Below are 144,179 nucleotides of genomic sequence, written 5' to 3'. Positions count from 1 at the left end.
GGTAGCCAACACTGGTTTTTGGTTGAAATTATTATTATTATTTTCTTATTAGGGTACACTCCAAAAGAGTGTTAAATATCCAAAATACACTGCTCAAAAAAATAAAGGGAACACTTAAACAACACAATGTAACTCCAAGTCAATCACACTTCTGTGAAATCAAACTGTCCACTTAGGAAGCAACACTGAGTGACAATCAATTTCACATGCTGTTGTGCAAATGGGATAGACAACAGGTGGAAATTATAGGCAATTAGCAAGACACCCCCAATAAAGGAGTGGTTCTGCAGGTGGTGACCACAGACAACTTCTCAGTTCCTATGCTTCCTGGCTGATGTTTTGGTCACTTTTGAATGCTGGCGGTGCTTTCACTCTAGTGGTAGCATTAGACGGAGTCTACAACCCACACAAGTGGCTCAGGTAGTGCAGCTTATCCAGGATGGCACATCAATGCGAGCTGTGGCAAGAAGGTTTGCTGTGTCTGTCAGCGTAGTGTCCAGAGCATGGAGGCGCTACCAGGAGACAGGCCAGTACATCAGGAGACGTGGAGGAGGCCGTAGGAGGGCAACAACCGAGCAGCAGGACCGCTACCTCCGCCTTTGTGCAAGGAGGAACAGGAGGAGCACTGCCAGAGCCCTGCAAAATGACCTCCAGCAGGCCACAAATATGCATGTGTCTGCTCAAACGGTCAGAAACAGACTCCATGAGGGTGATATGAGGGCCCGACGTCCACAGGTGGGGGTTATGCTTACAGCCCAACACCGTGCAGGACGTTTGGCATTTGCCAGAGAAAACCAAGATTGGCAAATTCGCCACTGGCGCCCTGTGCTCTTCACAGATGAAAGCAGGTTCACACAGAGCACATGTGACAGACGTGACAGTCTGGAGACGCCGTAGAGAACTTTCTGCTGCCTGCAACATCCTCCAGCTGCCTGCAACATCCTCCATAACAGCATCCTCTCTCTACACTAGTAACAGCAGAGTGACGTGCAGCGCTACGTGACTCAAGCTTATATAGAGGCTGGGTCACATGCTGCACTGGCCAATCACAGTTATGCCATTAGTAGGCATGGCTGTGATGGCTTCTAAGGTCAGACAGTTAAACGCTTGTTGATTGGCTTTTAAAAAAGCGCTAAGAAATCGCCGAACACCGAACCCAAACTTTTAGTGAAATGTTCGGGTTCGGGTCCGGGGTCTAAAAATCCTAAAGTTCGGTACGAACCCAAACTTTACAGTTCGGGTGTGCTCAACCCTACTTACCAATTACCATCTCAGCCCAGAATGATTTACAGGAGAGCCCCGACTATTAGGAACCTTCTTGCCCCGAGTAAGCTGATACAACATAAAAAAGCCAGTTTAGTCGGTACACACTTACCCCCCAAAAAAACAGGCAGTTTTAAATGTGGAAAAAGTCGGTGCCTATGCTGTAATGTTATAGCCAACAACTGCACATATTTTTCTTCAAATAAAAACGGAACTACCTTTGCGATAAAGTACCATTTAACATGCCAATCAAGTTATGTAATTTATCTTATTGAATGTAGTTGTAGGCTCCAATATGTAGGCCACACTACCCAAGAGTTACACTGTAGACTAAATCAGCATAGACACAACATTCAAAAGCATTATCAAAAACATAGTCTTTCTAGACATTGTGCCTCTACACCAGAGAGAGAAAAACATCCGATTAAGATTACACCAATGGATTATATACCAGATAACCCATACAATCGTTTCAGTACTCTCCAGAGACGAGAAGTCTACTGGATGTACCAATTAGATACCCTTACGCCACAAGGGCTAAATGAAATAAATGAGACCATCTTTTAGGGTAATTAATTTATTTGTATTTTTTTTCCTAATCAAATCCTAGGATCTATATAAGATTATGGTTCATATCACCCAGCTACGACTCTTTCCCTCCTCTAGTACGCATAATCCATTATATATAAAAATCACTATGGCCATATTACAGGTCATTAGTTTTGGTGTACCCTACCAGCCGAACTTTGTGATATATTAACCGTCTCTATCACTTAGCTACTATTTCCTAGGTACTATTATGGCCATCTAGGATATAATAAGGAATAATAATATAATAATAAAAATAAAAATGTATTATTTATTTATTTTTTCATTATTTATATTATTTGTTTTATATATTTATTATTATTATTATTTTTATTAATACAATTTAGTTTTATTATTATTTATTAATATTATCTTTTATATACAAAAAATAATGTGTTTGAAAACCACGATATTTTTTTATATTCTATCCCCCCCCCCCCATGTCCTGTGCAGACCAGCCTAATGATTAATTTTTAGATCTTACATGACAATATCGTGCTCATATAGTACATGCTTGCAGGTTTTACAAAAGGGGTAAATTGTTACATTTATGAAATTGTATCTATGAGAATGATGATACAATTTTACAAGGAAGATACATAATTACATGATGCGGATACTTGCGACCTTCCGTACCCTGCAGTGGACATTGCTTAAAACATTTTCTCCTTTCCCTTTTTCTTTCTTTTCTGAAACATATTAGTTTCAAATATCGATTCATGTCAATAATAATTACTATAGATCACCCCTCGTTTTGTCCCCCCTGACATACCAGTACGAGATTGATATACTTTTTCACTTTTATTACAACAGTATCATCTTACTCTACAGTATGCTCTGCAATGAATATCGCCAATAACAAACCAGCATAATTACCAAACAGCTTTGTAGGGATTATTGAGGCTATGAGAGGAGGTCACGCTTCCCAGTGTTCCCGATATGCAAGTCCTACAAACAAACGCCCACAGACCCGCCCCTCTTCCTCCCCCTTTTCCACCTCCCCAGGTCTCACGTGCCATAATTTTTTAGTTTAAATAACCGCTATATGTGAATGTTGTCTTATGTTGTATATTGTCCTGATGAAGGGGGCCCTCCGCCCATGAAACGCGTCGACTGTAAATAAATAGTATTGTTTTACCAATACTTACCCGCTTCCGACTCCTGCTGACAGCGCCACCTAAGGTTCCGTTTTTTCTCTCTTCCTATAAGCACCAGAAACAACACAGACATAATTTGCCACCTGTCGCGGGAACGTCCGTATGTCTCGGTACGTCCGTAACACTTCAACTGCATCATATTCTGAGAACTGATGCTATCAACAGACACATGGAATGATGTGAGAATGCTCATAAGACATAAAAAAGAACTAGGAAGTGGGGACAAATTTGTATAATGCCAAACTTGCTACTGAAATTATTTAGGGGTGTACTCACTTTTGTTGCCAGTGCTTTAGATTCTAATGGCTGTGTGTTGAGTTGTTTTGAGGGCACACCAAATTTACACTGTTATACAAGCTGTACACTGACTACTTTACATTGTATCAGTGTCATATCTTCAGTGTTGTCCCAGTGTTGGACTCACTATTGTGAGATACTGTATGTAGACTGGATTAGGCATGTTCTTGTAGCATAGTGTGGCGTTGTTTGACCACAACCTAGTTTGTATGGTTTCTACCAGAACCAAATCAAGGAAGGCAGCAATCAAGAAATTAATGCTTTGGTTAGACATCTATTCAGACAATGTTATTCTTTGTTATGGAGAGATGAAACGCTCACCTAGGGAAGCCTCCCCCACTAAGTCAAGGTAGAGAGATTACCCAGCCTGACAGGACAATTGTGGACATAATGATCTTTAAACAGTGGCTATTCTGGTAACTATGCAATTTTGCAGACTTGGATAGTTTTAGACTTTGAACTTTCACGCATTCAAGGGGAGGGTAAACCAGACTGCATAGACAGATGATAGAGGCCAAACAAGGAATCCACTGAGTAGGTTATGTATCACAGAACCTTTCTAAAAAGCTAATGGTGGTCGATTAAGGGTACTTTCACACTAGCGCTTTTCTTTTCCGGTATTGAGTTCCGTCCTAGGGGCTCAATACCGGAAAAAAACTGATCAGTTTTATGCTAATGCATTCTGAATGGAGAACATCCGTTCAGTATGCATCAGGATATCTTCAGTTCAGTCACAGTACGGTTTTTGGACGGAGAAAATACCACAGTATGCTGCAGTATTTTCTCCGTCCAAAATTCCGGAGCACTTGCCGGAATGCCGGATCAGGCATTATTTTACATTAAAACGTATTAATTTCCTAAGTGTTCTGGAAAAACAGATTCGGGTTTGCATGCGCAGACCTTTAAAAATGTGAAAAAGATAAATACCAGATCCGTTTTTCCAGATGACAACCGGAGAGACGGATCCGGTATTGCAATACATTTGTGAGACGGATCCGCATCCGCATCCAGATTCGTCTACAAATGGTATCTGTTTGCATACAGATTGCTGGACGGAACTGCCTGCCGGAATCCAGCGACGCTAGTGTGAAAGTACCCTAACTAAGGCAGTTATCCCACAAATTATTTTAAAAAATACAATACAGCAGAGTGACCTAACTCAATGTGTGCCGGATTGTTTTACCTGCCCGTATTTATCTATTTAGTTTGGGGAGATTAACCCCTTCCCTCCCAGCGGCGTAATAGTACGGCGCTGGCCGGGTCTTTAAAGATGGCCTGAGCGCTGCGGGCGCCATAGTACGCAACTGGCAGTAATGCCGATCGCGGAGATTTAACCCCTGAGATGCCGTGGTCAATCTTGACCATGGCATCTGAGCGAGCTTAAAACCGAAAATGCGCGCTTTCGCTGGTGCTCCGGCTCCCCCGTGTGGCGATCGGAGGAGCCGAAGCTTGTGTGCAGCAGACCCTGTCTTTGTGAATGACAGGAGGCTGCTGCATAGTATTTCCTGTGGACCCCTTGCCTGTAATAGGGCACCATAGGAAAGTAGTAAAATCATCATAGACTCCAATGCAAATGCATTGGAGTCTATGATAATAGCAATCAGATGATTGATTGTTATAGTTCCCTATGGGAACTATAAAAAAGTGCAAAAAAAATAAAAAATTCAAATGACCCCCCTTTTCCCAAAATAAAAATAAAAGAACAAAAATTTTTTTAAAAATACACATCATGGGTGTTGTGATGTGTGAAAACGCCCATAGTATAAAAATATATTCCCCATATGGCAAACAGCAAAACGGAAAAAAGCAGTATCACCCCATTAGGAATTTTTTTCCCACTTCCCACAACATCATATGCAATATTAAATGGTGGCGTTGGAAAGTACAACTTGTCCCACAAAAAACAAGCCCTGGCTATGTGAACAGACAAATAAAAAAGTTATGGCTCTGGGAAGGCAGGGAGCGCAAAACGAAAACGCAAAAATAGAAAAAACCTCCGGGGATGAAAGGGTTAAAAAAATTTATTTATTTTTTTACTTCACAAAGTTGTGAAAATCCTTGGTATTGAGCAGAGCTAAAAAAAAATGCTTCAGTGTGCGCCACCTACCTTTCATGCACAAAAAGTTGGCAAGTATGTGTACTGTAAATACAGGATATCTTGATTTCCATCCGCTAATTTCATGGAACATATGGCATGTCAGGCCCTGTGTTTACCTGACTGAAACTAATTGTGATGTCATAGCAGACTACTTGATAAAACCAAACCTGCGATGTCACAGCAGTTTTCCTGATTAAAATCCACAAACAATCTCACAACACCTTACGTGACAGAAGGAAAGCTCCAACTGTGAGTGCCAGTGCCTTCTCAAACAGCTGATTGGTGGGGGTCCCAGGTGTCAGGCACCCACCGATCAGATACTGATGACCTATCCAGAGGACCTATCCACTTGTATATAAAGTGCAAGTGCTGCCAAAAATTACAAGGAAGAGGGACTCCGATACACCCTTAGTTAAAATAAAGGAGGGCATCATACACACCCTTTAAAAATTATGATTGCTGGCCTGCTGGTGACCCTCAAAAACATTAGGAGCAAGGGCCTGCTGATCTGACCATCTAAAACATTATGGGCGGTGGCCTGCTGCCGCTTTGGTGACTCTAGTTAACCTGGGGCACGTCCCAGTGACGGCGACGATCCATTCTGATGTCTGGCCTATCAACTTTCGATGTAATTGTCAGCTCAAAACCATTGTAAACTACGGGTAACGGGGAATCAGTGTTTGATTCCGGAGAGGGAGCCTGAGAAACGGCTACCACATCCAAGGAAGGCAAGCGGGTGGCGCGCAAATCACACACTCCCGACTCGTGGAGGTAGTGACGATAAATAACAATACAGGACTCTTAAGATGCCCTGTTATTGGAATAAGTAATGAAAATTACAGGGAATGTCACTGCAGTATTTTGGATGAGGAAACATTATACAGGAGAGGCCCTGCTGCCGCTTTGTTGACTCTAGATAACTAACTTCCATTTTGATATCTTCCCTATCAACTTTCGATGATCTTTTATGCGCCTAACATGGTGACCACCGGTATCGGGGGATCATTGTTTGATTTCGAAGAGGGAGCATGATAAACGGCTACTACTTCAAAGCAAGGCAGCATGAGTTGCGGGCCTGTAGGTGAGCTGACCCTGTAAAAGATTTTAGGTGCGGGCCTGCTAGTGAGCTGACCCTGTAAAACATTATATGCGAGCGCCTGTGGGTGAGCTGACCTTGTAAAACATTATATTTGAGAGCCTGCAGCTGAGCTGATCCTCTAAAAATTCTATGCGAGGGTCTGCATGTGAGCTAACCCTGTGAAAGATTTGAGTTGCGGGGCTGCATGTGAGCTGACCCTGTAAAAGAATTGAGTTGCAGGTCTGCAGGTGAGCTGACCCAGTAAAAGATTTTAGGTGCGGGCCTGTATGTGAGCTGACCCAGTAAAAGATTTGAGTTGCGGGCCTGCAGATGAACTGACCCGGCATAAGATTTGAGTTGGGGGCCTGCTGGTGAGCTGAGGTGCAACCGACAAACCCAACTTGATTTTGATGGCTGCATTAATCTGCAGGTGACAGTCATACAGCTCTACAGATTTGTTTCCATCTGCATCTTTCTCAACAATCTGTGGCCTCAGTCTTTTATCCAGACTCTACTATGTGGCCTCATGCTGCCATCTCCACACCATGTCACCTTGCCACTAATTTTTATCACCATGCTGATGCTGCTTAAAAGGCCTTAAACTGATCACCAGGCCCACAATTTAATTAAGGTTTTGGAATCGACAAACCCAACTTGCTTTTGTGGGCTGCATCAGTGGCGTAGCTAGAAATTACTGGGCCCGACAGCAAATTTTTTAATGGGGCTCCATCCCACAGTAATTTTTTAGCGACCCCTTCCTTTCATGCCACCCCCATTCCTGTGGCTAGTAAAGATCGCTCTCTCAGACCAGGGCAGGGAGCTGTTCCATCTATTTTATACACTGTCTATACTGTCACTGTATATAATTTAATTGTGTAATACTGTTGAGGGGGCCCTGATCAAATCCTTTAGTTCTCTTCCTCCTGGATGGGCCCCTTCTGGGTCAGAGCCCCAAAGCTGCAGCTTACACTTCTTTTCCTACGCCCCTGGTCTGCATTAATCTGCAGGTGACAGTCATACATCTCTACAGATTTGTTTCCATCTCCATCTTTCTCAACAATCTGTGGCCTTAGTCTTTTATCCAGACTCAGTCATTGTACCACTATGTGGCCCCCTCAAGCTGCCATCTCCACAGTATGTCACCATGCCACTCATTTTTATCACCATGCTGCTGCTAATGCTGCTGTCTTCAGGACACATGACGTACCGGTACGGCATGTTGTCCTGGTACTTAAGGACACCGGTGCCTGGTGCCTGCTCAAATCACGGAACCCAGTGCCTGCTCAAATCATTGAGCAGGCACCTTGGCTAGATGCCCCCCCCCCCCCCCCTCAATTCAGACCTGCGGTTTACTGCGTTTCCGGGTTATTTGGGTCTCTGAGGACCCGATAACCCGGAACAGGATGGTGATTGTGGTGTGATTTTACCCCACCAATCACCATCCTGCGATCCTGAGAGGTGATGTGACATCACCTCTCAGGATCGCCTCTGATTGGTAGGTGGGCGGGCGGGAGATTCAAATGTTGCCAGCGCTCCTCTTCTCCTCCTTTTGTGTCCCAGAGCGGAGGAGAGAGGAGCGCTGCAGTGTACGTCGTCGGATCTGAGCCAGCATCACCCCATCTGTGCCCCAGCACCCATCCTTGCCCCCAGGACCCGATCTGTGCCCCAGCACCCCCCATCTGATCAGCAGGTAATTAGGGAAAGTCTAGGGAAAGGTTGGGCTAGGCAGGGATAATAAAGGGAAAGTTAGTGTGAAAAAAAGTTTTATTGCATCACCCTAAGTAGGGTGTCTGGGGTCCACAGCACAGCTGCCGCTTGCCCCCCTGCCCCCCCACTTTTTTGGGGCGGAGGCAGTTTTTCTTTTTTTGTGTGCGTATGCTGACTGTGGCCGACACTCTTAGTGTCCGGCCACTGTTAGCGCATCGCACACTCCGTCAACTTCGGACGGTTGATCAGTGGTTTTGAATTTTTATTTAATTTCTTTTTCACATTTTTCGCCCTTTTTTTAGTTAGTCTTTTTTTTTCTGTTAGTTTTAGGGATAAGTCCGCAAACACCCGTGCCCCCACACACACGCACACCAAATAAAGATTTACATGCACGCACATACACACGCAGACACACACTCCCCTATGGCCCGCCGGATGTTCTCAGCTGAGGAGGCATACGCCCAGCTTGCCTCCGAGTTCGAGAGTCCTAGTTAGGACGAGGATGACCCTACTTTCCTGTTGTCATCCGCGTCCTCCTCATCATCTAGCGATGATGATGAGCCCCCAAGGCGGTGGAGACGCCGCCAGGTGGAGCAAGGGGACCACCGTGTTAGGGACCCTGTGGCCCGCCCTAGTACGAGCAGCTCTGGGGCTCGTACTAGTTTTCCGGCCCACCAGTTAAATCCACCGGAGCCCCCTGCCGGTGAGCTTGTCTGGTATAACCCAGAGCGATTTGAGCCCGTGATTCCTGATTTTGTAGGCCAACCAGGAATCCAGATTTCCACAGTGGGCTTCACTGAATATGACTTTTTTAGTCATTTTTTCAGTGACCAACTGGTAAATCTAATGGTGGAGCAGACGAACCTGTACGCCCAACAGTTCGTTGCTCAACACCCGGGCTCCTTTTTGGCTAGGCCCAGTGGCTGGACGCCGGTCAGTGCAGCCGAGATGAGGACATTTTGGGGCCTCATGCTGCATATGGGCCTAGTCAAGAAACCTAGTGTCAGGCATTACTGGAGTGGGGACGTCCTCTACCAGACCCCACTTTATAATACGGCCATGACACACTCCAGGTTTGAGGCCATCGGGAAATGCCTGCATTATTCAGATAATGCAGCATGTCCCCCCCGAAGTGATCCTGCCTATGACCGCCTGTACAAAATCAGGCCGGTCATCGATCACTTTGGGGCCAAATTTGTACAGGCCTATGTACCTGGAAGGGAGGTCGCGGTTGATGAGTCTCTCATTGCATTCAAGGGGAGACTCATTTTCCGCCAGTATGTTCCCTTAAAGCGGGCGAGGTATGGCGTGAAGCTGTACAAACTTTGTGAGAGTACCTCAGGGTACACTTTAAAGTTTTGTGTGTACGAGGGGACGATATTCCCGTATTCAACCCCCAGAATGTCCCCCCACTCTGGGTGTTAGCGGGAAACTTGTGTGGGACCTTATGCACCCACTGCTAGATAAGGGTTACCACCTTTACGTGGATAACTTTTATACTAGTATCCCCTTGTTCCAGTCCCTCGCCGCCAGATCCACGTTCGCTTGTGGTCTACTTGGTGCAGGTTGCCATGTACAACTATTTTGTGCTGTCCCGGAGCGCTGGCAACACAGGGACATTCCTTCAGTTCTATGAGGCAGTCCTCAAGGCCCTGATCTTTTCGGACCGGGAAAGAGCAGGCCGGAGTACCTCGGGAACTGGAGGCGCCCGGATCGTCCCTGGCCAACACTTTCCAGGTGTGGTCCCCCATACTGGAAAGAAGGGACGAACCCAAAAAAGGTGCAGAGTGTGTCACAGGAGGGGGATACGGAAGGACACCACTACTCAATGTGACACGTGCCCCGATCATCGGGGCCTCTGCATTATTGGTTGCTTCAGGGAGTACCACACTTCCATGGAGTACTAAATTTATATCCCAATGTAGCCACTGACAATCAGATAAAAAAAAAACTATGGTTCTCAGACTTGAGACACCCCAAAAAATTGTAAAAACTAAAATAATTTAAAAAAGTATACAAATTAGGTATCTCCGCGTCAGTAATAATCTCCTCTATAAAAATAACCCATGACCTAACCCATGACCTAAAAAAAAAAAGGTGCAAAAAAAGATTTTTTTTGTCACCTTACATAACAAAAAAATTTATAGCAAGCGATCAAAGTCATATAGCCCCCAAAATAGTGCCAATAAAACCATCCCCTTATCCCGCAAAAAATTAGCCCCTACCTAATACAATCGGCAAAAAAAAAAGACTCAGACTTTAGAGATATAAACATTTTTTTTTGTATCAAAAAGTCTAATATAGTCTAAAACCTAAATAATTGTAAAATAGTAGACTTATTAGGTATCGCCACATCCGTAAGAATCTCCTCTATAAAAATACCCCATGACCTAACCCCCCAGATTAACTAACCCCCCAGATTAACCAAAAAAAGGGTGCAATAAAATAACTTTTTTGGTAACCTTACATAACAAAAAGTTTAATAGCAAGCGATCAAAAAGTCATATAGCCCCCAAAATAGTGCCAATAAAACCGTCCTCTCATCCCGCAAAAAATGAGCCCCTACATAAGATAATCGGCTAAAAAAAAAAAAAAAAAATGACTCTTAGACTTTAGAGATACAAAAAAAATTTGGGCACTTTTCCATTTCAATCCGTTTTTTTAACCGACTAGAAGCATTATCTGCTGCAATCCAACCGACCACCTGCTCGCACTGAGCTGACTTCAAGAGTGGTCTCCTGCGCCGCCCTGCAAACTGGGACAGGAAGCTAGGTATCTTGGATGATTGTTTTTCATGTGCTCTGGCAGAAGGCACAGTTTCAACGCGCCCAGGGCCACAGCCTCTGTGTGCACCATCAGCATCACAGCCACTTCCTCGTCCCTTATGGCTCGTCTTCTTCATATTAAATGTTATATGCACGCTTGACACACAAGATGTGGCACGGATGTCACAGTTCAAAGCAAGCACATTATATGGAAAAAGTATGGAAAAAGGAAAATAGATTTTACTTATATTTTTACTATCTCTTGTCCTGACACACACACTATTGCAGCGCATATGTGACAATTCACTGCAGGGACCGTTTATAGGAAAAATGTGGATAAATTATGGAGAAAATATATTTGTTGTCAGTAATATTTTCCCCAATATCTGGCCCTGACACACAGACGCTATTGCAGCACAGATATAACAATTCACTGCAGGGACTGTTTATAGGAAAAATGTGGATAAATTATGGAAAAAATGCAATTGTTTTCGCTAATATTTTTCCCAATATCTGGGCCTGACACACACACGCTATTGCAGGGCAGATGTGACAATTCACTGCAGGGACCGTTTATAGGAAAAATGTGGATAAATTATGGAAAAAATATAATTGTTTTCCCTAATATTTTTCCCAATATCTGGGCCTGACACACACAAGCTATTGCAGCACAGTTGTGACAATTTACTGCAGGGACCGTTTATAGGAAAATTATGGATAAATTATGGAAAAAATATATTTGTTGTCAGTAATGTTTTCCCCAATATATGGCCTTGACACACAGACGCTATTGCAGCACAGATGTGACAATTCACTGCAGGGACCATTTATAGGAAAAATGTGGATAAATTATGGAAAAAATATAATTGTTTTTGCTAATATTTTTCCCAATATCTGGCCCTGACACACACACGCTATTGCAGCACAGATGTGACAATTCACTGCAGGGACCGTTTATAGGAAAATTATGGATAAATTATGGAAAAAATATATTTGTTGTTAGTAATATTTTTCCGAATATATGGCCCTGACACACACGCTATTTCAGCACAGATGTGACAATTCACTGCAGGGACCGCTTATAGGAAAAATGTGGATAAATTATGGACAAAATATAATTGTTTTCAATAGTATTCTTCCTATCTCTGCCCCTGAACACAGAAGGTATTGCTGAACAGATGTCATAAGTCACTGCAGACACCCTCTATAGAAAAAGAAACGCAAAGTATGGGAAAAAAAAATCGAAGACTACTTTGCAAGATTAAATTGCTGCCACCACACACAATAGTCCTTAAAAGGACTTTTGGGTCTTTGAAATGTTTTAAAATTGAATAAATTGCGATCACAATCTCCCTGCACTATCTGTCCCTTCCTAAGCGCAGCTCTCTCTTGCTCGCAATGAGCCGAACCCGCATCATCGGGTGCTATATAGCACCTGATGACGCGTTCCGGCCAGCCAATCACTGTAATGCCAGTAGCCAACCTGGCTACTGGCATTACAGTGATGGTAGTACTTACCCGCAAGTTTATTGGCTGCTTAGCAGCCGTGAAACGTGCTGGAGGAGACTCGAGCATGGTGCTCGAGCACATGCAGTACTTGGCCAAGTACCGCCATGTGCCAAGCATAGAGATGCTCTAGTAGAACAGGTATTCGGCCGAGCATGCTCGCTCAACACTACTTGTAACCCTTGATAATGTTACGAAAAGAAGAACTTTGTATGTGTAGTTAGGAGGAGGTTGGAGAAGTGGCACTGCACATCACCAGTAGTCCAGGCAGAGTCCGTTTCAGTGCTTATGGATGTGACAGCTCAGGAGACCTGAGCAGAAGGAATGCTTCAGACTGTTATGTCGGAGCTGCTGTCAGGTTTCCACTACTGTGTGCTGAGCCGTCTTGTCTCTTCTCCCCAACTCCGTTCATACCAGACACAAGGGAGGATCCTGCAGTGCACTCTCCCATCCTACAGACCATGATTGTGGATTACAGCATTGCTGTGACTCGCTGCTCGTATGCTGTGTCTCCTCTGCTGTTCACCTCAATAAGGGCTGACGCTCCAGTGAGAGAGTTGCAGAGGAGCATGGCATGAAGGCTGTGACAGCGGGTCCCTGCTCTCTGCATGATGCTGGAGGCAGCAGAGGATCAATACAGAGCGGCTTCACAGTTTAGGGACTGAAAGCCGGCTGTTCACTTCTACAGCACAGTGGCCAGCCTGGGAGTTAGTGCGCATGAGAAAGCAATGCACGGTCTTGTCGGCCTGGCCAGCCACAAAGAGACAAACAGAGGCATTTGCGCAAGCGCGGTCACCACTGTAGTAGCAGTAGCGCAGTGGTGGCCGTAACTAATGGAAACAGAAGATAAACATAGAAGGGGAAGGAGGAGGAATACCTAGCAAACAATACAGAAAAAAAAATAAAAGGTAATTGCAAAAGTTTATAATTTTACATTAGGAACTAGTTTAACTATGATCATCAAGATGGGAATACGCCTTTAAGCTGTCAAGTTACAGTATAGCACGTTAAGTGCAAAAGTCCCCGCTCACCCTGATAGTTTTTAAACTAAGTTTATTTTTGTTTGGGACAGATCCATTCTTGCAATGCATTTGTGAGATGGATCCGCATCCGGATCCGTCTACAAATGCTGTCCGTTTGCATGCATATTGCCTGATCCAGCAGGGAGTTCCGGTGTCGGAACTGCTTGCCGGATCACTCTGCCGTAAGTGTGAAAGTAACCTAATTATATAGGTGAAAAAAGGCGTTTATTGTAGTCTAACGACAATGCTATACTGAATATGAATTAAAGGGAGGGCACCAGGGTCTTGCACCCTGAATCCTCCACCAGATCTGCAGTGGAGGCTCAACTAAGAATCAAAAAGGAGTGAGCGGCTGCTGTACACGCTGTCCACTCACTCCTAGCGCTGTACGGAGTCCCTAAAAGAAGAGAGGCACAGTGCAGCCTCAGAGAAATGTCATTATGTCTCCTATTATAGCGAGATAATTACTATGACAAGTAGGTGGCACCACTACACAGGGATGCTGCCTCTTACTGGCCCTAGAAGTATTACAGGAGTAGAGCAAGAAAGAAGAGATGCAAGGAAGAGTGTCCTCATGAGGACCTCCCACATGCTTATTTGGTTAGTGACTGTGAGGTCAAGGCTGCTCTGAAACGGCTGTTTGTGATAAGTACAGGTAGCTGATTCAGCGAAATTATGTTTTTCTATGTTCCCTTATACTCCCCACAAGAGACCCTGACACCCACTGTCTCCCCTTTACCCTCTCAAGCCCAACAGTGTCTTCCCTTTGCCTTCTCCCCGATAGAGCACCTGGCATACTGTGTTTCCCAATGTCATTTATGTTGCCTTGCCAAAGAGACTGGACCCTTTATGCCCCCCTACCCCTCTCACACAGCATCATGTCTCCCCTCACCCATATAATGCCAGCCCTCTGCACTGCACCTGTTATATGTGCCACTTTAAGTTCCCCTGCCCTTACTACACCCCCACAGAGCCCTGCCATGTTGTACCCCCCCCCCCTTCCCAGACAGACACTTGAATGACTGCAGCATTTACACGAGACTATGGACTGACAATAGCTGTGGTCATGAGAGCTTATTTTGTGGAACTCGGTGGATTTCATTGCGGTAAAGTTAGGAAGCAGGTAGATGGTGTCTGTTCATTGTTTAATCTGGAAGAACATGCACTGATCATAGAGTCATGCTAGTGGATTTGTCTTTCTAGAAACAACTCAATTTTTGGTTCTCTATGGATCTCACAAAGTGATAAACTGGTCTCGGAACCAGTGATAGCAGGATTCTGACCAGGTTCTCCATGGATTCAATTGTATCTGTGCAGTGTCCCACTACCCTCGTGGGTACTGCAAAGTTGTCGTGTTATGCGTTGTATGCTGTATATAAAACTAGTTTTTTTGCTGCAATGCATCTTTATGCATAATCCCTGCCTACAAGTGTGTTAGATTGCATTACACTGAGCCTACCACTAGGGGGATGTGACGGACTGAACCGTCACTGGGGCTGCTGGAGAAGCCTGAGGGCCAGCCTACTTCCTACGGACTATGGACCCAGAACTATGGAGACCCCCTCAGACCTTTTGGGGTTACAAGAAACTATGAACCCGGATTTGTGTGTGGAATTTATATGCCACATATTTCCTATTGCCCATTAAAGGTGCATGGTGTGGATTCAGCAACACAAAAAAGGTTAACTCTGCACTGAGACTCCCACTGATTGTGTTAGTGATGGGATTAAGATAGCTATAAGAGCAGCCGACTCCTAGATGAGTAGATCACCCTATGATACACTCAGGAGATAATGTTATGTTATGTTACTAAGTCCTTGTATAGCGCTCTAGAGGAACTCAATCCGATCGAAGCGCTTGTGGACGGCTATATTTGTGAGCCCCTACGTCATCCTACACAAATAGCCAGGTCTTAACCAGCTTCCTAAATTCCAGGTAATCTGATGTTGTTCTGATATGTTCTGGGAGGGAGTTCCAGATCTTGGGGGCTAATGCTGAGAAACGTCTGTCCCCCCTTGTCTTGAGGCGGGTTCTTGGCACCGACAGAAGGGAGGCTGAGGTGGATCTCAGTTCTCTAGGAGGATGGTAACGTGTTATCTTTTTTTGCAGATAGATGGGGCCTGTTTTGTGGAGGGCTTTGTGTGTTAAGCAGCACAGCTTAAACTGCACTCTCTCTTTCACTGGGAGCCAGTGGAGTTCCCTGCGTGCTTTTGTAACAGAGTCTGTCCAGTCTAGTTTCTTGATGAGCCGGATCGCTCTGTTTTGACAGAGTTGCAGAGCTCTCAGATCTTTCTCTGGTAGCCCCGCATACATTGCATTGCCGTAGTCCAGGTGGGAGTTGACTAGCGCTCCCACCACGACCTGTCTGCATGTGTTGGGGAGAAACGGTAGGGCTTTTTTTAGAAGGAATAGGGCGAAGTTTGCTTTCCGTATTACTTCTTTAATCTGGGGACGGAGGCTCATTTCTTGATCCAAAATTATCCCCAGACTCTTTCCTTGTGTGGCGATGGCAACGTTTTCCCCAAAGATAGACGGGGCGGCAGCCTCAGGTGTTTTATGTAGTGCAATAAGCTCAGTCTTGGTCGGGTTGAGTTTGAGGTGGTTATGTGCTAGCCAGTTCCTGGCCTTATTTAGTCCTTCTTGCATGAGTTTATAGTCACCAGCGGATTTCGATACTCTCAAAAGGATCTGTGTATCGTCCGCATAAGACTCATAGCTGATGTTATACTCCTTCAGAATGGCGAGCAGAGGTCGGACATAAATGTTGAAGAGTAATGGCGAGAGGGGAGATCCCTGAGGGACTCCCCACTCCACCTTCTCGACTGGGGAAAAGAATGAGCCCAGTTTGACTCTCTGAGCTCTGTTTTTCAGGAAAGAGTCAAACCAGGCAAGTCCGTGGTTATCTACTCCAATGTCAGCTTTTAATCTGTTTAGGAGGATGGAATGGCTGATAGTGTCGAAGGCTGCCGACATGTCTAGGAGAACCAGCCAAGTCCCCCCTCCCTCGTCAGCGACCCCTAGGGCTTCATCCCAAAGGCTGACCAGGGCTGATTCCGTGCTGTGTGTTGGCCTGAAGCCCGACTGATGTTCATCTAGAAGTCGATGCTGTTCTACGTGCAGCTGGAGTTGGCTTGCCACTGCTATCTCCATGATTTTAGCTATTAGGTGGATGTTGGTAATCGGTCTGAAATTGGCCATCATATTTATGTCTGCTCCTGGTTTCTTGAGGAGGGGAGTTATGATTCCTAACTTGAGAGTCTCAGGGACATTACCACTGAGAAAGGAGTCATTTATAATTCTTAGAATTAACGGGGCAATGGTGGTCGTGCATTCAATAAGAGATTTAGTTTGGATATTGGAGAGGGGATAAGTTGCTTTGGACATATTTTTCATGCTTTTAGTTAGGTCTTCAAGTTTTAAAGGGCATAGAGTAAAGGTGTGGGTGGGGTTTATCACGTTGTTCTCTATGGGGGGAACAGTTGCCTGTTGAGCTAGCAAGATGTCGTTTTGGATGTCATCAACTTTTTGTTTAAAAAATTTCGAGATGTCGTTGCAGAGGTCTTGGGATTCGGGGATAGTGGTTTTGAGGCCATCAGGGTTAGCTAGATCGAAGATGATCTGAAAGATCTTTTTAGGCTTTTGAGCAGCGTTTTCGATCTCGCTAGCAAAATGGTCTTGTTTGGCCTTAAAGATTGCTTTGTGGTAAATCGTCAGTTGGGTCTTATATTTTAGCTGTGATTCTTCTATCGGGTTTTTCCTCCATGCCCTCTCTAGTCTGTTGCATTCTATTTTCACTATTTTTAGTTCTCTCGTATACCACGGTGCTTTTTTCCCTGATTTCTTTACCAGTCTCAAGGGGGCATGTTGGTCCGCCGTTTTTTTGACGATGTCGTCAAATTGTAATGTGAGTTTCTCACAGGGCAGATTGAGATCAATTTTGCTGATGTATTCTTCTAAGGTAGGTAGGATTTTGTCATATGTCAGGTTGTTGTTATTTCTTCGCCAATTTTTTTTTTCTCCTGTGGTTAGCTGCTTTGTGTTAATAGGGATGTGGAGTTCAAAGGCTATGAGTCTATGGTCAGTCCAGGGCAATTCTTCTGGATCTTCTACCGTTAAATTTAGATTTTTTTCAAAAATCGGATCGAGCAAGTGACCCGCTTTATGTGTGGGTTTGTCAACCCTTAAGGTAAGTTGGGCTAAGTCGAACTGTGTGGTGACTTTTTGGGCTGAGGTATCTTGCTTATCGTTGAACCAAAGGTTAAGGTCCCCTAGAATAAGAAGTCTATGATGTTTTATTGTGAGATCCGTGGCCCATTCTATGAAGTTGTCTGTGAAATGAGTGCGAGGTCCTGGGGGTCTGTAACATAACGCTGTTATTATTGTATATTTATTTTCTAACGTCAGACGTGCTATGAGTGTTTCCCATGATGGGTTTTCCGTAGGAAGGTTAATTTCTGTTATTTTTATTGTGTTTTTATGTACAATCGCTATCCCTCCCCCCTGTTTGTTCGACCTATTCTTTATGATGATGTTGTAGTCTGGTGGGAGAATTTCCCCGATGTCTACCCTGGACTTTTCTGTAAACCATGATTCCGTAATGAACAGACATTCATAGTTTCTATCTATGCATAGGTCGCGAATTTCATATTTATTCTTAACTGCCGATCTGGCGTTTATTAAGGCACATCTTAGGTCAGTGTGGAGGGATTTTCTTTTCGGGGGCCGTTTATTTTGTTCTGGATATTTTGGGTCTGTGCTATCTATGGTTTGTGGCGAATGGTTAAGAATAGGTGTTTTTAAAATCTTAGGTTTAAAAGCTTTGGTTAAAATAGCACCAGGGATATCTGTGCCCCTGTTTTGTAGTGCCAGCAGTAGTTGTGAATCGTACTTGATTCGCAGATCTGAGGTATGCGACCCAGGGTGACCGCTCTGGTTTCTCTGGTCCCTTCTGACCCGGACGGGCTCAGACGGGCGTGTCCCCTGGACCACCGGACCCGTCCGCCGGACCCGTCCGTGGTACGTGTACATTTTTTATGTGTGATGCGGCGTAAAGACGCCGAGCGCCGTCCCTCTGTCGGCTCCGCCCCTCCCCTAGGCGTGCCACAGCGCTAGAGCCGGGCTTGGGGGTGTTCTAAGGCAGATTCCACAGAGTGCAGGTGCGTTCAGAAAAAATTGTAAATTGTAAGTTGTGCCAAAAGTGCAAGTGCTTGGTGTGGTGGCCCCCTAGAGGGGTCGCCACTTTAGTAAGTGCGGGTAAGCCTTTTCAGAGTGTGTAGGCAGCGTGAGGGTCCCGAGTCGAATCTGTCGACCGCGGCCTCTCACACTGTTATAGTTTTTATGTGTGTCGGCTCTGCCTCTCCCTTTGGAGTTCCACAGCGCTGGAGCCGGGCGTGGGGGTGTTCTTGGGTGGATTCCGCAAAGTGCAGGTGCATTCAGAGAAAATTACACATCGTGTCAAAAGTGGAAGCGCTTGGTGTCAGATCCATCCAATCTATATACGCATAGAGGCTCCCACTGTAGGGGGGAATTGTCTGAGCAAATATAATCAATACATCTACTACCTATACAAAAAAAAAATAAAAAAATCCCATCACATGTGTCTCCTCGCCCCCTATTCATTCATTATGGAGGGGGTGAAGATGTCTGTTTGCATGTTGTTCATTGTTGATTACGTCAAAGACAATGCCATTGTGTTTGTTGAATAGGGTTAGTTTTTGTGTTTAAACTGTAAAGCTGTAAAGGATTAGCTGCTATGTCATGTCCTCAGTTCCCAACCAGGTCCACGGGGGTGGTACCCTTGTTGGAAAATCTGTATATAAGTCAATGCTTGTGTGTTCAATAAAGAGTTCCTGTTTTACATTCAACATAGAGCCTCGTCTCATGTGTATGCGGATTGCTATACACTGTATACTCCCCTGGCTAGAACTCCTAGCTCTTGTAAGAGCTGTTCCTTGTCCCTGTGGTGGTTACGGTGTAGAGCGGAGTGCTTGGAGTTCTCGGGAAGCACTAGGAGCATCCATCAACGGAGGTACGCAGTCGGGGTGCCAGGAGATCCGTTACAGGGGAGATAACACATCCCATATATATAGCTCAGCTCAGGCCTAACCACGTGAGTCCAGTTCAGTCTGAGTCTGCAGTGAGTGCAGTCTTTAGCTCTCAGCCAGTATTCAGCCTAGAGCTGAAGTGGGCCACATACTCAGCAGTATATTAATTCAGTAAGAACTAAAGAAGCAGACCCCAAAAGGGTTACGGCCATTACTATAAGTGCCTTAGGACCTTTGGAGCTAAAAGTGAAGGATTTACCAGCCTCCGGCAGCCTCACTAACCTGCACTGGGATAACAGGGACCAGCATAAAAGTCCTCTACCAGTAAGCATAAAATCTATATCATTAATGAGAGACAGACATCACACCTGTAAGCAGTAGACCTCTTGCAGCTTTACCTCTGTCCATCTTAGAGAGACTGTTCTATACTTGGATGTAACCGTTATCAGGAGCAACATTCAGTAAAAGTTACAAGTTGAATTTCCCCTATCCTCGTCTCAGTCTTCAGTTCCTCAATTAACGCTACAGTAAATGGTTGTACCACCACAAAAGGTACTGGCGTCACGACTACAAGGGACCTTGCCATAGGCACATTAATACAGACCATCAAGGGCACCTCGAACCACCATCTGGCCTGTGTCCCTTACACCAGAGTGTGCCCCAGAGAATTATTTTGCCGCTCTCCTTATCACTTATGCGAGCCTGCTCAGGGACGACGTAACCGTGAGTAACTAGAACTGTATTTACCTCGGCCCACGTATTGCTCACACCGTGACCTCACATGTAATTACCCTGTTGGCCTGGCATACCGCATAATAAATCTTGGCGTCATCACGAACAGGATTCACTCCTTTGTGCCTCTAATGAACTGTGTGAACCGGATTTGCAAACCCCTGCGCCATTATAGACTGCCTATTGTGAATGAGCCCCAACTGTTGGATTGCTTTTATTGGGCCAAAGAACTGTTTAGGCTGTTTAGAGAATGTCTGCATATTGCGCTACACTTCTACTACAAAACCGCATCTTTAAAACTGCAAAATTGTGGACTTTTCAAAAGTAAATAGCGCTTCTTGCTTTATTTGAATGGACTGTTTTGCACTTAAGATGGCCGCCTAAAGGACTTGTAGTTGTTTGCTGCACCATCACAGAGCAGCCTGGCGGGAAAAACGAAGTTACACCCCCTCTCAGAGCGGAAAAAGTTGGTGCACTGCCCCATATGCAAAACAATAAGTCAAAGTGCTGCCTACCACTCTTGTAACGGTCCGGAGAGCCCGAGCTGTATGCAAAGTGTAGCACCGCCCATCCTGGCTCTGGATCACGTTGAAGAGGAGCGCTGCGCACGGGACTTGTGGGTGACATACTCTCGCGCATCGCGAGATCTGGCAGGCGAGCGAGAGAGAGGAGGACAAGCGCAGTTACCAGCCAACCTCCATGGGATAAACGCAAGTACAGGCCCTGAGCTTACTACTCAGAATGTGAAAGTCAACCATCAGTAACAAGGGAGCATTTAGTAAGAACTTTCCTCAATTGCATCTCCGGCCTGCATCGCTCGTCTTAAAGGGCCATACACCCGCAACGGTTTCCCATAGCAACCCCATTCAAAAAGGGTATAAAGTCACATTTAGCCTGCAGCATTTAAATAAACTGTCATTGCCATGTCTGTTCAGGAGGAAGCCACACAGCCTGACCTCAGTGGATCGCATGCAGCAGCCGCAGCTGGCTCCAGTACACCGCCAGCCGCTGCAGCAGCCAGCATGATGCCACTAACCATGCCCTACTACTTTGGGGCCCCTTGGTTCCCCTGATACTCTGGGGAAGCTCACACCCTAAGAGACTTTAAAGAGAAAATGTGTGCCTTGTTCAGATTGTACCCTGTCTCCACAGAGCAGCAAATGGAAATACTCATAGCGCAACTAGAGGGAGCCGCACTCCGGGAGGTGAAGTCCTGGCGTAGCTCTGAAAGAAGAACATTGGGACAGATCTTTGAGAGACTCTACACCACCTTTGAACCCAAGATCGTGTCCGAAGTCAAAATGAGGTTCTTCAGCACGAAACAACAAACCGGTGAGTCACTCAGAGACTTTGCATTGTCTTTACAAGAAGCCCTTAGAGCTGTGGTTCAGGTAGACCCCCGTGAGGCAGAGAACCAAGACAAAACTTTGAAAGAGCAATTCATTGAAGGTGTTAACACTGACAACCTAAAAAGCCAGTTGAGAATGTTAGCTGCGCAACACCCAAGTGTCACCTTCCTGGACTTTAAAGAGCTAGCCATTAGTATTCTGGGAAAGAGTCCGCAGCCAGAACCTGCTAAATTTACTGAAACTCCTATCCATACGCCTGCTACCCCTTCCACGTGTGGTCCGGTAGCCAGTCAGGAAGCTCAAACTCCAGTCCCTGATGCCGTAGCAGCCTTGACAGAACAGGTTAACTTCTTGACAAAAAGCCTGGAGAAGGTGTGTCAAAAATTAGAACAGTGGGAGAAGCCTTTATTATTGGAGGATGAGACACCTGTATGAAAATAACTTTTCCCTCTTGACTACAAAGATGTATATCCCAAAAGCCCTGGCGGGTGCCCAAATGGCCACTCCAACAACCGCAGTACGACCTATTTGCGCCTACTGTCATAAGTCAGGGTATTGACTTATGACAGTACCAATGTGCTGGCGGTTAAAAGAGAGACCGTCGAGGCTAAGGACCGCCCCTAGAGAGGTAAACCAGTAGGTCCGCAAGATCCCAACTGGATGCCCAGATATGTAGGATCCCGTCCGGAAGTAGCAATCTGAATTAACGGAATTCCCTTTGTCGCCATACTGGACACCGGATCCCAGGTCACTACCATCCTACGGCCTGCATTTGATAAATACTGGGACCAGAGCCAACTTACGCAACCACCAGAATCCCGGCTGGATCTTACAGCCAGCAACGGGAAACCCGTGCCAATACATGGTTATTGGGAGCCAACTCTGCAAGTAGGAGAAACCACTCTACCTCAACAAGGTATTATTGTTGTACAAGACAGAGACAAGGGTGGCTCCTCAGTAATCCTAGGAATGAATGTCCTTAGGAATTGTTACACCGAAATGCTTGAAGCATTACGCCAATCTATGCCTACTGCTTCATCTGCCTCCAAAAAGGTCATACAACAGACCATTCGAGTGTTAAGCGCACAACAGAAATTTGCCAATGAGAAAGGAGAAATCTGCTGTGTCCGCATCCGAGGTAACCAACCTGTGATCCTTAAACCAAATACCGAGACACTCATATGGTGCCGTGCCGCCCTGGGAATTCAAGGTCAAGACTACCAAGCCATGGTAGAGCCATTCGCGCTAGATGGTCATCCTCTAGTCCGAGCCGCAAGGAGCTTAGTGACTGTTTCCCAAGGTAAAGTGCCTGTCCGTCTCCTAAACTTGAATGATCACCACGTTACCCTCACTAAACACTATCCTGTTGCTCAGTTATTGCAAATTTCTTTCCAGGATGTCATCAGCGTGCCTGCAATTAAAGTAGAACAATCTGCGCAGGGCTCCAGTACTCCTGAACATGCTCCGCCTGCATCTTGGTGGGAAGAACTCAACGTGGGAGACAGCTCTATGCCCAAAAACCAAATTGAAGGAGTTTTGAACATCGTGAAGGAACATCATCAAGCCTTCAGTAAGCACTCTACGGATTATGGGGAAGTCCGTGGGATCAAACACACTATCCCTACCGACTCTCACCCTCCCATAAAAGAAAGGTACCAGCCTATACCACCAATGATGTACCAATCTGTGAAACAAATGATCCACTAGATGAAGGATTCCAATATTATCCAAGACAGCCATAGTCCATTGGCTGCACCACTAGTTCTTGTCCGGAAAAAGGATGGTAACATCAGATTCTGTGTGGACTACAAAAAAATGTATCAAATCACCCACAAGGATGCCTATCCCTTACCCAGAATTGAAGAATCCCTGACAGCACTGGGATCATCAGCCTATTTCTCTACTCTTGATCTGACCAGTGGATACTGGCAAGTACCCATGGCTCCTGCAGACCGAGAGAAAACAGCTTTTACCACCCCCATGGGCCTATTCGAGTTTAATTACATGCCCTTTGGACTTTGTAATGCTCCAGGAACATTTCAACGACTAATAGAAAGCTGTTTAGGCCATAAAAACTTTGAGACTGTCCTACTCTATCTGGACGATGTCATTATTTATTCCAAATCCTACGAAGACCACTTGAAACACCTTGCAGAAGTCTTCCAAGCCCTCATTAAACATGGACTTAAGATCAAACCATCTAAGTGCTACCTGCTGAAGCCAGAAGTCAAGTACCTGGGACATGTTGTCAGTGCAGAAGGTGTTAAACCATATCCAGAAAAGTTAGCTGCAGTCCAGAATTGGCCTACTCCTACCACAGTAAAGGAGCTAAGTGTCCTTAGTTTTGCAGGATACTACAGACGCTTTATCCCTCACTTCGCCCAGATTACTGAGCCAATTCAGGGACTCCTAAGAGGACATCCAAAGAAGTATCAGAAGACTCAGATACCTGTGGAGTGGAATGAAGACAGAGAAATTGCCTTCTAGCTCCTGAAAAAGAAGCTGACCGAACCACCTGTCTTGGGATATCCAGATTACCAACAGCCATTCCATCTCTACACTGATGCCAGCCAGAAAGGCCTGGGAGCTGTTCTGTCCCAAATGCAAGAAGGACACGAAAGAGTGATTATTTACGCTAGTAGATCCCTGAAAGGAGCTGAAAAGAATGACCGGAACTACAGCTCTTTCAAGTTAGAGTTCCTCGCACTTGTGTGGGCTGTAACCGAAAAATTTAAGGACTACCTTGCAGCAACTTCCTTCATAGCTTTCACTGATAACAACCCACTGCCGCATCTCATTACAGCCAAACTAGGTGCTTTAGAACAAAGATGGTCCTCAAGTCTTGCTAACTACAACTTCACTGTAAAATACAGAAGGGGCAAGTCCAACGAGAATGCGGATGCCTTATCTCGTCTGCCTACCAAGGAAGATCCTGCACACGTAGATGTCTGGGAAGAGGTGGAGATGCCTAATTTCTACAAAAACTTCGCCCAACAAGACATCCTCTCCGTCAAAAACAAAAGAGTCCTAAATCCCCAATTTACAGAACAATCCAGAATCTCAAATTGAAAAGGAGAGATGGATCAAACTTCAGTCAGAAAGTAGAGTAATCGGAGAACTACATGACTTCATCACCAGTGGAAGAACACCTGAGAGAATCCGCAGAAGAAATGCTGACCCAAAACTGTTGAAGCTGTGGAGACACCGGAAACAACGCTTCCTGCAGAAGGGCCTACTATTGAGCGGAAACAACTCTTCCTGCAGAAGGGCCTACTAATGAGAAGAAGCCTGGATCCAGTTACCTATGACAGGGTATACCGAATCCTAATACCCCGCCGGGATGCAAGAATCGTTCGCGAGATGTACCATGACAAATCAGGACACTTTGGCGTGCAGAGAGCAGAAGCTACCATCCGTAGATGATTTTATTGGCTTGGAATGCGAGGAGACATTGAGAAGTGGTGCCGAGAGTGTTCCGCCTGTGCTATTGGACGAGGTGAAAAGCATGACCAAAGAGCACCCTTACATCCTATTGTAAGCCAGACACCGTTGGAGATCGTTGCAATTGACCACGTGAAGCTGGAACCAAGTCGCTCGGGCTACACATACGCTATGACTATCATTGACCACTACACCAAATCTGTTGTAGCCGTACCGGTTAAGGACTTGACCGCTAATACAACTGCAGATGCCTTCTGGAAACATTTCCTGTTACTATACGGATGTCCAGAAAAAATTCTTGCTGATCAGGGATCTGCCTTTGAGTTGCAACTCTTCAAAGAACTGTATTCGCTTCACAGTTGCCAGAAAATCAGAACGACAGCTTACCATCCCCAAGGTAATGGACTTTGTGAAAAGATGAACCAGACCCTAATAGAAATGCTTAGAGCTGTGCCACCTGCTACCAGAAATGATTGGCCTACTCTTCTGCCTCAATTGATGTATACCTATAATATTACCATTCACTGTTCCACTGGGTATACACCTTACTAACTCATGTTTGGCCGACAAGGTAAACTACCTGCTGACCATACTTTGGACGTACAAGTGCCTGATGCCATCAATCCATTGGCAAAAACTGATTGGGTGAGCAAGCACCAAAGACGTCTAGCTGATGCACAAGAAATTGTTCACCACCGCATGGAACATGCTCAAAAAGGCAGTAAAAATATTATGACCAATCTGCCAAAGCAGAACCTCTTGAAATTGGTGATTATGTGTGGCTAAAGAACAATCATCGCACCAGCAAGTTGGACAGTAAGTGGGAAAGAGACCCCTACATCGTTTCAGCTATCCCTAATCCAGCAACTGACAACTATGAGATCACCAGAGAAAACAAATCACCTCAAATAGTACATCGAAATCGCTTGAAACTGTGTAACAAGGAGAAAGATACTCCAGGAGAAATCCTTCCAGACGAGACTGTTGCAGAGGAGCACAAGCCTCCAATTCAAGTGCCTGAACTACCAGTTAAGTCTGTAGAGCCTATGCAAACTGTTGAAAAACTAATGACAGAAACAGAATCCTCTAAAATGGTTCCTTACACCATGGTTAAACATTGCTGTGCCTGCTCCAGTCAGTCCAGTGTCACGTCAGCCAGAGGAACCACCTCAAGAAGAAGTTTCAGTAGTGCAAGAAACTCCAGAAGTACCAAGTCCCCTTGAGCCAAGGCCAGAAGAAGGACCACCACTTCGCAGATCCAGTCGGATTACCAAGGGACAACCACCTGCTCGTTATAGGGAGTGCCTACTGCAAACCCAGAGGAGAATGCTTCCAGCCATTCCAGTTTAATGTGGATTACAATTTCGCTTCTTAAAAAAAAAACTACAGAGCCAGAGTAAGAGACTTCTTAACTATGATTATTTGCCTTACCCCAAGGACTCTCTACAGTTTTCTTTGTTTTGTTGTCGCAACGTTCAAGCCTGTGCCCGGAGAAAGACTCAAACGTACCTGAGCCTCTGTGTTGTTCATCATTTTTACATCCCCTATGCTCAGGGAACAGACTCATGCCTTGTAAGCCTCCTGACTTTCATCCCTGTTTATTATTTCCCCATTATGGACTATCCTGGTTTATTACTGTTTCGCTACTGTTTCGCTTGTTCATCAGTCTCCAGAGAGAAGAAACGACGCACCTTTTCACTTGTTTACTACCATTCTTGATGTTTGCCTGATATTTACATTTGTGCCAAACTAATTGCTTTTCAGTCTCAAGAAAAAAGTATTGTTATGGGTCATGGTACTGTTCTTCATGCCTGCAGGACTGTTCTCTTTTTGTATCTTTAAGGAGACCTTCATCTTCGTGTCGAGGACGACATGGGTTAAACAAGGGATGTATGCAGTGTCCCACTACCCTCGTGGGTACTGCAAAGTTGTTGTGTTATGCTTTGTATGCTGTATATAACTTATATGCATTTTATGCTGCAATGCATCTTTATGCATAATCCCTGCCTACAAGTGTGTTAGATTGCATTACACTGAGCCTACCACTAGGGGGAGATAACACATACTATATATATAGCTCAGCTCAGGCCTAACCAGTTGAGTCCAGTTCAGTCTGAGTCTGCAGTGAGTGCAGTCTTTAGCTCTCAGCCAGTCTTCAGCCCAGAACTGAAGTGGGCCACATACTCAGCAGTATATTAATTCAGAAAGTACTAAAGAAGCAGACCCCAAAGGGTTACGGCCATCACTATAAGTGCCTTAGGACCTTTGGAGCTAAAATTGAAGGATTTACCAGCCTCTACCAGTAAGCATAAAATCTATATCATTAATGAGAGACAGACATCACACCTTTAAGCAGTAGACCTCTTTCAGCTTTACCTCTGTCCATCTTAGAGAGACTGTTCTATACTTGGATGTAACCGTTATCAGGAGCAACGTTCAGTAAAAGTTATAAGTTGAATTACACCATCCTCGTCTCAGTCTTTAGTTCCTCAATTAATGCTACAGTAAATGGTTGTACCACCACAAAAGGTACTGGCGTCATGACTACAAGGGACCTTGCCATAGGCACATTAATACAGACCATCAAGGGCACCTCAAACCACCATCTGGCCTGTGTCCCTTACACCGGAGTGTGCCCCAGAAAATTCTTGTGACGTTCTCCTTATCACTTATGCGAGCCTGCCCAGGGACGAAGTAACCAGAACTGTATTTACCTCGGACCACCTATTTCTTACACCGTGACCTCACATGTAATTCCCCTGTTGGTCTGGCATACCGCATCTGCATTCTTACATATGTGCGGCAAAGTCTGCAGAAGCGAGATGTAGCTGGGAGAAGTCAACATAGCAGTCTGAGCCTGATGAAGGAAAGAGAATGATTACAATCAGAGCATGTCACCTGTGAATCACCCTATGTAAAGGTTCAGGCTACTTCTGATTGCATCAGATAATTACTTTATTCCATTGTGAGGTCTGCAGCAAAGTGATGGATGGTACTATTCTTGTTTGTGATGCTACAGATCCCAGCATACCTTTAGGTCATATTGGAACCAGTACAAACACATCACAGGAGGTAACCTGACTGGCCAATTTTTTTTTTTATATATTAGGGTAGGAATAATTTCCTGCTTTGCATTACACCATACACATCCCGCATGCCCTATGAAACCTGTTGTTAAAGTGTTTTGTGTCTGGCCGAGTCCCTGCTCCCTCCTACATATTTCTAGAAATATATATATGGACATACTGTAAATCAGCTTCTCCCTGTCTCTCCTCATTCTCAATAGCACCGCTGACTACCTGATCTCTCCTGTAGCTTCGGGCGGCTGGTTATCCAGTGCATCAGGGATACAGAAGGTTTGTACTCTGTCAACACTGGCCACGCTGATCAGTATCAAAATAAGGGCTCATGCACACAAATGTCTTTTCTTTCCGTGTCCGTTCAGTTTTTTTTTGAGGACTGTAAGTTACTCCGTGTGCATTCCATTTCCGTATGTCCGTATTTCCGTTCCGTAAAAAAATAGTCCTTTTATTGTCCGCATTACATAGGATAGTAAAAAAAAATCTATAAATAAAGTATATTAGGAACACATTTCCTATCCCTACACATTACAGCAAAAAATAAATAAATGACGTTTGCACTTTAAACATTTTTACTCAGTTGAATTGCCCAGTTTTACAGTATAGTTATGGTAAGTGAACGAAACTTTTGAGTAATGTATTATAAAACTCACCCCCAGATAATAAAAGAACTTCCACATAAAAACACTTCACAAGAAATTTCAGTTCTGCATTTTTAAAGAGGAACTGAATGTTATATCTCCAAAGAAGTTCACTTTTTTTTACCATAGCAGGTGTTAGCTTGATTTTAATGATTCTGAATAATCCTTTTTATAGTATGTATATTAAAGGGGTTTTCCGAGACTTCTATACTGAGGACTTATCCTGACATCCGGGACCCCCCCCGCCCATCTGCTTTTTGAGAAGGCACCAGCCCTTGCAGAAGCACCACGGCCTTCTCTCAGCAAACCAAGCACAGCGCCGTACATTATACAGCGGTTGTGTTTGGTATCGCACCTCAGCCCCTTTTACTTCAATGGGGCTGAACTGCTCCTAGGCCATGTGACCAATGAACATGACATCACATGGCTTAGACTAAGCTGCGAGAAGGCCGTGGCGCTACTGAGAGCACTAGTGGCTTCTCAAACAGATGATCAACAGGGGCCCCATGTGTCAGAGCCCCGCCAATCAGATACGGATGATCTATCCATAGGATATGAATGTCTCGGAAAACCCCTTAAGTCTGTTTCAGACTGTGTTCTCTTTGATGTTCTGGAGATTTACTCCTTTGTATTCAAGAGGAATACTTCAAAGAATGATATAAAACCTATGATTAAGGCCTTATTCACACAACAGTGTCAGTTTTGCAGTCCTCAAACCATGTATCTGCAAAGTACAGATGCGGTCCGTGTGCGATCATTTTTGTGTGTGGATCCATTAACTTAATGGGTCCGTGGTCTGCATTTTGCAGATACATTCTATTTTTTTGTGGAATGGACATATGGATGTGGAAAGCACACGGATGATCTGTGTACTTTCCACATCCATATGTCTGCACCACAAAAAGACAGAACATGTCCTATACCTGGCCGCAAAATGCGGACCATGGACCCACTGTAGTCAATGGGTCTGCAAAAATGCAGACGCAACATGGACGGTACCCATATTTTGCAGATATGCAATTTGCGGAAAGCATAATACATACGGTCATGTGCATGAGGCCTAAATTGAATTAAGCTGTTGTAGAAATTGGATGAGCCTATGTAAACAATGACTGAGGCTGCCAAGGATCAGAGCCCCTCAGATAAAACATCAGTGGGGAAAAAAAATCTTTACATTTAAATTGATCAATACATTTCAAAAAATGTACACATTTTCTTTTTTCATTTTAAACATTTTTATTTAGGAAACACCAAAACAAAAAACAAATACATATTTAATCAATAACATCATAATTCTTATTCCTCATTTTTCGTTAATTTTTTATTCCTTCCCTTTCCCATCCCAATCAACCCAAACCTACACTCCCTCTCTTGCGATGCATCTCTTTTTACATAAAAGTGTGTGTGTGTGTGTGGGGGGTGCCATAAAAAAGAGCTACCAGTTCCAACCTCCCCATATCTTGGACCATTTATCCTCAGAGTTTCTTTGTTTATATAAAACCTTCTTATATATCTGAACTTTATTGACCAAGTACAACCATTCATTGAACTTAGGAATATTTTGTGAGATCCAAACTCGAACGATCAACAGTCTGGCTATAAACATAATTCTAATCAAAATAATCTTTTTATCCTTGTGGCAGTTTACCCTGGTTAAGTCACTCAATATCTAGCATTCAGGTGCAAACGGAATTACTACACTCAATTTTTGAGTGATAAAATTCTCAATTGAATCCCAGTAAACTTTAAGATCCGGACATAACCAAAACATGTTCAAAAAATCTGCCCGCTGTTCATCACAACGTGGGCACTTTGAAGATTCTCTTAATACACATTTATTAAGCCAACTCGGTGTGATATACACTCTGTGTAGAATATTAAACTGTACCAAAATGTGATTTGCATTAAGCGATAATAATCTTAAATAGGCATATATATTTCCCCATTCCTGTGACGTGACCCTTGGACAGTCAATTCCCTAGGCCTTCTGACCTGGGGAAGTGACCTTATTAAAAAGTGACCTAACTAATAATTTATACAATTGGGAGGTCCTGCCCTTCTGGCCTGAGGTGTCTATCTCCAACAAAGAGACATATTTTACACTAGATAGTGCCTAAACCAACTTAAGTTACCTAAGTTACCCATGCGCACTACAGTAGATCAGAAAAAGGAAGTACCTCACCATTCCTCACCACCTGTGAGACATAAATGCTACGGCATACAAGGAAATGCTCCAAACTCCGAACGGAACCTCACGAATAGCTGCTAGCAGACGAATAGGAAACGCACCCAAGCGGCTTACACTCCTAGCAATCAGTCTCTAACAGAATACAGTGAATCCCCCCAAGAACGAGACGAGGCTCTGTGTTGAGGGTCAAGCAGTGGTCAGCCAGAGCTGTGTGTTTATTGTTCTTATATAACATTGTTACACATTAGTACCACCCACAGGGTTTTGTAAAAACAACCAATAAACACGCACAATACAGTAAAACAAAATCCTCCCCTCTGCCTGTGATACAATTACCTTACACAATGGGTTGATGTAATTATCACAGGCAGGAGAATACATTGTTTTTAAACAATGTCTTCTGTCCTGGAGGAGACAACCGAGGAGTAATTCAATTATCTCTCAGGACAGAGGGAAATCGCCAATACACACGTGGGGACAATAGGACAGACATCACTATTTAAATATACAATGTCACAACCATTACAGTAAACACAGACATTTAACATATCCCAAAATGGCACGAATTAGACCAGGGGTTCAAAAGTTAGTCAAAGTCCTTTGTGAACAAAGGAAGCATGGCTTTTCTGCCCAAAACCAGTTTTTACAGAGTTAGGCTGTGTGAGATAATTGGCTTAACTGGGCGTGGTAAGCCAACTAGGTACAGAAAATACCTCTATTCACAACAGCAAAACTACACAAAAATATATAACTCCTATCAAACTGAACAGAACCCTCAGAACAGAACCCCCACATTCAACTTATCTCCAGATGGCTTGGATCTGAGCGCTCAATATATCCGAACAGCGCTCAAATGCCACAAACACAGTCAAATCACCATTGGGTTTAAGTTTAGCATGCGCTGATGAGAGGGCCCATAATCCTGGGGCAAGAGGCTGGCAACCAGGCTTCTCCAGCACCCAGTGGCGAGGTTGGTTTCGCCACATTTCTCCCCTTTTCCAAACAGACTAACAGGGTATCTGACCTTCTGCTGGTCAGTGCCTTTGTTAGTCCAGCAGCCCACCCACAAAACAGAAACAGCAGTACAGCCCACCCACAATAAATGGTTACCACACCTGAGCAAGGGATAAACTTGTCCATGTCCATGTGCCTCACTACGGCTGTGTGGGGGACTGGTAGACTGCCTTGGTGGGTTGCTGAGTGGGCAGAGACCAGCGGTACTTTGCCCTGGTGCCAGCTCTACCACGGAAGAAGCCGGGTTGTAGCCTGGTTGTTGGAGGGGGAGACCGACTGTCTCCCCTTTAGATAAACCACCATGCTGCTGTGGGGGGAGACCGACTGTCTCCCCTTTGGCTAAACAGCCCTGTTGCTGGGGGACAGGACCGACTGTCCCTACCCCCTGTGCTGTGAGTGCAGAGACCACGGTCCCATCTGCACGGTTGCGGGGCTTACTGTCTCCCCCTGGTACGTTAAGCTGCTGCTGGGGAATGGAGACTGGGCTCCCAATTCCCAACAAATCCTTCTGTTGCTGTGGGATGGAGACTGGGCTCCCAATTCCCAACAACTCAATCTGCTGCTGGGGGACAGGACCGACTGTCTCTGCCCCCTGTAACTCAGCCTGCCGCTGGGGAATGGAGACTGGGCTCCCAATTCCCAATAAATCCCATTGCCGCTGGGGGACAGGACTGACTGTCTCTGCCCCCTGTAACTCAGCCTGCCGCTGGGGAATGGAGACTGGCCTCCCAATTCCCAATAAATCACATTGCCGCTGGGGGACAGGACCGACTGTCTCTGCCCCCTGTAACTCAGCCTGCCACTGGGGAATGGAGACTGGGCTCCCCATTCCCAATAAATCACATTGCCGCTGGGGAGAGGGGGTAGCAAACTCCTCTCCCATACATACTTCCAGCCTCTGGGGAGGGAGACCGACTGTCTCCGCTCCCAATACAGTGTCCTGTTGCTGGGGAAAGGAGACTGGGCTCTCTATTCCCTGTAGGACACTCTGTCACTAGGGGACAGGACAGACTGTCTCTGCTCCCTGTAACTCAGCCTGCCGCTGGGGAATGGAGACTGGGCTCCCAATTCCCTGCAGGACTGGTGGAGAGACCTCGGTCCCACCTCCACCGGCCACCTGGGGTTCTTCCCAGTAAATCTCCACAATATCTGCCCAGCTGAATGGGTCTGGATCCGGGTCTGTCATCTTGCTGTCCTGCTGAGCCTTCCCAATGGAGTGGAAGAGATCTCGGTAGTCCTGCTCCAGTTCCCACTCCAGGGTTGCTAGGTGAGCCAGGTCTTTCTCTACCTCATGGGGGTCATCCCAATCCTGCCTAGCCTCCCTCTCATAGAAAATGTCCTGAAGTCTGGACTGTGCAGGGCTCCCGAAGTCAGGCTCTGCAAAGGACTCCCATAACAAGCCAGGACCATCAAACTCCTCTCCCTCTGGCTTGTCATGCTCAGCTGTCCAGGGTATATACTGTGCCATATACCACCAGAGCGCCTGGTAGGCATCCTCCAGCCATAGCTCCTGCCATACCCGGTGCTCTAGTTCCTTCACCCATTCCTCCAGGGGCTGCTCTCCCAGGAAGGGCATCCGCAGGGCCACTTGCTTCTGCAATAGCTGCTCTTCACTGGGGAGACTCTCACCTCGCTGGTATTGTACATTATCCAGGGCCTGGTATCCGATGCCTTTCCTTAATGCATCCTGGCCATCCAGATCTTCCTCATCTTATGCCACTGCTGGTTCCATCCTGCTGCTGTCAGGGTCGCTGTACTGGGACATGCGTTGCCCTCAAATTGTAATTCCAGGGAATGATGTTACTTTGTAGCTGTCCTTCTGGGCTGTGAGAACGATCCCGCCGGTTGCCACCAATTGTAACGGCATACAAGGAAATGCTCCAAACTCCCAACGGAAGCTCACGAATAGCTGTTAGCAGACGAATAGGAAACGCACCCAAGCGGCTTACACTCCTAGCTATCAGTCTCTAACAGCATACAGTGAATCCCCCCAAGAACGTGTGTGCATGAGGCCTTAGGGTATGTCCACAAATCTGCAGGGTTTCCTCTGGAATGTTGTGGATTTGGTTGTAGAAAGGCTGTTGATTTGATGCAGATATCACTTTCTGCATTGCAAAGGGTGAAAGCTGTAATGAAAATCCACAGCATAAAATCTGCACCACAGATCAATTTCTGCTGCAAATTTGTTTCCACAGCATGTATATGAGAATTGGTAAAACTCATTCATTTTGCTGGTACTGTACAATGCTGTGGATTTTCTGCACGAAAACCAGCAATGGCTAATCTGCAGCATTTCAGTCACGTATAGATGTACTCTTAAGCTGCTTTTGTTTGCTTCAATATGGAAAGTACTGAAACTGTTTTGCAATTCAGTACATACACATACACACATTTAGATATATGTATACTGACAGTATGCATACAGTACAACCTGGAGGTCATTTATCAGACTGGTGTAAAGTACATCTTTCTTAGTTGCCCATAGCAACCAATCAGATTCCACCTTTCATTTTCCAAAGGAGCGGTCAAAAATAAAAGGTGGAATCTGACTGGTTTCTATGGGCAACTAAGCCAGTTCTACTTCACACCAGTTTGATAAATGACCCCCAGGTTGTACTGTATGCCGCATTGTGGATCCGCAATACACGGGTGCCGTTCCGTGGGCATTCCACATCACGGATTCGGACCCATTCACTTCAATGGGTCCGCAAATCCGGAAATGCAGAATGGTGCGGGACGGACGCACGGAACGGAACCCTACAGGAGCACTACGGAGTGCTTCCGTGGGGTTTAGTCACGTACTTCCGTTCCGCAAAAAGATAGAAAATGTACTATCTTTTGGCGAAACGGCCGGATCGCAGACCCATTCACTTCAATGGGTCCGCAAATCCGGAAATGCAGGATGCGGGACGGATGCACGGAATGGAACCCTACGGGAGCACTACGAAGTGCTTCCGTGGTTTTTTTTCCCGTACTTCCGTTCCGCAGAAAGATAGAACATGTCCTATCTTTTTGCGGAACGGCCGGATCGCAGACCCATTAAAGTGAATGGGTCCGCGATCCGCTGCGGCTGCCCCACAGACAGTGTTCGTGCATTGCGGCCCGCAGCACGACCACGCGGCGCACACGCGTTTGTGTGCAGGAGGCCTAAAGCAGGCTTTATTCACCATGAGTGCAACGTTGCGCCTGCTTGAGAAAGGATTGCTGCGGAGGTGAAACACTGGAATCTGGAAGTGCAGATGCTGTTACTTTTACTGTATTGATAGGTACAGTAGGGACATGGAAGTCATTTACTATCAGCACTATGCCTGTTTTTGTCGTAAAAAAGTTGCAAGACCCCATTTTGAAACTTTTTAAATACCCGTACAATATTTTTTCCTTTTCTTTCCACTTGGGAGTGGTGGGGGCATTAACCCTGGCAACTTTGCTAACAGGTATAAATTTTGGCGGAAAACTACTACAGTCAGGGGCTAGAGTGGTTTTTACTCCTGACACACGGACTGCCAGAGGTGTGCCTAAATTATGATGCAGGGGCTCTCAAAGACTGACATGAATGACACCCTACCCCCTATGAGTTCTACCTTAGGAACTTAAGTGACAGTCCTTTCAGGTTATGCAATTTGATAGCATTAATTCTGGAACAACTATTGCTGTGCACCTCAGTTCAGTATGACAAAATTTAGATGAAGTGTTCCAGCAAACGTAACAGAAACCCCCGTTATTTCCAATAATGAAACTGAGCTGCCTTCCTCCAGCCTACAGACTGTATTTACTAGGAAAAGTACTGTGGGAGGTTCAGAAAGCGACTGAGATTGCAGGGAGTGGCTTTGTATCGACAACTACTTCCAGTTTCTTAACCACACACTGCTGTACACAGGATACAGCACAATGAATTCTGCTGCGCTGTTCTTGACTTTGTACTTTGCAAGTACTTACTCTCAACAACTATGTGACCATCCTCCAAATGAGTGGTGCAGCACCTGGGAGATTGCTAAAGCCTGTAAGGTAAGACTAAGGCCTCCTGTACACGACCGTATGGCTTTGTCAGTATTTTGCGGTCCGCAAAAAACGAATCCTCAAAAAAAACGGATGACGTTCATGTGCATTCCATTTTTTGCGGAACGAAACAGCTGGCCCCTGATAGAACAGTACTACCCTTGTCTATTATGCGGACAATAATAGGACATGTTCTATCTTTGAACGGAACAGAAAAACGGAAATACGGAAACGGTAGGCATACAGAGTACCTTCCGTTTTTTTTGCAGCCCCACTGAAATGATTGGTTCCGTATATGGAACACAAAAAACGGAACGGAAACGAAAAAAAAATATTCATATTCCACAAATAATAAGAAAGTACATGCTTTACTATGCTCTTCTTTCAAATGATTTTTATATTACTGTATAATTTCTCATATACTTTGCTATTGATAGTCACTATGTATCACATTGCAATGAGATACAAGTTTAGAGGACTATACAAAATCTTCAAGGATGTGTTGACCTCTCAGGATTTGAAGTTGAGCAACATGCAGATGACTATTTTCCCTTGTGTTAAACATAGTCACACATGCTCATAGTCAGATCTGTACACAGCACTAAAGCCTGTATTATACTGGCCGATACTTGGCTAGATCATCGCTCGTTAGCCATGACCTGGCAGTATAAAACTGACGCCAATTACGAGATGAACAAGCAAACTGTCATTCAACAGGCAATCAGGATTTGTAAGCATGCCGGTAACCAACAAGTCAGTATGCGGAAGAGCAATGGCATTAGCAATCACTCCTCCCCATCCTGTGGAGTAGATCGCTGCATGTAATAGGCAAGGGCCAGGAAGGAACGCTTCCCTCCTGAAATAATCTGCCTGATCTTTTAATTTAATACAACCCTAAAAGTCACTTAGCTCATTTATTAAGGCTACTTTCACATCAGCAATTTTGCCGGCATGGGATCTCAAAACCACAGCAAAGCGCTTCCGTTCTAATAATACAACCATGTATTATATCAAAAATAAAGAAACCGGATCTGGCACTAAAACATTGTAAGTCAACCCACAAAAAAACGGATGCGGCACCATCAACTTACATGGTTTTGGTGCCGGATTTGTCTTGTTCAGTTTCCTATGCACTGCTTGCAGTGATTTTGTGTCCGGCATGGGAACCCAAAAACTGGAATGGAATGCATTCTGGCTGGAGTAGTTTTTCGCCAATATTTATGCCTGTTCCTAGAACCCCAACAAGTCCCCTCTCCATCCCTGTACAACATGCATAAAATCGGTGACTAAATATTATTTGCATGGCCAGTCAAGAAAGGGACACAACTTTTTTTAAATGACCCCCACTTACTCTTTTAATGTTACAAAAGAATAAGCACTGATGTCTGTCTTCATGTGCAAATTTCCATCCAGCACATTCTATTCACTGACTGTACAGCGATCTAACCTGAACATGGTTGCTGATGGAGGGAGATGTGACCAGAGCAGTCCATCAGTGGACTCCATTGAGGCACTGTGAATGCATGAATTTCTAATGCTATGCACAGTGTTATTACGTGAAGGCTGAATGCATGAATTTCTAATGCTATGCACAGTGTTATTACGTGAAGGCCACCCTTGGATGGATCTGGTCACGTGCCCCTCCATTGGCGGCCTTGTTCTAGACAGAAGTAATGTACAGTCAGTGAAGATACTGTTGGAATTATTTTCAATATAATATTGTATGAGTAAGTCACTTATAGTGCCATTTACAGCATTTTTGGAAAAACTGTGGTAGGAAAAGATTCAGTAACTCTTTAAGTTATTACTGTTTTCCTAACTAATCATAACTAGTGAACTGTCCAAAACTTAAAGGAGTTGTCCAGGATTAGAAAAGGTTGACAATTACTTCCAAAAGTGGTCTCACACCTTTCCACGTGTTTTGTGGGGCATTGCAGCTCCGCAACATTCAGTTCAGTAGAGCTGAGCTGCAGTTTTAGACAAAGCCATGGACAGGTGGGGAGCTTTTACAGTAAGAAAGTAGCCTGCTTGTTCTAATGCTGAACAACAGCCCCCAGTAATGTACTGATAAAAATCTGTACTAAAAATGTTGTGTGTTTTACTAATGCCCTTTCCTCCGGATAGGTCATCAGTATCTGATTGGTGAGGTCCGACACCGGGGACCCCCCTGATCAGCTGTTTGAGAAGGCAGTGGTGCTCACAGTAGCACCGTGGCCTTCTGCAGCTTTTCCTAGGGCATGCAATGTCACATTCATCAGTCACACGGCCTAGGCGCAGTCGAAGTGAATTGGGTTGAGTTGCGATACCAAGCACAGCCAATATACAATGTACAAAAGCAAAACGGCCCAGCGCTCAGCACTGTAATCTGGTCACTGTAGCTGGCGTACAGGCCAGCTGTCACAGCTTGGAGGTAGTTTGCCATGACACTTTCGCGCATGCTGGTTGCAACGTGTTGTATTGCATGCATGTGCACTTCCCCTTTAAGGCAGTTTTCCTTCCTTTCTGGTGTGCATGGGGTTAAGGTGTCAGCAAGGTGGAGCTGGGTGTGGTCTCAGGTCTCTTCTTATTCTGTTGCTGTGAGACTGAGATCATTGTTATGTCTGCCTTTGAATGAGAAGGAGCTTGCTCCTTTCTTGGATGCAATCTGAGGGCCATCCTAGTTGTACATCCATGTCATCTGCGATGTCACCCCTTTGTTTCCTCTTTGTCCTTTCCCTACCTTATCTGTTGTTATGTTTGGTGTGGGTTTGATTTGGAGATTTGTTGTTATGTCTAGTTGTAGTTACATGTGTGGTCTGTTATTTGTTGTTGTCCAATATGTAAGCTAGACATTCCTTTGTTTGTCTGTACCTCCGGAATAGGGTCCCTGGGGTTTCCCGGAGGAGGAACCAAATGTCAGTGCGCAGCTCTGCCGGGGGCCACCATGCATTCTGTCCACATGGGGGTCCAGGCAGGTACTGGTGTGCTGTATTCCTGTATTAGTTGTTTGTGCTGTGTCCTGTTAAAAACGGAACGGAAAGAAAATAAGTTTGTGTGCATAAGCCCTAAAGGTAATTTTACATGGATCAATATATCAGGCAATTATCGGGAACAAACTAAACATTCCCAATAATTGTCTGATCATCAGCGGAGATGAGGGCTGCATTTACAAGCAATCACCTCCGCTGTATGGAGACAAGAGATCTTTCATCCCGACAGAGAATCATTGTTTCTGGGCACCAGATCCCTGTTTACACAGCACAATCTACTGCACAGGTTTCAGCAGGTGAACAGCCTGTCGGATCCGTCCTGCCGCTAGTTCACGTGTGCCTCCGGACTGCCGCTCCGTCCGCATTGACTATAATGGGAGCGGGGGCGGAGTTCCGACGGCAGTGCACAATGAGAGGCAGCCGGATTAAAAGTACGACATGCAGTACTTTTAATCCGGCTGCCTCTCGCCGTGCGCTGCAGTGCTGCCGCCGGAACTCTGCCCCCATTATAGTCAATGGGGACGAAGCGGCAGTCCGGGGGCACACGTGAAGTGGTGGCAGGACGGATCTGACAGGCTGTTCACCCGCCGGAACAGCCTGCCGGAATCCCCTGCCGCTAATGTGAAAGTACCCTTAAGCCGAATGCACACGGCCGTGAGCGGTCCATGGTAACCCGGCCTGGATTCCTGCTGAGATCAGGAGCGCACGGCGTCATTGGTTGCTATGACGCCATGCGCTTCATGCCGCCGCTGCACTACAGTAATACACTCGTATAGATCATACGAGTGTATTACTGTAGTGCAGCGGCAGCATGAAGCACACAGTGTCATAGCAACCAATGACGCCGTGCGCTCCTGCTCTCAGCAGGAATCCAGGCCGGGTTACCACGGACCGCTCACGGCCGTGTGCATTCTGCTTTAGATGCCACATTCAACACCTTTTGCAACATCTTTCGAATCGGGCAAAGGGATGCGGCTCCCTCTGTCTTACGATCGCAGCCCCCATAGTGAAATTGTGGGGCTCCGATTGGTTACTATGGCAGCCTGGAAGCTTCTGAAGCGTGTCAATGGGACAAGGGATCAAACAATCCCAGTTTTTAGCCCCCTTAGGGAGCTATTAGTTAAATAAAAAGTGAAAAAAGTTTAAAAACAAAATTGTAAAAAAATAAATTAAAAGTTTAACTCACCCCCCTTTTCCAATTTTACATATGAAAAAAATATAAACATATTAGGTATTGCTGAATCCGAAAATGTCTGAAATATTAAAATATTTTAAAAAAAATCCTGTGCGGTGAACGCTGCCACGGCAAAATCATGAAGAACATTTTTTAGTCACCTCGTCCCCCCAAAAATTAAATAACAGTGATCAAAAAGTCGTACATACCACAAATATTGTACCATTAAAAACTACACTTTGTTCCGTAAAAAACAAGCCCTCAAACAGACCGAAATATAACAAGTCTGCACAGATTTATGTATGTTTCTGCACCAAAAACCACATGTGTTACTTGCGTTTTGAGGTGCGGATTTGATGCGGTTTTGCCACAGGCCTCACCCTTGCACTGCAAAGGATGAAATCTGAATATACAAAAAATAAATAAGTAAATATATAAAAATAATAATAGGTCAGTGTGGCGAAACCAACCTCGCCACTGGGTTTTGGAGAGGCCTGTTTACCAGCCTCTTGCCTCAGGATTATGGCCCATACTAACTTTAAAGGAGAAGACAGACCGGCCGCACAGCTTAAATCTGTCTTTGGAATTGTATTTTGTTATGTGAGGGTACCCAGATAGCCCATTTTATTGTATTCATGTATTCTGAGTGCTACGTATCTGTCCTGTGTCACAGTCTTCCTTCTGGTCCCTTAGGGGCGTGTCCACCAGATGGGGACCTGCATAAATACGGGCGGGTAGCCCTCAATAAAGGGTTCCTGTTTTATACCTTCATGAAGTCTTGGCTCATGTTTGGGGGATGGAATAACTACACTCTTGGGGATTGCTATATCACAATACTCCCCTGAGTATAAGCTCTTGTAAGAGCTTGTTCATGGTTCCTGCTCTCTGGATGTAGGAGAGGTTCACCCACTGGAGCCTGGAGCCTTGTCGTAGGTCCAGGGTGGGTAGGAGACGACGAGACCTCCACCAAGCTTCGGCGGTTCGTGGGGTCTGCAGTGCGTACGGTGTCAAGTGGAGTGCTTGGAGTCCTCTGGAAGCACTAGGAGCAGCTATCGACGGAGGTACCCGGTCGGGGTGCTAGGAGTTCCGTTACAGTCAGGTTCTATTTTTTTTTGCAGAACGGAAATACAGACACATGGAAACGGAATGCACACGGAGTAACTTCCGTTTTTTTGAGGACCCATTGAAATGAATGTTTCCGCATACAGTCCGCAATAAAAACAGAATGGACATGGAAAGAAAATAAGTTTTGTGTGCATGAGCCCTAAAGTTTATGCTCCAAGGTACAGACATAAACTGCATAAGGCCTCTTGCACACGAACGTGTGCGCCCCGTTGCCGCATTGCGGACCCGCAATACACGTGTGCCGTTCCGTGGGCATTCACTTAAATGAGTCCGCAAATCCGGAGATGCGGAATGGTGTGGAACGGAAGAACGGAACCCTACGGAAGCACTACGGAGTGCTTCCGTGGGGTTTCGTCCTATCTTTTTGCGGAATGGCCAGATCGCGGACCCATTAAAGTGAATGGGTCCGCGATCCACTGCGGCTGCCCCACGGACTGTGCTCGTGCATTGCGGGCCGCAGCACGACCACGGGGCACACACGTTCGTGTGCAAGTGGCCTAAAGCAGACAACTTGAGATTTGCCAATTATGGCTCATTTTGGGGTTGATTACAGTGACCACCAATAAATACCAAGTGGAGGTAGAAGATTAATAACTAAAATGCAATAGAATTACCACATCCCAGAGCTGTGGTTAAATTATCTTACATAGATAATATATCATCAATTGCAGACATACTGGTTGTCTTATCAAAACTGACAGCCAACCAGCATTTTCTCAACACGCTATACCAATAACAGAGTTACAATTTCACCATCAGTTTCAGAGAAAGATAGGCCGTTCTGCAACAGATGAAAGGCAAAGTTCACAGGTACATGCCATATTAAAAAGAGAAAAGTCCTGTAGGACATTGGCATTCTTTGATCTGGTGAGAACTGCAGGACTTTTCTCTCTTTAATATTCTATTGAAAGCAACAACTAAACCATTGTAAATTTGACATAAAAATTGTTAAACTTTTGTCATTCCTGCTCCTGTAGGGCTTCTACACAACTGTGCTTTTTAGCAGTCCAGTATCCTTTTTTTTTTTTTTTTACACATAGCACACTGACCAATTCATTTCTATGGAACCATCCACACCTCTTTTTTTCATGGATCAATTTGTCTGAGAATATCACGTGTCTATTTGTGGATCAGGATAGCTCTTTCTATTAATGGGAAAGAGAAAAAACCTGAATGCACACCAAGACTATTCGTTTTTCATGGATCCATTTTTTGCAGACTGAAAATCAGAATGGCCGTATGCATGTGGTGTATTTTTCCGCCATGGATTTGGCTGCAGCAAAGCTGCCAAAAATCTGCGTAAATTACCGCAGATTTTGATCCAGATTTGCTAAGGATTTTGCCATAAAGTGTGAAACCTGCAGTGAATCTGTGGCAAATGTGCATCCATCCTCACGTGCTAAACAAGCAGATTTTGCAGCAGATTCACTGCGGCCAAATCCATGGCGAGAGATGCGCCACATGTGAATCCACACCCAGGCCTGAGTCGCACAACCTTGCTTGGTCCAGAAAACACAGCCTAGGTGTCAGGCCATATCTCCTGGACTGACCACAGCTCCCTTAGGGCTTGTTCACACAAACGTACGGGTTCCGTTGCCTTATTGGGAACCACATATGCGGATCCGCAATAAACGGACACTGTTCCGTGTGTATTCTGCATCACGGATGCGGACCAGATCCGGAGCGGTGCGGAACCACGGAACGGAAACCCACGGAAGCACTACTGAGTGCTTCTGTGGGGTTCCGTTACGTACTTCCATTCCACACAAAGAACATGTCCTATCTTTTTGCGGAACGGAGGGATGCGGAACCATTCAAGTTGAATAGGTCTGGTCCATCCCGGAGGCCTCATGAACGTTCTCCGTGCATTGCGGACCGCAAATTGCAGCCTCAACGCATGGATCGTAACCCATACGTTCGTGTGAACAAGCCTTTAACCGGAAATGACTGCAACATAGTATTTTATGATACAGTTAGGCCCCTTTCACACGGGCATTGCGGGAACATGCGCGATTTTTCCGCGCGAGTGCAAAACATTGTAATGCGTTTTGCACTCGCGTGAGAAAAATTGCGCATGTTTGGTACCCAAACCCGAACTTCTTCACAGAAGTTCGGGCTTGGGATCGGTGTTCTGTAGATTGTATTATTTTCCCTTATAACATGGTTATAAGGGAAAATAATAGCATTCTGAATACAGAATGCATAGTAAAATAGCGCTGGAGGGGTTAAAAAAAATAAAATAATTTAACTCACCTTAATCCACTTGCTCGTGCAGCCCGGCATCTCTTCTGTCTTCTTTTTTGCTGTGTGCAGGAAAAGGACCTGTGGTGACGTCACTCTGGTCATCACATGATCTTTTACTATGGTGATGGATCATGTGATGACCGGAGTGACGTCACCACAGGTCCTTTTCCTGCACACAGCAAAGAAGAAGACAGAAGAGAAGCCGGGCTGCGCAAGCAAGTGGATTAAGGCGAGTTAAATTATTATTATTATTTTTTTTAACCCCTCCAGCGCTATTGTACTATGCATTCTGTATTCAGAATGCTATTATTTTCCCTTATTACCATGTTATAAGGGAAAATAATAATGATCGGGTCTCCATCCCGATCGTCACCTAGCAACCGTGCGTGAAAATCGCACCGCATCCGCACTTGCTTGCGGATGCTTGCGATTTTCACGCAACCCCATTTATTTCTATGGGGCCTGCGTTACGTGAAAAACGCACAAAGAGGAGCACAGCCCCATAGAAATGAATGGGTCAAGATTCAGTGCGGGTGCAATGCGTTCAACTCACGCATACTCACCCGTGTGAAAGGGGCCTTAGAGAGTGGGATGAGAGGTGAGAGGACATTTAGAGAAGGACATGTTCTATAAGTTTTGATGCGAACGGGATTAGTGAGATGGATGGCTAAAAAGGATGGGTCCGGGTGTGATGGTGGCATGTTTGAAAAGGGAAGACGCTAGGTTGAAAAGATGGGTTAAGGCAGGCATAACTATAGTGGTAAGGTTAGGGATGAGGTGGGATGGGATTGGGTCGGGTCAAGAGCACAGTGAGGTGTGATTTGGAGATTAAGATGGAAAGCTTTTCCTCAGTGATGATGGTAAATTGGGTTATGTGGAAAGAGCACTGTATAGTATTGTTGAGGGGATTATTGGTTGAAGCATTCTCGTATTTTGTCAATTTTATGTTTGAAATATGAGGCAAAGTCTTTGGCTGAGATGAGTGGTGTGGGAGGGGGCACTGGAGAATGGAGTAGAGAGGCATTAAACAATTGTTTGAGGTTTTGGGAAACAGAAGATATGAGAGTAGTGAAGTAGCCCTTTTTAGAAGAGGTGAGTGCAGACTTAAGTTACGAACAGCTTGCATAGGCGTGCGCAGCCTATTGCATTTGGGTGTGCACCCTAAAGTACAAACACACATGCCCCGTGGATCTTCCCCTCCTTTCAGTCTCTCCTCAGTGCGCAGGTGCACTGTTATGGGGGACCTGTGGATGACGCACTGTTATGGGGGACCTGTGGATGACGCGCTGTTATGGGGGACCTGTGGATGACGCACTGTTATGGGTGACCTGTGGATGACGCAGTGTTATGGGTGACCTGTGGATGACGCACTGTTATGGGGGACCTGTGGATGACACACTGTTATGGGGGACCTGTGGAAGACACACTGTTATGGGGGACCTGTGGATGACACAATGTTATGGGGGACCTGTGGATGACACTGTTATGGGGGCATCTGTGGATGACACATTGTTATGGGCATCTGTGGATGACACTATTATGGGGACATCTGTGGATGATGCACTGTTATGGGCATCTGTGGATGATACTGTTATGGGCATCAGTGGATGACACACTGTTATGAGGCATCTGTGGATGACACTCCACTGTTATGGGGGCATCTGTGGATGACACTCCACTGTTATGGGCATCAGTGGATGACACACGGTTATGGGGGCATCTGTGGATGACACTGTTATGGGGGCATCTGTGGATGATGCACTGTTAAGGGGATATCTGTGGTTGGCACTGTTATGGGGGCATCTGTGGATGACGCACTGTTATGGGCATCTGTGGATGACACTCCACTGTTATGGGCATCAGTAAATGACACACGGTTATAGGGGCATCTGTGGATGATGCACTGTTAAGGGGATATCTGTGGATGGCACTGTTATGGGGGCATCTGTGGATGACGCACTGTTATTACCAGTGCATCATCCACAGATCCCCCCCATAACAGTATCATCAACAGATCCCCCCCCCATAACAGTGTCATCCACAGATCCCCCATAAAAGGTGACATATTCCACACAGATGCCCCATAACAGTATAATCCACATATCCCCCCCCATAACAGTGTCATCCATAGATCCCCCATAACAGCGTCATATTCCACAGATGCCCCCATAACAGTGTCATCCACAGACCACAGATATCCCCTTAACAGTCTATTAAGGGTATATCTGTGGATGGCACTGTTATGGGGGCATCTGTGTGGAATCTGACACAGATGCGGGGGGATCTGTGGATGACACTGTTATGGGGGGCCGGGGGGGATCTGTGGATGACACATATATAGCAGCATCTTGTGCCATATATGTGTCATCATCCACAGATCCCCCCCCCCCCATAACAGTGTCCCTGACAGTGACCCCCAACAGGGGGTGGAGGCCGGCAACTATTGTAAGACCCCGCCGCGTTCCTTATGTAAAGTGTTGTAATTAAACTTGTGCCAAGTTGTACTACTATCCACTGGGACAGGACTCCAGCTAGTATTCACAGTTTTTCTTTTTCACAAAATCACCATTCACTGGGCATGGGCACGGGGCGGGCAGGCAGGCTCTTCAAACATTCAAACTAGGCCGGCGGCAGCATAACATCACTCACTCTGTCACGCCGCACGCGCCTGCTCCTGCCACTATATTAATGAAGCAGGCGGAGCAGGCGCGTGACGTTACGTGGCCGGCCACCGGGACACGGAGCACAGCACAGGAGCAGTCGTATACTAGTCAGTCAACTGAGTCGAGCAGATGCCATTGAAGCTGTGCGGGGATGGCAGCCGGGGTTTTAAGCGGCAGGCGACAGACGCAATGCAGGAGAAAGGGGTGTGATTAGGGTGTGCCCAGGCACACCCGGCACACCCCGTGCGCACGCCTATGACAGCTTGTTTGTCTGTGATGTGTTTTCTTCCACTGTCTGCTACTCTGCAAGCTTGTCTAAGTTTTTTTCTTCTTGTCTGGTTAGTGTGCCAGAGATTCAGAGTGTGTGAATAGAGAGATGTTTGAGGATCCTACGAGGGTTTGCTAGTTCATAGATGAGGGGAAGTTAAACAGAGAATGTTTGAGAATGCAAGAAGGTTGTGGTCAGAGAGGGGGAGAGTTTGAGAGATGGGTGCAGAGGCAGGTGAAAATAAGGTCTAGTGGGTGTCTGTGGGTAGATGTGGAGGACCCTTGTGTGAGTCCAAAGAAGGAAGTAAGAGATAAGAGTTTGGAGGCAGTTGAGTTGCATGTGTCAATAGGGATGTTGAAATCATGATGATGAGGATGTCAGCTCAGAACAAGTGTAGCAGCCTGGTATTGAAGTGATCAAAGAAAGGAAGTAGCAGGGCCACATGGATGGTATATGATGGCTACTTAGAGGTTGAAGGGAGATCAGATGCGTACAGAGTGAACTTCGAAAGAAGAGAGGTTGATGAAGTGTGGTGATGGGTTGAAGGAGCAACAGATAGGAGAAGACCAACACCACCACGTTAGTCCAGGTGGGGAGTGTTGGTAAACTAGAGTTTTCCATAGGAGAATGCGGCAGGGGAGGTTGTAAGCAATGTTTCACTAAGACCAAGGAAGGTAAGTTTTTGGGAAATGAACAGGTCAAGAATGTAGGAAAGCTTATTGCAAACGGAACTCAGGTGTGAACCTTGTCCTAAATTAGGCACATCTATGGCAGTATATACTCCTGGCTGGCGTAGGTTTTAAACTACCTTTACGTCTATTAAAAAAAGTCGCAAAGCCCTTAGTAAATGTGCAACGATCTGTATGTGTTTGGGCCTTACCTTCTGTTCCCTTTTTGTTCAATTCTTGGTATAATTACTGTTGTGCACCTATAAGTTGCACAGAAATGTCCAGATATGGCTAGTTTCACACTTATCGCAGGTAACTTAACTGAATGCAGTCCTGCATTGCTTGATATTACCACATTCCTGCCGGACCCTATTGATTATAATGTGGGTCGACAGAGATCCGGCTTGCAAATATGCAGAGATGCGGCACACAGCGTTTTTTTTGTCTGGCCAATTCCCGGCATTGTCTGCTGGACCTGCAGGCCGGAACAACCTGCTGCAACTTACATTCACACCACTTGCTTATGAGTGCTACCAGGTGTGAACAAAAGATGGGAGAAGGAGAATGTGGCCTAATGAAAACAGAGATGCAATGAAATACAGAGGATAGGTCATCAATATTTAATTGTCGGGGGTCGAACACAGGTCACTCGGCCGATCAGCTGTTTGATTGCCATGTGATTGCTGCTTCCTCCTCATTACACCACGTGTTATCTCCCCTATAGCAGTGGCATCGTGTCATTACAAGTACTCACTCAATTTGTGTGAATAGAGCGAGTACTTGTACAACAGGCAGTGTAATAAAGAGGAGGTAGTTTGCATGGAATGTAGCCTCCTCTTCAAACAGTTGATCAGATATTAATGACCTATCCTGAAGATAGGTCATCATTACAAACAGGCTGCACAGACACTTTAATAGTTCCCATAGACTTTGAAGTAACATCTGAAGCTGGTGCTTTTTTACAGAAAAAAAAAAAAGCAAAACCACTCAACACCTAAAAACCCCACCCGTCTAACTGCCAATTTACTTGTCTCATGAAAATTTCATAAACTACAACAGTTTAATGATTGCATAACTAAAGTCTGCTGAGTAATGTGAGCAATGTGTTTTTTTTATTTGCAGGTAGAGCAACAGTGCATTGAGTACTATTCTCACAATGACCTTAAAATGAGGAATGAGTCGGCTGTACAGGTTGAACTGTACTACGAGAGCCTTTGTGGAGGTTGCCGCAAATTTCTTGTTCTTCAACTCTTCCCAACTTGGCTAATGCTGAATGACATTATGAATGTTACACTGGTACCTTATGGGAATGCACAGGTGAGGATCAATGCCAAGATATAGGGTTAAATTATGTTCCAGACTCTTAACGATTTATTACAACATATGTAAATTCAACAGCTACAGAAAAGTGATATACACAATATTTATGTCTGTAAGATTATGATTCTGCATTATTAATTAGTATTATGTACTGTAAATGCAGTTACTGTATCGTTTTCTATGTATGATTCTGTATCTTCATACACAATTATGTATGATTCTGTATCTTCATACACAATTATGTATGATTCTGTATCTTCATACACAAAGCACTTAAAATGTGGCTAGGACACAGTCACAAAGGCCCTGATTTATTAAGACCTGCGTGTGTTACGCTGGTCTTGATGGATCCGTTTCACCAGAGGAGGCATTTCATTTATGACAAAGTGCAGAGCTCTTTATAAATTAAATGCCTTATTAGACAGACCATATGCCAAAATGAAATCTATTCAATCCGGTAGATTTCCGTCATCATTTACGCCAATTACTGGCATAATTATGATAAATGTGCTGGGGCCTAAAGCCCCGCCCACACTACAACCTCACTATGCCCCCTTTTTGGAAACTGGAGATAGTGGCATAAAAACACCAGGTGCGACTAGATTTAGATTTAGACCAGTTTTTCAGGTTTTGCTACTTTTTAAAACCAAAAACACAGCGTAGGGGAACGATACATTTTCCCCTAAGGGCTTATTCACACTAATGAATTTTTGGTCAGTGTGCTGTCCATGTGTTTAACCTCTTCCGGACACAGGGCGTACAGGTACGCCCTTATGTCCTGGTACTTAAGGACACAGGGCGTACCTGTACGCCCTGTGTATTTTCGATCAACGCCGCACGGCGGGCGGTGATCGGAACCTGGTGCCTGCTCAAATCATTGAGCAGGCACCTGGGGCAAATGCGCCGGGGGGGTCCTGTGACCCCCCCTCCCCCGTGTAGGTGATCGCAGCAAACCGCAGGTCAATTCAGACCTGCGGTTTGCTGCGTTTCCGGGTTATTCGGGTCTCTGAGGACCCGATAACCCGGAACAGGATGGTGATCGGTGGTGTGTTTTTACCCCACCAATCACCATCCTTAGATCCTGAGTGGTGATGGGGACATCACCTCTCAGGATTGCCTCTGATTGGTAGGTGGGCGGGCCGGCGGGAGATTCAAATCATAGCAGCACTCCTCTCCTCCTCCTTTTGTGTCCGGAGCCCGAGGAGAGAGGAGCGCTGCTGTGCACGTGTGGATCTGAGCCAGCATCACCCATCTGTGCCCCAACACCCATCCTTGCCCCAGGACCCGATCTGTGCCCTAGCCCCCCCATCTGATCAGCAGGTAATTAGGGAAAGTCTAGGGAAAGGTTGGGCTAGGCAGGGATAATAAAGGGAAAGTTAGTGTGAAAAAAAGTTTTATTGCATCACCCTAAGTAGGGTGTCTGGGGTCCACAGCACAGCTGTGTGACCCTAGACCCCCCAGGGGTGCTGACGCTTGCCCCCCCTGCCCCCCCCACAACTTTTTTGGGGCGCAGGCACTATTATTATTTTTTTTTTTTTTGTGCGTACACTGACTGTGGCCGGCACTCTTAGCGTCCGGCCACTGTTAGCGCATCGCACACCCCACTGCTGATCAACTTCGGACGTTTGATCAGTGGTTTTGAATTTTTTAAAAAACATTTTTTCACATTTTTCCCCTTTTTTTTAGTTAGTCTTTTTTTTTTTTCTGTTAGTTTTAGGGATAAGTACGTGAACACCCGTGCCCCCACACACACGCACACTGAATAAAGATTTACACGCACGCACACACACATGCAGACACACACTCCTCTATGGCCCGCCGGACGTTCTCGGCCGAGGAGGCATACGCCCAGCTTGCCTCTGAGTCCAAAAGTCCTAGTGAGGACGAGGATGACCCCACTTTCCTGTTGTCATCCGCGTCCTCCTCATCATCTAGCGATGATGATGAGCCCCCAAGGTGGCGGAGCAAGGGGATCGCCATGCTAGGGACCCTGTGGCCCACCCTAGTACGAGCAGCTCTGGGGCTCGTACTAGTTTTCCAGCCCACCAGTTAAATCCACCAGAGCCCCCTGCCGGTGAACTTATCTGGTGTACCCCAGAGTGATTTGAGCCCGTGATTCCTGAGTTTGTAGGCCAATCAGGAATCCAGATTTCCATAGTGGGCTTCACTGAATATGACTTTTTTAGTCTTTTTTTCAGTGACCAACTGGTAAATCTAATGGTGGAGCAGACGAACCTGTACGCCCAACAGTTCGTTGCTCAACACCCGGGCTCCTTTTTGGCTAGGCCTGTAGCAGGACCCCGGTCAGTGCAGCTGAAATGAGGACATTTTGGGGCCTCGTGCTGCACATGGGCCTAGTCAAGAAACCTAGTGTCAGGCATTACTTGAGTGGGGAAGTCCTCTACCAGACCCCACTTTACAGTACGGCCATGACACGTACCCGGTTTGAGGCCATCCGGAAATGCCTGCATTATTCAGATAATGCAGCATGTCCCCCCCAAGGTGATCCTGTCTATGACCGTCTGTATAAGATACGTATATAAGTGTGCAGGGTGATATATCTACAGTGTTGAACAGAGTCAATCACTTGCAATATAGACCCCGAGGACAAAATGAGGGAAAGAGAGCGCCAAACCACGTTTCAGAGCACAGTTAGAAATGAAATAGAAAGCACCACTCGCAGTGATGGCGACTATATGACACAAAATGTATCATAAAACAATAACGTGAAGTACAGATGGTAAGTACTCCAGATAGAAGACCCTGAATACACACAGCTATAGAGAAAGGCCCGACTAAAACCATATAAAAATAATACTATAATAGTATAAATGGTATAGTTAGTAATGATAAAAATGTGAAGTGCCCCTCAGGGCAATTTCACACAAGTGAGTGTTACTCTTGTGAAATTGCCCTGAGGGGCACTTCACATTTTTATCATTACTAACTATACCATTTATACTATTATTATTATTTTTATATGGTTTTAGTCGGGCCTTTCTCTATAGCTGTGTGTATTCAGGGTCTTCTATCCGGAGTACTTACCATCTGTACTTCACGTTATTGTTTTATGATACATTTTGTGTCATATAGTCGCCATCACTGCGAGTGGTGCTTTCTATTTCATTTCTAACTGTGCTCTGAAACGGGGTTTGGCGCTCTCTTTACCTCATTTCGTCCTCAGGGTCTATATTGCAAGTGATTGACTCTGTTCAACACTGTAGATATATCACCCTGCACACTTATATACTATTCTGTTAAGTGTCTGTAATCACAAACACTTCGTGGAGCTGCCTCCCCCTCCCTTCTCTTTTCCTTTTTGCACTATCCTAACCACCCCTGTCGGCGCCCAGATTTTTTCATTCTTTTTTTTTCTCTGTTCTATATTATGTATAAGATACGGCCGGTCATCGATCACTTTGGGGCCAAATTTGTACAGGCCTATGTACCTGGAAGGGAGGTCGGGGTTGATGAGTCTCTCATTGCGTTCAAGGGGAGACTCATTTTCCGCCAGTATGTTCCCTCAAAGCGGGCGAGGTATGGCGTGAAGTTGTACAAACTTTGTGAGAGTACCTCAGGGTACACTTACAAGTTTCGTGTGTACGAGGGGCGAGATTCCCATATTCAACCCCCAGAATGTCCCCCCACTCTGGGTGTTAGCGGGAAACTTGTGTGGGACCTTATGCACCCACTGCTAGATAAAGGTTATCACCTGTACGTGGATAACTTTTATACTAGTATCCCCTTGTTACAGTCCCTCGCCGCCAGATCCACGTCCGCTTGTGGGACCGCGCGGAAAAATAAACGCGACCTCCCTGCCCACCGCCTCCAGGTACCTATCCCAGGGGTGAGACCCGTGTCCTTACCAGTGAAAACCTGTTGCTGGTCAGATATAAGGACAAGAGGTATGTCCTTGTACTGTCCACAATTCATGGCAACGGCATCACCCCAGTCCCTGTGCGAGGTACCGCGGCAACGGTCCTCAAGCCCAATTGTATCGTCGACTACAATCTGTATATGGGAGGAGTTGATCTCTCTGATCAAGTCCTCAAGCCATATAACGCCATGCGCAAAACCCGGGCATGGTACAAAAAAGTTGCGGTCTACTTGGTGCAGGTCGCCTTGTACAACTCTTTTGTGCTGTCCCAGAGCACTGGCAACACAGGGACATTCCTTCAGTTCTATGAAGCAGTCCTCAAGGCCCTGATCTTTTCGGACCAGGAAAGAGCAGGCCGGAGTACCTCGGGAACTGGAGGCGCCCAGATCGTCCCTGGCCAACACTTTCCAGGTGTGGTCCCCCATACTGGAAAGAAGGGACGAACCCAAAAAAAGTGCAGAGTGTGTCGCAGGAGGGGGATACGGAAGGACATCACTACTCAGTGCAACACGTGCCCCGATCATCCGGGCCTCTGCATTGACGGTTGCTTTAGGAAGTACCACACTTCCATGGAGTACTAAATTTATATCCCAATTTAGCCACTGACAATTGGATAAAAAAACTCGTTCTCAGACTTGAGACACCCCAAAAAATTGTAAAAACTAAAATAATTTTAAAAAAGTATACAAAATTAGGTATTGCCGCGTAGGTAATACGAACTTTTTTTGTCACCTTACATAGCAAAAAGTTTAATAGCAAGCGATCAATAAGTCATATAGCCCCCAAAATAGTGCCAATAAATCCTCTCATCCCGCAAAAAATGAGCCCCTACATAAGATAATCGGCTAAAAAACGTTTAAAAAAAATGACTCTTAGACTTTATAGATACAAAAAAAAAATTGTATCAAAAAGGATAATATAGTCTAAAACCTAAATAATTATAAAAAAAAGTAGAATTATTAGGTATCGCCGCGTCTGTAAGAATCTCCTCTATAAAAATACCCCATGACCTAACCCCCCAGATTAACACGGTCCAAAAAAAAAAAAAACGGTGCCAAAACAGCTATTTTTGGCACTTTTCCATTTCAATCCGTTTTTTCCAGTAACAAAGCAAGGGTTAACAACCAAACAAAACGTAATATTTATTACCCTGATACTGCAGTTTACAGAAACGCCACATTTGTGGTTGTAAACTGCTGTATCACTAAAAGGCAGGGCGCAAAAGGAAAGGACCAACATGGTTTCTGGAAGGCCGATTTTGATGGCCTTTTTTTATTAACACCATGTCCCGTTTGAAGCCCCCCTGATGCACCCCTAGAGTAGAAACTCCCTAAAAGTGACCCCATCTAAGAAACTACACCCCTCAAGGTATTCAAAACTGATTTTACTAACTTTAACCCTTTAGGTGTTACTCAACAGTTAATGGCAAATGGAGATGAAATTTCAATTTTTGGTAACCATACCTCACAAAAATGTAATATAGAGCAACCAAAAATCATATGTACCCTAAAAGTAGTCCCAACAAAACCGCCACCTTATCCCATAGTTTCCAAAATACAGTCACTTTTAGGGAGTTTCTACTCCAGGGGTGCATCAGAGGGGTTGAAACAGGACACGGTGTAAATAAACCGATCCATAAAAATCAGCCCTCCAAAAACCACACGGCGCTCCTTTCCCTCTACGCCCCGCCGTGTGGCCGTACAGTAGTGTACGACCACATATGGGGTGTTTCTGTAAACGGCAGAGTCAGGGCAATAAAGATACAGTCTTGTTTGGCTGTTAAACCTTGCTTTGTTAGTGGAAAAAATTGGTTAAAATGGAAAATTTGGCATTAACTCTTGTGGAACACCTAAAGGGTTAACGACGTTTGTAAAATCAGTTTTGAATAGCTTGAGCGGTGAAGTTTCTAGAATGGGGTCATTTTTTGGTGGTTTCTATTATATAAGCCTCACAAAGTGACTTCAGACCTGAACTAGTCCCTAAAAATTGTTTTTTTTTTAATTTCTGAAAAATTTCAAGATTTGTAACATCCCCAAAATATAAAATATCATTCCCAAAATGATCCAAACATGAAGTAGACATATGGGGAATGTAAAGTAATAACTATTTTTGTAGGTATTACTATGTATTATAGAAGTAGAGAAATTGAAACTTGGAAATTAGCAATTTTTTTACACATTTTTGGTAAATTTGGTATTTTTTTTATAAATAAAAATTTATTTTTTTGACTTCATTTTACCACTGTCATGAAGTACAATATGTGACGAAAAAACAATCTCAGAATGGCCTGGATAAGTCAAAGCGTTTTAAAGTTATCACCACTTAAAGTGACACTGGTCAGATTTGCAAAAAATGGCCTGGTCCTTAAGATGAAATAAGGCTGTGTCCTTAAGGAGTTAATCGGCTACACTCAGAAGTAAGTGGTCCTGCTGAGAAACTAAGAGTATGTCCCATTTTGAACTGTGTCTCATGGAACAAAGACCTGGAGACTACTAAAGACAATAGGGGAGATATATCAAGGCTGGCGTACCCATACGCCAGTCTTGATCTCTCTGCACTGGCAGATTCATCTTAATTAGGCGCATCTCTGCCCTGCCATGCGGCAGAAATTTTTGTCTACACCGGCTAGGGGCAGTGGCAGCTTCTGTCTTAAGTTATAGTAAATCCAGGGGGCCATGCAAAGTCCCGACACCCCCCACCAAGCCCTCCCCCCTTTTTCTCACCACTTCAGAAATGTGTCTAGAACAAGATGAGATATGGTTGGGTATTGAGGCATACAGGTTCTGTACCATGGTACCCTGCGCCACATTTGCTCTCAGATGTTGCAGCTGGGCCTATAGATCCTGCACACTCGTAGGTTGCCAAAGCTAGGGTCCCAGCTAGTCCCATAAATGCTAAATTGGTCAGGTCAAGAAAATGTTGCAATCTGGTCGAAACATTCCTGGTGTGTCGGAGAGCATTATCCTGATAAAAAAATGCTAGTTGGAAGCCCTGCCATGAGAGGCAACACATGTGGCCGCAGGATGTCCTGCATATATATATTGCTGAGATGTTAGTGTTCTTCATATCACTACTAGGCGTGAACGACTGTCGTATGCAACGGCTTCCCAGATCATCACACCAGAAGTTGAAGCAGTGTGTCCCTACCACAGGAAAGGCAGGACTGAAGCGCTCACCACAATGCCTCCATACTCGAACCTGACCATCATAGTATCCCAAACAAAACCCGGATTTATTGCTAAAAATACGGTTCCAGTCCATAACAGTCCTGGTTTCTCGTTCATGACACCACTGTAAACAAACGCAACGGTGGCTAGCTGTCAATGGCAGGACACATGACACTAAATTTCCTTCTGCTAAGTTTCTGGAAATGGTCCAGGCAGAGACACAGGTGTGTAATGAAGGTGCCACCTGTGTCTGGATGGTGGACAATAAAACTAAGAGTTGTGCATGCTTGTCAGCAGATGAAAAGTTCCTCTCTACTGGTGCTCTGGCTTAGCTGTCCAGAGCCTGCTCACCGTATGTGCGTGCCCTCATGTAATCACTGCTTCCAACTCCATCTATCAGCTAGGTCAGAATAGTCTAGATGGCAGGTGATTTGTTGAAATGACAATCCTGCTTCTCTCAGTACAATGATGCTCCTCCTCTCAAAGTCTGTCAACTGAGCAAAATGTCTTTGAGTGCATCGTAGCAGTTAACGATCTCTCACAAAGAGGTATACTACCCAAAAGTAGCCTATCAGAGCCTTTTTATAGAGCAGCTGGGGAAGCAGTTTTACACCCTCTTATGGCAAGACCCAAAATCTACAGCAATCCAACATTTCTATCTGAGTGTGTTATTTTTTTGTCAATGAATGTATGTAGAGTTGCTCACCAATCACAAGAATGAGGGCCCCAGACCCTGAGAAGTCCTCCTAAAATGGATGGACTGCTAGTTAGAAATACACGCCGCCCTCCATTCATTACTATGAGAGTTCCGGAGATTGCAGAGTATAGTGCTTATCTATCTCTGGCGCTTCCATAGAACATAAATAAAGCGGCATCGTGCTTTTCCAACCAGCCCTCTGTCCATTTCAGGGGGGGCTTTATAGGGTACCAAGCCCTATTCTCGTGATTGGGGTCCCAGTGGTAGGACCTCACCAATCTGATAGTTATCCCCTATAACTTGTTATAACGGGAACAATCTGTCAACAGATTGGTACCTATGACACTGGCTGACCTGTTACATGTGCACTTGGCAGCTGAAGGCATCTGTGTTGGTCCCATGTTCATATGTGCCTGCATTGCTGAAAATAATGAAGTTTTAATATATGCAAATGAGCCTCTAGGAGCAATGGGTTCAGCTCTCTCTGCAATGGCAACGCCGCCATTGCTTCTAGAGACTAATTTGCATATATCAAAACTTCATTTATCTCATTAATATGTGGGTATACATGACCATGGGACCAACACAGAAGCCTTCAGCTGCCAAGCACACATGTAACCAGTTTCATAGGTACAAATCTGCTGACAGAAGCCCTTTAAGAGCAGTAACCAATGCAGTTTATTATGTTATGATTATTATGACTTAATAGGATGGAAGATCCCTTCAGTCACCCACAGTACCTTCCTACTTACCCCACCCTTCTACCCAAAATAAGACACAAGGATACTATCACGGTCGGCGTGGCTATCACATACGTGACACAGAGGGAGGAAACGAGGAAGGCCCTGCCCAAGTGAGAGGGAAGGTGGTGACCCCTGACTCACCTGGCGGCTGGCACCTGGCTGCCCTGACGTCCCTAGACGGGTTCCTCACCCGTACGCCGATCACGTACCTAAAGCCCTGGCTTTCCCTGAGCTGAGCCCTAGATAGTGAACAGGGCGGTGGGAACACTAGTCCGCACCACTAGCTCTAAGGGAAAACACCAAGGGGAGGACAGACAATACGGACTCAACATATAATCCCAGGTGGGCGACAACAGGAGACAACAATAAGCCCAACAGGGATCCGGAGGGTAGCACTCTGGAACGACAACCAGGATTCACAACTCCAGTGGGTCAGTATAGATGTCCAGGCAGGAAGCTCTATAACTGGCAACTAGAGAAGTGTGAGGGGAGAATATAAGGAGGTTGGGAGTGGCAGACAAGAAACAGCTGAGGAGGAGAAGCTACGGATCCCTGAGTGAGACAAAAAGGATAGCAAGGCAAACACAGAAAACAATCACTAAGAAACAACGTGATCTTTAGATATAGAGCGCGCAGCCACCCGCTGCGACTTCCTGACCCCGGGTATAACGGAGTCAGACGTGGCTCTTGATACCCTCGTGACAGTACCCCCCCTTTCACGAGGGGCCTCCGGACACTCAGGACCAGGTCTCTCCGGATGAGAGGCATGGAAAGTCTGAATTAACCTGTTGGCGTTTACCTCTGACGCTGGAACCCACATTCTTTCCTCTGGACCGTAACCCCTCCAATGCACCAGATACTGAAGAGAGCGGCGGACCCGACGAGAATCAACAATTCTGGCTATTTGAAACTCCAGATTACCAGCCACAATAACAGGAGGAGGTGGCAGCGGCGATGGTTCTAGAGGTGGAACATACTTCTTGAGTAACGATTTATGGAAGACGTTATGGATCTTAAAAGTCTGAGGTAGCTCCAGGCGAAAAGCCACAGGGTTAATGACGGCTACTATTTTATAGGGACCAATGAACCTAGGACCCAGTTTCCAAGAAGGAACCTTCAACTTAATATTCCTAGTAGACAACCACACATAGTCATTCACTCCTAGGTCCGGACCTGGCGACCGTTTCTTATCGGCCATGCATTTATATTTACCACTCATCTTTTTCAAAGTTAACTTGCACCTTCTGCCATACCGATGAAAGAGATGAAGAAAACCTTTCCTCTTCGGGAACCCCAGAAGACCCCCCCTCTTTGAAAGTACAAAATTGGGGATGAAAACCGTATGCACCAAGGAATGGTGACTTGCCAGTGGACTCCTGATAATGATTATTTATGGCAAACTCAGCTAACGGTAAATATGATGACCACAACTCTTGGTTTTCAGACACAAAACACCTTAAATATGTTTCTAGGTTTTGGTTGGTACGCTCAGTCTGTCCATTCGACTGAGGATGGAAAGCTGAGGAAAAGGACAAGTGAACCCCCAAACGGGAACAAAAAGCTTTCCAAAACTTAGAAATAAACTGGGTTCCCCGATCCGAAACCACATCGGAAGGGACCCCGTGAAGCTTCACGATTTCACTGATAAACACCTGAGCGAGAGTATTAGCATTAGGAAGTGCGGGTAGCGCAATAAAGTGTACCATTTTGCTAAACCTGTCTACTACTACCAAGATAACTGTTTTACCCGCCGACAACGGTAAGTCAGTGATGAAAACCATTGACAGATGTGTCCATGGCCTATTGGGGATGAAAAGTGGCAATAAAGACCCTGCTGGACGTGTATGAGAGACTTTCGCGCGTGCACAAGTAGAACAAGTAGACACGAAATCCATTACATCCTGACGCAACCTTGGCCACCAAAAACGACGAGATAAAAGCTCCAAGGTTGCTTTACTACCCGGGTGTCCAGCAAGTGCCGAATTATGATGTTCTTTTAATAATTCAAGACGCAGGTTTAACGGTACAAACAATTTCTCTGAGGGGCAAGAGGCCGGGGCGTCCCCCTGAGCCTCTAACACCTTTCCCTCTAGAACAGAGTGTACAGCAGAGACAACCACTCCTCTTTGTAAAATAGGTACCGGATCACAAACATTACCCCCTCCAGGGAAACTACGAGATAATGCGTCTGCCTTGGTATTTTTTGCCCCAGGACGATAGGTGATTACAAAGTTAAATCTGGTAAAGAATAGCGACCACCTAGCTTGTCTAGGGGTGAGACGCTTAGCCGATTCTAGGTACAGAAGGTTCTTGTGATCCGTAATCACCGTGACGGGGTGGATTGCTCCCTCTAAGAAGTGACGCCACTCTTCAAGCGCCAGTTTAATCGCCAACAGTTCCCTATTTCCAATATCATAATTCTTCTCCGCAGAAGATAATTTTTTGGAAAAGAAAGCGCAAGGACGCCATTTGCCAGGAGACGGACCCTGAGACAATACAGCTCCCACTCCCACCTCTGACGCATCTACCTCGACAATAAAAGGCTGGGAGACATCAGGTTGAATTAGAACAGGTGCCGAGGTAAACCTCTCCTTTAGAGAGGAAAATGCATCTTTAGCGGCGTCAGACCATTTGGAAAAATCCGTCCCCTTCCTAGTCATGTCGGTAAGGGGTTTAACGATCACTGAATAATTTTTAATGAACTTTCTATAGAAATTAGCGAAACCCAAAAACCGTTGAAGGGCTTTAAGGTTCTCAGGAAGATCCCAATCTAAAATTGCCTGGACCTTCCCAGGATCCATGCGGAAACCTGAAGCAGATAATAGATATCCCAGGAACTGTAATTCCTGAACGGCGAAGACACATTTTTCAATTTTCGCATATAATTTATTCGTCCGTAGGACCTGCAGTACTTGCCTGACATGCACCTCATGTGTTTTCAGATCAGCCGAATAAATTAAGATATCATCTAGGTATATGACTACAAACCTGCCGATGAGATGACTAAAAATATCATTAACGAAATGTTGGAAGACAGCAGGGGCATTGGTCAGACCGAAAGGCATAACTAGATTTTCATAATGCCCCTCAGGGGTGTTAAAAGCTGTCTTCCGCCCCTTTCTTAGTAAGGTCGGTCAACGGTTTAGCAATTACGGAAAAATTCATAATAAATTTACGATAGTAATTGGCGAAACCTAAGAACCGTTGTAAGGCCTTTAAGGATGAAGGTCTTACCCATTCCTTAATTGCTAGTACCTTACCAGGATCCATCTTGAAGGCGTGAGGAGTCAGAACATGCCCTAGAAACAGAATCTCCTGTACACCAAAGACACATTTCTCTTGTTTAGCGGATAGCTGATTCTCCCTCAACACCTCTAATACTTGTTTAACATGAGACACATGGGATTCGAAGTCAGGAGAGAATATCAAAATGTCGTCAAGATAGACAATAACAAATTTACCTAAGAATTCCCTAAGAATGTCATTCATGAAGTTTTGGAACACAGCTGGGGCATTGCTGAGTCCAAAAGGCATCACCTGATATTCAAAGTGTGCTACCGGAGTATTGAACGCCGTCTTCCATTCTTCTCCCTCCTTGATTCGGATTAGATTGTACGCCCCTTTGAGGTCAATTTTGGAAAACCAGGTTGCCCCCAGAACCTGGTTAAATAAATCCGGAATCAATGGGAGGGAGTATCTATTTTGGACAGTGATTTTATTTAATCTCCGGTAATCGATACATGGCCTAAGACCACCATCTTTTTTCTTAACAAAGAAAAACCCCGCCCCATAGGAGAGACAGAAGGTCTAATATGCCCTTTATCAAGGCTCTCCTTAATATAATCTTCCATGGCCTTGCGTTCGGGCATAGAATGATTATAAATTCGTCCTTTAGGAAACTTGGCCCCCTCTACTAGCTCTATGGTACAATCATAAGGTCTTTGGGGGGGTAGAACCTCCGGGGTTGGTGATGAGAATACATCAGAATATTCTCTAACAACAGAGGGTAAAGTATCAGACTTTACTGAGACCCCAGCCTGTACCACGGACAAGCACGAGTCACACTTAGGCCCCCATCTCACCAACTCCCCATTGAACCAATCTATAGTGGGGTTATGTAGTCGGAGCCAAGGCATCCCTAGTACCACCTCAGCAGGTAGGTTCTCCAGGACTAGAAGCGAACATCTCTCTGAGTGGCAGACACCCACGGTTAGAGAAATCTCTGAGGTACATAAGCTCACCGTACCACCAATAAGAGGAGTAGCATCAATAGCCATGACATGGATAGGAGTTGGTAAGGCAAACATAGGAATACCCAATCTTACAGCATACTCAGAGTCAATAAAGCTAGCCGCTGAGCCAGAATCAATAAAGGCCTTACCCGGCCATTTATCTACTCCCAGAGAAATCGTAATGGGTACTGAAAGCTTACATTTAGAAAATTCAGGGTGTACCTGGTCTTTAGGTTGCCTTGCCTTAGGAGACTTGACAGAGAGGACCTTCTTGGGACACTGGTTGATCCAATGGTCAGGATCTCCACAGTCAAAGCATTCTCCACGTCTGCGGCGAAGATTCCCTCGGGTCATGCCAACCTGCATGGGTTCCTCGGTGGAGACCTCAGCATTGTCTCTGGGATAGGCCTCTGGCTGGACCACCATCTGGGAAGAGAACTGTTGTTCCTGTCGTCTCTCTCTAACCCGTCGGTCAAGTCGGACAACAAGGGTCATCATCTCCTCTAAGGTCTCTGGAAGTTGATAACTGACCAGAAGATCCTTTAATTTATCAGACAGACCTGACCTGAACTGACTCTTCAGGGCTGGTTCGTTCCATCCTGAGGGTACACACCACCTTCTGAATTGGGTGCAATAATCCTCCGCTGGTAGATTGCCCTGAACCAGTGCTTTTAGAGCCGTCTCGGCTACTAGAGCCCAGTCTGGTTCATCATAGAGGGTACCCAGGGCCTGAAAGAACCACTCCACAGAATATAAACAACTGGCGCCAGCAGGTAAAGAGAATGCCCAGTCCTGGGGATCACCCTGTAATCGGGAAATGATAATGCCCACGCGTTGACTCTCGGGGCCAGAGGACACGGGGCGCAAACGGAAGTAAAGTTTGCAACTCTCCTTAAAAGAGAGAAACTTCTTCCGGTCTCCAGAAAAGGGTTCTGGGAGCTTAATCTGGGGCTCAAAATGCGGACTGGAGGCCTGAGGAGTGGAAGAACCTTGCCCTAACTCAAAAGAACTGAGTTTTTCCCCTAACTCCTGCACCCTCTGCGTCAGATTAGAGACATGGTCAGTCAGGGTCACCAGGATTCATTATACAGTGGTTATTGGGCCTGTTAATCTGTAACGGTCGCGTACACACACACACACAGGGGGGAGGGAAGTGACCACTGCGCTCCACCCTCACCCCTGGCCCTGCCTACTTGCCTCGCGACAGACCAACCAGTCGAGCACCGAGTGATCAGCTCGGCGCTCAAGGCAGACTAGGAGCAGGGAGCCACCCAGCTAGTAAAGCCGCCCTGGGAATGAGGTCAAACACAGATCCTCATTCCCAAAGCTAAGCAACAGTTCTGCGGGCAATGGGGGACCGAGTGCACCTTCAGAACCCCGTTACATTCGCCCAAAAAACGCTCCCAGACCACTAAGTCTGCCCTCACTTCAGATGACAACCGCAAAAAATGAAAAGGTGCCGTGACCCCTGCCGTAGCCATGGCCAAGCGCCTACAAAAAACCTGACCCATCGGCAAGATCCTACACGCGAAATTAAATTTACCTAAGACTGACTGTACCCGCCGCAACTGCACTTTTTTAGCCCTACTCAGGAAAACCACCTCACTCAACAAATCTGCCACCTTATCTTCAGGTAACCTACATTCCATTGCCACACTATCAATTACAATACCTAAAAACTTGACAGTCGTAGCAGGCCCCTCAGTTTTCTCGGGCGCCAACGGCATGCCGAACCTGGCCGCCACCCTTTCCATCGTTCGCAACAAAACCGAGCAAAACCCTGATCCTGCTGGTCCCAAAAACAAAAAATCATCAAGGTAATGCAACACTGAATTCTAACCAGCTTTCTGCTTCACCACCCACTCCAAAAAAGAACTAAACGTTTCAAACAGTGAACACGAAATAGCGCAACCCATCGGTAAGAAACAATCAACATAAAACTGACCCTCCCACTTAAAATCCAGTAAATGAAAACTATCCGGATGAATGGGCAGTAAACGGAACGCTGCCTCAATATCAGTTTTTGCCAACAAGGCCCCCTGGCCAAAACGACGCACCCAACGGACCGCTTCATCGAAAGACGTGTACGACACTGAACATAACTCATCGCTAATACCATCATTAACCGAACACCCCGCTGGAAAAGACAGGTGATGAATAAGCCTGAACTTGCCCGGCTACTTCTTAGGAACCAGCCCCAGAGGGGAAACCCACAAATCCTGCAAAGGACAATCAACAAACGGGCCCACTATCCTCCCCACAGCAACCTCCTTTCCAATCTTCTCCGCAACCACCTCAGGCCATCGCAAGGCGGAAGCCAGATTGCGAGCCGCGACCTCTACCTGAACTGACACGCACGGGATCACAAAACCGTCCCTAAAACCCCTCAACAACAACTCCGCAGCCTCCCTATTTGGGTATGTCTTTAGCAACGGTACCATCTCTTCCACCATCACGGGAGTCGCCCCCTTTGTGCACAGCCTCAAATCCTATGCCTCTTCCGCGCTTAAAACACTGCGACAAGCTGTGGGACCCCCCGCAACCTGAACATTCGTGCTTGAACCTGCAATCGGCGAGGTATCTACAGTAACCCTCGTTATACTGCCAACAGCACCCCTTTCTATTCCCGCTATTGAACGTTGACGCCGAGGAACCCCCGGCCCCGGACAGAAAGGGCTGGCTAACACCCTTTGGAGCCGTCATTAGCCGCATCCATAAGCTGATGTCCTTGTGGTCTCACCTGATACTCGATCGCACTGCTTTTCTCTGTCTAAACTGCTCATCATACCGGAGCCATGCTACCCCACAATATGTCCTATACGCTTCCCCAATCGCATCCATATAACAAAATAAGGCAGAACAATTCTCCGGCGCCTTCTCACCCACCACACTCGCAAAGATCGCAAAAGTCTAAAGCCAGTTCTAAAATGTCCACGGAATCAACCTATACCGCCACTTCTCCTCCTCCTCCTTTTTGCTTTCATCCGGCTTCCCCCTATCCAAATTAAACTTTTCCAGCGGAAGCAACGAGAATATCTCAACATACTCGTCCTTCCAAATTCTTTCCCTGACCTCAACCTTCAAATGCGCCCCCAAAGGCCCTTCAAAACAGACATAAACCTTCCCTTTCGCCGAGTCCGCCATCCTGACGTCCTCCCCCGTCCTGACTCTGTTACCCCCACACGCCACCGTCTCCCCCGCCAAAGCACCTGCCGTAACAGTCGGCGTGCCCTCAACGGCATCCGCAATAGCACATACTCCCCCGCCCACCACTGGCGCAGGCGCCCACACCGCCGTCGGGGACGCCCCAGAACCAGAACCCAAGCGCGCCAACAGTGATAGCATACCCGACAAAAGCTCCCGCGCTAAACCTTCAGACCCAGACAGCCCCCCCAAGTCACCCCCCAATCCCGACTCAACACAGGTCTGTCTCTGACACGAAGATCGCTCACCTGGCTGTCCCTGGGGTGTCTTCCCAGCAGCCGCAGACCGCCCTGTAGGTCCTCCCGTCCACGGTCCGCTCTGTGCCGATGATGTGGAAGGATCGGCACCCGCCGCATCCTCAAGGCCGCCGTCTGCCTGGCCTGGTTGCAACTCACAGTTGTCAAAGAAGCTAGGCCCACCTCCAGATGGCCGCCGACCTTGCGCACCCCCACCTTCCTCAAATATCTGCGCAATCACAGGCTCCTCGGCCTGAAAACCGATAGCCGCATCCATCTCCAGCACCGCTGTCACCCCCCCATGCTGCACTGTGGGCGGGGCCAATCCTGAGTCCACAGCCAGCGCACAAGAAGAATCTTGGCCTGCAGTACCGCCTCTCTACCGGCGTCGCTGTTCCCCGCTTCGTGCTCCCTCGCCGAACAGATGAAGACTGCCGCCGGCCAGAGGATGCAGGCCGCGACGCGCTCCCTCACCGCCGCTGTACTCCCAGGAAGGCCCCCACCGTCCACAGATGAGGCCGCATGCTCCACCGCTCTCCCGGACCGGACACTACCCGCAGGCTGAACAGGTAAGGTCCGTCTGCCGGCTCGCTCCACACCAGAAAGCCGCACTAGAACTCATCCCCCTTCGTAGAGCTGAAGACGAAGGACGCAGGACAGCGCGTCCTTCTCCCATCGGTGCCTGGCACTGCGCAGGATTCCTCCCGCTGTGCCGGCAGGGGTTAACCGTAACCGACTCAGCCCCATCCGACGGCAGCGGAGGGCCCAGAACGGGGCTCCTTAAGCGCCGCCGTTCTAACTGCAGGCGCCACTGGGGGCCCGGCCGGACCCGCTAAAGCCACCCGCCGACTATCCTGCAGCCATGCCTGACCATGACGTTCTGCTGCTGCCCTCACTGCCAACAATTAATCATCTAAAGATGCCATGCTGCGACTGACCTGCAAACTTGACTGAAAATACTGAACGCAGGTGGGAGGTGTCTCCTCCCCCCAGGATTATATACTGCCCGCGAATCCCTAGTCCCACGCCTATCCTACCAGATACATTAACCCCTTCCTGTTTCAACTTCCCCCTAAGTCAGGCTACACTACGCTATGCTGCGCCCCGCTCCGTTGTTCTCATTCTGCTAGTTATTTTTTAGTTATAGAATTTTTCTATTGAATTGATGTGGCCATTTCTGTAAGAAAAACAGAATCTACTGCCTTATTGCCAGTAGATACTCAGTAGTTCATATCAATGGTCACTTTTTATTGCTAGGACAGGCTGAAGAACAATGAATTATAGCAATGGGTCCTTGGTAAAGGAAAGCTTAGAAATGTGAGCCAAAACTAAATATTGAAGTAAGAAATCTTGATCAAAAGCTGAATATTTATTGGGCAGACTAGATGGGCCAAATGGTTCTTGTCTGCCGACACATTCTATGTTTCTATTATCTGCTATGATTGCAGCACAAAATTTCTGTGTTTAATAAAATTTAAACTTGGAATCATTCTTATACCATAGGGAACAGTTATCATTGCGGTTGGCACTGATGATTAATGGGCCGGCCAGCTTGTGTGGCTGTCCTGTGCTTTGACGTCTGGATCAAAGTTATAGGACCTGTTTGTGTCCAGGTCCAGAAACCTGTCATATGCAGTCCATTATGTTACATATTTTCTTTTTAGAAACACACAGTGGGGGAGATTTATTGAGACTGGCATTTCCAGTCTTGATCCCCCGTGGCTGGAGTTAGATGCGCCTCTTAAAAAATCAGGTGCTCCTCTGGCACTCCATACACCAGAAACGCAGTCTGGCGTAGACTTGAGCTATAACTTATGTCAGTTTCTGATGTAATTCATTGCAAATCCATCAAGAAGCTCAAAAAGGTTGCAAATATAGTGACCAATATAATTGGCGACTTTTTGACGTAAACATATTAATAAATGCCCCTGATTATCTCTTTATTTATTTTATAGGAGAAAAACGTCTCTGGAAAATGGGAGTTTACGTGTCAGCATGGACCAGATGAATGCTACGTAAATACAATAGAGGTCTGTATATTAGTGCAAACAACACATAAAACAAAGGAAGGGCATTAGTACAAAGCTGTGGGCCACACTACTGCCCAACTCTGGCCACAACTTAGTTAAATGGGTTGGCAAAAATTGGGCACTAGACTAGAAAACCCCAAACCCCCATCCTTTCTTACCTGACCACTCCAGTTCAGTGACCAACCGCTGCCCATGGATCCTCTCTGGGGATCGACCGATTATCGGTTTTACCGATATTCAGTATTTTGACCGTTATCGGTATCGGCATCTATTTTGCCGATATTCCGATAACGAATCGGTAACACGGATCGCGCTGCTGACAGCGCTCTCCGTGTTCCCTCAGCAGCACAGAGGAGAAGGAAGCAGTGTCTCCCTCCCCCTGTGCTGCTGCTGCCACTGCCGCCAATGAGAGGAAGGAGGACAAGAGAAGGGGAGGGGCTATGGCCACTGCACCACCAATGAAGATAACTCTCTCATTAATTCATATACAGGAGGCCGGAGCTGGCTGCAGAATCACATAGCCGGTGTAACATTACATTACCCTACTTCGTGAGATTTCCCTACCTCCTAACTTCCGGTCGCACCGCTAATGACGTGAGGAGGCGTTCCTGAGTTTTGACGAACTGCGCATGCGCAAACGGACAGTTTAGGGAAAAATCTCACAGCAGAGTTCAGCCGCAGTGTCCCACTGCGCCGGAGAGCCTCAGTAGGGAAATATTACGGCCCAGTGCGCAAGTGCGGCTAACTCCGCCTGCGCAGTGTGGGGGTAGGGAGATCTCATGGCCATATTTTCTGTTAAATAAATTAATATATATATATAGGGGTTGTCTGCCTGCGCATATATATATATACAGTACAGACCAAAAGTTTGGACACACCTTCTCATTCAAAGAGTTTTCTTTATTTTCATGACTATGAAAATTGTAGATTCACACTGAAGGCATCAAAACTATGAATTAACACATGTGGAATTATATAAATAACAAACAAGTGTGAAACAACTGAAAATATGTCACATTCTAGGTTCTTCAAAGTAGCCATCTTTTGCTTTGATTACTGCTTTGCACACTCTTGGCATTCTCTTGATGAGCTTCAATTTGTGAACTTTCAGGCCGATAGCCGATAATTTATACCGATATTCTGGGAATTTTCATTTTTGAAAAAAAAAAAATTCCTACACAAATCTGCTGAAAATTAATATGTTTTTTATATATATATATATATATATATATGTATATATATATATATATATACATACAATACAGACCAAAAGTTTAGACACACCTTCTCATTCAAAGAGTTTCTTTAACATGTGTTAATTCATAGTTTTGATGCCTTCATAGTCATGAAAATAAAGAAAACTCTTTGAATGAGAAGGTGTGTCTAAACTTTTGGTCTGTATTGTATATATATATATATATATATATATTAATATATATATATAAAACATATTAATTTTCAGCAGATTTGTGTAGGAATTTTTGTTTTTTTAAAAATGAAAATTCCCAGAATATCGGTATAAATTATCGGTATCGGCCCTAAAAAATCAATATCGGTCGATCCCTAATCCTCTCCATGCATCTGTGCATGTGCTGAAAGCTCTCCGCACAAACACAGAAGAGGATACGTCCAGAGTAGTGGTCATGTGGGTAAATCATGTGGCCACCACCATCTTGATTACCATGGACACGGCCTGTGTCCATTGTTTATAGACCAGATCCATGGGCAGTGGGGGGAACTGAACAGAGGTGCTCAGGTGAAACGTGAGGGGGCTTGGGATTTCCTAGGCTTGTGCCGACAAGGTTAGGCCTCATGCACACGACCGTTGTGTGCATCCGTGGCCGTTGTTCATCTGCGGCCGTGATCCGTGTTTCCTGTCAGTCAAAAAAATATGACCTGTCCTATTTTTTTGACAGACAACGGTTCACGGACCCATTCAAGTCAATGGGTCCGTGAAAAAACACGGATGCACACAAGATTGGCATCCGCGTCCGTGATCCGTGACCGTAGGCTACTTTCACACAGACGGATCGCAGATCCGTCTGCATAAAAGCTTTTTCATGAAAACTCAAATCCGACAGTATATTCTAACACAGATGCGTTCCCATGGTGATGGGGACGCTTCAAGTTAGAATATACTAAGAACTGTGTACATGACTGCCCCCTGCTGCCTGGCAGCACCCGATCTCTTACAGGGGGCTGTGATCTGCACAATTGACCCCTCTGGTGCCGCCCCTGAGAGGTTAATTGTGCGTATCATAGCCCCCTGTAAGAGATCAGGTGCTGCCAGGCAGCAGGGGGCAGTCATGTACACAGTTCTGATTATATATTCTAACTTGAAGCGTCCCCATCACTATGGGAACGCCTGTGTGTTAGAATATACTGTCGGATATGAGTTTTCACGATCTAACTCAAATCCGATGGTATATTCTAACATAGAGGCGTTCCCATGGTGATGGGGACGCTTCAAGTTAAAATATACCATCGGATTGGAGAAAACTCTGATCCTATGGTATATTAACTCCTGACTTTATATTGAAAGTCAATGGGGGACGGATCCGTTTGCAATTGCACCATATTGTGTCAACGTCAAACGGATCCGTCCCCATTGACTTGCATTGTAAGTCAGGACGGATCCGTTTGGCTCCGCACGGCCAGGCGGACACCAAAACGACTTTTTCTTCATGTCCGTGGATCCTCCAAAAATCAAGGAAGACCCACGGAAGAAAAAACTGACACGGATCACGGAAAAACGGAACCCGTTTTTGCGGACCGCAAAAAAACCCGGTCGTGTGCATGAGGCCTTAGGGTGTTTAAATATTTCAAGGAAGAAAATTTTACTCGTTCTTTTTGGTGTATTTGTGTCATAAACATTGTATGTCTAAAAGGGGATGCAACATTTTGTCTAAATGTGAGCCATTGTCTTCTCTTAAAGAGGACCTTTCATGGGTCCAGACTTTATAAATGAAGTATCAGGGTATGTAGGGCATACAGCGGAGATCTAATAGTGATTACAATTTTTTTCTGGGCGCCGCTCCGTTCGCCCGCTGTGGCACCCATTAAATTCTCCTGCCTTCCCAAAGGTGAGTTTTTTTTTTTCTCCCTGGCTGTGACGCTCTCCGCTGCGATTGGACAGCTCACATCCAGGGAGAAGGTGACGCCCATTGAGAAACAGGGCAGTCTCCTCCTCCCTGTTCCGATGCAAAAATTAGCATACAGGGCAGGAGAATGTAACGGGGGCCACAGCGGGCGAACGGAGCATCGCCCAGAAAAAATAGTAAGCGCTATTAGATCCCTGCTGTATGCCCTACATACCCTGATACTTAGTTTATAAAGTCTGGACCCATGTAAGGTCCTCTTTAAGTGTAAATAAATCGCTCATCTGACATCATCACTGTTGGGCCTCATGCACACGACCGTTGTGTGTTTTGCAGTCCGCAAAACACGGATGGTATCTGTGTGCGTTCCGCAATTCGCGAAACGGCACGGACAGCCATTAATATAACTGCCTATTCTTGTCCGCAAAACGGACAAGAATAGGACAGGTTATATTTTTTTTTGGCGGACCATGGAACGGAGCAACGGATGCGGACACCACGCGGAGTGCTGTTCGCATCTTTTGCGGCCCCACTGAAGTGAATGGGTCCGCATCCAAACCACAAATACTGCGGCTCGGATGCGGACCAAAACAACGGTTGTTATCCTGATTCCAGAAATATTTTTATTTTATCTCTAGTTCTCTAGATATGGCTCCAACTTGGAGCCATGTATGATGATAGGCAGCCAAGGACCAATGGGGCTGAGGCCACCTCTCTCCTCTATAGGCGTTGTCTGCAGTATCAGGGCTCATGCACAGAACCGTATGTATTTTGCGATCCGCAAAAAATAAGGATGATGTCTGTGTGCATTCTGTATTTTGCAGAACGGAACAGCTGGCCCCTAATAGAACAGTACTATTCTTGTCCGCAATGCGGACAATAATAGGACATGTTCTATTTTTTTGTGAAACGGAAATACGAAAACGGAATGCACACGGAGTAACTTCCATTTTTTTGCAGACCCATTGAAATGAATGGTTCCGTATACGGTCCGCAAAAAAACCGGAACGGGCACGGAAAGAAAATACATTCGTGTGCATGAGCCCTTACTCTGACTCTCTCAAATCAGAACATACTTCAGAACAATGCTGAAGCACAGTTGATATCACAAGGTTTACCTAATCTCACAAGATCAGGCTGTTTGAAAGCCTTAGGCCCCTTGCAGACGAGCGTGTCCGGATAATGTCCGGATGTGTTGCGGATGCGTTCAGTGAAAACTGAGCGATTTCACAAACAAAGCCATTCAGTTTTGTTTGCGATCGCATTCAGTTTTTATCACGCGGGTGCAATGCGATTTACTGCGTTTTTCATGCGAGTGATAAAAAACTGAATGTTTACAAACAACATCTCTTAGCAACCATCTGTGAAAATCGCATTGCATCCGCACTTGCTTGCGGATGCAATGCGATTTTCACGCAGCCTCATTCACTTCTATGGGCCAGCGTTTTGCGGACAAGGATAGGCATTGTTACAATGGATCCGCCAAAAAAAAACGGATGGCATGCGGATGTCATCCGTTTTTTTTTGTGGATCCGCAATTTGCAGACCGCAAAACACATGCGGTCGTGTGCATGTAGCCTAAGGCTACATGCACACGAACGTTGTTTGTTTCCGTGTCCATTCTGTTTTTTTTTGCGGATAGGATGCAGACCCATTCATTTCAATGGGTCCGCAAAAAATACGGACAGCACACCGTGTGTCCGCATCAGTATTTCCGTTCCATAGCCCCGCCAAAAAAATAGAACATGTCCTATTCTTGTCCGTTTTAGGCATTGTTACAATGGATCCGCAAAAAAAAACGGATGGCATACGGAAAGCAATTTGCGGACAGCAAAACACATACGGTCGTGTGCATGTAGCCTAAGGCTACATGCACACGAACGTTGTTTGTTTCCGTGTCCATTCCGTTTTTTTTGCGGATAGGATGCGGACCCATTCATTTCAATGAGTCCGCAAAAAATGCGGACAGCACACCGTATGCTGTCAGCATCAGTATGTCCGTTCCGTAGCCCCGCAAAAAAAATAGAACATGTCATATTCTTGTCCGGTTTAGGCATTGTTACAATGGAACCGCAAAGAAAACGGATGGCTTCCGTGTGGTTTTTTTTAAGATCTGCAATTTGCGGACCGCAAAACACATACGGTCGTGTACAGGTAGCCTAAAGGTGAGTTCACATCACGCTAAACAGATGCCTCAGAGGGATGCCACAAATAGAAAAGCATACTGTACTTTGCTTTTGCATCCCCTTCCCCCCAACATATAAGTTAAACATAGGGCAAAACGTGATGTGAGGCCAGCCTTTGAAATATAAGCAATGGCTTAGGCTGGATTCACACTTCAGTTATTTGGTCAGCTATTTCCATCAGTTATTGAGCCAAAACCAGGTGGGGGTGAAAACCACAGAACAGGAGGAAACCTTTCCATTAGGCCTCTTTCACACGACCGTATGGCTATTTCAGTGTTTTGCGGTCTGTTTTTCACGGATCTGTTGTTCCGTTTTTTGTTTCCGTTGTGTTTCCGTTTTTCCGTATGGCATATACAGTATACAGTAATTACATACAACAAATTGGGCTGGGCATAATATTTTCAATAGATGGTTCCGCAAAAAACAGAACGGATACGGAAGACATACGGATGCATTTCCGGGTTTTTTGCAGACCCATTGACTTTAATGGAGCCACGGAATGTGATTTGCGGCCAAATATAGGACATGTTCTATCTTTGCACGGAACGGAGATACGGAAACACGGAAACGGAATGCATAGGGAGTACATTCCGTTTTCTTTGCAGACCCATTGAAATGAACATTTTTTGCATTCCGTATGCGGGCCGTTTTTTTGAGTTCCGTATACGGAACCATTCATTTCAATGGTTCCGCAAAAAAAAACGGAATGTACTCAGTATGCATTCCGTTTCCGTATTTCCGTTCAAAAATATAACATGTCCTATTATTGCCCGCAAATCACGTTCCGTGGCTCCATTCAAGTCAATAGGTCCGCAAGAAAATCGGAACACATACGGAATGTACTCCGTATGTCTTCCGTATCTGTTCCGTTTTTGCGGAAACATCTATTGAAAATGTTATGCCCAGCCCAATTTTTTCTATGTAATTACTGTATACTGTATATGCCATACGGAAAAACGGAATGGAACCACTACTAAAACAAAAAAAAGAAAAACGGGTCTGTTAAAAACGGCCTGCAAAACACTGAAAAAGCCATACGGTCGTGTGAACAAGCCCTTATACCTTATCTTGGAGTAGACTTCACTACTGGTTTTTGTTCACAATCACTGACGGAAATAACTGATCAAATAACTGAAGTGTGAACTCTGTGTCTGGTCCTGAAGACCAAAATGACCCAGGTCCCGAACCGAATAAGTAAGTAGCATATTTTAACGTTATGTGTTTATCCCCATAAACTTCAACTGAGTAAAAAACATCATCAGTAATCTTACACAACGACATTTCAGCATTTCATTGAACACGTTTCCTCAAGCACCACTTACCTTTATTTTCAGCTGTGTAATCTTTTGCTCTTTATATTTCTAGGCCTGTATTATGTATCATCTAGGAGACATACAACTCTATTTTCCTGTTATTTTCTGCATTGAATTCTCCTCCAATTTGACAAGTGCTTTGGAGCCGGTAAGTCAAAGTGAAATCAAGGGCTCATGCACTTGAACATGTTTTTTCTGCACATCCGATCCGCATTTTGTTTGGGTCGGATGCGGACCTATTCACTTCAATGGGGCCACAAAAGATGCGGACAGCAAACTACTGTCCGCATCTGTAGGTCTGTTCCGTGGCACCCGCAAAAAAGATAGAACATGTCCTATTCTTGTTCGCTTTACTATTTTTACTATTGACTTGAATGAGTCCGTAATCCGCAAGATATATGGTACCCAAAGATAGAACTTCACCTATCTTTTGCGGAGCCGAGGCATGGATTGGAAGCGCTATGAAGCACTTCCATGGGCTTTCGGGTCTGTGCCACTGCACCACAAAAAGATAGAGCATGTTTTATTTTTGGTCGTATGTTGCGGATCGCAGACCCATTCAAGTCAATGGGTCCTCACCGCAATATGGAGTGCACTTACTAATAGTAATTGTTTATCAGTAATGCCCCGTTTTCCTCCAGTCATGTGACTTTTCCACTCTGTGGTTCCCTATCCCAATGACATGTTGACATTTGAGGCATGGCAATGTATACCCCTTTGTATACCCCTTTTATGACGTGTCCTCCATGCACTGTGAAAGTGATTTACTGTTAGGCTTGGTTCACAAGAGCGTTATCACATTCCATGCTGGATTCGGCACATAACTAAAAAAAAAACTACTAAACTCAATTGACTACAATGGGGTCCATTCAGTTTCCATTTCGGATGCTGTTTTTTTTTACCGGACTTTGAAGTCCTACATGCAGAATTTTTTGTCTGATCATTTCAACAGAATCTGTGACAGTGGCCTAAATGCAGCATCCAATGTAGATATGAATAGATAGTATCAGATCAAAGTTGAATACACAAATAAAGTGCCAGAACTGACATTACTACATAAATACAACACTGGAACTAAGAATAGTACAGAAATACAGCACCAGGACCAAGCCCATAAGTCAAATGCAGCACCAGAAGCCCATACCATAAATACCGTACCAGAATTAACCTCAGTATATAAATACAGCACCAGAACCAAGCTCATAATTGAAATGCAGCACCAGGAGCTTGTACCGTAAACGCAGTATCAGAATTAACCTCAGTATATAAATACAACACAAGAACCAAGGGTGAAATATGCTTAAATTAGGCATATTTCAGGCGCAGAAGGTGGCGCAATGGTTAGTTGTGCCTCTATCTGCGACTTCGCCCCGCTCACGCCAGGTCTAAAATTGTGGACGGGGAAGGGGATGGGCCGGCAGGCCCATCTCATTCATAATTTTCTACACCTGATTAGGTGTAGAAAATGGTCTAAATGTAAAACAGCTAGGAAGCTGTCTTACATTTAGAACTGGCGCTGGATGTGCAAAGTTAGGCTAAGTTCACACGAACGTGTGTGATCCGTGGCCGTATTGAGGCCCGCAAATCGCGGGCCGCAATACACGGCCACAGTTCCGTGTGAATTCCGCATCACGGATGCGGACCCATTCACTTCAATGGGTCCGCTAATCCGGAATCGCGGAGCGGCCGCACGGGACGGGACCCCTCGGAAGCACTACGGAGTGCCTCCTGGGGTTACGTCCCGTTCTTCCGTTCCGCAAAAAGATAGAACAAATCCTATCTTTTAGCGGAACGGCCGGATCGCGGACCCATTAAAGTGAATGGGTCCGCGATCCGATGCGGCTGACCTACGGCCGGCAAACGAGCATTGCGGCCCGCTATTTGCGGGCCGCTTCACAGGCACGGGTCACAATCGCACTGTCGGAATGCACATAATAGAAGGAGGAGAGGCATGCTCTACAGAGGACAGACAACCAAGGCAGGAAACCAGGGTAACCACCAGGGGTTAATCAGGGCCACCAGGGTTCAGGGGTCTATGGGGGTTGATAACAGGGTTAACCAGGGGAGAGCAGGAACCAGGGGATGAGCAGGATATATGGGAGAGGGTATAGTTGGTGGGATAGGGGTTTGGGAAGGGTTAATCAGGAACCAGGGGTGAGGGTTCCAGGGGTTATAGGGTTATGGGGAGGAGTGGGGGTTCGTTGGTGGGATAGTGGGGGGTTAGTGGGGGTACGTTGGTGGGATAGTGGGGGGTTATAAGGGGGTGATACTTAATGTTTGTCCAGGGGTCTGCTCCGGTAGGGCTATTCCAGTCCAGAGTGCAGGACGCACTCTCTTGGGTCCGTTCCTTCATTAGGGGGCGGCAAGGCACTACTATCGAGGGCCGATCGCGCTCTCCTCTGGGGGGGCGGCAGGGGTCTTCTGTAATAGCGCAGCCCGGGTGGCTGCCTGCGCTCTCTTGGGGAGGACCGCGCTATATCAGGGAGGGGGGGTCCTGTCCGGTCCGGTCGGCCGCCACGTGGGGGGCCCTGATCCTCTCTTCCTTGGGCCGGAGGGGGGGGGGCCGCGTTGTCCTGAGCGCCGATGCGCTCACCAGGTGGGGGCCCCGATCCTGAACACTGAGTGCCGGGGCCGCCGGATATTTATCCCCCGGCGGCCCGCACTCCCGCGCCACGCCGCCCACCAGGGGGCGCGCGCGCGCGCCCCCATCATCCACGTGGGCCGGCGCAGTGATATGACGTCACTGCGCCGGCCAGCACATCGGGGACGCGCTGCAGACAGGCGGGAGAAGCCTTTGATCTCCCGCCTGCTGCACCTAGCATTCCGGACAGCGCGATAGTAATCGCACTGTCGGAATGCACATAATAGAAGGAGGAGAGGCTTCTCCCCTTCTTCTATCATGTGTAATTATCTCCAGCGGCGCTGGGGATAATTACAACAAAGGGCTCAGATTCTGTTGAAGGTCCTTATGCCTTCTCCCGACCAGCAGGATTTCCCGTGTGATATTATCTGCTCGCGAACCTATACGTTCTCGATCCACAGTATAACACTGTTCCACTCCAAGGGGACACAGAATGAAACAAAGACAGCAGACGGGACTTACAACACTACATAAATCAGCATGGTAGAACACATCCGTAGACAAGGACTACCACCATCAACATCAAGAAAAACTTACAAACGGATAACAAAAACACACAACATGGACATACACAGGGAACAAACGGTGTAACAAATAGTACAGGGGTGTCAAATGTTGCCTAGCCTAGCTTGGCCACTCTGACCCCTCAGCAGCTGGTGATGCTGCCGAGAGGTAACCCCGTTATGGCCAGGCTGACTAGACCCCACTGCACAATTTGTTACCTGGCTGATACTGTTGGACACATTGCAATTACTTGCACAAGGGCAATTCCTTGCAATGTGTCCTTTGTTCCCACACCTGAAACACGTGACTTGGTTTCCTGTCCTGTGTGTTTTGCAGTGTCTCGCTATGTGACCTAGGCCACCACATGCAAAACATCTGATGTTTACTCTGCATGACCCAGGTCCATCTACACTGCAGCCGTGCTCCCTTCTCCTGAATTGTACCATCCTCAGGGAGGCACTTTTCACGATGTTTCTTTTTCCCAATGTCAGGGAAAAATCTCTGTTAGGCCTCATGCACACGACCGTTGTGTGCACCCGTGGCCGTTGTGCCGTTTTCCGTTTTTTTTCGCGGACCCATTGACTTTCAATGGGTCCGTGGAAAAATCGGAAAATGCACCGTTTTGCAGCCGCATCCGTGATCTGTGTTTCCTGGCCGTGAAAAAAATAGGACCTGTCCTATTTTTTTCACGGCCAACGGTTCACGGACCCATTCAAGTCAACGGGTCCGTGAAAGAACACGGATGCACACAAGATTGGCATCCGTGTCCGTGATCCGTGGCCGTAGGTTAGTTTTTATACAGACGGATCCGAAGATCCGTCTGCATAAAAGCTTTTTCAAAGCTGAGTTTTCACTTCGTGAAAACTCAGAACGGACAGTATATTCTAACACAGAGGCGTTCCCATGGTGATGGGGACGCTTCAGGTTAGAATATACTAACAGAACTGTGTACATGACTGCCCCCTGCTGCCTGGAAGGTGCTGCCAGGCAGCAGGGGGCAGCCCCCCCCCCCCCCTGTAGTTAACACATTGGTGGCCAGTGTGGCCGCCCCCCCCTCCCTCCCCTGTAGTTAACTCATTGGTGGCCAGTGCGGCCGCCCCCCCCTCCCCTGTAGTTAACTCATTGGTGGCCAGTGGGCCCCCCCTCCCCTGTAGTTAACTCATTGGTGGCCAGTGCAGCCGGCCCCCCTCCCTCCCCTGTAGTTAACTCGTTGGTGGCCAGTGGGCCCCCCCTCCCTCCCCTGTAGTTAACTCGGTGGCCAGTGGGCCCCCCTTCCCTCCCCTGTAGTTAACTCGTTGGTGGCCAGTGGGCCTTCTCCCCTCCCTCCCCCTCCTAATTAAAATATCCCCCCTATCATTGGTGACAGCGGAGTGTACCGATCGGAGTCCCAGTTTAATCGCTGGGGCTCCGATCGGTAACCATGGCAACCAGGACGCTACTGCAGTCCCGGTTGCCATGGTTACTTAGCAATTTGTAGAACCATTATACTTACCTGCGAGCTGCGAAGGTCTGCGTCCGGTCGGGAGCTCCTCCTACTGGTAAGTGACAGGTCCGGCCGGGAGCTCCTCCTACTGGTAAGTGACAGGTTGGCTAGCATCCGAAGCCGTTTGTTGTCCTTGTTCAAAACCGTCCGTTTGTTAACACATAGCTTATCGTAACTACAAGCCTTTGCTAACAAATCGGACCACAGCATTTCTGCTGACTTGTATGTAGTGGGGAGGATGGAGTTAAATGTGCTGTGTCTGCTCAAGTGTTGCAGTGTGGGGAAGTCCATACTCACCGTTTTATGAGCGTCCATTTTCTCCTTGGGGCCGTACCTCTTCGTCCTCGCAGCTGCTTGGAAGAAGTCCATTTTCCCGGATCGCTTCTTCCCCAGCCGGACTTGTACGCCGCTCCCACGAAGATGGATCTCCTTCAGTGACGTGTCCGCTTCTCCCTTGCAATCACTTGAGCGATGCTTGTTGGTGCTGTACTTTTCCGTGTCTTCTTCTCTTACCCCAGCGACGGTGACCGTGTAAAGCAAATACAAAAATATTAGTACACAGATAGATTCTAGATTCTCTGCTAAAGATTTTGATCTGCGCTTGGTGCTGTGAGGAAGAGTCGCGCTACCTGTCCGAATTATCAGGTCCTAGACGCTCAGACCACTGACCGCGTCTCTCTTGCCTGATAATTGACAGTGTAACGGACCTCTAGCCTCAAAACCAAACACAGATTTCAAAATCTAAGCAGTGGGCCTGGCTCGCCAATGTAAAGGGGGAATATTAATCACCAATATTTATGCAAATATCGATAATTAATATTCATAAATGGGAGGAGCCGTCTATTGATAACTCCGCCCATTTATGCCTTTATATAATAATAACACAATACCTTCGCTATGCTTTACACTGATCGCTACGCTAGCTGCATGCGCCTTACTGAACTAACTATCGCCAATAAATACACGCTACACAACGCCGATGCGCTCACCAGGTGGGGGCCCCGATCCTGAACACTGAGTGCCGGGGCCGCCGGATATTTATCCCCCGGCGTCCCGCACTCCCGCGCCTCGCCGCCCACCAGGGCGGCCCACGTGGGCCGGCCCAGTGATATGACGTCACTGCGCCGGCCAGCACATCGGGGACGCACTGCAGACAGGCGGGAGAAGCCTTTGATCTCCCGCCTGCTGCACCTAGCATTCCGGACAGTGCGATAGTAATCGCACTGTCGGAATGCACATAATAGAAGGAGGAGAGGCTTCTCCCCTTCTTCTATCATGTGTAATTATCTCCAGCGGCACTGGGGATAATTACAACAAAGGGCTCAGATTCTGTTGAATCTGAGCTCTTTGTATCCATCAGGATGACCGGACCCTTGTCCGGTCATTCTGATGCAATTAGCCAGATTGCATCAGTGCGAATGCTTGGGGCACATTCACACCGATGCACCTGATTTCAGTTGTAGGAGGGGGGGGGGGGATATATATAATATACATGTGTATTGATGCTTGGGGCACATCCATACACATGTATACATTAATCATACATAAGGGGCCACATTCATATATATAAGGGGGCACAGATAAGGGGGCACAAGCCCCTACAATATAAGGGGGCACAAGCCCCTACAATATAAGAGGGCACAAGCCCCTACAATATAAGAGGGCACAAGCCCCTACAATATAAGAGGGCACAAGCCCCTACAATATAAGAGGGCACAAGCCCCTACAATATAAGAGGGCACAAGCCCCTACAATATAAGGGGGCACATATTTCCCACAGGGGCCACCATGAGCCCCTGGGGATCACCATGGGCAGACGTGCGCAGATGCTGGGCACATTTGCGCACATCGTCCCATGATGCTGAGGTTGAAGTATGCACACATATACCGTACATGCCCGCACGTGTTTGCAGGCATGCATGGATATATATGCATACGTCTCAACCGTTCCTCAACAACATCACTGGCTTAAAAAGTTCAGAACAGATACCGTTTTCATACTCCTCTTAGCCCTTGCTATATAAATTTGTACATGTGAAACTACAGCTCCCAATATGGCCTGAACAGTTTTTTAAAAGTATGATGGAAGTTGTTTTTTGACAAAACAGAATGCTACCACCCATCATCAGCTGTACTTAGATCATACAGGTGACTACAGCATTGAGTAAATATAGTCAGTGCAGAATAAACATTTCCATTTAGTGACATCTTCTCCAGTTATTCTCCAGCCAGTTCAGACCACCATCATGACTTCTCCCGACCACAACTTGTCTCTGCAGAGTTTGCAGCCCAGATCTCTTCAGCTTCTTGCTGGTCATTAAAGCCTATCGCAGACATTAGCAGCTAAGGTGCCCGCTGGCCTCGAGAGAGAGTGTGCCATTTTAAAGACCTGGCTAACGGCATAAATGTATGGCACTGATTGGGAAGGGGTTAAAGAGATTTTCAAGTTTGCATCAACATCCTTTAAAATAATATTTCAAGAAGGTAGCTTCTCTTATCTTACTGCCCTTTCCGTTTTGGGCTGTCCATGCAGACTTTCTTATTTTCCTGTCATGTCATGTTATGTCCATGGGCGTATCACAGCAGTAACGGGGACAGTGATAGAGGAGTGTCCGTGTATCGTAACTAGATGGATATCAAGAGCTATAAACTAGCTGGGTGATGTTAGGGGTGGTGCTGGAACTATGATAGAGAAAGGAGAAGTACGTTATGGGTTTGACTGGATAGAGCAATACAAAGTGCTACATACAGGATGGAAACACATCAGAGTGATTTATTTACATGGAAAAATCAAGAGAGTCCAAAATGAAAAAAAGCATGGGGAAGATGTACATAAGGTAAGCAACTACATGAGCATGTCTGTTAAAAACCATAATAATCCTGGGAAACTCCTTTAAATTCATTTAGACCTCACTTTTTTATGTTCCTAGTTGCCACCGCTACTATTTCTGTAAGGGCTCATGCACACGACCGTATGTATTTTGCGGTCCGCAAAAAATACGGATAAAGTCCGTGTGCATTCCGTAACAGCTGGCCCCTAATAGAACAGTACTATCCTTGTCCGTAATGCGGACAATAATAAGACATGTTCTATTTTTTTGCAGAACGGAAATACGGACATACATACACGGAATGCACCTTCCATTTTTTTTGAGGACCCATAGAAACAAATGGTTCCGCATACGGTCCGCAAAAAAACCCCAGAACGGACACCGAAAGAAAATACGTTTGCGTGCATGAGCCCTTAAGTTGATGGTTTTACAGTACTTTAAAGGGGTTTTATGGGATTACTATGATTCTTAACAGCTATGCACATGTAGTAGATTACCTCATATACATCTTCCTTATGCTTTTTCTTTTTCAATTTTTACTCTCCTGACCCATTTTCACCATGTAAGGGTACTTTCACACTAGCGTTAAAGTTTTCCGGTATTGAGTTCCGTCCTAGGGGCTCAATACCAGAAAAAAACACTTCAGTTTTATCCTAATGCATTCTGAATGGAAAGGATTCCGTTCAGTATGCATCAGGATGTCTTCAGTTCAGTCTCTTAGGCCCCTTACAGACTAGCGTGTCCGGATTAGGTCCGGATGCGCTGCGTTTGCCATCAGGGAAAATCGTGCGAGTAGGTACGCAATTGCAGTCAGTTTTGACTGCGATTGCGTTCCGATGTTCAGTTTTTATCTTGCGGGTGCAATGCGTTTTGCATGCGCGTGATAAAAAACTGACTGGTACCCAGACCCGAACTTCTTCACTGAGTTTTGGATCGGTGATCTGTATATTTTATTATTTTCCATTATAACATGGTTATAATGGAAAATAATAGCATTCTTTAATTCACAATGCTAAGTAAAAGGTCCATTATGGGGTTAAAATAAATAAATAAATGTAACTCACCTTGATCGCGCAGCCGGGCTAGTCTTCTTTCTTCTTCTTGCAGGCTGGAAAAGGACCTTCGGTCTTAATTAAAAAATGCTATTATTTTCCATATTAGTAAAAATAAAATTAAGTAAATGGGGTCCTGGGTAACTCATCCCTCGTCTCCTTAGCAACCATGCGTGAAAATCGCATTGCATCCGCACTTGCTTGCGGATGCTTGCGTTTTTCACGCATCAACATTCATTTCTATGGGGCCTGCGTTGTGTGAAAAACACAGAATATAGAACATGCTGCGATTTTCACGCAACGCACAAGTTATGTGTAAAAATCACCGCTCATCTGAACAGCCTCATTGAAGTGATTCAGTGCGGGTCCGGATTCAGTGCGGGTGCAATGCGTTCACCTCACGCATTGCACCCGGGTGGAATTCTCGCCCGTGTGAAAGGTGCCTTACGGTATTTGTCCGATTGGGCCGGAGAAAATACTGCAGCATGCTGCAGCATTTTTTCCGGACAAAATTCTGAAACACTTGCCGGAATGCCGGATACGGCATTAATTTCTATTGAAATGTATTAATGCCGGACCCGGTACCAAGTGTTCCGGAAAACCGGATCCGGTTTCCCGATCTGTGCATGCGCAGACCTATAAAAATGTGAAAAAAATAAATACTGGATCCGTTTTTCCAGATGACACCGGAGAGACGGATCCGGTGTTTCAATGCATTTGTCATGCTATACGTGTGCATACGTATTTCCGGATCCGGCAGGCAAGGAACTGCCTGCTGGAATCCTCTAACGCAAGTGCGAAAGTTCGGGTATATGGTGAATTGTGTTATGGATTCCGTTACCACAGACCATAACGTAATTCAATAAAGGAATGTATAATGGAATGCCTTTAGAGGCATTCCGTCAAAATAGAAGTCTATGGCCAGCATAACGTATCCGTCTAGTTGCCATTATGCAGGAGCCCCCACACAGCTCAGTAGATATAACTATAAAAAAAAGTTATGGGGGTCAGATGTAAAATATATATTTATTTTTTTTCCCGCTTCCCACTACATTATATGGCATATTAAATGGTGGCATTAGAAATACAACTTGTCCCGCAGAAAATAAGCCCTCATATGCATATGTGAATGGAAAAATAAAAAAGTTATGGCTCAAGGAATATAGGGAAGAAAAATGAAAATGCAAAAACGAAAAAACCTCCGGTATCCTAAGGGTTTAGGAATGTTGATGTAAACCAGAAAACTTCTTCAACTGTATATACTTTATGGCATACAATACAAGCGACTGAAAACAGACAACAGGCACTCAACCATAAATCAATTAGTCCTGTATCTAATCGCACTGCTATTAGTTCCCTCCGTCCCAGAAAGCTGCCACCCCATGGGGGAAATTTATCAAGCCAGTTTTGTATTGTCTGCGAAATGTATCAAACTGTGCATGGTGTCTTTGAAAATGACACTTTTTAAAAAGTTGCTATTGATAAATCTGGAGTGCACCTATTTAACATAGCTTAATCATGAGCACTTTTCTACCTACTTCTTAAATGTGGCAAGAGTGGCGTCTTATCCTTCTACATATGAAATGGTACAGTTTGTCTGTAGAACAGCAGAATGCCTTTCAGGGAAGACTGGAGATGGGAACAACAAATCATTTTCATAAGTGTGATTCTGTAGATTGTCACAGGAAAAATGCAAAACCTAAACACGTGATGAATCCTTTAAGTAACACTAGGCCAGAAATTACAGAATTATTAGACATTTGAGACAAAAAAATAGAAATGTTAATTAAAAGTACTATTATCAGTGACATACCTACCATGGAGGAAGACCATGCAACTGCTTTGCTTCTTCTGTTCCCGGCATAAAACCAGTGCCACTGGTACAAATAGATCTGGTTTTAGAGTTTCCATTAATTTCACTGGTTACTGTATAAGATTCCTATGCACTGAGATCCTCCTAGTGGTGGCTGCAGGCAGTCCATTTTTATCATGTACTATGTAGAGGGAATAAGAAGATTAGCTGTATAGGGGGAGACTTATCAGTGTATGTATAGCAGTCGCCTGATGTAAATACATGGAGAAATATTTATAAACTACATTTTCCACTTTTTCCAACATAGATGACCGGTAAAGAGACTTTTTCTTTATTTTTATCAGCTAAATAAAAAAAATCTGAAACATGTTGGTAGAGGGCCTTATAATTTCTGTGTATTCCCCTGATAATTATTATCATCACCATCATTACTACATGAAGCGCCATGAGCCTTGTTTATTAAATGCGTAAATTTCCATCATGATTTACTCTATTACAGTGCCTTGCAGCCTATCAAATAGATCTTTCAGTCAAAACTGTAATGGACTGTGTGAATGGTGACCTGGGTAACAAACTTATGCACCAGAATGCCTTAAAAACTGATGCACTAAATCCTCCACATGAGTACGTGCCATGGGTGGTCATTAATGGGGTAAGTTTGTAATCATGTGTGCTTTTATACTGTGTGTAATATAAAAGATTGGTGGTCACTAAGAGGTTTAGTCACCAACAAAAAATATAACATTGTTTAATCTTTCACCCAAAGTGTGCATTCTGTAATGGATGATTCTTTTAGGTGTCTTTCACAAACAAATTAGATTTTTTTGCACTTAAAAAAAAAAGTTTTTTCATGTTCACACTTTTTTGCCATGTTTTTTTCAGGTAATTCAAATAAATATATATATACTGTGGGGATTCGCTCTGGTAGGCAGATTAGCGGACGCAGTATAGAGTCAAAAACAAAGTCTTTAACTTAAACAGTTCAGAGTTTATTCACACAAACAAAATGAAAGTTCGCCGTCTTGGTGTTCATTCACACCAGGGCAAGTCCACAGAACAAAAAACATTCACCTGGTCAGCAGTTTTGTCAGCAGCAGTCCACAACAGGCTTTAGGGATCTGCTTCCCAGCAATGCGTCTCTCAGCCCTTTAGCACGGCACACATCCTTAGATCTCAAAAACCAGAGACTCCACGGCATCCCTGTCAGATGGAGTATAATCCACACCACCTGACAGTGCTGCTTCTGCTTTCTTTTTCCAAACCAAGACCCGGCCTGGAGCGTGGGGAGAAGCCACCCACCTAGCACTTTGGCTACTCCCAGTAAGAGCTGTCCCGAATAGGCTTTGCAGCCATACTAAACAACAAACAGTGTCAGTCAGCACTAGCTGCCGCTGACACTTAAAAATACCGGCTCTTACCTCACCGAGGCCAGGAACCTCGGCGACACATACCTTCCTTCAATGACGGACCCTTGCGCCTTCCTACATACCTTCCCCCGTTGTTCAACCCTGAGGGGGTGAACACCCGCCAGACTGTGTACCCGGGACAGGGCATCTGCGTTTCCCTGTAACCTGCCTGCCCCATGTTCCACAGAAAACTTGAGGTTTTGTAAAGATAAAAACCATCTGGTTACCCGAGCATTCCTATCTTTGGCTTGGCTCATCCACTTGAGAGGGGAGTGGTCGGTCACCAGACGGAACTTTCTCCCCAACAGATAATAGCGGAGAGACTCGAGTGCCCACTTGAAGGCCAAGCACTTTCTCTCCACTATACTGTACCTAGTCTCGGCTGGGGTAAGTTTGCGGCTCAGGAAAACACTGGGATGTTCCTCCCCATTGCTCTCCTGAGAGAGTACAGCTCCGAGGCCTACTTCAGAGACATCGGTCTGTACCACAAACTCCCTTTTGAAGTCGGGCGTCACCAAAACCAGGGACCCACACAGGGCCGACTTCAAAGCGGAGAAAGCCTTTTCCGCCTGCTCATTCCAGTGGACCGTCACTAACTTGCGTCCCTTCATGAGCCCTGTCAACGGAGCCGCTAAAGTGGCAAAATGGGGAACGAACCTCATATAATAGCCCACCATTCCCAGGAATGACTTTATTTGCCTAGTGGTGACAGGTCGGGGCCAATTCTGAATTGCCTCAATTTTGTTTACCTAAGGTTTGATAATTCTGCGCCCAATTACATACCCCAGGTACTTGGTCTCTTCTAACCCTATCGCACACTTTTTTGGGTTAGCGGTCAGTCCAGCCTTCCTAAGGGAGTCCACTACAGCCTGCACTTTTGGTAGATGACTTTCCCAGTCGGTACTATGAATGACAATATCGTCAAGGTAAGCCAAAGCGTACCGACGATGTGGACGAAGTACAACGTCCATGAGCCATTGAAAAGTGGCAGGGGCGCCATGCAGACCAAAGGTTAACACCTTATATTGGTATAGCCCCTCTGGTGTAATGAAGGCAGTTTTCTCTTTGGCAGCCTCCGTCAAGGGTACCTGTCAGTACCCTTTGGTGAGGTCCAAAACTGAAAAATACCGACCTTGGCCTAACCTCTCAATAAGCTCATCCACCCGAGGCATGGGATATGCATCAAACTTAGAGATTTCATTTAGTTTGCGAAAATCGTTACAGAAGCGCAATGTCCCGTCCGGCTTGGGTATTAAGACTATCGGACTGGTCCATTCCCTTTTGGACTCCTCAATGACGTCTAGCTGCAGCATTACTGGTACCCGGTATGGTTTTAACCGGACTTTTGCCTGAGACTCAGTGATAATGTCATGCCGGATTATGGAAGTGCGTCCAGGGAGATCTGAGAACACATCCGTGTTCCGACTAATGAACTCCCTGGCTTCCAGAGTCTGTTTAGAGGAGAGGCTGTCAGCAATTTTCACTGTGGCAGCCGCTTCCCTTGCTTCAAACAGAGGGGCCGAAACCGCTTCCCCTAGAAACCCTAGTCGTGGGCTGTCTTCAGTACAGGTTTCCCTATCTTTCCATGGTTTGAGAAGATTCACATGGTACACTTGCTCCGGTTTTCGCCTCCCTGGCTGGCGTACCTTGTAATCTACCTCTCCAATTTTTTCAAGTACCTCGTAGGGCCCCTGCCACCTAGCTAGGAAATTACTGTCTACGGTTGGTACCAGAACCAACAACCGATCACCCGGGTTAAAGTTCCGGACCCGCGCCTGCCGATTATATACCCTACTCTGGGCTCGTTGCGCAGCCTCCATATGCTCCCTAACCAGAGGTAAAACTGTTTCTATCCATCCTTGCATCTGGGTGACGTACTTAACAACACTTTTGTGCGGTGTGGGTTGTTGTTCCCACGCCTCTTTGGCCACGTCCAACAGACCGCGAGGGTGTTTGCCGTATAGCAGTTCGAAGGGCGAGTACCCAGTAGAGGCCTGGGGCACCTCTCGCACTGCGAACATGAGGTAGGGCAGAAGAAGGTCCCAGTCCCTCCCATCCTTAGACACCACTCTTTTTAACATATTTTTTTATGTTTGATTAAACCTCTCTACCAGGCCGTCCGTTTGCGGATGATACACAGACGTCCGTAGCTGTTTTATGTGGAGCAACTTACAGAGTTCCCTCATGACCATGGACATAAACAGAGTCTCTTGGTCAGTCAGAACCTCCTTAGGCAAACACACTCGAGAAAACATCTCAATTAACTCCTTAGCTATGAGTTTGGCTGATGTATGACGCAGTGGCACCGCCTCCGGGTACCGAGTGGCGTAGTCAAGGACGACCAAGATGTGTTGGTGCCCTCTAGCGGACTTCGGTACCGGGCCTACGAGATCCATAGCGATTCACTCGAACAGGACCTCGATAATCGGGAGGGGTACCAGGGGACTACGGAAATGTGGCTGGGGGCTCGTTATCTGGCAGGTTGGGCAAGACTTACAATATTCTTCTACCTTTCTGAACACACCGGGCCAGTAAAACCATTGTAGTATCCGGTCCTGTGTTTTCTGCATTCCCAGATGACCCCCGAGAACATGCTGGTGGGCTAACTCTAACACGAGTTTGCGATAAGCCTGGGGCACTACCAACTGTTCAATGGATTCACCTCGCAGCTGGTTTACCTGATACAACATATCTTGATGAACCACAAAACGGGGAAACACCGACTCTGCCCCCGGTTGTTGTGGTTCCCCATCTATTATTAATACATTTTCCCAGGCCCGGGACAGAGTTGGGTCCCGGTCTTGTGCAGTACCAAAATTATCCCCGAATACATTGAGGTCTGCTAGCTCAGGACCCGGCGGCAAGCCCTCCATGTCTCCCACCATCACACTTAGCGGGGTTGTCTCTCCCTCTTCCACTGAAGTGGCGGTCACCCCTACCGCTGTCCCTTGGGACTCAGGTTCCTAGGGTTCTGGTCTCCCCCTTGAGCTGGGCCACTCTGCCAGAGTTACATCTGTCTCACGGGTATCGCTAACTTTTGTATCCGGCCATAGTGCCGGGAAACCGGGAAAGTCTTTCCCAATTATTAGTTCATACTGTAATTTTGTGGCGCCGACCACCTCATGAGTCCACCTGCCGGCCACCGTTGACAGAGAGACCAGAGCGGTGGGATAGTCCTTTAAGTCTCCATGAATGCATACGACGCCGACCTTTCGGCCAGTATACTCGGAGGGCCGCACTAGGGCAGCTCTTACCAGGGACACCAGGCTCCCTGAATCCAGCAGTGCCACCGCCAGAGTGTCCCCCACTTCCACCTGGCACAGGTGGCTATTGTCTATAGTCTCGGAGGTTCCTGTGGCACATAGCTTCCTGGCATACAATGAGTGGCGGTAGCCATAGTTGTTATCCATGGGTTCACCCCGATGGGGACAGTCGGCCCTTATGTGTCCAGGCTCGTGACACCGCCAGCAGACCATTGGGGCTGGGTCTGCAGGGGGTAAGTCTCGGGCAGGTTTGGCTCCAGCCACCGGGTCTGGGGTAGAGATTTCTGGGGTTTGACTAGCCCCCTCCCAAAAGAACCCCCCTGCAGATTTCTGGTAAGCTCGTAGCGCTCCACCGGTCGACCATCTCTAAAAGCATTACCAGGAGACACCTGGCCGATCCAGTGCTGGAGAGGGTACGGCAAAGCCCTCCAGAACACATCCGCCAACAGATGGTCCAGCATAGCAGTGGAAGTCAGTATGTCAGGCTGAAGCCATTTTTGAAACCGGTGTAGCAGGTCATAATATTGTGACCAATACATTCCCCCCCAGTCTCGCCAGGATCTCACCTTTTTACGGTCGCATAGTCGGCCGCTTGATCATCGGGGAGATAGAAAAACACTTGCTGGGGTCCAGACGCCAGGAACGGAGCAACGACCTCAGCCCACTGGTCTGGGGGTAACTTCTCCCTCACGGACACCTTTTTAAATACAGCCAGATAGGTCTCAACGTCATCCGAGGGGGTCATCTTGGGGATCGCCGCACGGACAGCTTTCCAGGCTTCGTGGACGTTCTGGGACGCTCCTTCTGCTTGCAATGCCATCACTTGCTGTAATAGCAGCTGGTTAGCCTCCCGCTGCTGCAAGTTGGCCTCCATGAGGGCTTTCACGACCACCTTTTGTCAGGGGACACGGGTCGTAACCTTGCCGGCTTAATATAGGACATACACTCGTGCCCAGGGAAAAATAAAAACTTTTCAGCCTTCAGGCCAGCCTCACTGCGTTTGCCCGCATCAGACACCAATTGTGGGGATTCGCTCTGGTAGGCAGATTAGCGGACGCAGTATAAAGGCAAAAACAAAGTATTTAACTTAAACAGTTCAGTGTTTATTAACAAAATGACGATTCGCCGTCTTGGTGTACATTCACACCAGGGCAAGTCCACAGAACAAAAAACATTCACCTTGTCAGCGGTTTTGTCAGCAGCAGTCCACAACAGGCTTTAGTGGCCTGCTTTGCAGCAATGCGGCTCTCAGCCCTTTAGCACGGCACACATCCTTAGATCTAAAAAAACTGAGACTCCACAGCTTCCCTGTCAGGTGGAGGATAATCCACACCACCTGACAGTGCTGTCTCTGCTTTTATATCCAAACCAAGACCCGGCCGGAGCGTGGAGAGAAGCCACCCACCCAGCACTTTGGCTACTCCCAGTAAGAGCCGTCCCGGATCGGCTTTGCAGCCATACTAAACAACAAACAGTGTCAGTCAGCACTAACTGCCGCTGACACTTAAAACTTCTGTCTCTTACCTCACCAAGGCCAGGAACCTCAGTGACATATGCCTTCCGTCAATGACGGACTCTTGCGCCTTCCTACAATTATAATAAAGAACTGATAAGTAGTTAACCTGCACTGTTGAGGCCAGTGATTGGGCGGGTAAATAGAGCCATGGTGTGTTTTGTAAAAATGAATAAAAACAATCATTTCTTGGCAACAGTCAGGGAGATAAAATGTATTTTCTGACTGTCAGAAGTCTCTTTTATAGATATATAAAAGGAAAAAAAAATGTATTAGATTCCTCTCTAGTGATAATAATTATAATTACTACCGCAGCATGTGACTAGTATCGCTAGAGAAGTGGTCAGCATGCTGTATGGTAAAGATCGAATATGGGCTGGATAGGGACAGTGCAAAATGGATACTTTATTGATGTTTGTGGGTTGGGGTACAAGTGTCCGGTATGACTTATTTGGTGATGTGATCTGCATGTTAGTAAGCATCTGGGTCATGGCGTCAATTAACAGGGGAAGGATTTTTATAACATGTACAGTTACACAGCGAGATAGTATCTGTTTCTTTCCTCTGCAGGCTGTAAGTGCCTCCCTGACTGTCCCCATCCCCTCCACTACGCTGGCTGAGATCACATCCAGCTGAAGGGGGGGGCTACTTATTATCTTGGGTTGTGTAGCAGCAAGAAATGTGATTCTCGTCTTGTTTGACCAGGAACTGCTACAGCTGCTCTATATTGGGAGATATAGCCTTTAGAAATCTGGCTGGGAGTGAAAGCATCTGAAACCTGATTTTTTTTCTGACCTGATTGGATTGTCAGATTTCAACCAAGACCAGGCTCACATCTCTAGCTGCTACACAGCCCGAGATATTATGGGTTAAAACAGCCCCTCCCCCAGCCTGCTCGGGTGAGCTGTTTGGTCCTACCCACAAAGCCCAAACAGGGCTCAGGCAGAACTGTTTTAGGGTTAAAAGAGCTGTCAAATGTAATCATCTTCCAATATTATTTTAACCAGACATTTCATGTCCACGTTTTTAGAAACACGATGATTCTCTTCAAGAAAAAGCTTTAAGTGCATTGTTCAACCTTATCTGTGAAATGTACACCGTAAGTATTATATTACTGGCATTATGGTACTAATGTGATGATTCATTCTATAACTGCATTCGTGCATGTATGGTAGAACCCTTACATAGAATATGGCATCTAAAGTCAGAAAGCTAGTGGAGAAAAATGAATTCCACGTGGTGTGTGGCTGTGCACTCCGATTTATTGCATTTCTAAGCATATCAGTTTCTGACAGATTTCATAGAGCTTCTTAAAAAAAAAGAGTAGCTTCCTAGCAAAGACTTGAGTTACATTTTGGTTTCATCAGAGAACATAATGTGTTTTCTAACATTTTAATTAGAACAGATTTAGACAGAGCTAGAAAAGTCAGATGCCAAATGATATGCAGGAGAAATATTACCATATATGTATCAGGCACATCGATCAATTTGGTCTAATCATGTCAGGTTCAATACAGAAGGTGCAGGTGTTAGAGGCCCAGTGCTGCACTTTATTAGGCAGTGAGATCTGGAAAAAAAGTTGTTGAAACAATAACTAGGAAAAACAGACAAAAGAAATGTAATATACACTTGGTCATAATACAGGCCAAGAATAAATTTACCAAATGGTTCACTATGAATAAACATACATGGTGAAAACAGAAAAAAAAAAAGGATGGGGGCTGTAGGTCGGGGTGATATACTTAGGCTGGCTAAAGAAGTTAGATAGCATTCGGCTGACAACTATCTCTCCCATCAACCACCCTCAAATACAATGTTCATGTACATGTTCTCAATGTGATGAGGAAAGAAAGTTAATCAGACTCCTTTGGCGGCATGTTCTCCCCAAGAACAAAAGGATGGGGCATGTTGAATTCCATTAGCTTGATCCTTCTCTTCCCCGCATCAAGGAGAGTCAAGAGTTCCACATACACATTTGATGGTCTGCCGATACCACCAAAACAAGTGAGTGCAGCGAACATTATAGGGATTTTCCGAAACTACTGTGAGCACCAGCGTTTGCAGTAGAACCACTGCCTTCATGCAGCTTAGCCTAGGCCAGTGATGGATAACCTCCGGCACTCCAGCTATGGAGAAACTACAACTCCTAGCATGCCGGAGGTTAGGTACTGATAGGTCATAGGTATAAAAGTAAAACCCCTTTAATCTAATGTGTACAGTTAGCTTTAGGGGAGAAATAGGAGGCCAAGGGTCATGCATAAAGTCCACAAAGCAAGCAAACGAGATATTCTCAAATTGTACAATTCCAATTCTTAATTTTTGCAATAAGCAGTTCCTTGGGAACATTTCAGATTCTGAAGAGTTGTCGTCTGAATGGGGAGAAGATTTGTTGCAACATTTTCTTTATTTTGTGTTCATGTAGAAATGTGATGTGAGGTATTGACATATTATATATTTAGTCTTGGTAGTCACTGATCTGCCTATATACAGCATGATTAACTATCCAAACCTTGCACAGACTGTGAAACCTCTTTGAGATGACACAAAATTCCATCGTAAAGTGGTCTTCTAGGGGTTGGCTTTCTGAAAGAAGATGGTCAGCATGCATACTATATCATAGAACTGAATATCCATCACAGAAATTCTGGTCAGGATAAGGGTGTGGTCTTCTCAAAGAGATGGTGTTTTGGAGAGGATACACTAACATCTTACTATCTGCTTCCTTTTTATCTCACTTTCAGTTATTATTGTTTTTACTACTGTACCATTCTAATGTGTTTGCTTTGTAAAAACCAGGGGCCAAAACCAGATGCTTGTTCGGGTTCGGAGAAGGGACTGACTCCATTAAAGAGGAATTCTGTGTGTTTAAACTGAATCATTACAGATCAAAGACTTACTACAAGAATTGTGCAAAATTAAATCTTAAAACACATGTGAAAGTACAACCTTTAGTTCTGGTTTATTAAAGAATCCGATATGACATGGGGTACAAAAGAGATCCTACAGAAAACCGTTACCTTGGTAATTTCATGTTGGTTTGAAATAAAGTGTAACTGTCATTCTTTTTTTTTCTTTTTACAATGTGTAGGGGCAGTGACGCTGACCATTTTTGTAATATACTTTGATTACTGAAATCATACACTTCTATTAGAAAAATAGCTCCAGAGTGGCCCATTTTGAGCCTTAGCAACACTTCTCTGTCTTTTTTTTACAAAGCAGTCAGTGTTGAGCAAGTCTCCACTGTTATGTAAACAGAAGACAGAGGAACGTTGCTAAGGCTCAACATGGGCCACTTTCCAGCTATTTTTCTAATAGAAGTATATGATTTCAGTAATCAAAATATATTACAAAAATGGTCAGTATCACTGTCCCTATACATTACAAAAATAAAAAAAATGAGTTACACTTTAAATAGTTCTATCTAACGCTTATTTTGATTTATAATGAAGTCTGTCAGGTTTTCAGTTTTATACTACAGGACTAGCAGAAGGACCCGGTTTCGCAGGGTATATTTCATCTATTTCATTTAATGTGTGTTGTTAAAAGATATCGACAGTATCCCCCATAACAGTGACCTCTACAGCACCCCGCCCCTTTAACAGTGAACTCCACAGTTCCCCACCCCTTAACACTGACCCCCCCCCACAGTGCTCCGCCACTTTAAAATAGGACCTCCACAGCAGCCCATCCCTTTAACTTTGACTTCACAGCAGGCCGCCCCTTTAACAGTGAGTTTCACAGCACCTGACTCCCTTGATAGTGACCTCCTCAGGGGCCCTCCCCCTTAACAATGACCTCCACAGTACCCCGCTGCCTTAACAGTGACCTCACAGTACCCTGCTGCCTTAATAGTGACCTCCACATCAGTTGCCCCTTTAATAGTGGCCCCTGTCCCCTTAACAGTGACCTCCACAGTGTTTGCCCCTTTAACAGTGACCTCTACAGCGGCCCTTAATGCTAGGGCTACACGACGACATGTGTCACACGACATTTTTTCTCAACAATTTTTATAATGATAGGTTATGGTGTTGCACTGCGACATGTGACATGCATCGATCCAAGATGGATTTTTCTGCGACTGTCGAGTCGCAGTTGCAGCATGTCACATGTCGCATTGCAACACCATAGACTAGCATTATAAAAATTGTTGCGCGACATCAATGTCGCGAGACACATGTAGCAGTGTAGTTGTGTCCTATTTGTAGTGCGACTTATTGTCGTCATGTAGCCCTAGCCCAAAGCTGACCTACAGCAGTGAAGAAAAAAGGCTGGGTTGTTATGGAAACCTGGAGCAAAACTGTGTGTATGTGGATCTGTGTGCATCCCCCAATTTCAACCACATCCATGAACTAGGCCCTAATCTGTAGAGCTTCACTACCTCTAGTTACCTGCTAGTTTCCAGTGCACTCAGTTGGAATATATTATGCAACTGAATTAATAAGTGAGCTGAATGTTATTACATCATGCCCCCAGGCAGCCAGTCCTATGCTGCATTTCTTCCTTAACACCCTCAGTGTTGGCACATGTCACAATCCCAACTGGGCTTATTACCAGCCTTCCCCAGTTTTGAGTTTAGCCTAGAAGTAACTCCTCACTGATTCACTCCAGGCTGACACAACCCAACCCCATAGCCACTGCAGATGCTCACACCAGAACAAACCCTACCCAGGTCTGCGCTGCTGTCACCATACTACGATTCACCAGCAGTTTGCATGAGCATGTAAACCTCCCTCCTCCACAGCTGAGCATATGATTTTTAGCATGTTTAATGTGTCTTTAGAATATATTACCATAGCTATAGGAAGATTACCCTTAAAGAGGACCTTTCATCTGTTTTACTTATATCTTGAAACAATAGCCATTGAAAAGCAATTGAAGGTGTTTGCTTAATGCATTTAGGCTAGATAACATGTCTCATAAAGCATGTGTGCTAACTCTACTACTGTCACGGGGGGGAGTGGGGGAAACCCCCCACCGTGTAGTGTCAAAGGGTAAAAGGGGATCAGCCTGGCCAAAAGGAGTAATAAGGGAGCAGGTCACCTCCTACAGCATCCCTAATCCTCTCCCTGACTCCTCACCGTATGAGCGGACCCCGATGGTAGGACGACTCATACTCAGGATTCCTAGAGACCCTAAGTCGCCCTGGTAATCCCTCACCAAGGAGCAGGGAAGAGACAACCTGTTCATCCCAGTCATGGAGGAATAGGAGTCTCTATCTGAGGCCAGGCTGCAAGGAGAGGGGAACACATACAGCATATGGAGTTGGCAGGTAAGCGAAACCCATAACACACTTACCTGCCACAGACACACTGACTGAAACCCGTGCACAAGTGCTGCTGTCCACACCAACATTAAAAGACACAGCACACACCACAACCACACAGGAACCCAGGACACCCATAGCTGCAATAAACGTGGGACAGGGGAATGTCTAGCAAACAAGCTGGACACCAAACATCACCAGCCATGTAACACCACGCAAGACATACAACACCCTGAACATAACCCATGCAAACCAAAACATAGGAGGGGAAGGAGACACCATAAGAACATCAACATCTATGACCACAATCAGTGTTCCCTCTAAGCTTTGGCAGTTGCTGAGCGGGGTCGGCTTAGAGATGGGCAATGCTTAGTCAGTCAAAGGTGGGCGATAGGACAATCAAACAAGAGATCATCGCCGACATATTGGCAAAACAATAAATCTAGCCTACTAAGTAAGACAAGATAAAACAGTTACTCTGCTTACCATAAAAAGTAAAACTTTTTATTCTTTTCATGTCATAAAATGTCAGTCATCTGCCAATTTCCTTTTGGAAGTATATCATGTAGGCAACACCGAACAACCAATATATAGCATCTGAAATGTCACCATCTTCAAAGCACATGCTTGGAACTAAGCCAATCCTATCAACTTCTTCTTCCCTTTAACCTTGGAGAAGTAAACCTAGTGGAAGACAAGAGGTACATACCGTATTTTTCGCTTTATAAGACGCACCTGATGATAAGACGCACCTAGATTTTTGAGGAGGAAAATAAGAAAAAAAATATTTGAACCAAAAAGGTGTGCTTTTGCTGGGTTTTGAACTAATGGTGGTCTGTGGATGACGCACTGTTATGGGGGGACCTGTGGATGACGCACTGTTATGGGGGGACCTGTGGATGACGCACTGTTATGGGGGGACCTGTGGATGACACTGTTATGGGGGGACCTGTGGATGACACTGTTATGGGGGGACCTGTGGATGACGCTGTTATGGGGGGACCTGTGGATGACGCATTGTTATGAGGGGGATGTAGCATCATATATAGCATCTTATGTAATGGGGGTCACTATTCACACAGGGACAATATACTGTGACACATATGATACTGTGACCAGCATAAGATGATCTTATGCTGGTCACAGTATCATATGTGTCACAGTATATTGTCCTGTGTGAATAGTGACCCCCATTACACCACAGTGCACACAGACTTTATATGTAAAATCTTTTAATGGCTCTGCTTTCTTCTATAACAGTACTCACTATGAAAGCAGCAGTCCGGCCAGCACGTGACGTCACTCAGTCAGTCACGCTCCTGCCAGCTTCATTAATGAAGTGGGAGGAGCATGACCGAGTGAGTGACGTCACGCGCCGGCTGGACTGCTGCTTTCATAGTGAGTACTGTTATAGAAGAAAGCAGAGTGTAATGAAGCCTTTTTCATATGTAAAGTCTATTATCTTCAAGCAGTATCTCTGCTTTTAACTAGGGCAATCCTCTGTAGTAGTACACCTTACTATGAAAGCGGCAGGCAGGGCGGCAGCGTAATCTCGCGATGCTCACTCATTCATGAAGGAAGTGGGAGGAGCGTGAATGAGTGAGCATCGCGAGATTACGCTGCCGCCCTGCCTGCCGCTTTCATAGTAAGGTGTACTACTACAGAGGATTGCCCTAGTTAAAAGCAGAGATACTGCTTGAAGATAATAGACTTTACATATGAAAAAGGCTTCATTACACTCTGCTTTCTTTACATGTGATAATTGCCGTGAGCGGGGCCCGATGTATTACAGTACAGTGACTGCATCGGGCCCCGCCGCGAGTGTTGCCAGCCTCCGTCCCCTCCTCCCACCCCTCTGATACATCGCGGCTTGCGATGTATCAGCGTCAGCAAAGTAAACATGGCAGTGTTCGCTTTATAAGACGCACTGCCATTTCCCCCCCCACTTTTGGGGGGAAAAAAGTGCGTCTTATAAAGCGAAAAATACGGTATGTGATTGAAATCCACTACTAGTACAGACAAAACCAGTGTTCTGCCCATTTTGTGCATAATAAATGTATGTAATGTGCTGTAAAGATCATACTGAAATGTTATGTTTGACGTTGCTGCCATCTAGTGGTCAAAGTTAGTTTCTACTTTATGTAAAAAATTCGTGGATAGCTCACCACCCTCCTCAACAAGGTAAGGGTGCTCTAGTCGAAGGGCCGCTCACTCAAACAGTCCAATGGTACAAGGTAAAATAGGTGAGAAAACGACTGGCACTCACTATGTGGTTTCTACTTTGCCAGAACTTTACAGGAAGTATATTTTTCTCAGAGTCAGAGTCAGTAACCTTTAACCTGGAACTGTATTTCCTCCATTTCATGGATCTCCATCCTCAGTAAAACAAAGCAAATGCTGGCAGAATCCAATCTGCGTCTTCATAAAAGCGCTTCCAACAGCCAAAAAGTAATGGAAGCCTTCCCTGTAGCAGACAGAGCTAAGGACCTTAAAGATCTTTGCCTAGGTACAAACACCCTTCCCTTGCAGAAAAGCCTAGGCCTAAGTTGGGATCTAGAAAATGATAGTTTTGTTTTCAGTTTCCTCAGAGGAAAAGCCTTTTACACGTAGAGGTATTCTATCCACCGTAAATAGCCTCTATGATCCCCTAGGGTTTGCATCACCTGTGACTATAAGAGGTAAGGCCTTAGTTCGTGAACTGTCATCTGGGAAAAGTGAGGGATGCATTGCTTCCACAAGAGAGACTAAGTGAGTGGGTTCAATGGACAGAATCCTTGCAAGCATTAGAGCACCTAAAGATAGACAGATGCTATGTGCCCATATCTGTATCATCAGCTTGCAGGAAAGAACTATGCATCTTCTCAGACGCATCCACCACAGCTATAGGTGCAGTATCTTACTTAAAAGTAATTGATGGAGAAAATGTGTGCTGCTGTACTTGCAGTCAAAATGTCTGAGCTAATCACAGATCAACTAGACACTGATTTTGATGCTGTGAAATTCTTCACTGATAGCAAGACTGTCCTAGGGTATATTTGCAACACCACTAGGAGGTTCTATCTGTATGTCTCCAACAGAATGAATAGAATCAGGCAGTCTACACACCCAGATCAGTGGTTCTATGTATCTACAGAGCAAGACCCTGCAGATTATGCCACTAGGCCTACTCAAGCAGCATGCCTTCAGAACTCTATATGGTTCTCAGGCCCATCCTTTCTGTACCAACCACACTGTGAGGATATAGACCAGGGGTACTCAACTAGTTTTATTAAAGGTCCACATACCTGGGTCTGCAGTCAGGTGAAGGTCCGAGCTGAACGCCAACAGTAAAGATGCCATGCGATCATGTGATCCATGCGCGTGGGGCGCTCTGAAGTTATAGTGGAGCGCCCCGGGTAAGTCCCAGAATTAGTAATGGCCACATTAGTGGCCAGTAAGAATAATGCCCCCAGTAAGAATAATGTCCCCATTAGTGCCCCCAGTAAGAGTAATGCCCCCATTAGTGCCCCCCTTCTCTGCTTTTGCAAAAAAAAAAAAAAAAATAGCATTCACCTGGCTGTGGTGAACATTCGCTGCTGACTGCAAGCTCAGGACCGCCGGTGCTCCAACGTGATGATGTCTTGTAGGTCCTGTCCTGAGCTTCTAGTCAGCAGGGAGTGCTCTTCACAGCGTCAGCAAATGGAGGTGGAGGTACTGTAATTTTATTAATTTTTTTACTAGCACAAGTAGCAGTGGAGGTAAAGGCTGTACTAATGGGCATTCCATGATGGAAGCGCTCATTAGTAAGGGTACTTTCACACTTGCAGCAGGACGGATCCGACAGGCTGCTCACACCGTCAGATCCATCTTGCCACTACTTCGCCGTGCCGCTGCTCTGTGCCCATCGACTATAATGGGGATGGGGGCAGAGCTACGGCGCAGCACGGTGAGAGGCCGCCAGACTAAAAGTACTACATGCCCGACTTTTCCGTCTGGCGGCCTCAAGCCGTGCACTGCCATGCTGCGCTGTAGCTCCACTCCCGCTATAGTCAATGGGGTGTGGCAGTCCGGCGAAATAGTGGCATGACGGATCTGACAGGGTGAACAGCCTGTCGGATCCGTCCTGCCGCAAGTGTGAAAGTACCCTAACAGTCCTTACAGGAAAATTCTGGCACCGGCAAGGGAACTAAAATACCAGCCTTGCTGGTGAACTACTGGCCGGGTGGCAACCCAAGCCACAGAACAGACATATGATAGTTTTGTTCCGCATCCAATTCCCATTATTGGGGGATTGGATGCGGCCCCTTAATTACAATGGGGCCACAAGAGATGCAGACAGCACACTGTGTGCTGTCTGCATCTTTTTCCGCTCCATTGAAACTAAGGGGTCCGCATCCAATGCCCCAATAATGGGAATTGGATGCAGAACAAAACTATCATGGTTTGATGGGGCTTAATCACTTTATTTAATCAGGTTACCTAAAGAAGATGGCCCAGGAGAGATGGGAACACGACACTGACTGGAGTCCTTTCCTGCAGTCAGTGACGTGTTCCCGCCTCTCTGTAGCCCTCTCCACGCCCCCTTCCCTCCCAAATGTGACATTTATATCATTGGTGGCAGCGGTGATGTCCCTCCCCTCTCCAGCAGCACGTAAGTGTTCTTTGGAGCTTGAAGCTCCCTTACATGCTGCCACTGCTGCAGAGGAGGAGGGACCTGTGAGCGCACTGAGGGAGAAAGCTCCCTCCACCTGCAGGTGCCGGATGAAAGCGCTGGTGCCTGCATGTGGAGGGAGCCGTCTCTCACTGCGCCCCTGGGAAGGAGAAAGTGCGCCGGTAAGCTCTGCCTCCTGCACGTACCAGAGTGTGCAGAAGAGGAGGAGCGCTACATGTCTCACTGCGCTCAGCGCTCTGGGAGTGGGACAGGAGGAAGTGCGCCGGTAAGCTCCTCCTCCTGCACGGTACAGTGTGCAGGAGAGGAGGAGCGCTCTGAAGGATGGCCGGGGTCCGGACAATTGGCGGCCGCGGTCCGTATTTGGACCGCAGTCCGCCAGTTGAGTACCCCTGATATAGACACTGCTAATGTTTATCCACTCATGGAGCCTGAAGCTGACCCTGAAATCAGATTTGAAATTACAAGCTTCAGCACCAGAGCTTCTGAAGCCACACTTCACTCACATTGCTTTGATAGATTTTCTTGCTGGAAGATATTAGTTAAGACCCTAGCCAGACTCATCCACGTCGCTAAAACCTTCCAGAAGGAAACCAGCAGCAATCAGGTCAGAAGGTGGGAAAGTTTCCATTAACAAGTCAATCTAGAAGAACTTGCTCAGGCAAAGTCTGTTATAATCTCTTCTGTTCAAAACAAACATTTCCAGAAGGAAATTGACTGCATTAAAAAACAAAAGACATTCCCAAAACTAAGCCGTCTTCGGAAGCTTAGCCCCTTTTTAGACAAAAAATGGGTTGTTGAGAGTAGGTGGACCTTTGTCTCTTGCAGAACTTTCAGAGGAAGAGAAACAGCCTGTCATTATACCTTATGATCACCACATTGCGACACTGCTTGTTAGGTACTATCATGAACAAGTAGTTCACCAAGGGCGACACATCACAGGGTGCAATTAGATCCGCAGGTTTCTGGATTCTTGGTGGCAAACGCTTGGTATCAGCTGTTTTACACAAATGTGTCATCTGTCGCAAGCTGCGAGGAAGATTACAAAGTCAAAAGATGGCAGAGCTACCAGAGGACAGAGTAATTGCTCAACCACCTTTCACCAATGTGGGCTTAGATGTATTTGGTCCGTGGTCTGTTTTAACCCGTCGCACTAGAGGAGGCAGCGCAGACAGTAAACGATGGGCAGTCCTTTTCACTTGTTTGTCCACCCGAGCTGTACACATAGAGCTACTTGAAACCATGTCAACATCAAGCTTTATTAATGCCTTAAGGAGATTCTTCTCAATTCGTGGCCCAGCAAAACTGCTCCGTTCTGACAGAGGAAAAAACTTTGTAGGAGCCTGCAAGGAACTTAACATTTGTGCCAGCGAATCACAATTACAAGACTTTCTCCAAGACAGAGGATGTACATGGGTCTTTAATCCTCCACACTCCTCACACATGGGTGGTGTCTGGGAGAGACTTATAGGTATTGCCAGGCGAATCTTGGACGCTATGTTGCTACAAACCAAAACTTCTCACTTGACCCATGAGACTATAAGCCCCTTTATGGCAGAGGTTACAGCCATCATGAATGCCAGGCCTATAGTTCCTGTGTCCTCAGACCCAGATACACCTATGGTCCTTACCCCAGCAATGTTGTTGACTCAAAAGGTGAACTCTTTGTCTGCTCCATCTGGAACTATAAGTACAACCAACACAAGTTCATGCTAAACAATGGAAGCAAGTACAATGCTTGGCAGACACCTTTTGGAAAAGATGGAAGAGAGAGTATCTGTCAAATCTGCAACACCGTAGGAAATGGACTGAGGATCGCCCAAATGTAAAAGTGGGTGATGTTGTTCTGTTGTCGGAAAAAACATGCAGAGCAGCAGAAAACTGTGGGTCCAACATTTTTTTCTGACAGTATTTAGCAATTGGATCGTAGTGTTTTTCTACTTGTTTGTTGCAATACGCAAGTAACACATCCAGATTTCTCATTACTGCCCGTGAAGCCATGTGTCTAGATAACCAACGAACTTCATTTAATGCCTTAAAAGAGAGCGTCTCACATTCCAGAACGTCTGAGAGTTCTTTAAACTCTGCTTTCTTGACAGATGACCTACTAAACATAGTATAAACTGTTCTAAGAAACATCTCAATGTCGCCCATAAGTGAAACTTTCTTACATGCATCCTCAATTCCCAAATCCTCTCGATGAGCTACACAATGTTGTTCAAGCAAATGAGGTATGTCGTTACGAAGACGAGCAGCAACACCATTTTGCTTTCCAAGCATAACAGAGGCTCTGTCAGATGTGAACATCACCATTTTCTGAAAATCCAAGTGATTATCAGAATAAAACTGCTTAATGGCATCTGTCACTGAACTGCTATCACAGCTGGTTAATTTTGTAATGCCTGCAAAAATTTGTCTTGTAAACATCAGTGTTAAAAGGACGGAATTTTGCATATAATATAAGCATTTTTCTTACTGATATATCAGTGCTCTTATCAACTACAAGTGTATGAAAAGTGGCACTTCGTAATTCAGCCATCATTTCAGCTTGAACTGTCTCATTAATACATTCTACAAATTCAAATGCCTAGTTTTTCCCACGCCAAGACTGTGGAATTGCTAGATACTTTGCCATGTGATCATGTATGTCCTGGATAGAATGCATGGATGCATTCATATTAATAGCCAATAAAACATTATCAATCAATATTTTTATTTGGTCGCGACCAACAGCTTTGCGAAGTGCTATTTCTGCATTTTTTTGGTCTTTCCTCTGCAGTTTGAGCCAACATCTGTAATAAACCTCCTGAATTCTGTCGTCTAAGTTTTGCAACTGCCTCAACGTGGATTTTCTGCTTTATATGCCTCTTCAAGTAATCGAGCTTCTAACTGTCCTCCCACCGTTTTCCTGTAGTAAAGTCACCATTTATTCCTGCTTTCAAGCAGATATTGCAAATAACCGCATTTTAGCTGTCCTGAAATGTGAAAACTTTACCTAATTTCACCTGTTTTATAGCAGAGTTTGGCGTTTCAGTTTCTATGATCTCACATAGCCATTCTTTTTTAAAATGACTGCTGGACTTTTTTGCAGTTGAAGCCCTAGATAGAGGGGGTGTATTGACTAAAGATCGTTTTGCCATTTTTTGTCTGCAGTGTGGAATTTCAATCTGCATCACCAAATATCTATCTGGAAGGCCGGGGGAAGGGGGGGGGGGGGAGAAAGAGAGAGAAATAGCATAAATATGAAATATTAAGTATCGTTCTGTATATCTGTTCTAGAATTTGGAGATGTATATTTAAGAGTTAGGACCAAGGGTAGGATCCTATGAGTAGGAAAGCATCTCTCAAAGGGTGTGGGATTCATCATCAAAGCCAGTTTTTCTTCAGTGAGAGCAGCTCTGTAGTAACAAGCTCCCTCTCTACTACAATGTTGACGGTATATTGACTTAGTTGCTCAATGTGCAATCTATTATAAATATAGCCAGTGTGTGATATGATGTAGTGTATTAGGCAGTCCTACAGTGATCGCACATGTGCTTCTTACCAGGCTCCTGGTGGGCAGCGCTTAGCGGTCAATCTAGCATGCATGTGATGTGGTACATCCTGGATGTTTGAATACTGCTTGGGAAATTCCAGGTTCGTATGTAGGACATCTGGCTTCGCTGTACTTTAATCCGTACAGAATATAATCCAGTGGACCTTGGTCTAATTAAAAATAAATACAGTTTCCTTAGAGGTAATGTGATTTGGAATATTCGATTTTTTGCTCAGTTAACAGTCTAGAACTGTTCTAGTCTATAGAGCAATATACACAGAAAACAAAAAAACATTTTGGCGTTTACTCCTCTCCTTCCTAATATGCTATTTTCCTAATTCCACTGTCACTCCATACCACAACAATTAATATGATTTGAATAGAAGATCCACACTTACCTGCACTTGTACTGTGATATCTTCAATAACCTTTAAAAAAAAGAGAATGTAAGAATACATCTATCAGGTTATGAGAAGCACAGTATTGCAACATTTCAAAAATATTCACAAGTGACCCCACAGAACTTACCTTTGTAGCATCTGTCTTTCCTCTGCCCCAGGCGCTTCTGTCTGGCTTGCTGCCTTGGTAGGAACGGAAGTGGAGAACGACCAGTGGACGGACAGTGGAGTGGACGAACAGTGTGACAGAACCGCACACAAAATGTCTCCTGCGGAGTGAAGAAAGACCTTGCTAAGTGCTAACCTGACACTGGCTAGGACGTCTAACTTATACATCTTCTTGTATATACACTGCGTGCAGAATTATTAGGCAAATGAGTATTTTGACCACATCATCCTCTTTATGCATGTTGTCTTACTCCAAGCTGTATAGGCTCGAAAGCCTACTACCAATTAAGCATATTAGGTGATGTGCATCTCTGTAATGAGAAGGGGTGTGGTCTAATGACATCAACACCCTATATCAGGTGTGCATAATTATTAGGCAACTTCCTTTCCTTTGGCAAAATGGGTCAAAAGAAGGACTTGACAGGCTCAGAAAAGTCAAAAATAGTGAGATATCTTGCAGAGGGATGCAGCACTCTTAAAATTGCAAAGCTTCTGAAGCGTGATCATCGAACAATCAAGCGTTTCATTCAAAATAGTCAACAGGGTCGCAAGAAGCGTGTGGAAAAACCAAGGCGCAAAATAACTGCCCATGAACTGAGAAAAGTCATGCGTGCAGCTGCCAAGATGCCACTTGCCACCAGTTTGGCCATATTTCAGAGCTGCAACATCACTGGAGTGCCCAAAAGCACAAGGTGTGCAATACTCAGAGACATGGCCAAGGTAATAAAGGCTGAAAGACGACCACCACTGAACAAGACACACAAGCTGAAACGTCAAGACTGGGCCAAGAAATATCTCAAGACTGATTTTTCTAAGGTTTTATGGACTGATGAAATGAGAGTGAGTCTTGATGGGCCAGATGGATGGGCCCGTGGCTGGATTGGTAAAGGGCAGAGAGCTCCAGTCCGACTCAGACGCCAGCAAGGTGGAGGTGGAGTACTGGTTTGGGCTGGTATCATCAAAGATGAGCTTGTGGGGCCTTTTCGGGTTGAGGATGGAGTCAAGCTCAACTCCCAGTCCTACTGCCAGTTTCTGGAAGACACCTTCTTCAAGCAGTGGTACAGGAAGAAGTCTGCATCCTTCAAGAAAAACATGATTTTCATGCAGGACAATGCTCCATCACACGCGTCCAAGTACTCCACAGCGTGGCTGGCAAGAAAGGGTATAAAAGAAGAAAATCTAATGACATGGCCTCCTTGTTCACCTGATCTGAACCCCATTGAGAACCTGTGGTCCATCATCAAATGTGAGATTTACAAGAAGTGAAAACAGTACACCTCTCTGAACAGTGTCTGGGAGGCTGTGGTTGCTGCTGCACGCAATGTTGATGGTGAACAGATCAAAACACTGACAGAATCCATGGATTGCAGGCTTTTGAGTGTTCTTGCAAAGAAAGGTGGCTAAATTGGTCACTGATTTGTTTTTGTTTTGTTTTTGAATGTCAGAAATGTATATTTGTGAATGTTGAGATGTTATATTGGTTTCACTGGTAAAAATAAATAATTGAAATGGGTATATATTTGTTTTTTGTTAAGTTGCCTAATAATTATGCACAGTAATAGTCACCTGCACACACAGATATCCCCCTAAAATAGCTAAAACTAAAAACAAACTAAAAACTACTTCCAAAAATATTCAGCTTTGATATTAATGAGTTTTTTGGGTTCATTGAGAACATGGTTGTTGTTCAATAATAAAATTAATCCTCAAAAATACAACTTGCCTAATAATTCTGCACTCCCTGTAGTGATATGGACCATGTTGGTATAACCTGGGCATCTCCTGTATATAATTATATATGTACAGCTGGTATAAGTTATACATCTTGTATATAGTGATATGGAGCATGCTGGTATAACTCGGGTATCTCCTGTATATAATTATATATGTACAGCTGGTATAAGTAATACATCTTCTTGTATACAGTGATTTGGAACATGCTGGTATAACCCAGGCATCTCCTGTTGTATATAGTTATATACAGTGGGGGAAATAATTATTTGACCCCTCACTGATTTTGTAAGTTTGTCCAATGACAAAGAAATGAAAAGTCTCAGAACAGTATCATTTCAATGGTAGGTTTATTGTAACAGTGGCAGATAGCACATCAAAAGGAAAATCGAAAAAATAACTTTAAATAAAAGATAGCAACTGATTTGCATTTCATTGAGTGAAATAAGTATTTGAACCCCTACCAACCATTAAGAGTTCTGGCTCCCACAGAGTGGTTAGACACTTCTACTCAATTAGTCACCCTCATTAAGGACACCTGTCTTAACTAGTCACCTGTATAAAAGACACCTGTCCACAGAATCAATCAATCAAGCAGACTCCAAACTCTCCAACATGGGAAAGACCAAAGAGCTGTCCAAGGATGTCAGAGACAAAATTGTAGACCTGCACAAGGCTGGAATGGGCTACAAAACCATTAGCAAGAAGCTGGGAGAGAAGGTGACAACTGTTGGTGCGATTGTTCGAAAATGGAAGGAGCACAAAATGACCATCAATCGACCTCGCTCTGGGGCTCCACGCAAGATCTCACCTCGTGGGGTGTCAATGGTTCTGAGAAAGGTGAAAAAGCATCCTAGAACTACACGGGAGGAGTTAGTTAATGACCTCAAATTAGTAGGGACCACAATCACCAAGAAAACCATTGGAAACACATTACACCGCAATGGATTAAAATCCTGCAGGGCTCGCAAGGTCCCCCTGCTCAGGAAGGCACATGTGCAGGCCCGTCTGAAGTTTGCCAATGAACACCTGAATGATTCAGAGAGTGACTGGGAGAAGGTGCTGTGGTCTGATGAGACCAAAATAGAGCTCTTTGGCATTAACTCAACTCGCTGTGTTTGGAGGAAGAAAAATGCTGCCTATGACCCCCAAAACACCGTCCCCACCGTAAAGCATGGGGGTGGAAACATTTTGCTTTGGGGGTGTTTTTCTGCTAAGGGCACAGGACAACTTATTCGCATAAACGGGAAAATGGACGGAGCCATGTATCGTGAAATCCTGAGCGACAACCTCCTTCCCTCTGCCAGGAAACTGAAAATGGGTCGTGGATGGGTGTTCCAGCACGACAATGACCCAAAACATACAGCAAAGGCAACAAAGGAGTGGCTCAAGAAGAAGCACATTAAGGTCATGGAGTGGCCTAGTCAGTCTCCGGACCTTAATCCAATCGAAAACCTATGGAGGGAGCTCAAGCTCAGAGTTGCACAGAGACAGCCTCGAAACCTTAGGGATTTAGAGATGATCTGCAAAGAGGAGTGGACCAACATTCCTCCTAAAATGTGCGCAAACTTGGTCATCAATTACAAGAAACGTTTGACCTCTGTGCTTGCAAACAAGGGTTTTTCCACCAAGTATTAAGTCTTTGTTTGTTAGAGGGTTCAAATACTTATTTCACTCAATGAAATGCAAATCAGTTGCTATCTTTTATTTAAAGTTATTTTTTCGATTTTCCTTTTGATGTGCTATCTGCCACTGTTACAATAAACCTACCATTGAAATGATACTGTTCTGAGACTTTTCATTTCTTTGTCATTGGACAAACTTACAAAATCAGTGAGGGGTCAAATAATTATTTCCCCCACTGTATGTTACTTTTTCCCCCATTTTCCTTGGCTGAGACAAGCAACATTGCCAATGCAAAATCTGAAGGGAATGCAATGCTGTTCCAGAGAGACTCACTCTAGCCTCTCTAAGATGGCGGCGCCAACCAGCATTCCCGTGTTTTGCATTGGCTAGTCTGCTGTGATAAAACCTCCCATACAGTACATGCTGTTTTCATTGCTTTCTTAGGTAACACAGACACAGCTCCTGCTGCCCACATGAAGGACTTATCACTATCAGGCTAGGCCAGAGAGACTCATTCACTTCACTCACTCTAGCCTATAGGATTAAAAATAACTAAGATTGTTTAGTGTTCTCCCCTACTACTGACATTCTACCGTCATTGATTGCTGAACTGGTCTCTCCTGGTATTTCTAGAGTGTTAACTCGTGACAAGAAGTGGAGAACAGCGGGGGACAATAGTGGCACTAGTAGTCTACTAGTGCCACTATTGTCCCCCGGTGTTCTCCACTTCTTGTCACGAGTTAGCACTAAAAATACCAGGAGAGACCAGTTCAGCAATCAATGACGGTTTCTAGGATTTTACTTATTGTAGGTAGCCCATAAGAGAAACTCAGTCTCACTCTAGCGTGTGCCTCTGGCCTGGCTCTAAGATGGCGGCGCCGCCGCCATTACCGCACCTTACTGCCTGCTGCTGCTCAGTCCTCCTCTTCCTGCAAAAAGAAGGAGGCAGAAGTAGCGCGGCAATACGTGGTAGCTGGTAGGCAGCGCCCCGCTGTGCTGAGCCGCACAAGACTACGAGGAGGACGTCAGCACCGTCAGGCAGATGAGTCTGACGACAAGTGCTGGCATTTTGCCAGCAGCGTTAGCGAACTTAGCGGCGCGCTGTAGGCTGAGTGAGCGGGCATTATAAAATTGTGAACGTGGCCACAATAACTGCTGCGCGGCCGCCCACCCACGCAGTTTAGAGGGAACACTGACCACAAGGGTGGTCCTCACTGGACAGATGGAACACCCTGGACTGGAGCAGAGCTCCAGCACCAATGACAGCTGAAGTACCACTGACTCGAGCCAGGAAACCACAGAAGATAAAAGCCAAGTGACCACACCCAGTCAGGGAGTTAACCCTTACAGCACCAGACAGAGGGAGGCAGCCACTTAAAGGGGAAGTGCACACAAAAGCATGCCAAACCACATGTTACCACCGGCAACAGCATGCGTGGCAACCATGTCACGGCAATCACCCAGAAGGCCAAGACACTGCCACCGCATGCTCTCACAGCAATACGTTGCCCCGGGCAACCGCAAGTGTGGCACCCTGATGCGCCCCCCTGCAGTTTTCCCGCTCAGTATGCTAATACCGAGCATCAGTACAGGGAGGAGGAGACGCCAGGGTTTCTCAATGGGTGTCTTCTTATCCCTGGCTGTGCCGCGATCCAATCACATTGAAGAGTGTCACAGCCAGGGAGGAAAATAGCTGAAATGATGGAGAAATATGGTAGTAGAAAAGATTTGACTGCCCTAGACTAGATTACAATTTACAAACACAAAGCTCTCAATCCAGCCAAAACTTCTATTTTATAATGTAGGAGTACTTATGGGGTGCTGCTGTCACCAACTAATTCAAGAGGGTATAGATTTGGGAGATAAGTACCTTAGCAGACAGGCTCAGCAGAGAAATGCGTTCAAACAGGGACAAAGAGGGAAATAGGCTGGATGACCCAAAAATAGTGTTAAGTTGAGGATGTGATGACAATGTCAAAAGGCATATAGGGGCCGAAACAAACTATTATTGTATGGATTGAAGTGATCTAGGAAAGAAACAGTCTCAGTAGTGTCTCAGCATGTTCTAGATGCTTATCAAAATCTCGGAGGAGAGCACTGCATCCGTGACAAGTGACACAACACGAGGGACTTATGGTATTTAAATACCAAAGCAGTATATGGTAAAACTTAATTGATCTGTAATTTCCACATGCTCAGGGTGAGATAATTGGAGCTGTATCATCTCAGAGTTTTACATTTATGAACTAAGAACAAGGATTCGTGAAGAAAAATTAGCATATGATGGTTCCATGCCTCTTCATGCTGCAGACCCAACAGACAGACTTCAGGAGTGCAAGGAACTGGAAGAGACGTGGCAAGAAAATCAGTAAAATAAAATAAAACCTGGCATATACTGTACAACAGAGGGCACCCTGCCCATCTTCTACAACCTGACTGGAGTAAGAGATGTCTGTTATATAATTAAGTGACTATTATTAATAGATGGCAAAACTTTAAGATGTGATTCTAATAAATTATCTACTGAGGAGTCTGAGAGTGCTGTATTTGTGATATCCATTTATCAATTACTTTCAGTGGAGTATGGGTGAGCTTACTTTGTAGCAGGTGTGTGTAAAGAGCTGACACTAGTCCTTTCAGACCCTGGGTCCTGAAGACACTGATCAGAGGGTAATGTGAAAATGCCTGACATGGGATGGGGAATTGGACAGTGAGGGCAGAACTTAACTGTAAGTAGGAGAAAAATGCAGTTTGAGAGATCACATATTTAATCATCAAGTAATATGTTTAGAAAGACCAGCACTCCGTTTTGCTGAGCTGAAAACTTCTTTATTCGTCACCCATGTGACGCACGTTTCGGCATAAGGTTTGCCTTTATCAAATACAGGTGATGATAGCTCAATAAAACATATGCAATGCACCATTTAAATACACCTTTTGAAATGCCCGCCCCTCATCATGTGAGCGGTCATGTGGCTGTAATTGAAGGCATACGCCCCCAGCCACATGACTGACCAGTCACCTGATCACGGCATCATGTTGCTATGTAACGCAGTATAAACAAAACTCAATCAATGGAAAGAAAATAGGATACGGCAGAGTATGTATCTATATTCATACCATACTACAGCGTCTGAGTTATCAATGATCAATTATAGAACCAAATACAAACAAACATATTATAATATACATATATTCTTTTAAGTGAAACTGCTCAGTGAATATTCTTTATTGAGGCCTTTGGGGGCAAGCGTCTCGAGCCTATGGATCCAATATGCTTCACGCTGGTGAAGCATCTGGATGCGGTTTCCTCCACGTCTTGGTAGGGTCACTTCCTCTATAATTTGGAAACGTAATTGTGAGATATGATGTTTTTTCTCAATAAAGTGTTGAGGAATAGGCAGCAAAATATTCTCTTTCCTGATTGTGGATTTGTGTTTTCCCACTCTATCTTTGATACGCATTGTTGTTTCTCCAACATAGCACAACCCACACGGACATTTTAGTAAGTAGATAACAAAGCTACTGTCACAAGTAAAGTGACCCCGTACTGGAATTTGTTGTCCTGTGTGTGGGTGTGATATGTTGGAGCCTTTAATGACATTGGAGCAATGAACACAGTTCAGACAGGGAAATGTTCCCTTTCTGACTGTGGAGAAAGTGAGCTGTCGCAATGACGTCCTGTCACTACCTATGTCGGCCCGGATGATCTGATCTCTAATATTTTGATTACGTTTATAACACATCATAGGTAACTCCCTATATTCCTGAATTGTTGGGTATGATCTTTGTAAAATATGCCAGTGTTTATTGGCAATTGCTCTTACTCCAGGGGTGGTATTTAACAATGAGTGGTATTCTCTGTGTTTTTATCATCTTTTTTTGTGTTATTGTGGGATTTTCTACCTTGTGCCTTTGTTCATCTAACAGCTTAGATGGATAACCTCTGTTGACAAATTTTTGTGTCATTTCCTGCATCCTCAAACTGCGTGTATCAGGATCCGTTACAATGTTGGCCACTCTTCCCTTAGTGACCACCCATACGTGTTTTTACTGACGTAAACAAAGGGGGTTTTAGCTAAATGGCTGGCTTTAATCAATCATTACATGTACTTAAAATGGTGTATTAAAAACTATAACTTGTCCTGCAAAAAATAAGACCTCCTACAAGTACATTTATGAAAAAACAAAAAAGTTATAGCTCTTGGAATGCAATTTTTAAAAAATGTGCTTGGTCACTAAGGGGTTAAACTGTGAGAAGGGGAGTGATTTTTTTACAGCTGCAGGATGATTGCTGTGAAATGCTAACAAGCTATTTCTATCAGTCTCTTTGACATATAAATCAGTTATAATCCTGTTGTTAGTTCCCCTAATTACCCATGTGTCAAGGAAAGAAACACGGTGTGAATCTTGATGCAGTGTAAATTTTAGTTCAGGTCTTATACTGTTAATGTGATCTATAAAAGACACAAGGGTCTCAGTGCCGCACCGCCATACGCAAAAAATATCGTCGATAAAACGTTTCCAAAATATACAATGGTTTTGATATAGCACATTTGGGTAGATATACTCTCTCTCAAAATGTGCCATATAACAATTTGCGTAAGGCGGTGCGGCATTGGACCCCATCACGGTCCCACACCGCTGCTGGAAAAATGTGTCTTGAAATAAGAAGTAGTTACGCTGTGAAACAATAGAAAGTAGAGACAGAAAAAAATCCTTTTCAGCCTGTGTGTATGTGCTCTCATCCAATAATGCACGGACGGCCAATAGGCCTTTTTCATGAGTAATACTTGTATATAGGCTACATACATCCAGGGTGACTAGGATACAATCCTGCGACAGCTCAATCTCACTTATTGTCTCCAAGAAATGTTGTGTATCCCTTAAGTATGAGGGAGCTTTTTTAGTAAGAGGGGTCAACACTTTATCCAAGAAAATTGCAGGGGGAGAAAGGATTGAATCTGTGGCTGCAACTATTGGGCGTCCTGGGGGCCGCTCCAAGGATTTATGCACCTTGGGGAGTGTATAGAATACGGGTGTTACAGGGTGTTGGTTGATTAAAAATTCTGCTAATTTCTTATCAATAATATTCTGTTTTAAATAATTATCAACCAAGACCTGTAATTCCCGTTTTATTGCCCAAACCGGATCTCCCTGCAATATTTCATAAATAGTTTGATCAGACAGTTGTCCCAAAATTTCCTTAATATAGTAATCCTTGTCTAAAATGACAAGGGCTCCCCCTTTATCCGCAGGTTTGAAGATCAGAGAGTCATCATCAGTCAGATGATTAACTATCTGTCTCTCCTCAGCGGATAAATTGTGATTTATATAATGATCTCCTTTTTTATATTGCGTAATTAACATGGAAATATCGCGCTGTACCAGTTGTATATATGTCTCACTCGGATGATATATTTTCGGAGGCATGTATTGGCTCTTCAGCCTTAAACCGAATTGCTGCAAATTTAACATTGATTGTGCACTCTCAATCGGAGTAATATCATGTGAGACTATATTAGAAAAATGACTTTTGAGTCTTATATTACGGAAAAAACGGTTTAGATCCATGTCCAGTCCAAATGTGTCCAAACTAGCTGACGGACTAAAGGAGAGTCCCTTTTCAAGGAGTCCAATTTGGAGTGGAGAAAGATTCTTGGAGGACAGATTTAATACTAAGGTATGTGGGGTACCTGTGACCGGGTTAGACGTGGAGCCTCGGCGTCCCCGATGATGGCGTCGGCCTGCCCGCCTGGTGTTTGCCTTCTTGGGCGTCTGCGTGCTCCTAAAAAACTTGCACGTTGACCAGTTGTGGAGTCGCTTCCAGAGTCGGAGGATGCTGTGCCTGCTCTGCGGCCAGGTCGTCGTGGTTGTGATGTAGCGGTGCCGGATTTGTCTTGCCACCTATACACCTGGTTTCTTTGATAATCCTCCATGTCTCGGATGTATTTTGATCGCTTGGTAGCTTGTACTGAACTTTGAAGTTCGATACATTGTTTGCTGATCTTTTCTTTCAATATGTCGAAATCCTCCTTTTGCAAGCAATCTTTTAGTTGGGATTCGGTGGTAGAAATACTCTCCTGGCAATCCGCAATTGCTTTGGTCAAATGCTCAATTGTTAAGGTTATAATGTCCAGTGAGCATTTATTAAGAATACTGGCAAAGCGGGTACAGTATTCCACACTTTCCCGAAAGAAAGTAGGTCGCAGGTTCACACGCAATCCACGTGGGATACGTTTAGAGCGATGATATTCATGCATTGCATATGTTGTATTGAGCCATCATCACCTGTATTTGATAAAGGCAAACCTTATGCCGAAACGTGCGTCACATGGGTGACGAATAAAGAAGTTTTCAGCTCAGCAAAACAGAGTGCTGGTCTTTCTAAACATATTACTAGAGGGATCCGACCTACTGACCGCGCACCCGGACCTTACCAGAGCGCAGTGCCGTCCAATTGTTTGTTTCAATATTTAATCATCAAGTCAGTAAAAGGTAACAATACATTCTGTGTAAAGAGATATCCCAAAAGCTGCACGCCACACATCCACTTCTTAAATATTAAGGTCGCTTTACACCGGCCGATTCCAGGCCAGATAATCGCTAACAAGTGTTCAAAGGAATGCTCTTTAGTGATTATCTGGCTGTGTTCATTGGGTAATTGCATCTTTCATGTGGACACCTAAGTCATCATTTGTCGGCAGCAGACTGTGCAGTCTAAACAGGCTCTGCATCCAGAAAATAATGATTCTGTATGGAGATGACTAATGGCATCAGTAATTGCTCCTTCCCATAGTGTGGCGGAGATCGCTGCATGTAAATGCAGCAGTCATCTCCAGACTCCAGTGACGAGCAGGCGCTTGCTGGGAAGGAATGCTTCCTTCCAGACAATCGTTTGCTAAATTGTCCTGTGTAAAAGGAACTTACAACAGGTGTGGGGAAGACATTGGTTGTGCAATTGAGGAATATCTGTAACATCACTAAAATTGGCAAGCTCTTTAGCTTCCTGGAGAGGGGGGAAGGGTTTACAGAATGGAATAGACTGCTCTAAACTGGATACATATTTTGAAGATCCAAGTACTGGCCTAAAAGATATTCAGAAGTAGGAAGAGGATCTGAGGGAAATGACTCAATAAATTAAAAAGGCTATACATGAGTTAGGAGGCCTCATCAGCATGCTTGAGGAAGACACTAAATCTACCATAGATAATCACAATGTCTTAGTGGAACATACAGAGAAATTAAAAGTGGAATTATGTAAAGCAAGGCTAATGGACCTGGCAACAAAATAACGTTCGTCTCCGTGGGATCTCTGAAATCTTGAAATATGATCAACTACAGCATTTGCTCTGGAAATTCATGCAAACGGCTCTTCCTGACGCATCAGAGATGGACCTTCAGGTTGATAGAGCCCAAAGAGATAGGACATCTACCAATGTCCCTGCAGTTTCCCCAACAGAAGTGGTCAGGCAAATTCATTTTTTTTTATACCTAGGATGATTTTATGTGCACTGTGCGCAATATGAGAGAATTGCCAGGGAAACTCCAATGCATTACAGGAAGACCTGTCCCCAATGACCCTAGCAAAATGGAGGGAATTTACTGAAATGACAGCAGTACTGAAGTCTGCCAATATTACATACACATAATTGGGGTTTCCCTATGTAACGTTTGATCAGAAAAGGGAATACTTGACATGATGTTGCTACTGCAAGGAAATACTGTGTCATAGGGGCTACTTACTGCTAATCCACCTGCTACTGGCTGAAGAGATTACAATCAGAATGGAAAATTCCATAGGCACTTCTGGCTACAGGTATTCTTGTATAGTTTCTTAATTTGGTTAAAATGCACATAAGCTGGTAAATAATCTGGTTTATGGCATATTTGATGTAGGTATGATCTGCCCTACGAATCTTCTCTCCTTCCCTGGTGGGGCATCAAGTCTCTGCCCAAAGATGGGTTTTCTTGGCTCTACAATAGAGGGAAATAATATTTTTTTTATCGTTGTTTTCTCTTTCCTGTAATGTCCATGGGTCAGGTACTTCCCTTTTCTGATTCAATGAATTTGAAAATCTCTCTAAATGTTAATTGACTAAATTCACCACAGAAAACGTTTTTGGCTTGGAGAGAAGCAAAGATCACTAAAGCAGATATAGGGGCACATTTACTAAGACTGGCTTTTTACGCCGGTCTTAGCTTTCCCTTTGAGAAGCCGTAAGGTTCGCTAATTTATAATGAGGCACGCACCTCATCATGAATTAAGTGCATCTATGGCAGTCCTTGCACCTGGCGCTGGTGATAGCAGTTACAAATACATTGCAATTTAAAAACTTGCACCAAATTAAAGACCCCAATGGTATAATACTGAGGTGCACACTAAATAATCAAAAGTACGTGTAAAGCCTGTATTACACTGGCTGATTGTCGGCCAGATCATTGCTGGCAAGCATTCGTAGTAACGCTCGTTAGCGATGATCTGACAGTGTAATACTGCCGCCAATTACCCAATGAATGAGCAAACGCTTGTTCATTGGGCAATTCAGATTTTTAAGCTGGCTTAAAAATTATTGTTTGCCGGTGTCAGATCGTTCTGTCTATTTATGATCTGCTGGCAGCAAACAACTAGTCAGTATAGGGGCGAGCGATGGCATTAGCGATCACTCCTCCCCATAAAGTGGAGGAGAGGGCTGCATCTAAATAAATGCAATGGTCTCCTTCGCTAATGAGCAGGCAATTGCCGGGAAGGAACGCTTTCCTCCCAACAATTGTCTGCCTGATCTTTTAATGTAATACAGGGTTTAAGCACCTAATTCAGGACAATTGAAATTTGTTAGGATGTTACTGTCTTACATTGCATGTCATCAAAGTAGGGGATTTTAACATGGCGATTGATGCAACCTTGGATTCAACTAGGAGAACTGGCTTGAGGAGGGAACAATTAAAAAGAGTTTTACTAAGGGCTAATCTTTATGATGTTTGGCAATATCGTAATGGTGAAAAGAGAGATTAAATTTTTTCATGTTGTTATAAGTCATAAAAACATACAACCACCTCATATTATCCAAGTTGTCCCCAGATCAAAAACAGCATAAATCCTAACCAAAAGAAATGGGACTATAAGTATAAATTTTTTTATAATCTTTATTAATCAAAATATATAATTTAAATACACTGCTCAAAAAAATAAAGGGAACACTTAAACAACACAATGTAACTCCAAGTCAATCACACTTCTGTGAAATCAAACTGTCCACTTAGGAAGCAACACTGAGTGACAATCAATTTCACATTCTGTTGTGCAAATGGGATAGACAACAGGTGGAAATTATAGGCAATTAGCAAGACACCCCCAATAAAGGAGTGGTTCTGCAGGTGTTGACCAGAGACCACTTCTCAGTTCCTATGCTTCCTGGCTGATGTTTTGGTCACTTTTGAATGCTGGCGGTGCTTTCACTCTAGTGGTAGCATGAGATGGAGTCTACAACCCACACAAGTGGCTCAGGTAGTGCAGCTTATCCAGGATGGCACATCAATGGGAGCTGTGGCAAGAAGGTTTGCTGTGTCTGTCAGCGTAGTGTCCAGAGCATGGAGGCGCTACCAGGAGACAGGCCAGTACATCAGGAGACGCGGAGGAGGCCATAGGAGGGCAACAACCCAGCAGCAGGACCGCTACCTCCGCCTTTGTGCAAGGAGGAACAGGAGGAGCACTGCCAGAGCCCTGCAAAATGACCTCAAGCAGGCCACAAATGTGCATGTGTCTGCTCAAACGGTCAGAAACAGACTCCATGAGGGTGATATGAGGGCCCGACGTCCACAGGTGGGGGTTGTGCTTACAGCCCAACACCGTGCAGGAAGTTTGGCATTTGCCAGAGAACACCAAGATTGGCAAAATCGCCACTGGCGCCCTGTGCTCTTCACAGATGAAAGCAGGTTCACACTGACAGACACACATGTGACAGATGTGACAGAGTCTTGAGACGCCGTGGAGAACGTTCTGCTGCCTGCAACATCCTCCAGCATGACCGGTTTGGCATTGGGTCAGTAATGGTGTGGGGTGGCATTTCTTTGGAGGGCCGCACAGCCCTCCATGTGCTCGCCAGAGGTAGCCTGACTGTCATTAGGTACTGAGATGAGATCCTCAGACCCCTTGTGAGACCATATGCTGGTGCGGTTGGCCCTGGGTTCCCCCTAATGCAAGACAATGCTAGACCTCATGTGGCTGGAGTGTGTCAGCAGTTCCTGCAAGACAAAGGTATTGATGCTATGGACTGGCCCGCCCGTTCCCCAGACCTGAATCCAATTGAGCACATCTGGGACATCATGTCTCGCTCTATCCACCAACATCACGTTGCACCACAGACTGTCCAGGAGTTGGCAGATGCTTTAGTCCAGGTCTGGGAGGAGATCCCTCAGGAGACCGTCCGCCACCTCATCAGGAGCATGCACAGGCGTTGTAGGGAGGTCATACAGGTACGTGGAGGTCACACACACTACTCATTTTGACTTGTTTTAAGGACATTACAGCAAAGTTGGATCAGCCTGTAGTGTGTTTTTCCACTTTAATTTTGAGTGTGACTCCAAATCCAGACCTCCATGGGTTGAAAAATTTGATTTCCATTTTTTTTATTTTTGTGTGATTTTGTTGTCAGCACATTCAACTATGTAAAGAACAAAGTATTTCAGAAGAATATTTAATTAATTCAGATCTAGGATGTGTTATTTTTGTGTTCCCTTTATTTTTTTGAGCAGTGTACAATTGTAAGGAGAAAGAGGCACGATGGAAAATGATCCGGAAAAAATACATGGGCTACATAGATCAGATATGGCACTTAGGTCACATATGTAATATTGGGAACCAGACCCCAAGCTACATAATAAAGGCAAATACATAGAAAATACCAAAAAGCCCTAATAATTGCACTCCACCAGGGGAACAGAAAATACAAACCCCAGAAAAATATAACAGGTTAGATATATCTAGCACTCCATCAGGGCAACAGAAGATAGAGGCCCAAGGAAGTATATCAGACTAAATATATAAAGCTGAGTACATATAAGGACTTAATGATTCCAAAGAGACTGGGCGCATGAATATTGCATGGAGCTATAGATACTCCACTTAGCTTCTAGCTGAATACATAGTGCTGAATACATACAAAATATAGTTAGCCCTAAAGGTGAGTACATATGAGGGCTTTATAATACCTGAGGCTGAGTACATAAATATTGCACAAAGCTGCAGATACTATACTTGACTTCTAGCTGGATATATAGTGCTGAATACATGGAAAATACACAGAGTCCTAGGTGCTATATTTCACCAGAGCAGTAATACTGGTGCTGTGCTGAATACATATAGATTATAAAATATAATGATCAAGTCAATAATTACACATGGCACACATACACTCACCTAAAGAATTATTAAGAACACCATAGTAATACGGTGTTGGACCCCCTTTTGCCTTCAGAACTGCCTTAATTCTACGTGGCATTGATTCAACAAGGTGCTGATAGCATTCTTTAGAAATGTTGGCCCATATTGTTAGGATAGCATCTTGCAGTTGATGGAGATTTGAGGGATGCACATCCAGAGCACGAAGCTCCCGTTCCACCTCATCCCAAAGATGCTCTATTGGGTTGCGATCTGGTGACTGTGGGGGCCATTTTAGTACAGTGAACTCATTGTCATGTTCAAGAAACCAATTTGAAATGATTCGAGCATTATCCTGCTGGAAGTAGCCATCAGAGGATGGGTACATGGTGGTCATGAAGGGATGGACATGGCCAGAAACAATGCTCAGGTAGCCCGTGGCATTTAAACGATGCCCAATTGGCACTAAGGGGCCTAAAGTGTGCCCAGAAAACATCCCCCACACCATTACACCACCACGACCAGCCTGCACAGTGGTAACAAGGCATGATGGATACATGTTCTCATTCTGTTTACGCCAAATTTGGACTCTACCATTTGAATGTCTCAACAGAAATCAAGACTCATCAGACCAGGCAACATTTTTCCAGTCTTCAACAGTCCAATTTTGGTGAGCTCGTGCAAATTGTAGCCTCTTTTTCCTATTTGTAGTGGAGATGAGTGGTACCCGGTGGGGTCTTCTGCTGTTGTAGCCCATCCGCCTCAAGGTTGTGCGTGTTGTGGCTTCACAAATGCTTTGCTGCATACCTCGGTTGTAACGAGTGGTTATTTCAGTCAACGTTGCTCTTCTATCAGCTTGAATCAGTCGGCCCATTCTCCTCTGACCTCTAGCATTCACAAGGCGTTTTTGCCCACAGGACTGCCGCATACTGGATGTTTTTCCCTTTTCACACCATTCTTTGTAAACCCTAGAAATAGTTGTGCGTGAAAATCCCAGTAACTGAGCAGATTGTAATATACTCAGACCAGCCCGTCTGGCACCAACAACCATGCCACGCTCAAAATGGCTTAAATCACCTTTCTTTCCCATTCTGACATTCAGTTTGGAGTTCAGGAGATTGTCTTGACCAGGACCACACACCTAAATGCATTGAAGCAACTGCCATGTGATTGGTTGACTAGATAATTGCATTAATGAGAAATAGAACAGGTGTTCCTAATAATTCTTTAGGTGAGTGTATATGCACATGCAAAAAAATGGCAAACCAAAGGATTTGCAACCAAGTATTAAAAAGTGAAAGTTTGATTTATGATTATTCTGTCCCATTACTTTTGGTCCCTTAACAAGTGGGAGGCATATATGCAAACTGTTGTAATTCCTACACCGTTCGCCTGATTTGGATGTAAATACCCTCAAATTAAAGCTGACAGTCTGCAGTTAAAGCACATCTTGTTTGTTTAATTTCAAATTCATTGTGGAGGTGTATAGAGCCAAAAATGTTCCAATTGTGTCGACGTACCAATATTTATGGACCAGACTGTATGTATCACGGCTCCGTCATGGTGGATGAACTTCATCTTTCAGCGCGCCCCCACGCTGCCACCGCGCATTCGCGGCGCACACTGCAACGTGTGACAGAGCGTATCCAGATGAAGTCATATGGCATATATTAAGCAAACTACAGTTGCAAGAAAAAGTATGTGAACCCTTTGGAATGATATGGATTTCTGCACAAATTGGTCATAAAATGTGATCTGATCTTCATCTAAGTCACAACAATAGACAATCACAGTCTGCTTAAACTAATAACACACAAAGAATTAAATGTTACCATGTTTTTATTGAACACACCATGTAAACATTCACAGTGTAGGTGGAAAAAGTATGTGAACCCCTAGACTAATGACATCTCCAAGAGCTAATTGGAATGAGGTGTCAGCCAACTGGAGTCCAATCAATGAGATGAGATTGGAAAAGTTGGTTACAGCTGCCACGCCCTATAAAAAACACACACCAGTTCTGGGTTTGCTTTTCACAAGAAGCATTGCCTGATGTGAATGATGCCTTGCACAAAAGAGCTCTCAGAAGACCAACGATTAAGAATTGTTGACTTGCATAAAGCTGGAAAGGGTTATAAAAGCATCTCCAAAAGCCTTGCTGATCATCAGTCCACAGTAAGATACATTGGGCCAGATTTATCATTACTCTGACAGCTCACTCCACTTTCACATATGGCTAAAGTTTTAGCCAAGTCAGATTTATGATCGGCCCTTTAAGACTAATAAATGTGGTTTGACGGTAGCAGTTTATCCATCAGTAAGCAGCTTTACAAAAGACGCACATCTTTACCAAAAAGTCGCATGTTCTATTAAAAAGTCTCAAAAGATAAGCATGGTCCTCACTGGAGTGAAAATGCGCATTTTTTTGCGACTTTTTAAATAGTCGCAATAGTAAATCTGTCTAGAGATTCATTTACATAAGAAAACACACCCACTTTCAGAAAACTGGCGAGCATAGTGCAGAGCAGAAAAAAGTCGCAAATTTTTGCGCAGTTTTAATGATTGCGCAAAAATTTGCAACTTTTTCACTCCATTATTCTGACTTGAGCTAATGATAAATCTGGCCCATTGTCTATAAATGGAGAAAGTTCAGCACTGCTGCTACTCTCCCTAGGAGTGGCCGTTCTGTAAAAATGACTGCAAGAGCACAGCGCAGACTGCTCAATGAGGTGAAGAAGAATCCTAGAGTTTCAGCTAAAGACTTACAAAAGTCTCTGGCATATGCTAACATCCCTGTTAGCGAATCTACGATACGTAAAACACTAAACAAGAATGGATTTCATGGGAGGATACCACAGAGGAAGCCACTGCTGTCCAAAAAAAACATTGCTGCACGTTTACAGTTTGCACATGAGCGCCTGGATGTTCCACAGCAGTACTGGCAAAATATTCTGTGGACAGATGAAACCAAAGTTGAGTTGTTTGGAAGAAACACACAACACTATGTGTGGAGAAAAAGAGGCACAGCACACCAACATCAAAACCTCATCCCAACTGTGAAGTATGGTGGTGGGGGCATCATGGTTTGGGGCTGCTTTGCTGCGTCAGGGCCTGGACGGATTGCTATAATCAAAGGAAAAATAAATTCCCAAGTTTATCAAGACATTTTGCAGGAGAACTTAAGGCCATCTGTCCACCAGCTGAAGCTCAACAGAAGATGGGTGTTGCAACAGGACAATGACCCAAAGCATAGAAGTAAATCAACAACAGAATGGCTTAAACAGAAGAAAATACGCCTTCTGGAGTGGCCCAGTCAGAGTCCTGACCTCAACCCGATTGAGATGCTGTGGCATGACCTCAAGAAAGTGATTCACACCAGACATCCCAAGAATATTGCTGAACTGAAACAGTTCTGTAAAGAGGAATGGTCAAGAATTACTCCTGACCGTTGTGCACGTCTGATCTGCAACTACAGGAAATGTTTGGTTGAAGTTATTGCTGCCAAAGGAGGTTCAACTAGTTATTAAATCCAAGGGTTCACACACTTTTTCCACCTGCACTGCAATGTTTACGTGTTCAATAAAAACATGGTAACATTTAATTATTTGTGTGTTATTAGTTTAAGCAGACTGTGATTGTCTATTGTTGTGACTTAGATGAAGATCAGATCACATTTTATGACCAATTAGTGCAGAAATCCATATAATTCCAAAGGGTTCACATACTTTTTCTTGCAACTGTATACAAAATAAAAACCTATAGTTAATACAGATATACCAGCATAATTATGTATAAACAACATAGGTCAACATAATGATATAATAAAAATGTAAACTCCATGATTAAACAGATCATAATAAAAAGGTTTTATATATATTCAGGCTCAATAAGAGCAATATTAACCCATATATAAAAATAAGAAGTGACAATGAATATAATAAAAATCTATATATAATTCACATGATGTGTAACACCATGTGAAACCAGCTCCAACACAGGTGAAGCGTACTCCCACATATTAATAAAGTGCATTGTCAGGAGTGGGATCCACCCACCTGGAAACCAGATGAATGAAGTGCACTCCCACATACTTCATACGTGCATTATCAAGAGAATCACGGAGTAATAGACCCCATTGTTATCTATTAATCTCACATGCCATATCATAGATACACATTTTCTTTATTTTATTTTTCTTTCTTTCATGTTGTGTTTTTCTTCTTTTTCTTTTAATACTTGTAATCTTCATCTATAGAACCCACACACACACACCTCATCCACCATAGATATATGAAGAACATAGAAAGATCTATATGGAATCAGAAAAATCTAAGAAAATAAAAATTACACAAAATAAAAATAAAAACATTATATACCCCACATGTTAAAATTCATGCTTTTACAGGAAAGGTTTGAAACTACTAAATTCATTAAGACCCCTTGGAATTACCATATCCAACAGTACCATTCATTTAGTTTCTTTACGTAACAATGCTCGCTTAATGTCACCACCCCTAGATCCAAGTCTATACCCCTCACTTTTGAACCTCTTGGGTTACAAGCATGGTACTTACGAAAATGACGAGGGAAAGATTGCAGGCCATCAACATCTTTTTCAGAGACATCGAAGGCAGCTTGAATTTTATTGACGTGTTCTAAGACACGTACTTTAAGCAGTCTTTTAGTCATCCCAATATATATTAGATGACAGGGGCAGGTGATCAGATATATCACGGCTTCCGTGTTACAAGTAATATTGTGTACAATTTTATATTCTTTTTCTTTGGAGGAATCCCAAAAAGTGGTGTTAGTGCGTAGGGTGATACTTCAGCATATTACTATAGCTCAGTGCTTCTCAAATAGTGGTGCGTGCCCCCCAGGGGGAACGCGAGGCTCCGAAAAGGGGGGCTCGTTTGACCTCGGCAAACACTGTCATATTGGATGTCCAGATCGGATTATCCGACTCACTCGCAAGCGGCGTCCCACACGGTGTCGGTTGCCTAGCAACTCTACGGCTGGAGAGAGGGAGCAGCGCGGCGCGATTACTGGAGATTGTCCCAGCGCAGCCCCAGTAGCAGCGGAGGACCACGTGACCGCCAACGCACGTGACACATGCAGAGGACCCGTGGAGACATACAGGAATCAATACGCCGGTTCCTAGTGCCACTCACAGAGGAGAAAGAGCAGAACGCCGGCATGTCATCAAGGCAGAGTCGCAAAGATACATCTGCAGCATCACCAGGTGGGAAAACAAGAGCTGAAGCACAGAAAGAACATAAAGAGCAGGGGTCAAGGAGAGGAGGTAGGACAAACACAGAATCTGATAATAAAACTGAAAAGGGGAAAAGAAATAGTAACCAGGGGATGGAGGAGGAAAAAGCATACGAACTAGAAGGCAGTACCCTGGATGATGCTCTATCCTGATTGGCCAAACCCGCCCGTGTGACTTTTAGACCCGGAAATCGGTCCTCTGTACAGAAAAGTTGCTCCACAACTGATGTAAGTGTGGCTCATTTTTATGCTTTTAATCTTTGTATTTTACAAACTTCTTTTTTTATTCTCTTATACGTTAATAAGGGTACAGTGTTATGCAGAGGTGTACTTATTACAATTTTATAGACAAATGATACTATTTACAGTCGCGCGGGGGGCGCAAAATGTTTTCTTCTTCCTAGGGGGGGGCATGACAGAAAATAATTGAGAAGCACTGCTATAGCTGTACATGGGCCTTTCTCCTGTGTATTTTCCATGCATTCAGCACTATATATCCAGGTAGAAGTCAAGTATAGTATCTACAGCTTTGTGCAATATTTATGTACTCAGCCTCAGGTATTATAAAGCCCTCATATGTACTCAGCTTTAGGGCTAACTATATTTTGTATGTATTCAACACAATATATTCAGCTAGAAGCTAAGTGGAGTATCTATAGCTCCATGCAATATTCATGCACCCAGTCTTTGGAATCATTAAGTGCTTATATGTACTCAGCTTTATATATTTAGTCTGATATACTTCCTTGGGCCTCTATCTTCTGTTGCCCTGGTGGAGTGCTAGATATATCTAGCCTGTTATATTTTTCAGGGGTTTGTATTTTCTGTTCCCCTGGTGGAGTGCAACTATTAGGGCTTTTTGGTATTTTCTATGTACTTGCCTTTATTACAGTCAGGTCCATAAATATTGGGACATCGACACAATTCTAACATTTTTGGCTATATACACCACCACAATGGATTTGAAATGAAACGAACAAGATGTGCTTTAACTGAAGACTGTCAGCTTTAATTTGAGGGTATTTACATCCAAATCAGGTGAACGTTGTAGCAATTACAACAGTTTGTATATGTTCCTCCAACTTGTTAAGGAACCAGAAGTATTGGGACAGAATAATAATCATAAATCAAACTTTCACTTTTTAATACTTGGTTGCAAATCCTTTGCAGTCAATTACAGCCTCAAGTCTAGAAGACATAGACATCACCAGATGCTAGGTTTCATCCCTGGTGATGCTCTGCCAGGCCTCTACTGCAACTGTCTTCAGTTCCTGCTTGTTCTTGGGGCATTTTCCCTTCAGTTTTGTCTTCAGCAAGTGAAATGCATGCTCAATCAGATTCAGGTCAGGTGATTGACTTGACCATTGCATAATATTCCACTTCTTTCCCATAAAAAACTCTTTAGTTGCTTTTGCAGTATGCTTTGGGTCATTGTCCATCTGCACTGTGAAGCGCCGTCCAATGAGTTCTGAAGCATTTGGCTGAATATAAGCAGATAATATTGCCCGAAATACTTCAGAATTCATCCTGCTGCTTTTGTCAGCAGTCACATCATCAATAAATACAAGAGAACCAGTTCCATTGGCAGCCATACATGCCCACGCCATGACACTACCACCACCATGCTTCACTAATGAGGTGGTATGCTTAGGATCATGAGCAGTTCCTTTACTTTTCCATACTCTTCTCCTCCCATCACTCTGGTACAAGTTGATCTTGGTCTCATCTGTCCATAGGATGTTGTTCCAGAACTGTGAAGGCTTTTTCAGATGTAATTTGGCAAACTCTAATCCGGCCTTCCTGTTTTTAAGGCTCACCAATGGTTTACATCTTGTGGTGAACCCTCTCCATTCACTCTGGTGAAGTCTTCTCTTGATTGTTGACTTTGAAACACATACACCTACCTCCTGTAGAGTGTTCTTGATCTGGCCAACTGTTGTAAAGGGTGTTTTCTTCACCAGGGAAAGAATTCTTCGGTAATCCACCACAGTTGTTTTCCGTGGTCTTCCGGGTCTTTTGGTGTTGCTGAGCTTACCGGTGCGTTCCTTCTTTTTAAGAATGTTCCAAACAGTTGTTTTGGGCGCGCCTAATGTTTTTGCTATCTCTCTGATGGGTTTGTTTTGTTTTTTCAGCCTAATGATGTCTTGCTTCACTGATAGTGACAGCTCTTTGGATCTCATCTTGAGAGTTGACAGCAACAGATTCCAAATGCAAATAGAACACTTGAAATGAACTCTGGACCTTTTATCTGCTCATTGTAATTGGGATAATGAGGGAATAACACACACCTGGCCATGGAACAGCTGAGAAGCCAATTGTCCCATTACTTTTGGTCCCTTAACAAGTGGTAGGCACATATGCAAACTGTTATAATTCCTACCCCGTTCACCTGATTTGAATGTAAATACCCTCAAATTAAAGCTGACAGTTTGCAGTTAAAGCACATCTTGTTAGTTTCATTTCAAATCCATTGTGGTGGTGTATAGAGCCAAAAATGTTAGAATTGTGTAGATGTCCCAATATTTATGGACCTGGCTGTATGTACCTTGATATAAGAGCTTGGGGTCTGTTTCTCAATAATACATCTGTGACATAAGTGCTATATCTTATCTTATCTATGTACCCCATGTCTTTTTTCTGGATCATTTTCCATCGTGCCTCTTTCTCCTTACAATTGTACAGGGAGTGCAGAATTATTAGGCAAGTTGTATTTTTGAGGATTAATTTTATTATTGAACAACAACCATGTTCTCAATGAACCCAAAAAACTCATTAATATCAAAGCTGAATATTTTTGGAAGTTTTTTTTAGTTTGTTTTTAGTTTTAGCTATTTTAGGGGGATATCTGTGTGTGCAGGTGACTATTACTGTGCATAATTATTAGGCAAATTAACAAAAAACAAATATATACCCATTTCAATTATTTATTTTTACCAGTGAAACCAATATAACATCTCAACATTCACAAATATACATTTCTGACATTCAAAAACAAAACAAAAACAAATCAGTGACCAATATAGCCACCTTTCTTTGCAAGGACACTCAAAAGCCTGCCATCCATGGATTCTGTCAGTGTTTTGATCTGTTCACCATCAACATTGCGTGCAGCAGCAACCACAGCCTCCCAGACACTGTTCAGAGAGGTGTACTGTTTTCCCTCCTTGTAAATCTCACATTTGATGATGGACCACAGGTTCTCAATGGGGTTCAGATCAGGTGAACAAGGAGGCCATGTCATTAGATTTTCTTCTTTTATACCCTTTCTTGCCAGCCACGCTGTGGAGTACTTGGACGCGTGTGATGGAGCATTGTCCTGCATGAAAATCATGTTTTTCTTGAAGGATGCAGACTTCTTCCTGTACCACTGCTTGAAGAAGGTGTCTTCCAGAAACTGGCAGTAGGACTGGGAGTTGAGCTTGACTCCATCCTCAACTCGAAAAGGCCCCACAAGCTCATCTTTGATGATACCAGCCCAAACCAGTACTCCACCTCCACCTTGCTGGCATCTGAGTCGGACTGGAGCTCTCTGCCCTTTACCAATCCAGCCACGGGCCCATCCATCTGGCCCATCAAGACTCACTCTCATTTCATCAGTCCATAAAACCTTTGAAAAATCAGTCTTGAGATATTTCTTGGCCCAGTCTTGACGTTTCAGCTTGTGTGTCTTGTTCAGTGGTGGTCGTCTTTCAGCCTTTCTTACCTTGGCCATGTCTCTGAGTATTGCACACCTTGTGCTTTTGGGCACTCCAGTGATGTTGCAGCTCTGAAATATGGCCAAACTGGTGGCAAGTGGCATCTTGGCAGCTGCACGCTTGACTTTTCTCAGTTCATGGGCAGTTATTTTGCGCCTTGGTTTTTCCACGCGCTTCTTGCGACCCTGTTGACTATTTTGAATGAAACGCTTGATTGTTCGATGATCACGCTTCAGAAGCTTTGCAATTTTAAGAGTGCTGCATCCCTTTGCAAGATATCTCACTATTTTTGACTTTTCTGAGCCTGTCAAGTCCTTCTTTTGACCCATTTTGCCAAAGGAAAGGAAGTTGCCTAATAATTATGCACACCTAATATAGGGTGTTGATGTCATTAGACCACACCCCTTCTCATTACAGAGATGCACATCACCTAATATGCTTAATTGGTAGTAGGCTTTCGAGCCTATACAGCTTGGAGTAAGACAACATGCATAAAGAGGATGATGTGGTCAAAATACTCATTTGCCTAATAATTCTGCACGCAGTGTATTTATGTTTCAAAGTGTTTTATTTATTCAGAATGATAGAAATCATGTATATGTTACTGCGTACAAAAATGGTACGAAAGTATTATGCTTCATACAAATCAGTTCGTACATGTAGAGTGAATATCATTATATCCATAAGAAGTACAATAGAACATAAATAATGAATAAAATAACAAAAAAATAAAATAAAATAAAATTAACATGCGGAGATCATGTCAAAAAGCAAAGGTTAGCTGATTTAGTACCTACAATTACTTAATAAGCACACAATAACCCTTAATCACTTCCCATCTGGGCCCTTTGCCCCCTTCCTGACCAGGCCAAATTTTGCAAAACTGACATATCTGACTTTATGTGGTAATAACTTTGGAACGCCTTTATTTATCCAAGTCATTCAGAGATTGTTTTCTCGTGACACATTGTACTTCATGATAGTCATAAATTTGAGTCAAAATATTTCACCTTTATTTATGAAAAAATCCCAAATTTACCCAAAAATTTGAAAAATTTGCAATTTTCTAAATTTCAATTTCTCTGCTTTTAAAACAGAAAGTGATACCTCATAAAATATTTATTACTTAACATTCCCCATATGTCGACTTTATGTTGGCATCATTTTGGAAATGTCATTTTATTTTTTTAGGATGTTAGAAGGCTTAGAAGTTTAGAAGCAATTCTTCAAATTTTTAAGAAAATTGCCAAAACCCACTTTTTAAGGACCAGTTCAGGTATGAAGTCACTTTGTGGGGCCTACATAGTGGATACCCCCATAAATGACCCCATTGTAGAAACTACACCCCTCAAGGTATTCAAAACCGATTTTATAAACTTTGTTAACCCTTTAGGCGTTCCACAAGAATTAAAGGAAAATGGAGATCAAATTTTTAAATTTCACTTTTTTGGCAGATTTTCCATTTTAATCAATTTTTTTCTTTAACACATCGATGGTTAACAGCCAAACAAAACTCAATATTTATTACCCAGATTCTGCGGTTTACAGAAACACCCCACATGTGGTCATAAACTGCTGTATGGGCACACGGCAGGGCGCAGAAGAAAAGGAACTCCACATGGTTTTTAGATGCCATGTCCCATTTGAAGCCCCCTGATGCACCCTTACAGTAGAAACTCCCAAGAAGTGACCCTATTTTGGAAACTAGGGGATTAGGTGCCAGCTTTATTAGTACTATTTTTGGGTACATATGATTTTTTGATCATTCATTATAACACTTTATGGGGCAAGGTGACCAAAAAATTGGTTGTTTTAGCACAGTTTCTATTTATTTATTTTTACAGCGTTCACCTCAGGGGTTCAGTCAAGTGACATTTTTATAGAGCAGATTGTTACGGACGTGGCGATACCTAATATGTATACTTTTTCTCATTTATTAAAGTTTTACACAATAATAGCATTTTTGAAACCAAAAAATTATGTTTTAATGTGTCCATGAGAGCTATAGTTTTTTTATTTTTTGAGAGATTTTCTTATGTAGGGGCTCATTTTTTGCGGGATGAGGTGATGGTTTTTTTGGTACCATTTTGTGGGACATACGCGTTTTTGATCACTTGGTGTTGCACCTTTTGTGATGCAAGGTGACAAAAATTGCTTGTTTTGACACAGTTTTTTTTTTTGGTTTTTTTTACGGTGTTCACCCGAGGGGTTAGGTCATGTGATATTTTTATAGAGCTGGTTTTTACGGACGCGGCAATATCTAATATCTATACTTTTTTTTATTTGTTTCACTTTAACACAATAATAGCATTTTTGAAACCAAAAAAATGATGTTTTAGTGTCTCCATGTTCTAAGAGCTATAGTTTTTTTATTTTTTGAGAGATTTTCTTATGTAGGGGCTCATTTTTTGCGGGATGAGGTGACGGTTTTATTGGTACTATTTTGTGGGACATACGCGTTTTTGATCACTTGGTGTTGCACGGTGACAAAAATTGCTTGTTTTGACACAGTTTTTTTTTTTTTTTTTTACGGTGTTCACCCGAGGGGTTAGGTCATGTGATATTTTTATAGAGCTGGTTTTTACGGACGCGGCAATACTAAATATGTCTATTTTATTTTATTTTTTCTATTTTTAATTTTTTTTTTATTCCTTACTTGGGATTTTTTTTTTTTTTTTACATGTGAAACTTTTTTTTATTTTATTTTTTCAACCCTTTATTTTATTTTTATTTTATTTTACACTTTTCGTCCCCCATAAGGTCATACAAGACCTCTGGGGGACATTTGCTTCACTTTTTCATTTTTTTTTCACTGTTGATTTCTCCTGTAACTGGGGCTGACATAGTAGCCCCAGTTACAGGACAAATGCACCCCTAGAGAGGCTGTACAGCAGCAATCCAGCGCGGTACAGCCTCAGAGCAGGGCTGATCGAGGTCTCTGAGAGACCTCACACAGCCCCTGCACACTCCGGTCACGGCGGTCACATGACCGCCGGGCCGGAACAGGAAGCGCACAGCGCTTCCTGCTCTGCAGACACAGCGTTCGGTGAGCGCTGTGTCTGCAGCGATCGTGAAGGCAGGGACACCTGGGAACTGTCCCTGCCTTGTGTTAGGGTTGCCCTGCTGTCACTGACAGCGGGCAACCCGATCAGCAGCTGCACGATTAGCGTGCAGCTGCTGTTTTTGAAAAGACGTTTTAAAACGTGCATTAGGAGATAGACGTCCACCCATAGGACGTTTATATCCTATGGGCGGACGTGAAGCGGTTAAATAAGTATTCCCAAAGAACGTACCCTAAAAATCGTAATTTCTAATAGGTCATCCCACATTGTACATTCACTGAATATGAGGAGGACATCCAGGGCTCCCACAGCTTCTCAAAGGCTTCATAGGTGTCTTGGCGGATAGCAGTAAGTCTCTCATAAAGGAATATTTTGTTAATTCTGTCCACTACTGCTTGAAAGCTAAGTTCCGCCGTTCTCCATTTATAAGCGGTATGAATCCTGGCAGCTAATAACATGTGCTGAGACAACTTAAATTTGGAGTATGATAGCCCTGTAGATTTGTCGCCAAGAAGGCATAAGATAGGTGATAGTGGGAAGGCACAATCCAGCACAGAGGAAATCAAGTCACGAATCATACTCCAAAATCTCTGTACTATTGGACAGGACCACCAAATGTGGTAGACCGTGCCGTCCACTCCACATCCCCTGAAACATAAAGGAGAGACTTCCGGATAAATGCGGTGTAGTCTATATGGGACTAAATATGTCCTATGAAGAACCTTGATTGAGGTCTCTGCTAGAGTAATTTGCCAAGAGGTCTTAGTCAAGGTCTGCGAACATTGATGCCATTTAGCTATAGAGAGATCTTCCTGGATGTCCTTCTCCCACTCCAACATATACGGCAGTTTAGTCCCCTCCGGCATAGTATTTAACAAACCATAAATCCTGGAAAGTAACCCCTGTTTATACAATGAATAAGTAATAAATCTCTCAAAGGGTGTAAAATCCAGTGTCATATTACTAATCTTCAGGGAGTGGAGGCATGAGAAGATTCGTAAGGCGTTAAATGACTCACTATCTGGGAGATCGTATTTATCCTTAAAGTCGGCTAGGGACATAAGTTTCCCTCTAGTCAGAAACCTGTAAAGGGTAGTAAAGTTATTGGAGGTCCACCACCGAAATGACCCCATCTGGAGACCAGGGGGGAACACTGAATTACCAAATAAGTGAAAAAGCGGAGAATATTTGGATTGGAAGACCGCTTTAAATCTAACAGACCGCCACAGAATCAGTGAGTGATGTGACAATGGTGAAGTTGCTCGAATGGTTGATGGTAAGGGAGTGGTGTTCCAGAGCAAGGATCTCCAGGTCCAGGGTGCACAGAGAGTTTGTTCCAGGGACACCCACAAGGGGAAGACCTCTGGTTTTAAGTGGGTTAAGAATAATTGAGCCAGACCTGCTGCTTTATAGTACTTGATGAAATCTGGTACAGATAGACCTCCCTGAGATTTGTGTTTACACATTGTGGACCTGGAGATTCTGGCCCGCTTGCCGGTCCATATAAATTTCATAGTGTCTGCCTGTAAGATTCGAAGATCTTTGATAGGGACCTGAACCGGAAGGGTCCGAAATAAATAAAGGATGCGGGGCAAAACCACCATCCTAACTATATGTATTCTCCCAATCCATGAGACTGGTAGTGAGCCCCAAGTTTTGTAATCTTCTCTAATCCTGCGATAAAGCGGAAGGTAATTGAGTTTGTATGTCATGGACAATTTCGCAGGTATTGAGGTTCCCAAATACTGAATATAGGTGGCTAGTTGAGAGAAAGGAAAGTTTTGCGAAAGTGAAGATTGAAGGGATGGGGGGAGTTACATAACAAGAGTTCAGACTTCTTATGGTTAATTTTAAGCCCAGAGGCTATGGAAAAGGTCTTCAACAGCTTTAGTAAATTTGGAAGCGAGATATGAGGGTTGGTCAGAGATAGTAGGAGGTCATCAGCAAACAAACTCAGTTTATATTCAGTGTTTCCTATCTTAAGGCCTGATAAGTTAGGGTCATTCCTAATAGAAATAGCGAGGGGTTCCATGGCTAGGGCGAATAAGGCGGGGGAAAGAGGACAACCTTGTCGGGTGCCTCTGAGAATTTGGATTGGGGTGGGATGGGTTGTTGGGAGTTTAAGGTATGCAACAGGTGTAGAATATATAGCCTGAACCACCTGTAAAAAAGGGCCCTTAATGCCCATAGTGAGTAACACTTTATACAGGTATTCCCAGCTAACGGAATCAAAGGCCTTTTCTATATCTAGAGCCAAAATGGCCAAGGGGGTCTTCCTTGTGTTAGCCACTTGAATCACGTTAAGCACTTTTCTGATATTGTCCGGCGCTTCCCTGTCAGGGATGAATCCTAACTGATCTTTATGTATAAGACCGGGGAGGATGATATTAAGGCGTCTCGCTAAAATAGATGAAAATATTTTGGTATCCAAGTTCAACAGGGATATCGGCCTGTAATTTGTAGGCGATAAGGGATCCTTTTTAGGTTTGGGCAGTACAGTAATGTTGGCAAGGAGAAAATCAGAATGAGGGGCATGGCCAGTCAGTAAATGGTTGCAGAATTGTGTAATATGGGGCGTTAAAATTGAAGAATACTTTTTGTAATACAAAGCTGACAATCCGTCTGGACCCGGGGCTTTGCCCAGTTTCAAAGAGCTAATCGCATAGACTACCTCCTTAGAACTAATGTCCCTAGCCAAATCACGCAATGCATCGGGAGTCACCTGGGGGAGCGGGATCGAGGACAGAAAGTCGTCTCTAGCTGAGACACGTCCATCGTCTGATCCTTTATAAAGCTGTTGATAAAAAGCATGGAACGTATCGTAGATGGTATTAGGGTTAGAAGTTATATGGCCGGAGCGCGAGCGGATTTGGAAAACCTGGTTGATTTTCTATTTGGCCTTCAGTTGGTGTGCTAACATTTTATCAGGTTTATTAGCATACCTGTAGAAATACGAAGCGGTCCATCTTAGGGCTTTTTCCGTATCGTTTGACAAAATTAGGTTTATTTGCATTTTGGTGTCCTTGACTGCTTTAAGTAGGTATAGTGAGGGTGACCTCTGATGCGCCTGTACTAGTCTGCTCAATTTAGATTCAAGGGCCAGGAGAGCCGTCTGTCTCCCCTTCTTCAGATGAGATGCTTCTCTAATCAGCCTACCCCGTATGTATGCCTTATGTGTAAGCCATATTAACATGGGATCTATATCCGGGTGAACATTTTCCGCAAAAAAACACTTCATGTCCTCCTGAAGCCTATCATGAACGGCTGGCCGAGTCAAAAGTGACTCATTAAATCTCCAGGAGAATAATCGGTTTGTAGGTGTGTTTGGAGTCATATCAATCAATACCATGTCATGATCGGACCAGGAGGACACGATATGCCTGCTATATACTAAAAAGGGGAGCATAGATGTAGACAGCAAAATGTGATCGATACGGGAATATAAACTATGAGCCGGTGAGTAATAAGTATATCCCCTTTGTGTACCGTTATGCTCCCTCCACGAGTCCGCCACAGAAAGAGACTCCAAAACTTTCCTGATAGCAACCTTACATGAAGTCGTACGTGGTATAGTGGGTGGGAAAGAACGGTCCAACACAGGATCCATTACAAAGTTAAAATCCCCACACCAAATTATTTTGTCATAGTTAAGGGACTGAAGCTTGCGCTGCATATGGGAGAAGAACATAATTGATTCAACATTAGGGGCATATATGTTGACTATACACCATACCTCACCGCAAAGATCACCCAATAGGATGACATAACGCCCATCCTAATCTACTATGGAGCGGGAAACCTGAAGTGGAAAGTTATTTTTAAGTAGTATCATGGTCCCTCTGCTCTTGGATTGAAAAGAGGAGGAGTAGAATCTGGTGTACTGAGGGTGGGAGTACTTAGGGTGTGAGGTTGCGGTAAAATGGGTCTCTTGTAAACATATGATATCAGGTTTATGCCTACAGTAGGATAAAAAAGCTGTTTTACGTTTTCTCAGGGAATTAAAACCCCTTACATTGTGTGTTAAATCCTTACACATGTCTTAATACAATATAAGATATAGTTAGAGAAGGTCATAGTGTGCAGTAATACATATCTCACTAGGTACAATATATGATCTCCAACGGAACTAAAGAAAGTTATAACGGTCATAGAAACTGATGCACTAGGGCGTGCAACAAAGTACAGTATAAATGGGTGAATTGTGGTCATCAGGAAAAGAAAAAATAATCCTGATCCAACAAAAAACAAACGTCCCATAAAGACGGGCAACAAATACGTCCGATCCACCGTGTCCCTTCATAAAAACATGTGAACCATGAAGGGGAACGTTAATGATAAGAACAAAGCAAAAAAGGAAAGAAAAAAGGAAAAAGCTGCGAGTTACCCAAACTCAGCGAGACCCTGCAGATCCGGTATGGTAACGACCAACTGGGGTGTATCATTCAAGTCGCCGGTGATCTGATTCCTGATGGAGCTGCCGAGACGACCTTCGTCCACTCCCGCGCCGGGCGTTGAGGCCTAGGGCGCGCAGAGGGTCCTTCTGGGCGATCCATTTCAATGCCAGCCTTCTGGAGTACCTCGATCCCTTCAGCCGGCGTGCGGATGGTGTGGCTACGTGTGTTCAGCTGAAAGGAGAGGGCGAAGGGAAATCTCCATCTATACTTCACTTGCGCTTGTTGGAGAGCCTGTGTCACAGGTCTCATCTCCCTACGTTTCCGTAATGTGGACGGTGCCAGATCCGCGTAGAGATGTACTGATGAAGGAAGACCAGGTAAGTTGGTCAGATTCCGTACAGCATTCAGGATTTTATCCCTCATCTCGGGGTGGTGCATTCGGAGAACCACGTCTCTCGACGTGTCAGGTATTCTTGGTTTCCCCAAGGATCTATGGACTCTGTCTATCTTCAATTGGTCAGAATGTGTATCTGGCAATAATTCTGCAAACAGGGATCCCATTGTCGCGGGCAAATCTTGATAAAGTTCAGGCAAGCCTCGAACTCTGAGGTTACCTCTTCTGGACCTATTTTCTAGGTCTTCGATTTTAAGCTCGAGCTCCTGCAATTGAGCCGTATGCGAATCAATGTCCGCTCTGTCAGCCCCAATGGCACCTGCAAGCTCATCAGTTCTGGACTCCATGTCTGAAACCCTGTTGCCCAGGTCTTGTATCTGCCGTGTAAATTCTGTCACCGCCTGCGTCAGCTCGGTTCGAAAAAGAGCTGCAATATTGTTATAGAGGTCAGTCGGATCTGGCTGAACCTTTTCAGGAGCTGGCTGCTGTCTAATATCAGTGGAAAAAGCAGGGCTTGCCGAATACGCGGCCTGGTCCGCCATGATGGATTGGCGCGTAGATCTGAAGATCTCCGGGATTGTCTGAGATGGAGCGGGTGTAGCAGGCAATTTAGTCTTCCCTTTGCCGCGGGATATTTTCTGTGTCCCTTGCATGAGAACACTTCTGCAGTGGAGCCGTGATGACGGCGATTATAGCGGGAATAAGACGGCGGTCGGTGCGGAGCTCACACAGGCATGTCCTACCAGCGAGCCGCGCACATGCGCCCCTCCTTACAATTGTATTTAAATTATATATTTTGATTAATAAAGATTATTACATATTTTATAGTTCTAGTCCCATTGATCTTTCTTTTGGTTAAGTGTTATAAGTGATACTCTAGGACTGATTTTTTTTTTTTTGTTAGTTTTTAGCTTGTGTATTCTATATGTGCAACTGATATTCTCCAGTGGGTTTGGTCTGATCATGCTCCAGTTACATTAGAATGGAACATCTTTGGAAAAAAAAAGGTAACCAGACCACACTGGAAGTTAAAGTAGGACTTACTTAATACTGATACAGCAAAGCAACATATACTGAAATGATTACCAGACTCACCAGACTTTCCCCTATTCTTAATACAGCAGCCAGGGTCACCTCTCTGTCCAACCGCTACTCCGATGCCTCCGCCCCATGCCGGTCATTGCACTGGTTGCCCATACAGTATAGTATCCAATTTAGGCTACATGCACACGACCGTATGTGTTTTGCAGTCCGCAAATTGCGGCTCCGCAAAAAAAACCAAAAAAACGGATGACATCCGTATGCCATTTGTTTTTTGCGGATCCATTGTAACTATGCCTAAAAGGGACAAGAATAGGACACGGAAACAGTTCTGACATTCCCCTCCCCCCCCCTACATCTCTTGCCTCATCTCTGTCTACCATCCTACCCATGGTCTCAGTTCAGCCAATGACTTACCACCATAATCCGAACCTCTCACTCCCGTCTCCAACACTTCTCCCGAGCTGCACCAGTTCTCTGGAGTGCCCTACCTCAAGAAATAAGGTAAATCACAACATACACAGATTTAAGCGGTCCTTAAAAACACATCTTTTTAGGGTGGCCTATCACATCCCATGATCTAACTCCTCTCCAGGTAGCCCATTTATAATTTCCTGAACCAGATCCTCCACCAAACTCTCCACCGCATCCATGTACCCAGAAGTACTTCATATATCGGCTGGTGGCTGGCTCATGCAGCTTTATACCTGCTCTCCCAAGATGGCCGGACTATTGTACAAAACAAGCACTTTCACCTTTTGTGTCACCCCTATCTCTATCCCTAAAGATTGTAAGCTTTTGTGAGCAGGTGACGTCACAATACACAGTGACGTCACAGTACAATGATAAACACTGAGGAGATGCGGCACACAGTGACGTCACAGTACAATGATAAACACTGAGGAGATGCGGCACACAGTGACGTCACAGTACAATGATAAACACTGAGGAGATGCGGCACACAGTGATGTCACAGTACACTGATAATAAACAATATGAAGAGATGCGGCACACAGTGACATCACAGTACACTGATAATAAACAATGCCCATGTTGTTTGGTTCTAGACTTCTTTATATGTTAATTTAAGAGGTGTTATTTTTGTCGCTGAAAATAAGGCTTTGTAAAGGTTGAAAAAAAAAACGGCTCCTAACTTTTTTAGCTGGCTCCTAGATTCCACGGAAATTTGTCAAGCCCTGAGCTAAGTGATAGAGATATAAAGCTTTTTTAGGATACTTTCACACTCGCGTTTTGGGCGGATCCGTCATGGATCTGCAAAAGCGGATCTGGTACAATAATACAACCGCATGCATCCGTCATGAACAGATCCGTTTATATTATCTGTAACATAGCCAAGACGGATCCGTCATGAACTCCATTGTCAATGGGAGACGGATCCGTTTTCTACTGTGCCAGATTATGTCAGAGAAAATGGATTAGTCCCAATTGACTTACATTGTGTGCCAGGACGGATCCGTTTGGCTCAGTTTCGTCAAGCGGACAGCAAAACGCTGCAGGCAGCGTTTTGGTGTCCGCCTCCAAAGCGGAATTGAGACTGATCGGAGGCAAACTGATGCATTCTGAGCAGATCCTTTTCCATTCAGAATGCATTAGGGCAAAACTGATTCTGTTTTGGACTGCTTGTGAGAACCTATGACGGATCTCACAAACGGAAAGCCAAAACGCGAGTGTGAAAGTAGACTTAGACCAGATTGTCCTTCTCCACCTCTCAAATGATCAATTATCTAAATCAGGGATGCTCAAACAGCGGCCTCCAGCTGTTGCAAAACTACAACTCCCAGCATGCCCGGACAGTCTACAGCTATCAGCCTACAGCAGGGCATGGTGGGAGTTGTAGTTGTACAAAAGCTGGAGAGCCGTAGGTTAAGCATCCCTGATCTAAATTAAATGCGCACTTACCAAGGACAAAGTCTCTGAAGCAATAGGGGATCTTTCTAACGGGAAATGACCTGGGCCAGAAGGTTTTCTTAATGAGTATTATATTACATTTAAGAAGGTCCCTGCCCCATATTTGGTTCAGATTTTTTATTTGGCATGTTATCACAGGCCACTACCAAATGATATGCTCAAAGGTTTAATTATTACAGTCCCAAACGAGGGGAATAATCTAAATAGCATGTACAATTTTAGCCCCATTTCTCTATTAAACTCTGATATAAAAATACATTTTAGTATTCTAGCTAATCGCTTAAACAGCGTAATTGACACACTGCTGTATAGGGACTAATTTGGTTTTTTTCTGGGTGACAAACCAAAGATGCTACAAGGAGTATTATCTTTCTAATTGATTGGGCCAAGGCTGTTAGCGTTAGATCCTGAGAAAGCAATTGACAGGGTACAGTGGGGGTTTTGGGGCAAATCCTTAACAAAAGTCTATATCATTCCCCAACAGTGGTAGTTAGATATAACGGATTTCTATCAACTCCTTTAAAGGGGTTATCCAATTTCTGAAACAGCCCCCCAATCTGCTGGGCCCCTCACAGGTAATATACTTACCCCACTCCCTGCCGCTTCTCCCTGCACACGGATTAAAACATCCAGTGTCGGGGGGGAGCAGCCCATGGCAGCCGGGGACAGGACCAGCCTCCCTAACATCACCCATGTGCAGATAGAAGCAGCAGCGGCGCTGCGGGGACCAGGAGTGGCGTAAGTATATGTGAGGGGCCCTGCACATTGGGGGGCTGTTTCAGTAATTGGATAACCCCTTTAAGAAACATTTCATCCACTGTGTTTAATAATTGAGCCCCTGGTGGCAGCTGTAACGAGCAGTGGGTATTAGAGATCGACCAATATAGATTTTTTAGAGCCGATACCGATAATCTGTGAACTTTCAGGCCGATAGCCGATAATTTATACCGATATTTTAGATCTCATAATATATATAATATTAGTTGGTAGTAACTGAGGTGGTGGAAATTTGCATTTGGCACTAGTATATTATAAATGTAAATAATAAATTAATTAAGTCCTTAGTTGGTAGTCAATTTATAATTTACATTTATAATACAGGGAGTGCAGAATTATTAGGCAAGTTGTATTTTTGAGGATTAATTTTATTATTGAACAACAACCATGTTCTCAATGAACCCAAAAAACTCATTAATATCAAAGCTAAATATTTTTGGAAGTAGTTTTTAGTTTTAGCTATTTTAGGGGGATATCTGTGTGTGCAGGTGACTATTACTGTGCATAATTATTAGGCAACTTAACAAAAAACAAATATATACCCATTTCAATTATTTATTTTTACCAGTGAAACCAATATAACATCTCAACATTCACAAATATACATTTCTGACATTCAAAAACAAAACAAAAACAAATCAGTGACCAATATAGCCACCTTTCTTTGCAAGGACACTCAAAAGCCTGCCATCCATGGATTCTGTCAGTGTTTTGATCTGTTCACCATCAACATTGCGTGCAGCAGCAACCACAGCCTCCCAGACACTGTTCAGAGAGGTGTACTGTTTTCCCTCCTTGTAAATCTCACATTTGATGATGGACCACAGGTTCTCAATGGGGTTCAGATCAGGTGAACAAGGAGGCCATGTCATTAGATTTTCTTCTTTTATACCCTTTCTTGCCAGCCACGCTGTGGAGTACTTGGACGCGTGTGATGGAGCATTGTCCTGCATGAAAATCATGTTTTTCTTGAAGGATGCAGACTTCTTCCTGTACCACTGCTTGAAGAAGGTGTCTTCCAGAAACTGGCAGTAGGACTGGGAGTTGAGCTTGACTCCATCCTCAACCCGAAAAGGCCCCACAAGCTCATCTTTGATGATACCAGCCCAAACCAGTACTCCACCTCCACCTTGCTGGCGTCTGAGTCGGACTGGAGCTCTCTGCCCTTTACCAATCCAGCCACTGGCCCATCCATCTGGCCCATCAAGACTCACTCTCATTTCATCAGTCCATAAAACCTTAGAAAAATCAGTCTTGAGATATTTCTTGGCCCAGTCTTGACGTTTCAGCTTGTGTGTCTTGTTCAGTGGTGGTCGTCTTTCAGCCTTTCTTACCTTGGCCATGTCTCTGAGTATTGCATACCTTGTGCTTTTGGGCACTCCAGTGATGTTGCAGCTCTGAAATATGGCCAAACTGGTGGCAAGTGGCATCTTGGCAGCTGCACGCTTGACTTTTCTCAGTTCATGGGCAGTTATTTTGCGCCTTGGTTTTTCCACACGCTTCTTGCGACCCTGTTGACTATTTTGAATGAAACGCTTGATTGTTCGATGATCACGCTTCAGAAGCTTTGCAATTTTAAGAGTGCTGCATCCCTCTGCAAGATAGCTCACTATTTTTGACTTTTCTGACCCATTTTGCCAAAGGAAAGGAAGTTGCCTAATAATTATGCACACCTAATATAGGGTGTTGATGTCATTAGACCACACCCCTTCTCATTACAGAGATGCACATCACCTAATATGCTTAATTGGTAGTAGGCTTTCGAGCCTATACAGCTTGGAGTAAGACAACATGCATAAAGAGGATGATGTGGTCAAAATACTCATTTGCCTAATAATTCTGCACTCCCTGTATATTAGTGCCAAATGCCAATTTCCACCCCCCCCACTGACTTTATTAACCCCTATCAGACCTCAGATCAGCCTTTTATTAACCCCTATCAGACCTTTATTAACCCCTAACAGACCTCAGATGAATAAAATAAAAAACTCCTCACCTCCACTGCGCCGCGTTTCCTCTTCATCTCCGGGTCTGGCGTCTCGCTCCCCTTTGTTCTCCGGCCCGCGCTGCACTGTCACCTGACAATGTGCAGCGTTAGGTCATAGTGCGTGCACTATGTCCTGACGCTGTACGGGGTCAGGACAGTGCAGCGCGGGCCCACCAAAGAAGACCAGGGAGGGTGAGTATAATATATATATATAATATCACAGGAGGTAAGATCGTTCATTTCTTAGGAAGGACTATCCTCTAGATAGAGGTAAGACTTCAGCGGCTATCATAGACTGTTTGAAGTATTGAACATACATAGGGACTTGGGCGCTCTTGGTTGCTATAGGAAGGAACACAAGTATAATAGTGTGCGCAAATACGTAGCGCTCCATCAGGTGCCCTTTTCTGATCTGCATATTTTCTCACAGACTTCCACGTTTTTTAAGCACGATTTTGTATATTATGGACATTATCATTTACTCACTATCCTGATACCAGGAATATTTTATCACCCCTTTTTTCACTTATTGGTTGTATAACTTTTGTATTTGGACACCACTGGAGAACCGTTTATGCTTGAATAAGCCCCCTATATGTAATTGTGATAATCTTATCAGTGCCTCACACAAGGTCGACCTTTTAATCATATTGTGTTTTAACCATTGTGTTTTATCATTGTATTATTTTATTTTTTATTTTTGAAGTGTAATAACTTGCCATTTTAACTATTAAATCTGAGTAGTGCCATAGAGCGAGTGCTCGCTTTCTTACCTTCTTATTACATTTATTACATTGAGGTAGGGCGTCCTCAATTATTAGTTTGTAGCACCGTACCACCCACTAACAGCAGTGAGCCACTCCATTTAATTAACTAATTTGCATTTCAAACGCCCATTGGTTGTGAGCTCCTTCTGCTAGTAGGATGGACCTATGGCATCATATTCAGAGCAAAAGACTTAAGGCAGAATCCTATAGATTTATGGCCGATGACCATACATCTATAGAAGGAGATAAATCTGTAACAATGAGCTTCAGAGAATTAGAAGGTCTGCTTCAGAAGCAGCTGAGGCAATTTTGGGAAATCAGATCGCTACAGCATTACATTGAACATGGGATAATACCCAAAGGATTGCAGATTATTAAAATTCCAGCACAAGATCTTCTCAATGATGCTTTTGAGAGTGAATGGAATAGCCTTCTGTTTTCCCAATCTATTGCCTTAATGAACTTAATTGTTAAAAGGAGAACAGAAGTACTGGAGGATTTAAATAAGAAAATAGATAAACTTAAAGAGCAACTAGAAAAAATCCCCAAAAATGACGAATATACGATGTGGCAGGATAGAATCTGCAAAGGATTGGACAAAACAGAGGCAGATATAATAAATAAGAAAACTAAAAAATATACAGAGACTCAGGGAATTAAATATAGAGGGAGTGCGTATAAATCTGACACACCCAAAACACAGGCATATGTGAATGAAGACAGAGCGATGAATAGGCAGGATGATAATAGGGAGATACACCATACGATACCAACTAGTAATAGGTATGACCTATTATCAGAACATCATCATTTTTTAGATCATACTCCTGCACACCACAAAACTCGGATGAGACAAAGGGAGGAATCACCGAGTTATCATCGCCGACAATCACCCACTCACCACTACAACCTGAGGCACAAAAATCCCCCACACCAAATACCGAGGGAGGAGAACTTTTACCATACCCCTCCTCCTCGGAAATATTATGGGAGACCAAACGAGGAACAAATGAACAACAACAGATCCCAATACCACAAATCGTCAGAAGAGGGAAAACTAGGAGGAGCAAAAGAAAGAGAAACGAGGTACAGAAAACATCACTAACACCAAACAAAAACGTTATTGTAAATCTCAGCTCAACTACACTTACAGAACCACAAGTGTCTCTATTAAGTAAGGGTTTAAAATATGCTCCCACTGCTCAAATAGATAAATTCTCCACGTATATAGGAATACAGAAATTTATCAGGAAGATCTGCCTGAAGAAACATTTTATTAAAAATCCGTTAGAAACTGCAAGGAGTCAGCCGATTAATCTGTTCCAATATACTACTCTTAGGAACAAGTCAAAAATGTACCCACGTAATGAAATCAGTAAAGAAATGGCCACCTTCCAAAAATGTGTGGAGGGAGATCTAAGAAAGATGAGAGATAAGGCCAGTAATAATAATTTGACTAGAAGAGAGATTTCAGCGATTAGGGAATTACAGAAAAACAAAGCTATTACTATACGTCCAGCAGACAAGGGGGGGGCTACAGTGATATTAGACACTGGGAAATATAACGATGAGTGTTGGAGACAGCTGACGGATACGAATACCTATCTGAAGCTGTTAAAGGACCCATTGATACAATTCAAACATGAATTGGGAGAACTATGTGAAAAAGGATTACAAGATCAGGTTCTTCTCCAACGAGAATTGGATTTTATATTGGGCACTCAGGGAAGGCTACCTGCCTTCTATTGTCTGCCCAAAATCCACAAAAACCTAGAAAACCCCCCCCCCCCCGGACGCCCTATAGTATCCAGTATAGGCTCCATTACCTCGAATTTGTCCAAGTACATTGATACTCATCTTCAAACATTGGTGAAGAAATCTCTATCTTATGTGAAGGATACTACTCACATTATAGAGATCTTGGAACAATTGAGGGTGGAGCCTAACTGGATAATGGGTACATTGGACATACAGTCCTTGTATACGGTGATTGATCACCAACAAGGCTTAGATGCTATACAAAGGCAACTGACCACAGATGCTGTTCTACATGATACTCAGATCGATTTTATTTTGAAGGCCATAAAATATATTTTGCAGCACAATTATTTTTATTTTGAGGGAGACTACTATCTGCAGCGACAGGGCACCGCCATGGGTACTAGGTTCGCCCCCAGCTATGCCAATCTATTTTTGGCTGATTGGGAGAGGACCACCATAGACCCTATGCTGGGGGGGGACCTAGTCCTATGGCGGCGCTATATCGATGACGTTATTTTCATTTGGAAAGAAGATATGACCACATTGGAAGTTTTTTTGAAGAATTTAAATATAAACAATAAGGGCTTGATTTTTACCTCAAATATTAAAAACAAGACAGAATATTTGGATTTATTAATTGAAGTCTTTGATGGGAGATACAAATGC

At 44.7% G+C, this 144,179-nt stretch overlaps 1 protein-coding gene across 1 annotated transcript; it reads left to right on the top strand.

The window, feature by feature from the left end:
• The first annotated feature begins 35,742 nt into the window (after positions 1-35,742).
• On the top strand, positions 35,743-92,631 carry IFI30 (IFI30 lysosomal thiol reductase). The gene is made up of 7 exons (XM_040417819.1): positions 35,743-35,975; positions 48,200-48,394; positions 66,509-66,583; positions 73,233-73,328; positions 84,004-84,156; positions 90,717-90,785; positions 92,483-92,631. The coding sequence occupies exons 1-7, from the start codon at positions 35,859-35,861 to the stop codon at positions 92,558-92,560; spliced, it is 783 nt and encodes a 260-aa protein (XP_040273753.1). The 5' UTR covers positions 35,743-35,858; the 3' UTR covers positions 92,561-92,631.
• Positions 92,632-144,179: the final 51,548 nt, after the last annotated feature.

Source organism: Bufo bufo, chromosome 2 (assembly GCF_905171765.1).
Source record: "Bufo bufo chromosome 2, aBufBuf1.1, whole genome shotgun sequence".
Classification (NCBI taxonomy): Eukaryota; Metazoa; Chordata; class Amphibia; order Anura; family Bufonidae; genus Bufo; species Bufo bufo.
The sequence above is the reverse complement of the archived record's forward strand: the minus strand, read 5'-3'. Positions and strand labels throughout refer to the sequence as shown.

What these genes read in the sequence shown, in the direction of transcription:
- IFI30 (XM_040417819.1), top strand. Translation starts at nt 35,859, where the DNA reads ATGAATTCTGCTGCGCTGTTCTTGACTTTGTACTTTGCAAGTACTTAC. An exon ending in AGATTGCTAAAGCCTGTAAG is followed by an intron (nt 35,976 to 48,199) that starts GTAAGACTAAGG and finishes TTTTATTTGCAG; the next exon opens with GTAGAGCAACAGTGCATTGA. An exon ending in TTATCTGTGAAATGTACACC is followed by an intron (nt 90,786 to 92,482) that starts GTAAGTATTATA and finishes TGTAAAAACCAG; the next exon opens with GGGCCAAAACCAGATGCTTG.